Genomic DNA, 140,820 nt, shown 5'->3' on the forward strand with positions numbered 1-140,820 from the left:
ACATCTCTTTTTTTTATTTTCTTTTTTCTTTTCTCTTTTTCTCATTTTTCTGAAGCTGGAAACAGGGAGAGACAGTCAGACAGACTCCCGCATGCGCCCGACCGGGATCCACCCGGCACGCCCACCATGGGGCTACGCTCTGCCCACCAGGGGGCGATGCTCTGCCCATCCTGGGCGTCGCCATGTTGCGACCAGAGCCACTCTAGCGTCTGAGGCAGAGGCCACAGAGCCCCATCCCCAGCGCCCGGGCCATCTTTGCTCCAATGGAGCCTTGGCTGCGGGAGGGGAAGAGAGAGACAGAGAGGAAAGCGCGGTGGAGGGGTGGAGAAGCAAATGGGCGCTTCTCTTGTGTGCCCTGGCCGGGAATCGAACCCGGGTCCTCCGCTAGGCCGACGCTCTACCGCTGAGCCAACCAGCCGGGGCTCTGACATCTCTTGCAGCAATATATTTGCTGATTTATCTCCACGGGCAAGTGAAATAAAAGACAGGATAAACAAATGGGACTATATCAAACTAAAAAGCTTTTGCACAGCTAAAGACAATATGAACAGAATAAAAAGACAAACTATGCAAAGGGAGAACATATTCGACAATATGTCTGATAAGGAGTTAATAACCAAGATTTATAAAGAACTTGTAAAACTCAATACCAGGAAGATAAACAATCCAATCAAAAATGGCTGCCTGACCTGTGGTGACGCAGTGGATAAAGTATTGACCTGGAACGCTGAGGTCGCTGGTTCAAAACCCTGGGCTTGTCTGGTCAAGGCACATATGGGAGTTGATGCTTTCTGCTCCTCCCCCCTTTCCTTCTCTCCCTTCTTTCTCTCTCCTCTCTAAAAATGAATAAATTAAAAAATAAAATCTAAAGTGTCGACCTGGAACGCTGAGGCCACCGGTTCAAAACCCCGGGCTTGCCTGGTCAAGGCACATATGGGAGTTGATGCTTCCTCCTCCTTCCCCCTTCTCTCTCTCTCTCTCTCCTCTCTAAAATGAATCAATAAAAAAATAAAAATAAAAATAAAAAGGGGAAAAGAAATGAATAGACACTTCTCCAAAGAGAACATACAGATGGCCAACAGACAGATGAAAAAATGTTCAACATCACTAATCATTAGAGAAATGCAAATTAAAACCACAATGAGAGACCTTGATCATTTTTTAAATGAACACACCACAGGGCTCTGGCTGGGGAGCTGTTAGAGCTTCTTCTCGACATGCTGAGGTTGCTGGTTGGAAGTTCCAGGGTTTGATCCTGATGAGAGCACATCAAGAGACAATCAACGACGCATGAGTAAGTGGAACTCCAAGTCGACGTTTCTCTCTCCCCCTTCCTCTCTCTCTCTCTCTCTCTCTCTCTCAAAAAAAGGCGCTTAATGCCTATTTGCTGCACATAGTAGGTGCTTCACAGCTCCTTGTTGAGTAAATAAAGGGAACCCCTGCTCTCTTCCAATTCCAGGGTCCTAGGGATGATCCGAGAGTATATCTGTACTTGGAAACAGCTGTTTCAGGTTCAGGCCACCTGGTCAGGAGCGACATGAAGAAGTCACGGGGCTGAGTGATGTCATGAGCCAGCCAGTTCTCACGGGAGGGAGGTGGGAAGGGAAGGGCGGGAGAGGGGGCGCGGACAAAGGGACCTGCAAGTCACATCTGGAATTCATTACCGCCTCCGGAAAAGGGAGGAGAGGAGGCGGGGCGATTGGGGGGCCCAGGCGGCGCTTCTTCCCGCCCCCCTTCGTCCCGCTCCCCAGCCCCGGGACGCAGCCGAGCCGGCGGGCAGCCCCAGCCCCAGCCGCGGCCGTCCCGGGGACGCAGACGCCAAAGCCCCTCTGGCCAGGGCAGGGAACAGGTGAGCGTGCGTGGCGAGGGGGAAGCAGAAAAGGCCGGCCAGATCCAGTTGGGTCGTGGGATCCGAGCCCGGAGCTCAGCTGGGGGTCGGGGGGCACAGCAGGACGCGCAGGCGCGGCCGTGCTCCTACTGCACTGAGGAAGTGGTCATCGTGCGCCCTCTCCACGACTCCAGGCTGCCCCCACTGTCTCGGCTGCGAACCCCCAGACTGCGCTCACCGCTTTACCCAGAGGCAGGAAGTTGGCGCCGAGAAGGCGGAATCCGAGCGCTTTTGGCCAGAGACTGGGAGGCAGGACAGCGTGCCCCGGGAGTTTGGGAAGTGTGAAAGAGGTGGACAGGGTGCCCCTCTTGGCTGACAGCTGCTGGGCAAAAGGTGCTGCGTGCTGCGGAGAAATCCAAGCCAAGGGGCGGGGCCTCTGAGGACAGTCACCCACCATGTACACATCTGGCTCTCTGCCTCAGTTTCCTCGAGTATTCTTCTTCAGTTCCCTCATGGGGACATGGCTTTGTTCTGGAAGGAAAGGGACGTGACTGCGTGGCACCGGCGCCTCTTCTTTCCTCTGAGGCCAGGGGATGAGGCGTGGGTGTAGGCGGGCGTGGCACGGGTCCCGCTTGGTCCTGGGCCCCGCAGAGCTTAAGGATCTCGCCCCCTCCTCTGGCACGAGTTGACTCACCCGGGGATTTCCACCCCTCCCCCAGCTCTGTTCTAGTCAGATGCGCTAGGCACCACGCGCTGAGCCCACGGTCTCCCCATTTGTAGATGTGGCGGTCCCGCGCGTGAGTCTGTCGCAAGAGAGAGGAGGTGCGGCCCCAGCAGCCTGAAGTGTGGATACCGTACATTCCACCACCAGATAAGGAGGCCGAGACTGTGGCCCGAGGGCGGGGGCGGACCCTGTTGTGTCCAAGGCGGGCTGGGCTTTGCCTGGAAGGGAGTCTCCTGCCTTCTTTGCTGCTGTTTGGGGCTGGGCTGAGTTTAGGAGCCTCCACCCTCCAGGGCCCTCTAGAGCCTCTTTTTTGTTGTTGTTGGTTGTTTGGTTTGTTGATTGGTTCATTCATTCACTCACTCACTCACTCATCCATTCTTCCATTCATTCATACATCCATTCATCCACTCACATGTTTTCTGAGCACCTTCTGTATGCTAGGTACCATTCCAAAGGGGCTGCAAATGGATATGGTCGATGACATTCTATTGTGTAAGCCAGACAGAAAACTAGCAATATTGTACAATCATATTTTTTTAAAATGCCAAATGCTATGAAGATAACAAAGCAAGTTGCTGTGACAGACAGGGCTTGGTGAAGGTGACTATAATAGACTGGTGGTAGAACAAGTGACATTAAAACTGAAACTTGAAAGATGAAGAGAGTCATTCAGGGATTTGGGGGAAGGTCATGTCAGGTGGAGGAACAGCAGGGGCAAAGTCTTTGAAGTGAGGTTGGCCCATAGGAGGCCACTGTGTTTGCTGTGGAATGACCCTGGGGGAGAGTGGGAGGAGGCTAACTAGGCAGGGGCCAGGCCATAGGGGACACTGAGGGAGCTGTGGAGGAATTTGGAGCTCAGTGACATATTGGAGGTCTAAATTAAAGGGCTCCCCCTGGCTGCTGTATAGAGAGTGGCAGTGTAGGGGGGAACCTGACAGCTGAAGAAAAACCAAAAGAAAGGGTGGGGTGCTGCCCTAGGGCGAGAAGCATGGAATCAGTAAGTGACCAGGGGCAACTTATAGGAACAGGACCTGCCTCAATGGAAGTTGGGGGAGGGGCTCCTGGAAGCCATTGAGCTTCCTCCTGCCTTTCTTCCTCCTAATCTCCCCCTGAACAATCTTGGTCTGTTTCTCTGCCCTTCCTTCCAATCCCTGTCACTTGTTCCTCTTGCTCGATTTCAGGCCTGGCCATTCCCTGGTTTTGAGCCCACTGACCTCTTACTGAGCCTCTGGGAGGGAATCAGGTCTACCTTTGTGAAGGCTAGCAGGAGACGGGCCCTGTGTGTAGCCAGGCCTCAAACCTGACACAGGGAGGAGAAGTAGGCAAGGCATGCATCTGCCTGCCCAGCTTCCTCTGTATGGAAAGCACCAACCTGCCTTAAGCTCCTGCTTTATTTAGCAAAATCCCAGTTGGGAAGATGAGATAGTGTGGGCTACCGTTTCCCCTTGTCTAAGTAGGAGAGCCACCCCTCCTGAGGATGCCTTGGCAGCCTCTTGGGGCTGCAGAAATTAAGAGGATGGTGCCCAGTCTTCCCCCTAGGGAAGAAGATAGAAGAATGTTTGGTCAGTTCCTAGGGTTTGAGGGTTGAACGCATTTCTTATTTCTCCAGGAAGTGACCATAAATCTTTCTCTTGGTTGCCAGACTGGAGAAGGGTGGTGGCCCCAGTTCAGAAAAGGAGGGGGCAGCCACAGGACACTCCCTGGGCTTCTGGCCCCATTAGCAAGGATGCTTCCCAGGCCTGTGACCAGTCCTTGATTCTCTATACTAAACCCCAAGAGGAGCTCAGTAGGCCAGGCCAGCCTGGGGATGTCTGGTTAGGGTGACCTAGCGGTCAGACCACAGTTCAAACTCTCCTCAGGGACATTCACACAGTTTTAACTCTCCTCAGAAAGAAGTGAGCTCTAGCCTCCTGGAAAGGACCAGATCAGTAGTGCTAGCTATAGAGGATTCCCAACTGGGCCCAGGATGGAAATCGCAGGCCAGTAAGCGAATAGTTCAATGCCAGGATTGAAAATAAGCCAATCAGGGTGCATGCTGTTTTTGGCCCGACAGTGAGTCTGGTAGAGCCAAGCCAGCTCCTGGCTGGCTGTAGCAGGCAGAGGGCATCGGTGTGCCCGAGGCTCTGTCCTGCACAGGAACAAGGGGCCTCTGTGTGGCGATCTGGGCAGGGCGGCAGTCCCCAGGGATGTGCACAAGCCTTTCTCTGTTCCCAAACTAGGATGGATGTCCCTTCACTCAAGGAGAGCAGCTGCCTCTCTGTCAGGCCAGGGTACAGGGCACCCCTTTGAGGGGGCTCTAGGACATAGATGTCTGAACGACCCCAGAAGCCCCTCCCATCACTCTCAGGCTGAAAGGAACCGGCCTAACCAGCCTTTTCTGGAACACAGCTTCTGACGCATACACGTGGTCTTTGCCAGGCCTTGCCAGACATGTTTCCCGGGACCTGGGGAGGGCTCTTCCTGTGCCCCATCCCCCACCCACATTTAGCTAATGGCTCCCCTCCTGAAAAGTAGACACTGCACCAGCTCCTCTGAGACACGCCCCCAGCCCAAGCTGGAGGGAAGCCATGATGTTGCCTTACATCCTCTCTGTGCCTCTTCCCCACCTCCCCCCACGGATTGGTTTTTCTTGAGAGGGGAGTGAGTCAAGCTTTCATGGAAACAAATACGATCCCTCCTCCCAATGGGGCTGCATGCCCCCTCACCTTTTACATGACTTAAACACAGCTGCCCCATCTTCCCAGCCAGGACCTCCCAGACTGGTCTCCTGTGACTCCCCCATCCTATCACCCCCTCCCAGCCTTCCGCACAGCAGATGTTACCGGGGAGCAAGGACTCCACCCTGTTTGTTGCAGGGGCCTCACATCTGGATTTCATCCTGGCTGGGAGGGGTGTGTCAGCACCCTGCCTACCCCTCTGGACCCTCTGTCCAAGGGCAGGGCTAGATGGTGCTGATGAGAACAGGCTGTTGGGAATCTTGCCTGGCTGGCTCAGTCAACATCCCCTCCCAAAAGACTGGGTGGAGAGCACCTAGTCCCATCCCAAGCAGTGTGTGGCAGGAAGAGGGAGCTAATAATATTTTATTTATTTATTTATTTATTTATTTATTTATTTATTTATTTATTTTTACAGGGACAGAGAGAGAAAGTCAGATAGGGACAGACAGACAGGAAGGGAGAGAGATGAGAAGCATCAATCATCAGTTTTTTGTTGTAACACCTTAGTTGTTCATTGATTGCTTTCTCATATGTGCCATGACCGCGGGCCTTCAGCAGACTGAGTAACCCCTTGCTCGAGCCAGTGACCTTGGGTCCAAGCTGGTGAGCTTTTTGTTCAAGCCAGAAGAGCCTGCGCTCAAGCTGGCAACCTTGGTGTCTCGAACCTGGGTCCTTCTGCATCCCAGTCTGACGCTCTATCCACTGCGCCACCACCTGGTCAGGCTAATAATATTTATTGAGTGCTTGCTATGTGCTAAGGATACCTCATGTGTCATTCAACAGAATTTTTCAAAAAAATTTAAAAATTGATTTTAGCCTGACCAGTGGTGGTGCAGTGGATAAGACATCAACCTGGAACACTGAGGTTGCCGGTTCAAAAACCCCTGTGCTTGCCCAGTCAAGGTACATACGAGGAGCTGCAAGTTGATGCTTCCTTCCCTGTGTCTTGCTTGCTTTCCTCTTCCTAAAATCAATAAATAAAATTTTTTTTTTCTTTTTGTATTTTTCCGAAGTTGGAAATGGGGAGGCAGTCAGACAGACTCCCGCATGCGCCCGACCGGGATCCATCCGGCATGCCCACCAGGGGGCGATGCTCTGCCCATCTGGGGTGTTGCTCTATTGCAACCAGAGCCATTCTAGCACCTGAGGCAGAGGCCATAGAGCCATCCTCAGTGCCTGGGCCAACTTTGCTCCAATGGAGCCTTGGCTGCGGGAGGGGAAGAGAGAGACAGAGAGGAAGGAGAGGGGGAGGGGTGGAGAAGCAGATGGGTGCTTCTCCTGTGTGCCCTAGCCGGGAATCGAACCCGGGACTCCTGCACGCCAGGCCGACGCTCTACCACTGAGCCAACTGGCCAGGGCCAAATTTTTTTTAAAAAATTGATTTTAGAGAGAGAGGAAGGGAGGGAGAGAGAAACACCGGTTTGTTGTTCTTGTTCCACTTTATTTATGCATTCACTGGTTGATTCTTATATGTACCCTGACCCAGGATCAAACCTGTAACCTTAGTGTATCAGGATGACACTCTAACAAACTGAACTACCCAGCCAGCACTTAACAAGATTTTTCTATCACCTCTGTGAACTGGGCTTTCTTCTTCCCATTTCACAGATGAGGACACTGACACTGCATGTCAAGTGACTTGCCCAAGATCCCGCCACACATCAGAGGTGGAGTGGGTTGAATCCTGAATTGCCTTCAAGGTCTATGTCCTTCATGATGATGTGACCTCTGGGATGCTGGAACCTCAGGGTTGTCCTGGTTTCTCCCGAAGACATTATCTTGGGAACACCCAGGACCTCAAGGCTTATACTGAGCCTGAAATCTAGGGCAGTGGGTGGTAATGAACAGGGCATGGTGCTATCAGCTGTAAACATCTCTCTGACCCACGTTGGCAGGTGACATGAGACCCACGGCTCCAGTGTATTTGAGAAAAGAGGTAAGCTCTTTAGTTCCTGCCCACAGCTTGCTTTCTGGGTAGGTGGGCAAGGCTGCTGGAAGTCCACTTGGTGTCCTTCATGTCATTTGGGTGAACTTCTATAAGACAATGTAGCCTAGAAGTTGTAAAGGCTTTGGAGCGGGTCTCTGGCTCTGCTACTTAATAGCTTTGAGACTTTGGGAAAGTGAATTTGCTTCTCTGGGTTGCCCATCTGTAAAGAAGATGTGATAATAATTCTGACTTTATGTGGCTACTCAGTGAGGAGTGGTGGCACTGAAACTTGACACTTAGATGTCCACAATCAGAGCCCAGGCAGCAGCCATAACACTGACCTGTCTGTCCGTCTCTTCTCTCTGCAGCTCTGACAGCTCCATGGCCCTGGCCGGCCACTGAGCCCCACCATGGGCAGCCTGTACTCGGAATACCTAAGCTCCACCAAGGTCCAGGAGCACTATAATTACACCAAGGAGACATTAGACATAAATGATACACTCTCCCGTCGGGTAGCCTCGGCCCTCATCATCATTTTATGTTGTGCCATCGTGGTGGAAAACCTGCTGGTGCTTATCGCTGTCGCCCGAAACAGCAAGTTCCACTCAGCCATGTACCTGTTCCTAGGCAACCTGGCCGCCTCGGACCTGCTGGCAGGGGTGGCCTTTATAGCCAACACCTTGCTCTCAGGCTCTGTCACGCTGCAGCTGACACCTGTGCAGTGGTTTGCCCGTGAGGGCTCAGCTTTCATCACACTCTCCGCATCTGTCTTCAGCCTCCTGGCCATCGCCATTGAGCGGCAAGTGGCCATTACCAAGGTCAAGCCTTATGGCAGCGACAAGAGCTGCCGCATGCTGCTGCTTATTGGGGCCTCATGGCTCATCTCACTGGTTCTTGGTGGCCTGCCCATCCTTGGCTGGAACTGCCTGGGCCACCTCGAGACCTGCTCAACAGTACTGCCACTCTACACCAAGGACTATGTGCTTTGTGTGGTAACCATCTTCTCCGTCATTTTATTGGCCATTGTAGCTCTGTATGTCCGCATCTACTGCGTGGTCCGCTCCAGTCACCGTGATGTGGCTGTCTCACAGACGCTGGCCCTACTCAAGACGGTCACCATCGTGCTAGGCGTCTTTATTATTTGCTGGCTCCCTGCCTTTAGCATCCTCGTCCTGGACTATTTCTGCTCTGTGCGCTCCTGTCCTATCCTCTACAAGGCCCACTACTTCTTTGCTTTTGCCACTCTCAACTCACTGCTCAACCCTGTTATCTACACGTGGCGCAGCCGGGACCTGCGGCGGGAGGTACTGCGGCCACTGCAGTGCTGGCGGGGGGCGGCGGGGGCGCAAAGAAGGCAGGTTGGGACCCCGGATCACCACCTCCTGCCCCTTCGCAGCTTTAGCTCACTGGAGAAGGGCACCCACATGCCCACATCGCCCACAATTCTGGAGGACAACACAGTGGCTTGAGGGACAAGTGGGCTGGCAACCTGACCATGGCAGAGGGCTCTGTGGAGAGGTGCCAGGTGACTTCAGACAGAAATGTGGGGCTGCCAAGCAAGATGGTCCACTCCACAGACCTGGGCGTTACTGAAAAATATTTCATACCTGGGATGGCCAGCTGAGGCACTAACCAGGTGGAAGACAGTGGCAGCAGGGTCCTGGAGACCTGACTGGCATGACCCCTTCAGAACCGGACCACTGGGAGGTCTGGGGGACCTGGAGAGGGCCCAGGTGGCGCAGGCAGGCATTCAAGAAGGGCTTAAGGCAGGAACAATTTACAACTTGGTAGAAAGAATTGCATTACACAACTGTCTGACCCTCCCCCCACCCCACCCCTTCCAGATGCTCCTCTCTGAATTTACCCTCCTTGTCATCTTTTCTTGGAAACCTCAGGCCACCTTCCTGGAACCACTGTCCCAAGGGGCTGGAGGCCTCATCCCTGACTGTTGGGGCAGGCCTAGCTAACAGTTCCTGGGGTTCAAATCCACAGCTTCCCCAATTTTTACCAGCTGGCACTTTGGCCACTTCTTCCCTTTCCTCTTACTCCACAAGCTGTCAGGAAACCATAGGGTGGATGGGGGGGGGCTGAACCCCATTCTCAGACTCTTTAGCCAGTTACACTATTTGGGGCATAGATAAATCATCAAGGGCTGATAAAACCTATCTGGGGGCTGAGGAGGGCGCTGGATCTCTCAAGGGTGAGACTTGAGAAAGTTCTAGGAGAGCTGTTAGTTCATGATGCTTCCACCCCCCGAAACAACCCCAGGCTACTCCCATCTCCAGCCTCAGCTGAGGTTCCAGCTCCTAAAACAGGGCAGCCTTAAGCCCACTGTGCCTCCTTTCAAGTTGTAGTGAGCAGAGCAGGGAGTGGGGGTGCCGAGGACATTTGTGGGGACTCTCTCCTAACCTGCTCTAGAAAGATTTTGCTAAATCCTGTGGATAGATAGAAGGGTCATAGCGGTACAAATATATATTTATGTGTGTCTGTCAGTGTCTGTGTGTGTGCGTGTGTGATGCCTACAATCCCCATCTGCACCAGAACGGATGCTATTCTGTCTCCTTGTGCTGTGTTGAGCTGCCAAAGAGGGTTCTAGGCCCACACAGACCCTTTCGTAATTGCTGTCTCATTTCCTCATTTGAGAGCTGGGCTGTAGCTCACCTTGGGGAAGGAAACCTCATGCCTCAAAATGATTCGTGAATGCAAAGGCTGGGAGGGTCTTTGGGGGGCAAGGAGCCAGTTGGAGGCTTGTCTCTCCTCATTCAGCTCTCCAGATGTCCCCCACCCCATGTCTGAGACCAGGTCCAGACCAATAAATGGTTCAATTTCTCTTTCTGATGCCTCTTATCTTTTCAGGTTTAATGTGGTAGTGCCCCCATTAGTGCCCTGTGGTTGGCGGGAGGTGGGATGAGGGCGGTGGCTGTATCTCAGGCAACTCATCACCCTTTGCCAGCCTTCCCATTTTGTGCCCCACCCTATCCCTGCCCAGAGCAGGACTGCAGTGGCTTCTGTGGAAACGGGGTCAATGCTGCCATTTCCTCAGGGCAGTTGTCCAGGGCCTTCCTCCTTTCCTTCAAAGAAAGATCTGGTGGGTTGTTGGGGCCACTTTCTCCATCCCAAGTATGTATCCCTCCCTGGGAGCTGGAGAGATGAGCCCAGAAGGTGCTCCAGAGCTCAGTGTTCCCCAGAGGAATGGGTGGCCAAGCACTTTCCAGGCACAAAAACATGAATGCTCAGAAGGTGGGAGTTACTATAAATTCCTTTTATGGAAATGTGGTTCAGAGAAGTTAAGTGAGCTACTCAGGGTCACACAGCCCATTGGGGCAGTACATGTCTGGATTTGAACTTTGGTGAGCTGACTTGAGATCTTGTCCGCTCTATCACTGGGCCAGAGAAAGGATCCTCAGCCCCCTCTTTGCTATGGAAATGTGGGCTGCCAGCCCCACCCAGCCCCACCCAGAGCCAGGAGAAGCCTAGATAGAACATAGTTGGGGGTGGGTACCTAGATCAGGTCCAGGGTGATACCCAACTCCTTTGCCCACAGCCACAGAGCCCAATGACTCATTCGAAGGTCTGAGCTTTGGGAACACAGAGACCCAAACTGAAGCCTTAGCAAACCAGCATAAATACTAGGCAGCCAGTAGGAGAAGAGTGAGGCAGGCAGCAGCAGCCAGAGACTAAAAGGTCTGCACCCCTATCAATAGTCCCCTTCCTCCAGTAGTGCAGAGACACCTCTGTTTGGAAACCTGAGTCCTAGCTGAGATTGGAAGGAAGAGGCATAGACCAGGCAAGAATCAATAAAATTCCCCCAAACACCCACATGCCTCCTCTCCCTTTTCAGGCCCTGCTCAATGTTGCCTCCTTTGAGAAGCCTGCCCTGACTACCTTCTTCCCTCTTTGTCTAGTTCCTTGCCAGCTTATCACTGGCAGTATATTATGTAACAGTTTATCTGTCTTTCCCCATTAAAATATGAGAATCTTGAAGATAGAATTCCATCTGTCTTATTAAACACTGTGTCTCAAGGATGTTAGACAGTACTTGGCATGCTCCCACCACAGGGCCTTTGCAACTGTTGTTTCCTCTCCCGGGAATGATCTTTCCCTAGAAACCTTTGTGACTCTTCTCCTTCAGATCTATATATTAAAATATCACACCCTGGGTGAGGCCTCTGGCTTCACCATGCAAGAGTTTCTTTTCCTATCTGCCTCTCTTGCTACCCTCTAATATGGAACACATTTTGCCTCATCCTGTTTATTTTCTATCTTCCCCTTTGGAATACTAGTTCCATAACAGCAAAGGTTGATGTCTGTATTCACTGCTTGGTCCCAGAACAGTAGCTAGCACACAGTAGATGCTCAATAAATGTTTGTGAAATGAATGAAAGCAAAAGTAAATGATGGTCATTTCAGTAAATGTTAAGTGCTGTGAAGAAAATAAAACAGTAGAAGCAACAATTTGGGGGTACTCTGTAGAGTAGACACTATCATCAACACTCTAACAGGTAATGAAATAGGCACAGAGAGGTCAAGTATACTACCCAAGGTCATGTAGGTAGCATATGAGTAGAAGTGTGGGGATTTGAACCCAGGCAATCCTAATAGAAGATCGCAATCATCAGATCCTCTTCAATATCCTGCCCCAAAGATCTGCTTTACTGATATCTCTAAATTCTTGGAGCCTCGAATGGAAGGGATCAATTGACAGGGATGCAAAATGACTTTCACCTCCTTTTTCCTAATGAGTCTGTTGGATTTTAGGAAGCATCAGAATTATCTGGAAGAACCTATTACAATGCAGATTTCTGCCCTGGCCAGATAGCTCGTTGGTTAGAGCCATGTCCTGATACACAAAAGTTGCAGGTTCTATCCCCTGTCAGAACACACACAGAAACAGATCAATGTTTCTATCTCTCCCTTCTCTCTCTGAAATCAATAAATATAATTTTTTAAAATGCAGATTCTTAGGCTCCACAGTGAGAGATTCTGATTGAGTAGGACTGGCGTGACCCCAGCAATACATGTTTTTTACCAAACACCTCCAGGCATCATCTTGGGACCATAGTCTAAGAAAGATCTAGACTTCATAATCTCAATAGAATTTCCTATATTAATGGAATTATGCCATATCTGCCATGCCCATTTGTGGGCTATTTAGCACTTAAAATATGGCTAGTGTGATGCAGGAACTTTTAACATTGCCCGACCAGGCGGTGGCACAGTGGATAAAACGTCAGCCTGGTATCCTGAGAACCCTGGTTTGAATGAAACCCTGAGGTGGCTGGCTCAAGTGTGGGATCACAGACATGATTCCATGGTCTCTGGCTTGAGCTCAAGGTCACTGGCTCAGGTGGAGCCCTCACGTCAAGGCACATGTGAGAAAGCAATCAATGAACAACTAAGGTGCTGCAACTATGAATTGATACTTCTTATCTCTCTCCCTTACTGTCTGTCTCTCTCACTAATAAATACATTTTAACTTTAATTTAAATATAAATAGCCACATGTGGCCATTAACAATTCTAGATTGTGTATCTCTGCTTTCCACAGCCTCTGGGCAGCTGAACTCTCTCAACATGCCTCCAATTCAACAAAAATTCATACATCGTATCATTGTGATTATTATGAATGACATGGTAGCTTCCACATGTTCACTTCATCATTTTTGGACTGTTGCTTTTATTTTTATTTATTTATTTATTTTTTTCAGAGACAGAGAGAGAGTCAGAGAGAGGGACAGATAGGGACAGACAGGAACGGAGAGAGATGAGAAGCATCAATCATCAGTTTTTCATTGCAACACCTTAGTTGTTCATTGATTGCTTTCTCATATGTGCCTTGACCGCGGGCCTTCAGCAGACCGAGTAACCCCTTGCTCAAGCCAGCGACCTTGAGTTCAACCAAGCTTGGTGAGCTTTTTGCTCAAGCCAGATGAGCCTGCATTCAACCTGGCGACCTCGGGGTCTCGAACCTGGGTCCTCCACATCCCAGTCCGACGCTCTATCCACTGAACCACCGCCTGGTAAGGCAATCATTAGTTTTTGTTGAGTGTTGCAACACCTTATTTGTTCATTGATTGCTTTCTCATATGTGCCTTGACTGCGGGCCTTCAGCAGACAGAGTAACCCCTTGCTCAAGCCAGCGACATTGGGTGCAAGCTGGTGAGCTTTTTGCTCAAACCAAATGAGCCCGCGCTCAAGCTGGTGACCTTGGGATCTTGAACCTGGGTCTTCCGCATCCCAGTCTGACGCTCTATCCACTGCGCCACCGCCTGGTCAGGCGCTGGACTATTTCTTTTAATAATGCTTTCAAGTTTAGGCTCAGCTTCAAAAAGAAAACACAATATTAGTAACTTAAGAAAGAGAATTGCAGTCTGACCAGGCGGTGGCACAGTGGATAGAGCGTCGAACTGGGATGCGGAGGACCCAGGTTCGAGACCCAGAGGTCGCCAGCTTGAGCGCAGGCTCATCTGGTTTGAGCAAAAGCTCACCAGCTTGACCCAAGGTCGCTGGCTTGAGCAAGGGGTCACTCGGTCTGCTATAGCCCCATGGTCAAGGCACATATGAGAAAGCAATCAATGAACAACTAAGGTGTCGCAATGAAAAACTGATGATTGATGCTTCTCATCTCTTTCTGTTCCTGTCTGTCCCTATCTGTCCCTCTCTCTGACTCTCTCTGTCTCTGTAATAAAAAATTTTTAAAAATTAAAAAAAGAAAAGAGCCTGACCTGTGGTGGCGCAGTGGATAAAGCGTCGACCTGGAAATGCTGAGGTCGCCGGTTAGAAACCTTGGGCTTGCCTGGTCAAGGCACATAAGGAGTTGATGCTTCCTGCTCCTCCCCCCTTCTCTCTGTCTCTCTCTCTCTCTTTCTCTCTCTCTCTCTCTCTCCTTCTCTCTCTCCTTTCTAAATGAATAAATAAAAAAAAAATTGCCCTGGCCAGTTGGCTCAGCGGTAGAGCGTCGGCCTAGTGTGCGGAGGACCCGGGTTCAATTCCCGGCCAGGGCACACAGGAGAAGCGCCCATTTTGCTTCTCCACCCCTCCGCCGCACCCTCCTCTCTGTCTCTCTCTTCCCCTCCCGCAGCCAAGGCTCCATTGGAGCAAAAATGGCCCGGGCGCTGGGGATGGCTCTGTGGCCTCTGCCTCAGGCGCTAGAGTGGCTCTGGTCGCAACATGGTGATGCCCAGGATGGGCAGAGCATCGCCCCCTGGTGGGCAGAGCGTCGCCCCATGGTGGGCGTGCCGGGTGGATCCCGGTCAGGCGCATGCGGGAGTCTGTCTGACTGTCTCTCCCTGTTTTCAGCTTCAGAAAAATGCAAAAGAAAATGCAAAACAAAAAACAAAAAACAAAAAACAAAATAAAAAAAAAATAAAAAAAAAATTAGGCCCTGGCCGGTTGGCTCAGTGGTAGAGCATCAGCCTGGCGTTTGGAAGTCCCGGGTTCGATTCCCGGCCAGGGCACACAGGAGAAGCGCCCATCTGCTTCTCCACCTCTCCCCCTCTCCTTCCTCTCTGTCTCTCTCTTTCCCTCTCCCAGCCAAGGCTCCATTGGAGCAAAGATGGCCCGGGCACTGGGGATGGCTCTGTGGCCTCTGCCTCAGGCGCTAGAGTGGCTCTGGTCGCAACAGAGCGACGCCCCAGATGGGCAGAGCGTCGCCCCCTGGTGGGCATGCCGGGTGGATCCTGGTCGGGCGCATGTGGGAGTCTGTCTGACTGCCTCCCTGTTTCCAGCTTCAGAAAAAATACAAAAAAAAAATTAAAAAAAGAAAAGAAAGAGAAGTGCATGCCTAACCCTTTGCTGGAGACTTTATCCATGTACATCAAATATATAGACTCTGAGAGTTAGAGGAGAAAAAGAAAGAGAAATTAATTTCTTACATAAAAAGGGTTCAGAGGAAATAAGTCCTGGGTAAGAAGGACAAATGCCTATTTATTAGCATCCAGGCTCCTATCTACTATCTGTCTGTCTGTCCATCCATCCATTCATCCATCTAAATACTTTGTTTCCTAATAAAACATTCTCCTATATAACATCAGTAAAATTATAAAAATCAGGAAATAAAAAAAATTAGGAAATCTACAAACCTTAGTCAGATTTCACCAATTGTCCCATTACTGACCTTTGTCGCAGAAGAAAATTCCAGACCACTTGTTCCATTCAGTTATCTTTTCAGTCTCCTGCCATCAAAACAATTTCTGAACCTTTATCTTTTGTGACCTTTACATTTTTGAAAAATATAGGTCAGTTACTTGGTAGAATGTCTTTCAAATTGGGTTTGTCTGATGTTTTCTTTTTTTCTTTCTCTTCCTTTCTTCCTTCCTTCCTTCCTTCCTTTTTCTTTCTTTCTTTCTTTCTTTCTTTCTTTCTTTCTTTCTTTCTTTCTTTCTTTCTTTCTTTCTTTCTTTCTTTCTTTCTTTCTTTCTCTCTTCTTTCTTTCTCTCTTTCAAGATTTTATTGCCTGAGCTGTGGTGGCGCAGTGGATAAAGTGTTGACCTGGAATGCTGAGGTCACTGGCTCAAAACCCAAGGCTTGCCCGGTCAAGGCACAAACAACCAAGGAACAGCTACAGTGAAGCAACTACTTCTCATTCCCCCCTGCCCCACTGGAAAATCAATAAATAAAATCTTTAAAATTTTTTTTTACTTATTCATTTTAGAGAGGAGAGAGAGAAAAAGGGAGAGGAGCAGGAAGCACCAACTCCCATATGTACATTGACCAGGTGAGCATATAGTCCAGATTGATGCTTTATCCACTGTGCCACCACAGGTCAGGCTGTCTGATATTTTCTAATGATTACATTTAGGCTATTTTTTTGTTTTGGCAGAAATACCACATAAGGAATGTATTTTTCTCATTTAGTCTCATTACTAGGCATGTTAACTTTGATCACTTGGTGGTATCTGCCAAGTTTCTCCACTTTAAAGTTCCTATTATCCCCTTTGTAATTATTAACTGTCCTGTGGGGTGATACTTTGAGACTTTGTAAATAGCTTGTTACTGCTCAAACTTTTACTCCTTTAGCATCCATTCTTGTCTGAATAAATTATTACTCATTGGATATCTGTAGGAAAATTGGAGAATATCACATCATTTCATTTGTAAACATGCCACTTTTTATATTCAAAAGAAGCAACACTTGGCCCTGGTCAGGTAGCTCAGTTGGTTAGAGTGTCATCCTGACATACTGATGTTGCGGGTTCAGTCCCCAGTCAGAGCACATACAAGACTCAATCAATGAAGGCATGAGTAAGTGGAACTACACATTGGTATTTCTCTCTCTCTCTCTCTCTCTCTCTCTCTCTCTCCCCCACCCTTTCTCTCCCCGACTTCTCTGTTTCTAGAAATCAATAAAAAAATTTTCAAAAGAAAGCAACTTTTTTTTTCCAACTTAACCACAATACTTGTTTATCTTATCAAAGTATCTCAGTGTTAAAATTTCCCCATCTATCTGTTTTCTTTTTTAACATATTATGTGTTTGAATTAGAATTCAAATAAGGTCTTTACATGACATTTAGTTAGTGAATTTCTTCTTTTTTAAAATTTATTATTTTTTAGATTTTTTAGAGAGAGGAGAAGAGGGGGAGAAAGAAAGGTGGTGGGGGAGGAGTGGGAAGTCTCAATTCATAGTAGTTGTTTGTCCAATGTATCTTGACCCAGCCAGCCCAGGATTTTGAACCACTGACCTCAGCATTCCAGGTGGGTGCTTTATCCACTGCGCCACCACAGGTCAGGCTAGTTAGTGAATTTCTTAAGTATTGTTAACAACCTTCCTTGTTAAACAATAGGTTTAACCACCTACTCAATCTTGTTTAACTGAGATTTGGCCATTTATTTGTTGAAGAAACCAGGTTGCTTCTGGAGAGTTTCGTAGTTTGGTATTAGTTGATGGCATCCCCTTATGTCATGTTCCTCTTCCTCAATCAGATTTAAGATTGATATTTTTGGTTTTAATTCTTCATAGGTGGTGCTGGAACTTCCAAAGGAGGATATGGTATCTGTTGTCTCTCTCTCTTACTGATGACTAAGACTAACCAAGGGGTTCAGATGCCATCAGTCTGATCCCACCTTTGTAAATTCCCCGTCCACTGTTCCCTAATGGTATGATCATCCACGGACAACTGCTGCCTGGACTCATCGTGGCATGAACAGTCTTCAAAGGGTTTCTAATTTATCTCCCCGTCCTCACATCCTGGCCAGTTTCCTCATTTGTCTACTTTCCTCAAATTCAGACATCTGACATTCATCACCTTCCCCTAAATGTCTTGTCAAGGATTAGTTAAATCTGTCAAAAAAGGGAAATGAAGTTGGGTGGATGTGATTCATTTCTAGTGGTAAAAGTGTTGAGGTTTTTTTTTCTGAAGTAAAGAAAAAAGCAAAGCAAAACAGATTTGAATCTCAAATCAACATGTGACAACCCAAGTAGACTGAACAAGTCACCTAACAAGTCTCAGTTGGTTTCATCATTTTAAAATGGATGTGTTAACAATCCCAATCTGGAATGCAAAATGGTACTGCCACTTTGAAAAACAGTTTGGCAGTTCCTTACAAAGACAGACATAAACTTACCATATGACACAGAAATGTAACTCCAGGTATCTACCCAAGAGAAATGAACACATTATGTCACACAAAGACTTGTATGCATATATTCAGAACAGCATTTTTCCTAATAGCCCCTAAGTGAAAACAACTCAAATATCCATTTACTGGTGAGTGGATAAACAAATGTGGTTCATCCATATGATGGAATAAGACTCAGCAATGAAAATGAATATAATAGTGATACACATGATAACATGGATTAAACTTAATTATGCTAAGAGAAAGGAGGAGGACACAAAGATCACATATTGTATGATTTCATTACATGAAATGCCATAAGAGGCAAATCTATAGAGACAAAGCAGATTAGTGGCTGCCTGGGCTGGAGGTAGGAACAGGCATTAACGGTAAACAGACATGAGGGCTTTTATTGGGGTGATGAAAGTATTCTAATGCTGGATTATGGTGATAGTTGTGCAAACTGGCAAATTTACTAAACACCATTGATTTCTACATTAAAACAAATGATATTTCTGTGATATGTAAATTCCACTTTAATAAGCTTGTTAAAAGAGAATCCAGCCCTGGCCAATTGGTTTAGTGGATAGAGTGTCGGCCCAGCATGCAGATGTCCTGGGTTTGATCTCCAGTTAGGACATACATAAGAAGTGACCATCTGCTTCTCTTTCCCTCCTCCCCTTTCTCTCTCTTTTCCTCCCTCCCAGTCAGTGGCTCAATTGGTTCGAGTGTTGACCCAGGTGCTGAGGATAGCTTGGTTGATTTGAGCATCGGCCCCAGATGAGGGTTGCCAGGTGGATCCCAGTGAGGGCACAGGTGGGAGTCTGTCTCTCTAGCTCCCCTCCTTTCACTTAAAAAGAAAAAAAGAATCCAAACCTCTACAAATACATGTTGAGTGCTCTATTTTATTCCTACCATCAGAGATCTCACATTCTAGTAGGGGAGACAGTCTATAAAAATAAATATATAATACAATGTTAGAAAGTTTCCAGCCCTGGCTGGGTAGCTAAGTTGGTTAGAGCATCATTCCAATATGCCAAAGTTGTGGGTTTGATGCCCAGTCAGGGCACATGTAAGAGTCAACCAATTAATGCATAAGTAAATGGAACAACAAATCGATGTTTATCTGTCTCTTTCTCCCTTCCTCTCTTTCTAAAATTAATTTTTTTTAATTATTTTTATTCATTTTAGAGAAGAGAGACACAGAGAAAGAGAAGGGAGGGAGGAGCAGGAAGCATCAACTCCCATATGTGCCTTGACCGGGCAAGCCCAGGGTTTTGAACCGCCGACCTCAGCATTCCAGGTCGATGCTTTATCCACTGCGCCACCACAGGTCAGGCTCTAAAATCAATTTTTGAAAAATTATTTTAAAAAATTTTCATTATGGAAAACAGTGTGGAAGTTCCTCCAAAAGGTTAAAAACAGAGCCTGATTGAGTGGTGGTGCAGTGGATGGAGCGTTGGACTGGGACATGGAGGACTCAGGTTCGAAAACCCGAGGTCACCGGCTTGAGTTTGGGCTCATCGGCTCAAGTGTGGGTTCATCGGCTTGAGTGCGGGCTCATCCGGCTTGAGCGTGGGCTTACCAGTTTGAGCCCAGGGTCACTCACTGGCTTGAGTGTAAGAATCATGGGCATGACCCCATGGTCGCTGGCTTGAGCACAGGCTCACCAGCTTGAGCATGGGGTTGCTGGCTTGAGCATTGGATCATAGACATGACCCCATGGTCTCTGGCTTGAGCCCAAGGTCACTAGCTTGAGCAGGGGGTCACTGGCTTGGCTGGAGTCCCACCCCCACCCCATCAAGGCACATATGAGAAAGCAGTCAATGAACAACTAAAGTGCCACAACAAAGAATTGATGCTTCTTATCTTTTTCCCTTCCTGTCTGTCTGTCCCTTTGTCTATCTCTCTGTCTCTGTCATAGTAACAATGATATGGAAACAACTTACGGTTTGTCAATAGGTAAATGAATAAAGAAAATACGATACACACACACAATGGAATATTATTGAGCCATAATGAAGGGAATCCTGCCATTTGCAACAATATGGGTGAACCTGGAGGACATCATCAGACACAAAAAGACAAATATTGATCTGACCTCATTTATTTGTGGAATCTAAAAAAATTGAACTCACAGAAGCAGAGAGTAGAATAGTGGTTGCCAGGGTCTGGGGGCTGGGGGTTGGGAGAAATTGGTCAAAGAGTACAAACTCAGTTATAAGATAATTTCTGACAATCTAACATGCAATATGGTGATTATAGTTAATAATACTGTATTGTATAATTGGAATTTGCTAAAAGAGTACTGTTCTCACTACACACAAAAACCGGCAACCGAGATGATGGATACATTAATTAATGGGTTGTAGCAATTATTTCACAATGTATACATATATTAAATCATCATGTGGCACACTTTATTTTTTATTTATTTGTTTATTTTTTACACTCATTCCCTCACCCTCTCCCCCAGCACACTTTAAATATATGCAATTGTATTTACCCATTATACTTCAATAAAGCTGGGGAAAATTCTTAAACTTTCACAAGTGGTGAGCTCGTGAAGAATATATCTTCCTGGGTCCTAGTAGGGCCCAGAGAATCTGATCTCAGGGCCCAGGACTTTGCATTTTCACTCTGTGCCACTTCTGATGTGAACTATTCATTGTTCTCAGTTTTCAAAATGCTGGTTTGAGGGTTGATTTAGGGCTGTAAGATATTGAGGGAATATAGAAAAAAGTCATTGCTTTATCATTTCCTTGTGGCTAAATCATTCTCATCTAGGATGATTCCGCACCCCCAGGGGACATTGGCAATTATGGAGATGTTTTTTAGGTTGTCTCACCTGGGAGAATGCTACTGGCATCTAGTGGGTATACATCAGAGATGTTGCTTCACACCCTGAAATGCACAGGACAGTCCCCATGACAAAAGGATTATTTGGCTCCAAATGTCAGCTTGTGCTCTTCTGGCTCCTTCTACCTGGTCAGCTGGTTCAGGACTAGGCCACAGCTGAAAGAGTGAGGAAACTTCTAGAGACATCCTCAATTCCCTGATGGGAAACTCTGGCCACATCACTTTGCCAAGTAGTTTTAATAAATTGGTGATTGCCTTTGTAGAGACAGTTGTGGTTAATTAGTGGTTATTTCCGGGTAGGAGGTGCTTCACGTGAAGTCTCTCTGATTTAATGGCCAGCGCAGGCCCAGTCTTCATCTCTGCTCAGTGTGGTGTGGATGTTTTTCCTTGCAGTTCAGAAGCAGATGCTGATGTGCGTTTTACTTCTTGTGCCAGGAGGTGGGTGGCTAACCCAGGTCTCACCACTGTTGTTCTCCAGGGCCTGGTGGCTGTCATGGCTGGTGGCCATGGAACCTGGGCAGGCTGATGAGGTTTGGGTGGTGTGAGGGAGGCAAGAAGGGATATACATGTCTTGGCAAGAAGGAAGGGAGGAAGGAAAGAAGAAAGCCCAACTTTGAAGTAGATGAGAAAAGTGGGGATAAGTACCCTGGTGACTTGTATGAACAAAAATCAGGTGATATGCACTCTTTTATGCCTGGTTTCTTTCACACGGCTTTATGTTTTTGAGGTTTATCTGTAGTTTTGCATGGAGTTGTGGAGTACTCACTCGATGCTAAATGTCAGGGTTCTGCAAACTAAGGCCTGTGGGCCAAATACACCCCACAACCTGTTTTTGTATGGACTGTAAGCTAAGAATGGTTTTTACATTTTTAATTGGTTGAAAAAAAATAAAAAAGAAACAATATTTTGTGACACGTGAAAATAGCATAAAATTCAAATTTCAGTGTCAATAAATATAGTTGGGTTTTTCTTTTACAGTTGGGTTTTTTTTAAAGTTTTATTTATTGTCTGACCAAGCAGTAGTGCAGTGGATAGAGCATTGGCCTGGGACGCTGAGGACCCAGGTTTGAAACCTGAGGTCGCCGGCTTGAGCATGGGTTCACCAGCTTGAGCACAGGTTGCTACCTTGAGGGTGGGATCGTAGACATGACTACATTATCACTGGCTTGAGCCCAAAGATCACTGGCTTGATTCCAAGGTTACTGGCTTGAGCAAGGGGTCACTGCTTGGATGGAGCGCCACCACACCCCTGTCAAGGCACATATGAAAAAGCAATCAATGAACAACTAAGGTGCTGCAACTATGAGTTGATGCTTCTCATCTCTCTCCCTTCTTGTCTGTCTATCCCTGTCTGTCTGTCCGTATCTCTCTTGCTAAAAAAAATAAAATAAAATAAAATTATTTATTGATTTTACAGAGAGAGGAGGGAGGAATGAGAAACAGTTGCTTCACTCTAGTTGTTCTTTGGTTGCTTGTCATATGTGCCTTGACTGGGCAAGCCTGGGTTTTGAACCAGCAACCTCAGTGTTCCAGGTTGGCGCTCTATCCACTGTACAACCACTTTTTTTTAATTATTATTATTACAATATTATTATTATTTTTTTACAGGGACAGAGAGTCAGAGAGAGGGATAGATAGGGACAGACAGACAGGAATGGAGAGAGATGAGAAGCATCAATCATCAGTTTTTCGTTGCAACACCTTAGTTGTTCATTGATTGCTTTCTCATATGTGCCTTGACCGCGGGCCTTCAGCAGACCAAGTAACCATTTGCTTGAGCCAGCAACCTTGGGCTCAAGCTGGTGAGCTTTTTGCTCAAGCCAGATGAGCCCACGCTCAAGCTGGCGACCTCGGGGTCTTGAACCTGGGTCTTCCGCATCCCAGTCCGACGCTCTATCCACTGAGCCACCGCTTGGTCAGACTGTACCACACTTTTGTGATAGGCATTTTTTTTTCTCCTTTTTCAAGTGAGAGGAGGGGAGATAGAAAGTCTCCTGGGCCATGCTAGCAACCAAGTGATTTTTTTTTTTTTTTTTTTTTGCAACCAAGTGATTTTTTTTTTGCAACCAAGTGATTTTTTAGCACCTGAGGTGGGGGCTCCACAGAGCCATCCCCAGTGCCTGGGGCCAATGCACTCAAACCAATTGAGCCATGGCTGCGGGAAGCGAGGGGAAGAGAGAGGGGAGGGGAGGGGAGGGGAGGGGAGGGGAGGGGAGGGGAGGGGAGGGGAGGAGAGGAGAGGATGGAGAAGCAGATGCTCACTTCTCCTGTGTGCCCTGACTGGAAATCAAACCCAGGCTATCCACATGCAGGACCAATGCTCTACCACTGAGCCAACCAACCAGGGCCAAATTTTTTTAAAGAAAGTTTTTATTCATTTTAGAGAGAGGAGAGAGAGAGAGAGAGAGAGAGAGAGAGAGAGAAAGAGAAAGAGAAAGGAGGGGGAGAAGTGGGAAGCATCAACTCGTAGTTGATTCCTGTATGTGAAAGCCTAGAGTTTTGAACCAACGACCTCAGTGTTCTAGGTCAATGCTTTATCTACAATGCCACCACAGGTCAGGCAATAAAGTTTTATTGAAACACAACCATGCCCAATCATTTACAAAATCATCTGTGCTACTTTCACACTACAATGGCAGAGTTGAGTTGTTAAAGAGTATATGGCCCACAAATTCCAAAATACTTACTATCTGACCCTTTACAGAAAAAGTTTGAGACCCCAGTGTGTTGTATTTCACTGTATAAACAGGTAACTTCCATTTTTTTCTACTGATGTTAGACATTTGTATGGTCTTCAGTTGTTGGCTATTGTGAATAAAGCTGCTCTGAACATTTTTGTACATGTCATTTGGTGGATATGAGCACACATTTCAGGAATGGAGTTGCTGGGTCATAGGGCAGGAGTATGTTTAGCTTTAGTATATAAAGCCAAATTGTTTTCCAAAGTGACTGTACCATTTTGGATTCCCCAAGCAATACAGGAGAGTTCTGGTGTTGCTAACCCTTGCCAATTTTTCTTTTTTCATTATAGCCATCCGGGTGTGGGTGGGAACTGATATTGCCTTGTGGCTTCATTTTACATTTCCCTGATGACTAATGAAGTTGAACAGCTTTCCCGTGTGAGTCTTGGCTATTTGGATATCCTCTTTTGTGAAATGTCTTTTCAACTTTGTCTGCTCAGTAAAAAAAGGATGCCTGTTCAACATTTTTTTTTGTCTGCTTAGTAAAAAAAGGGATGCCTGTTCAACTTTTTCTGCTTAGTGAAAAAGAGATTGCTATCTTTTTATTAATTTGAAGGAGTTCTATGTGTATTATAGATATGAGTCCTTGGTCGGCATATATGTGTGGTTTGTTTTTAAGTGGTACTTTTTTAAAAAAAATTAATTATTTATTCATTTTAGAGAGGAGAGAGGAGGGGGGGAGGAGCAGGAAGCATCAACTCCCATATGTGCCTTGACCAGCAACCTCAGCGTACCAGGTCAATGCTTTATCCACTGCGCCACTACAGGTCATACTAGGTGGTACCTTTAATGGACAAATTCATTTTAACATAGCCTAACATATTTTTCTTTTTTTTTTTCCAGGGAGAGAGAGAGAGAGAGAGAGAGAGAGAGAGAGAGAGAAATAGAGAAATAGACAGGGACAGACAGACAGGAATGGAGAGAGATGAGAAGCATCAATCATTAGTTTTTTTCATTGCGACACCTTAGTTGTTCATGGATTGCTTTCTCATTTGTGCCTTGACCATGGGCCTTCAGCAGACCGAGTAACCCCTTGCTCAAGCCAGCAACCTTGGGCTCAAGCTGGTGAGCTTTTTGCTCAAGCCAGATGAGCCCGCGCTCAAGCTGGCGACCTTGGGGTCTCGAACCTGGGTCCTCCGCATCCCAGTCCAACACTCCATCCACTGCGCCACCGCCTGGTCAGGCATATTTTTCTTGATGATTAATGTGCTTTGTGTCCTGTGAAAGAAACACTTGCCTACCTCAAAGGCACAAAGATGTAGAACATAGATGTCTTATTTTAAAAGCTTTCTTGATTTTGCTTTCCCATTTAGTTCTGCAAGATATTTGGAACTGAATTTTGTATATGGTTTGAGGTAGGGATCAAAGTTCACTTTCTTCTCTATGGCCATCCAACAGACCCAGCACCATTTATTAAAAAGACCATCCTTTCCCCATTGCTCTGCCAGTTGTTCTTGTTTGACATAAATTATAGCCACATGGCTGAGCATTCAAAAGGGCAAAAAGATATTCAGAAAATTCCTCTTCCTGCCCACAGCTTCCACCCTGCTAGTTAACATTCCTTATCTCCAGGAAGTTATCCATTCTTTCCCAACGTTTTATGTATAGACAAGTAAATACACATCACATAATTGTCCCTCCCCCCTTTTTTACATAAATGTAGAACACTGGGCATTCTGTTCTACATCTGTATTTTATTTTTAGTTATAGATAGAAAACTTACAGAAAGGATATTAGGTCATGTGGGAAAACATCTTTTCAGTTTTTGTGTTTTGGGATTTGTCACTGTATGAATGGAACACAATTTCTTCAGCTAATTATCACTGGGGGAGAATTAGGTTCTTCCCTCTTTTGCTCCAGGCAAGGCTCAGTGAATAGCTGTCTGCTTCTCATGTTGCCTATGTGGATGAGTGGATCTTAGGAGAAATTCTTTTTTTATTTATTTATTAATTTTTCTTTTATAGAGAGGAGAGAGAGAGAGAGAGAGAGAGAGAGAGAGAGAGAGAGAGAGAGAGAAGGGGGAGGGAGGAGCAGGAAGCATCAACTCCCATATGTGCCTTGACCAGGCAAGCCCAGGGTTTTGAACCGGCAACCTCAGCATTCCAGGTCGACGCTTTATCCACTGTGCCACCACAGGTCAGGCAGGAGAAATTCTTAGAAGTAGAATAGCTGAATTAAAAGGGGTGTGCATTTATTTTCTGATGGATATATGCAGAATGAGCATTTTATGTGGGAAAACAGGCATCAAATTTGAATTCTCCCTAAGTCTTTTTTTTTAAGATAGCTTTATTTGTTCCATTCAGTTCCACAATCATTTCTTTTCTTTTTTTTTTTTTTTACAGAGACAGAGAGTCAGAGAGAGAGATAGATAGGGACAGACAGACAGGAACAAAGAGAGATGAGAAGCATCAATCATCAGTTTTTTTGTTGCAACACCTTAGTTGTTCATTGATTGTTTTCTCATATGTGCCTTGATGGAGGGCCTTCAGCAGACCGAGTAAGCCCTTGCTTGAGCCAGCGACCTTGGTTGGGTCCAAGCTGGTGAGCTTTGCTCAAGCCAGATGAGCCCGCGCTCAAGCTGGTGACCTCGGGGTCTCAAACCTGGGTCCTCCGCATCCTAGTCTGACATTCTATCCACTGTGCCACTGCCTGTTTAGGCTCCCTAAGTCTTTATTGCATGCCAATTATATCCTGGGCACTTTGCTGGGCATACATGGAGGTTATGGCTGACATAAACCATCACCCCAAAAAGTGATTGCCAGCTGAGGTAAAGGCTCTGAAAGAAAGAGCTGTAGTTCAAAGAGTCTATCAGATACCTGAGAGGTCTGGGGGAGGAACGGAAAGACTCCTTGAAGGAGGTGATAGATAAGATCAAATAAAAATGATTAGAGATTCTCCAAGTATGAGAAATGGGCACATGGAGCAGCAGGACTTTTCAGGCTAAAGGGACACCAAGTGCAGAAACCTTGCAAAAATTGTCTATGGCTGCATAACAAAAAGCCCCAAAGTCTAATGGCTTAGAACAATACCCATGTGTTATCCATTAGGGTTTCTGTGGGTTGGGAATTTGGGAGCAGCAAAACTGAGTAGCTTTAGCTTGAGGCCTCTCATGAGGCTATAGTCAGATATTGGCTGGGGCTATGGTAATCTGAAGGCTTGATTGGGGCTGGATGAGCTGCTTCCAAAGTGGTTCACTCACCTGGCAAGAAATTGGTTCCTTTTCCCATGGGCCTCCCTGTAGGGCTGCTTGAACATCCTTACAACATGGTGGCTGGCTTTCCCCACAAGAACAAGCTGGTGTTGTGATGGCTTTCATGACCTAGTCTCAAAATTCACATCCTTTGCTTCTACCTGTTCTCTTGGAGTCCCTGTAGAACTCCACAAGGGCATGAATCCTGAGAGGTGAGGAATGCTGGGGGCCCCCTTTGAGGCTGGCTACCACAGGTCTTAGGCAGGCAGGGGCTGGAAGTATCCAGGATGTAGCTCAGGTGGGGTCAAAGGAATGAGTGGCAAAAGCTGATGTGGGCAAGGCTACATGCATAGGGGTTGGGTTTACCCTAAGCACTGAGATGCCATTCAGGTGTGTAAAATGGACTAGGGAGGAGGTGACAAGATCAGATGAGGATTCTGAGAAGATCCCTCCTACTGCCATATTAAAAGTAGGTGGGAGAAGGCTGAATGGCAGCCCTGGAAGGAGGCTGTCCAGGAGAGAGGTAAAGGTGACCTGGGCTAGGGCAGATCAGCTAACTCAAGGACTGTTTGAAGGAAAAACTCACCAAGTTTGGCAGCTGGTCTCTGATCTCAAAGCCATCAACTTGCTCAGGGGCTTTGCAAATTGCAGGGGGGTCTGCACAGTACATTTTAGTGTTGGTTCTCCCAGATTGATTCCTGGCCAGTCAAGCCTGGAGAGAGGGCTTGTGAGGCCTGCACTGGTGCTCCTCCTGCCTGGCCTCCTGTCTGTGGTGAACGGGGCAAAGTGTCCGCATTAAACCCTGGAGGGCTGTTGCCACTGCATGCCTGTGCTGGGCCTTGAACCAGGTGAGAGAACTCAATGACTGTGACTAATTCCCCAGCATGTGGTGTGACTCAGCTCTGGACTGCTGACCGACCGTGGCTCAGGACGCGTGACCAGTCCTCCAATAGCCCTGGTGCGTTGGGCTGCCTGGATCTTGGCTGGGCTGACATTGGCCTCTCCCGGCCTCCATGGAGTATGGCTTTCCAGCCTTTGTGAAGTGTTCCCTCTCTCGGCCTCTGGAGTGTGGCCCTACAAGTGCAGGCTGGAATGTGGCCTGGGAAGCAGGGAGATTGGGCTTGACAAGTCTTTTCTTATGAAAGGTTTGTGAACCCTACCAAGAGGTGGAGGTAGAGTGAATACCCACAAGAATGCCTGGTTTCTTCTTGAAGTTCCAGTCCCTTTGTTCAAGGAATGAGCCCATTTCTAGGTGGGGGAGGGGTTATCTGAGTGTCCAGCTAGTCACTGTGGAGGCTCCTGAAGCCATGAATATCATTTCTGCATTGATTTAGCTGATATTTCTAGTGGTCAAATGACCACTAGAAAGCCACTAAAAACTCTTAAGTGAAACAGGTGACTCAGGGACTAGAGACAAACCTGATTTTGCAACCTGAGCTGATTTGGGCCTCAATTTCCCTGTCTGTAAAATGGAAATTACATTGTTGTGGGGAGAAAACAGCCTAATACCTACTAACATTTGTCTTTACCCTGCATCAGGCACCTCCCATGTGCTACCTCCCATGTCTTAAATATTATTAATCCAAATGATACTTGAATTATATTTGATTCAGAGTGATCCCTTGGAGCATCAGCTGTTAAGGAGGCAGGCCAGGTACTTGCCCTCTGGAGCTCATTGCCTTTACCTGGATCAGCGCTCTAAGGCTCACAGGCTAAATTCGGCCCACATACATTTTGGCAAATAAAGTTTTATTGGAACACAGCTATAACTATTGTTTATGTATTGTCTATGGCTGTTTTCATGCTATAATGGCAGCATTGAGTAGCTGCAACAGAGATATAGGGCCCACAAAACCTGAAATATTTACTATCTGATCCTTTATAGAAAAGCTTGCTAATCTCTGCTGTTCTAGCAGAACAGACTACAGAAGATAGAAAGTAAATAATCTCTGACAGTAAATACTATGAAGGAATGGGGTAATAGGATATAATGTCTGGTGGTGGTGGTGAGGGGTTGCTTTCAAGTGGTCAGTGGAAAACCTCTGAGTAGGAGCACACTGTGAGCTGTATGAATCTCCCGGAAGAGTGGCCTGGGAAAAAGTGACAGTAAAGGTAAAGGCCCTGGGGCACAGAAGAACTTGAGAGACTAAAAGTGGGTCAACAAGCTAGAACTCAGTGAGAGGGAGAATGAGATGCCTCCAGGCAGGAGCTTGTAAATGGAGTAAAATACTTTGATTTTTAGTTTAAGGGCAATGAAAATTTTAGTGGGGAAGAGGAAAATGGCATGCTCCAATTTTTTTTTATTAAGCTCTCTGGATACAGTGAACTGGGGGATCAGAGAGGAGTCTGCTAGAATAGTCCAGGTGTGTGATAATAGCAGTTTGACTGAGGTGGTGACAGAGTAAATAAGCAGAAAGACCTGGGTTATATTTTGGAGAAAGAACTAACAGATTCCTCATTTCTTGCATGTGAAAGTAGAAGAGGAATTAGAGATGGTGTCTGGTTTTTGCCCCCAAGCAACTTGAGAGCAGATCCAGTTGGGCTGGGATGGAAGCCCAGATTCAGCACGAACTTGCTAGGGCTCTTGGGCATATCTTTTATGTCCCTGATCCCTTGCCCCATCTGTAAAATAGGCCAATTATCCCTTGGCAAAAGGATTATAGAGATAATATTAACTACATGCATTTTGTTGTGGAATAGATCTCTGGCACTTTTTCATGTAAAACTGAAACTTTTTATTGAACAGCTTCCCTTTCCCCCCCACTTCCACTAGCCCTTGGTAACCACTATAGTTCTTTCTCTACCTAAGAATTTGACAGCCTTATGGTGCAGTAGATAGAGCGTTGGACTGGGATGCGAAAGACTCAGGTTCAAGACCCCAAGGCCACCAGTTTGAGCGCGGGCTCATCTGGTTTGAGCAAAAGCTCACCAGTGTGGACCCAAGGTCACTGGCTTGAGCAAGGGGTTACTTGGTTTGCTGAAGGCCCACGGTCAAGGCACATATGAGAAAGCAATCAATGAATAACTAAGGTGTCGCAACAAAAAACTGATGATTGATGCTTCTCATCTCTCTCTGTTCCTATCTGTCTGTCCCTGTCTATACCTCTCTCTGACTTTCTCTGTCTCTGTATTAAAAAAAAAAAACTTGAAAAATAAAAAAGAATTTGACTACCTTAGATACTTCCAATTAGTGGAATCATACAGTATTTGCCTTTTTCAGACTGGCTTATTTCACTTACCATAATGACCTCAAAGTTCTTCCAGGTTGTTTAAAGGGTAGGATTTCATTTTTTTTTTTTTTTTTTTCTTTTCTGAAGCTGGAAACGGGGAGAGACAGTCAGACAGACTCCCGCATGCGCCCGACAGGGATCCACCCGGCACGCCCACCAGGGGCGATGCTCTGCCCACCAGGGGGCGATGCTCTGCCCCTCTGGGGCGTCGCTCTGCCGCGACCAGAGCCACTCTAGCGCCTGGGGCAGAGGCCAAGGAGCCATCCCCAGCGCCTGGGCCATCTTTGCTCCAATGGAGCCTTGGCTGCGGGAGGGGAAGAGAGAGACAGAGGGGAAGGAGGGGGGGGTGGAGAAGCAAATGGGTGCTTCTCCTATGTGCCCTGGCCGGGAATCGAACCCGGGTCCCCCGCACGCCAGGCCGACGCTCTACCGCTGAGCCAACCGGCCAGGGGGATTTCATTTTTTAAGGTTGAATAATATTCCATTTTATGTATATGCCGCATTTAAAAAATTATTGATTTTAGAAAGAGGAAGGCAGAGAGAGAGAGACATCCACTTGTTGTTCCACTTATTTATCCATTCATTGGTTGACTCCTGCATGTGCCTTGAAAGAGGACTGAACCTGCAAACCTGGTGTATTAGCACGATGCTCTAACCAACTGAGCTATCCAGCCAGGGATTGTATATTCCCTATTTCCTTAGCTCTCATTTATCAATGGACATTTGGGTTGCTTCCACCTCTTGGTTACTGTGAATAATGCTGCAACAATTCAGCTGGGTATGCAAATATCTCTTTGAGGTCCTGTTTTCAGTTCTTCAGAATATATACCCAAAAGAGAGATTGCTGGATCATATGGTAGTTCTATTTTTATTTTTCTGAGGAACTTCTACACTTTCTTTTCTTTTTAAGACTATATATATTATTTATTTATTTATTTATTTATTTATTTTTATTTTTTTTTTACAGAGACAGAGTCAGAGAGAGGGATAGACAGGGACAGACAGACAGGAACGGAGAGATGAGAAGCATCAATCATTAGTTTTTTGTTGCGTGTTGCAACATATTAGTTGTTCATTGATTGCTTTCTCATATGTGCCTTGACCGCGGGCCTTCAGCAGACTGAGTAACCCCTTGCTCGAGCCAGCGACCTTGGATCCAAGCTGGTGAGCTTTTGCTCAAACCAGATGAGCCTGCGCTCAAGCTGGCAACCTTGGGGTCTCGAATCTAGGTCCTTGGCATCCCAGTCTGACGCTCTATCCACTGCGCCACCGCCTGGTCAGGTAAGACTATATTTATTCATTTTAGAGAGGAGAGAGAGAGAGAGAGAGAGAGAGAGAGAGAGAGAGAGAGAAGAGGGGAGGAGTAGAAAGCATTAACTTCCATTTGTGCCTTGACCAGGTAAAGCCCAGGGTTTCAAACTGGTGACCTCAGCATTACAGGTCGATGCTTTATCCACTGTGCCACCACAAGTCAGGCTTCCACACTTTTCTATAGCTGCTGTACCATTTTACATTCCTACCAACTGAGCACATGGGGTTCAGCCTCCCATTTTAGTCATACTTCATATTGTTTTGTTTTGTTTTTTTGTATTTTCCTGAAGCTGGAAACGGGGAGAGACAGTCAGACAGACTCCCGCATGCGCCCGACCGGGATCCACCCGGCACACCCACCAGGGGCGACGCTCTGTCCACCAGGGGGCGATGCTCTGCCCCTCCGGGACATCGCTCTGCAGAGACCAGAGCCATTCTAGCGCCTGGGGCAGAGGCCAAGGAGCCATCCCCAGTGCCCGGGCCATCTTTGCTCCAATGGAGCCTTGGCTGCGGGAGTGGAAGAGAGAGACAGAGAGGAAGGAGGGGGGGGGTGGAGAAGCAAATGGGCGCTTCTCCTATGTGCCCTGGCCGGGAATCGAACCCGGGTCCCCCACACGCCAGGCCGACACTCTACCGCTGAGCCAACCGGCCAGGGCCATATTGTTTTTTGGATAATGGCTATCCTAATGGGTATGAGATGATATCTCATTGTTACTTTGTGTTTTCCTGATGATTCGTGATGTTGAGCATCTTTTCATATGTTTGTTGGTCATTTGTGTATCTTCTATTCAAAAGGATTTGAAATGTGTATTCAAACCCTTTTCCCATTTTTTTTTGTTTTCATTTTTCTGAAGCTGGAAACAGGGAGAGACAGTCAGACAGACTCCCGCATGAGCCCGGCCGGGATCCACCCGGCACGCCCACCAGGGGCGATGTTTTGCCCACCAGGGGGCGATGCTCTGCCCATCCTGGGCGTCGCCATGCTGCGACCAGAGCCACTCTAGCGCCTGAGGCAGAGGCCACAGAGCCATCCCCAGCGCCTGGGCCATCTTTGCTCCAATGGAGCCTTGGCTGCGGGAGGGGAAGAGAGAGACAGAGAGGAAAGCGCGGCGGAGGGGTGGAGAAGCAAATGGGCGCTTCTCCTGTGTGCCCTGGCCGGGAATCGAACCCGGGTCCTCCGCACGCTAGGCCGACGCTCTACCGCTGAGCCAACCGGCCAGGGCCCCCTTTTCCCATTTTAAAAAAGATTTTATTTATTCATTTTTAAAGAGAGGAGAGAGAGAAAAAGAGAGAGAAGGGGTAGAGGAGCAGGAAGCATCAACTCCCATATGTGCCTTGACCAGGCAAGCCTGGGGTTTCAAACTGGCAACTTCAGTGTTCCAGTTCAACACTTTTATCCACTGCACCACTGCAGGTCAGGCTGGCCTTTTTTTTTTTTAAATCTATTTAGTTGAGTTGTAGGAATTCTTTATATATTCTGGATGTTAAACTCCTTATTACATATATGGCATGCAAATATTTTCTCCAATTCTATAGATTGCCTTTTCACTTTGTTGGTTGATTCCTTTGCTGTGCATAAGTTTGTTTGTTTTTGAGAGAGACAGGAAGAGAAATGAGAAGCATCAACTTGTAGTTGTGTCACTTTAGTTGTTCATTGATTGCTTCTCATATGTGCCTTGACTGGGGGGCTCAAGATGAGCCAGTGACCCATGGGCTCAAGCCAGCAACCATGGGATCATGTTGATGATCCTATGCTCAAGCTGGTGTCTGTGCTCAAGCCAGATGAGCCCAAGCTTAAGCAGGTGACCTCAGGGCTTCAAACCTGGGACCTCAGCATCCTAGGTCAACACTCTATCCACCGCGCCACCACCAGTCAGACTGCCATGAGTAAGTTTGATGTAGTCCCATTTGTCTATCTTAGCTTTTTATTATTATTATTAATTTATTTTTTACAGGGACAGAGAGTGTCAGAGAGAGGGACAGACAGGAATGGAGAGAGATGAAAAGCATCAATCATCAGTTTTTCGTTGTAACACCTTAGTTGTTCATTGATTGCTTTCTCATATGTGCCTTGACCGCGGGCCTTCAGCAGACCGAGTAACCCCTTGCTTGAGCCAGTGACCTTGGGTCCAAGCTGGTGAGCTTTTGCTCAAACCAGATGAGCCTGCGCTTAAGCTGGCAACCTCGGGGTCTTGAACCTGGGTCCTTCCGCATCCCAGTCCGATGCTCTATTCACTGTGCCACCGCCTGGTCAGGCCATTATTATTATTATTATTTTATTGATTTTAGTGTGGGGGGGAGACATACACACACACACGAATATAGATCTGCTCCTGTATGTGCCCCAACAGGATTGAACCAGCAACCTCTGTGCTTCAGGACCATGTTCCAACCAACTAAGCTATCTGGACAGGGCTATCTTAGCTTTTTTTTTTTTTTTTAAATTTTACTTTTATTAATTTTTAGAGAGGAGAGAGAGTGAGAGAGAGAGAGAGAGAGAGAGAGAGAGAGAGATAGAAAGAGAAGGAGGGAGGAGCAGGAAGCATCAACTCCCATATGTGCCTTGACCAGGCAAGCCCAGGGTTTTGAACCGGCGACCTCAGCACTTCCAGGTCGACACTTTACCCACTGTGCCACCACAGGTCAGGCCTATCTTAGCTTTTTTGTTTGTTTGTTTGTTTGTGCTTTTGGTATCATATTCAAGTCCAAATAATTGGTATGTCCAGTGTCATGAAGCTGTATCCCCACCTTTTCTTCTCGGATTTCTATAGTTTCAGGCCTTATATTTAGGTCTTGGATCCATTCTGAGTTAACTTTTATAAGATAAGGGTCCAACTTCCTTATTTTCTATGAGAATATCCAGTTTCCCAACAGCATTTGTTGAAGACTGTCCTTTGCTCAAGTTCTAGTCTTTTTAAAAACACATAGGCTGTGTAAGTGGCCTAGGTCTCCCTAAACTGCAAGATTCTTGGTGCTAGTTACATATTTTATGCATCCTAAAGATTTTCTGGAGTGTGTACTATTTGCCCCTCTTTACAGATGAGGAAATAAAGGCTTGGTCCAAATGGCCTACCCAAGGTCTTTATAGTGAGCTAATTAATAGCTTGGGGGTGGGGTGGGACTGAGAATTTGAACTTAAGGCCTACACACTTGAAACCCGTGGGGATCCTCCCTTTTTTCTCCAGCATGCTGGAAAGAATGAATGAATGACTCTTAGGCAAAGCTTACAGCAAGAAAAAGGTGGATCTTGGACAAGCCCATTGCTCCATGCAGGGGTGCGCACCAGCCTTGCGCATGCGCACACTTTGCAAACGGCTAGTTCCACCCTATCTACCCGCACTTGGTACAGGCTCTCGCAGTGTGGTATGTCCTGCCTTCCCCCACGCCCGGGCCCAGATGGTACGCGCCACCTCCGCTGGCTGCCCCTCCCTGTCGGTTTCCGCGCGAAAAGCCAGAGCTGCCTGTGCTGGGGACACCTCTGCTGCAGCTTCCAAGATGCCTGCCCGCACTGCCCCGGCCCGGGTGCCTGCGGTGGGCTCCCGGGCGTTCTCACTGCCCGATGATGTCCGCAGGCGGTAGGTGCCACAGGGGACCGCGAACTCCGTGGAGTGGCATGGAGCTGGGGGTGGAGGGGTTGCTTTCCCTTTGGGTAGCCTTTAGCTGCGGCTGACAGACGGGCGCGCATGCGTACAATGGCGCGGCGGCGGCGGTTGGCGCGGGACTGGGTGGGACTTCCGGTCGCGCGCGTCCCTGGCCGTTTGGCGCCAAAATGGGCCAAGGGCCCTCACAGTTCCCTCGTGACTAGAAACTTGGGGTCTCCTCTGACCTCAAAGTAGAGCAAGTTCTGAGTTCGCTTCAGGGATCTCTTCCCTGGGACAGTCGCAAGACCGGCTTCTGCTTCCAACTTGGTCGCTTGGTCGCACAGGAAGTGGGCAGCCCGCGGCCTCAGGACACCACTTGTTCGGGCACTTTGGCCTCCACTTCCGGTGCCCGCTGCTGGGGGTCAGGGGGGCTGGCCGGCCTTATCCCTGGGGTTGTTTCAGTGGACGCCCTTGGCATTCCTGGACCAACATCCCGATGGCGACCACCAGAGACGGACGTCGCCGATCGGGGCTTCGGTGTGGCCGGCCCAGGTTTGCGAGACTTTCTTGGGGGCTCCCTCCATCTCCCAACTGCTGGGGAAACTGTATTCTGGAAGAAACTTTTGCCATGCAATAAGGGCCAGGGCCCAGGCAGCATGAAGACTGAATGGGCTTTTCTATTAAATCTGTGTGCCTTGAGCATCAATCAAGGAAACCTTGCTAGAGAGGGCTGGCTGCAGTTTCTAGCATGTGTCTGGGGATTGGGCGGAGTGAGGCGCCGCGGCTAATGTCGGGGATGGTTATAGCAATTCTGTGCACATGGCTGAGTGGCAAGACTGTTGGGCCCCCGCTTCTTCGTGATGGCACCAATTTCACTCCTGAAAACTTGCTCACCTCACTTGAAACACTAGTCACAGGATTTGTCCAGACCCAAACACTTCTAATCGGAAGTGAACTTGACTTTGCCATTTCCCTATTTTTCTATGCTTATTTCCTATGGTTGTGCCTGGCCAATTCTGATTTTAGGCCTTTGAGGGTGGAGAGTGTGTGTGTAGGGCGTATTTAGGTCTCCTTACTAAGTGTTTAAAGTTCCAACCACTTTCTAAGTACAGTTAGAGGGGGTGTGTTGTTGAATAATTTGCATCTCTATGCCCCCCCAAGATATAACATGACTTAAATGGAAATAGGATAGTCAGTTTCAGGCTTCCTGATGTTAGAGATGTTGGGGCCTGGCCTTTACTCTGATGGTAGAACTCTACTGGCTTGCTTATAACCTTGGGCAAGTATAAACAAGCTACAGCTGTAGTCTAGGGTTATTAATATGTATTGTAGAGTGGTATTGGAGTCAATGAGACTGTGCTGGACACATGTTAGCATTGTATTAGCTAATCTCACTGGCTCTGGTTTTATTGAGCCAGACCACTATTTTGTTTAGCTAAATTTGAAAGTTAGGTGAGTGTTACAGTCTGCCATTTACTCTAAGTTTCATATTACTTTTTTTTTTTTAATGTTTTATTGATTTTAGAGAGAGGATGGGAGAGAGAGAGAGACAGGAGCATCCATCTGTCCTGACTGGGGATCGAACCAGCAACTTCAGTGCTTTGGGATGATGCTCTAACCCAGTGGTCCCCAACCCCTGGGCCGCAGACCGGTACCGGTCCGCAGAGAAAGAATAAATAACTTACATTATTTCCGTTTTATTTATATTTAAGTCTGAACGATGTTTTATTTTTAAAAAATGACCAGATTCCCTCTGTTACATTCGTCTAAGTAAGACATACTCTTGACGCTTGTCTCGTGATACATTTATCCGTCCCACCCTAAAGGCCGGTCCATGAAAATATTTTCTGACATTAAACCAGTCCGTGGCCCAAAAAACGTTGGGGACCACTGCTCTAACCAACTGAGCTATCTGGTCAGGGCTAGGTTCCATATTACTTTGAACTAGAATTGCCTACTGTAGGTTCACAGTTTTAGATTTTTGCTTTAGAACATGTGGTAGACATGTAATTTGTCAGCTTATGAGATCCTCAGTAGTTTTCTTACATTTTGAATTTTAGTTTGCAGAATACACACAAACACGGTGTTCAACACTCCTTTAAACTTAGATTTGTAAATGCAGCCATAACTCTTCTTGATTTACGAAAATTAGAGACAAGTAATCTATTGTGTGACAGGAACCTAAGTCCATTAGAATACTCTGAGCAACAGTTAGCCCTGGTCTTTATGCATTTCTGTTACTTTTGCTAACTTTTGTTTATATGGCAGCTTCTTTCAAATGCGCATATGATTAGTCCATTACATATGTAATGAGACTAGAAAGTATTTTCAGTGTTTGGGCTTTTAAGTCTTTAACTTCTTTACTGAAGTATTGTTTACCCTAAGTCTTCTAAAAAGCATGCCTTTCAGGACAGGCCACATTTTCCACTGGATTTTTCTTATTCAGACCAAGCCGTAGTCATTTGTACAGAAAAAGTGATAGTCTTCCACTTGTCTTTCTTACACCACTCAAGTCTGTTTTCTGTAAGTGGAAACTGACCCTCTTGCCACATAAGTTGGATCCAATGATTTTCCTCCTCACCTTTCATCCCTCTACCCCCACTGCCTAGTACACTTGGCCTGAAGTCCAGAATTCCTCTCCACTTGCCTGAGTCATCTTGTGCTCTTCTCACAAGTCATGCAGGGCTTTGTTTTAGGTTTTCAGGGCCTGGGACCATGCAGAGTGACTGATGTGAGGCTAGGCTCCACTCTCTTGTCCCTTCATCCTTAAGATTGTGCTCAGAAAAGTCAGCCGGCTTCCCCCACATCTGAGAATGTTGTTGAATTCTGTTAGTGTACTTAGCAACCCTGGATTTAATTTGCTGTCTGAGGTTTCCCTTATTCATTGTATCTGCAGCTTGGTTGGTGCTCTCAAATGCTTGCATGCCAAACTTTCCCCTTTAATGAAGCCTGGGTTTACACATGATTCTAGCAACCTTCGCACAACTCTGATTGGCCTTTGTAATTATGACAGCTTTCTTATCTGCTATTTATTCTGTGATTAGATTAAGCTGGGTCTTGAAGGTTTTTTGTTTTGTTTTTTTACAGAGAGTCAGAGAGAGGGATAGACAGGGACAGACAGGAACGGAGAGAGATGAGAAGCGTCAATCATCAGTTTTTCGTTGTGGCACTTTAGTTGTTCATTGATTGCTTTCTCATATGTGCCTTGACCGGGGGCCTACAGCAGACTGAGTAACCCCTTGCTGGAGCCAGCGACCTTGGGTTCAAGCTGGTGAACTTTTTTTTTTGCTCAAACCAGATGAGCCCACGCTCAAGCTGGCGACCTCGGGGTCTCGAACCTGGGTCCTCCGCATCCCAGTCCGAGGCTCTATCCACTACACCACCGCCTGGTCAGGCAGGTCTTGAAGTTCTTAAATAGTTCTATGGCTCCTGCTGAGTAGGTATTGAATAGGGAAAAACTAACTTATCTTTTCTAGTTCTCCCCTGCAGTAAGATTTTAGAGGTACAAACCACTGGGGTGCAAATCCCACCCTGCCGCTTGCCACCCGTGAGGCTAACCCTCTGGGCTTTATCTGTAAAATGGAATGGAGGTGCCTGTTCTACCAGGGCATTTTGAATACTAACAGAACTGACAGATGTAAACATGGTAGGGCAGCACCTGCATAGAAACCTTCTACAGTGCTTATGTGGTCAGCTGTATATTTCAATTCCATTAGGGGAGCATAATTTAAAGTACTAACATGCAGATCTTATTCTAGGGCAAGTGTTTCTTTTTTTATTTTTGAGAGGAGGGGAGATACTGAGGCAGACTCCTGCATGTGTCCCGACCAGGATCCACCCAGTAACCCCCTTCTGGGGCCAATGCTCGAATCAGCCCAGCTATCCTCAGCACCTGAGGATGACGCTTGGATCAACTGAGCTATCTGGGCTGAGGCTTGAACTAGTTGAGCCACTGGCTGCAGGAGGGGAAGAGGTAGAGAAGTGGGGAAGGTAGGGGAGAGAAGCAGATGGTTGTTTTTCTTGTGTGCCCTGAACAGGAATCAAACCTGGGACATCCATACACCGGGCTGATGCTATATCTACTGAGCCAACCAGCTAGGGCCACTAAGGCAGGTATTAATGTAGCAGTGTATATGTTGTAGAGATGATGTATATGCCTGCTTATTCCAAACTTTATCTTTGCTTGGCTTCTTGTAGAGTGGTCTGTACTTGCTCTTTCTGCTGCCACCTTAGCTTTTGTGACAGCTGTCACCTCCTACTTTATTTAGGCATTTTTTCTTTAGGGTTGAGGTGACTTTCTTCTTTTAACTCAGTATATGCGTCTTAATTCTTTGTATTCTTGGCTTTTGTGTTGCTGTCTACTACCAGGGAACCTCTTCCCTGATTTCCCCTTTTTCATTCTTGAACCCTTATCTTTTCCAGTCATGGGACTTCTACTTTCAGCAGTTGGGGTGCCCACTGGAGATAGATACCTCCAGTTTTGGTACCTATCTGGAGAGCCAGTTTGAATTTCTAGCTACTGTTCACTGAAACATCACTTCTAAAACTCAAAGCCCGTTTACTCTCCTTTTTCCCACCAAAGAGTTCTGAATTTCTGACACTCGTTTTCAATTGCCACCATAACAAATTACCACAGTTGTAGTGGCTTAAGTAAAACAGATTTATTGTCTTGTTGTTCTGTAGGTCATAAATCTGGTATGAGTCTCACTAGATTAAAATCAAAGTGTCAGCAGGCTACATTCCTTTCTGGAGGCTTTAGGGGAAAATCTGTTTTCTACTCTTCCAGGTAGAATTCAGTTCCTTGTGGTTATAAGACTGCGGTTCCTCTTCTCTTTTTTTTTTTTTTTTTTTTTAATTTTCTTTTTTTTTTTTTTAGAGAGGAGAGAGAGAGGGAGAGAGAGACAGACAGGGGGGAGGAGCTGGAAGCATCAACTCCCATATGTGCCTTGACCAGGCAAGCCCAGGGTTTCGAACCGGCAACCTCAGCATTTCCAGGTCGACTCTTTATCCACTGCGCCACCACAGGTCAGGCGGTTCCTCTTCTCTTGCTGGCTCTATGATGAAGGTCTTTCTCAGCTTCTGGAGGCGATATATACAGTTGACCCTTGAACAACATAGGGGTTAGGGGTGCCAGCCCCCCTCAGTTGAAAATTTAACATATAACTTTTTTTTTAAGCTTTCTTTTTTTTTTTTTTAACAGAGAGAGAGAGAGAGAGAGAGAGAGATAGACAGAAACGGAGAGATAAGAAGCATCAATCATTAGTTTTTCATTGTGCTTTGTGACACCTTAGTTGTTCGTTGATTGCTTTCTCATATGTGCCTTGACTGTGGGCCTTCAGCAGACCGAGTAACCCTTTGCTCAAGCCAGCGACCTTGGATCCAAGACGGTGAGCTTTTGCTCAAACCAGATAAGCCGCCGCGCTCAAGCTGGCGACCTCGGGGTCTCGAACCTGGGTCCTTCCGCATCCCAGTCCGATGCTCTATCCATTGCGCCACCGCCTGGTCAGGCTCAACATATAACTTTTGACTCTCCTGTACTTAACTACTAAGAGGCTACTGTTAACTGGAAGCCTTATAGATAACATAAACAGTAAATTAACACCTTTGTTGTATATGTATGACTATTTTCCTACAGTAAAAGTAGAGAAAAGAAAATGTTATTAAGAAAATCATAAGGAAGATAAAATACATTTACAGTATTTACTGAAAAAAATTCAAGTATATGCGAACCTGTGCAGTTCAAATCTGTTTAAGGGTCATCTGTACTACCACTGTATCTGCTGCCTGCTTAGTCTTTTCTACAGAGAGATCTTCTGACAACCCAAGTCAGGAGAGCCTGCCTGGCAATGCCTGTGTGCAACCACCCAATTCGTTGCCTGGTACAGGGCCTGGCATACTAGATACCCACAGATGTGAGTAGCTATCAAACCTAGAAGCAGAGTTCACATCAGCCACTGTTTAAAATTGGTCCAGCAAAGCCTGTTGCTCACATTCCTGGCTTTGCTTGTAACACTTGCCCTGTGGAATAGTTCTGTTCCTGCCTTTTTTATTTATTTATTTTTTATTTACACAGACAGAGAGTCAGAGAGAAGGATAGACAGGAACAGAGAGAGATGAGAAGCATCAATCATAAGTTTTTTGTTGCGACACTTTAGTTGTTCATTGATTGCTTTCTCATATGTACCTTGACCGTGGGGTACAGCAGACCGAGTAACCCCTTGCTCGAGCCAGCGACCTTGGGTCCAAGCTGGTGAGCTTTTGCTCAAACCAGATGAGCTGCCTGACCAGGCGGTGGCGCAGTGGATAGAGCGTCGGACTGGAATGCGGAGGACCCAGGTTCGAGGCCCCGAGGTCACCAGCTTAAGCATGGGCTCATCTGGTTTGAGCAAGAAGCCCACTAGCTTGAACCCAAGGTCACTGGCTCAAGCAAGAGGTTACTCAGTCTGCTGAAGGCCCGCGGTCAAGGCACGTATGAGAAAGCAGTCAATGAACAACTAAGGTGTTGTGACACGCAATGAAAAACTAATGATTGATGCTTCTCATCTCTCTCCATTCCTGTCTGTCTGTTTCTGTCTATCCCTCTCTCTGACTCAGTCTCCGTCTCTGTAAAAAATAAATTAAAACAAACAAAAAAAACCCCAGATGAGCCTGCACTCAAGCTGGCGACCTTGAGGTCTCGAACCTGGGTCCTCCGCATCCCAGTCTGACGCTCTATCCACTGCGCCACTGCCTGGTCAGGCTGTTCCCGCCTTTTAGGCTAGTCTGTGTGGGACCTGGGTGGGAGGATCTAGGGACAATGGAGGCCTGGTCCCTGCCTAGTGTGCTCCCACTCCACTGACTGTCGAGCGTGCTGCTGGTTAGACCTGTTGTTGCCCTACTGCCCACAGTAAGCACCCAGACTGGGAAGAGCCTCTTCACTCACCTCCCTTTCCTCAGTGTTGTCTGTTCTTGTTCCTTTGTTCTTTTTTTCCTCCCTTCCTTCCAAATAGGTAAGATACTAATCTTCAATAGTTAAATCAGACCATGATTTTCCAGCCAAACTCATGATGGTTCTGCACTTCTGAATTAGGTACAAATATTCCAAAGAATGAGCTCTTGGGGCGGGTGCCAGCAAACTCTTCTAACTTGATGTATCTCCCCTGTGTGTGGGCTCCCCTGCTGCCTTAATTCTTCTATTTCATACATTCCTCATTAGAATGCTGCCATCCCCTCACTCCAGTCTTTAGGAATGTTAGCTGCCTCTTCCCCACCTCATCTCGTGGCTCTGGCCCACTCATTCTGACACCGAACACACCGTGATGTACCCTCTTATTGACTCTTCTCAGATCCAACTGGAGTAAGACCACCTATAAGTCACTTAATTTACAGAAGGACCCTAACTCTGACCTGTTTCCTTTCCCAGTACCTTTTAAAATTATATGTATGGGTGGGCAAAGTAAGTTTATAGTTGTGAGTACACATAACAGTTTGTTTTTGTATTGTTTATAATAATTGTATAATTTATATAAGTGTACACTATCCTATATTATATCATTCTTTTTTTTGTTTTTGTTTTACAGAGACAGAGAGTCAGAGAGAGGGATAGACAGGGACAGACAGATGGAATGGAGAGAGATGAGAAGCATCAATCATCAGTTTTTTTTGTTGGGAATGAACCTTAGTTGTTCATTGATTGCTTTCTCATATGTGCCTTGACCGCGGGCCTTCAGCAGACTGAGAAACTGCTTGCTCTGGCCAGAGACCTTGGGTCCAAGCTGGTGAGCTTTGCTCAAACCAGATGAGCCCACGCTCAAGCTGGCGACCTTGGGGTCTCGAACCAAGGTCTCGAACCTGGGTCCTCCGCATCCCAGTCTGACGCTCTATCCACTGCGCCACCGCCTGGTCAGGCTGTTATATAATTCTTTTTTTTTTTATTTTTATTTTTTTTATTTTTATTTTTATTTTTTTTCTGAAGCTGGAAACAGGGAGAGACAGTCAGACAGACTCCCGCATGCGCCCGACCGGGATCCACCTGGCACGCCCACCATGGGACGACGCTCTGCCCACCAGGGGGCGATGCTCTGCCCATCCTGAGCGTCGCCATGTTGCGACCAGAGCCACTCTAGCGCCTGAGGCAGAGGCCACAGAGCCATCCCCAGCACCCGGGCCATCTTTGCTCCAATGGAGCCTTGGCTGCGGGAGAGGAAGAGAGAGACAGAGAGGAAAGTGTGGTGGAGGGGTGGAGAAGCAAATGGGCGCTTCTCCTATGTACCCTGGCCAGGAATCGAACCCGGGTCCTCCGCACACTAGGCCGACGCTCTATCGCTGAGCCAACCGGCCAGGGCTGTTATATAATTCTTGTGTCATTTCTCACCATTATCAGAATAACTACCCCCTCCAAAAGGGGTCTCGTTTCAATCACAGATGACTTCTTGATTGATTGATTTTTAGAGATAGAGGAAGGGAGAGAGAGAGAGAGAAACATCAATTTGTTGTTCCACTTATTTATGAATTCATTGGTTGATTCTTGTGTATGCCCTGATCAGGAACTGAACCTGCAACCTTTGCCACAAATGACTTTTTTTTTTTCCCCGAAGTTGGAAACGGAAAAAGTCAGACAGACTTCCGCATGCGCCCCACTGGGATCCACCCGGCATGCCCACCAGGGGGCGATGCTCTGCCCATCTTGGGGGCATGGCTCTGCCGCAATCAGAGCCATTCTAGTGCCTGAGGCAGAGGCCACAGAGCCATTCTTAGCGCCCGGGCAAACTTGGCTCCAATGGAGCCTTGGCTGCGGGAGGGGAAGAGAGAGAACAGAGAGGAAGGAGAGGTGGAGGGGTGGAGAAGCAGATGGGCGCTTCTCCTTTGTGCCCTGGCTGGGAATCGAACCCGGGACTCCCGCACGCCAGGCCGATGCTTTACCACTGAGCCAACCAGCCAGGGCCAAATGACTTCTTTTAAAAAATGGTTTTAGCGGGACCTGGTGGTGGTGCAGTGGATAGAGTGTGGGACTTGCATGTAGAGGACCCAGGTTCGAAACCCTGAGGTTGCTGGCTTGAGCGCAGGCTCATTTGGCTTGAGCATGGGCTCACCAGCTTGAGCGTGGGGTTGCTGGCCTGAGCATGGGATCATAGACATGACCCCAGGTTGCTGGCTTGAGCCCAAAGGTTGCTGGCTTGAAGCCCAAGGTCATTGGCTTAAGACCAAGGTAGCTGGCTTGAGCAAGGGGTCATTTGTTTTGCTGTAGCCCCCCCATCAAGGCACATATGAAAATGCAATCAATGAATAACTAAGAAGACCAAGGAACCACAGTGAAGAATTGATGTTTCTCATCTCTCTCCCTTCCTGTCTGTCTCTGTCTGTCTCTCTGTCTCTGTCACAGACACAAAATTTTTAAAAATTATTTATTTGAGAGAGATGAGAAGCATCAACTCGTATTTGTGGCACCTTAGTTGTTCATTGACTGCTTCTCTTGTGCCTTTACTGGGGTGGCAAGTCAAGCCAGTGACCCCTTGCTCAAGCCAGTGACTAGGATCATGTTGATGATTCCACACTCAAGCTTGCGACCTCAGGGTTTCAAACGTAGGACCTCACCATCCCAGACTGGTGCTCTATTCACTATGCCACCACTGGTTGGGCAAAATATTAATTGACTTTAGAGAGGGTGAAAGAGAGAGAGAGGAAGGGGAGGGAGAATTTGATGCATTTATTGGTTGATTCTTGTATGTGCCCTGACCAGGGATTGAACCCATGACCTTGGCGTATTGGGACAATGCTCTAACCAACCCTACCTGGCCAGGGCCCACAAATGACTTAATGTATGGGCATTATAGTAGGCATTCTAGACATGGTGGTGGGGGGGACCATTGTATCTTTTTCCTAACACTCATGTATGTTAAATTTACTTCCAAAGTTGTTTAAAACTACTGATTCTTACAGGTAAACTAAATTGCTTAACAAGTGTTTTTTTCTTTTTTTCCCCCAGGCTCAAAGATTTGGAAAGAAATAGCTTAACTGAAAAGGTAATTTTCATTTGAAAAATATTTTTTTTTTTTACCAAATGTGACTATTTGACAGATACTCTGTAGCTTGTAAAAAGTTTAAGTGGAATCAGCTTTTTCAAAAGAATTAAAAAAATTTTTTTCCATCCATTTGATAGGTGTGGGGAAGGGAAGAGAAAGAGAGTGAGAGAAAGGGAGAGAGAGAAAGAGAAGTATCAACTGTTGTTCCAGTTAGTTATGCACTCATTAGTTGCTTCTCATATGTGCCCTGACCAGATATTGAACCCACGACCTTGGCACAACAGTACGATATTCTATCTGCTGGTCCACCCAGTCAGGGCCCATAAAGTTTTGAGATAACTTGGAAATATTCTTGTTTAATGTGCTGTGTTAATATGTTGCTAATATTAGTTGACTTCTGATAACTTGTTGGCAGGTTTCCCAATCTAGGTTCTAAACCACCAGTTCTGAAACTATAACTTGTCCTGGTCACACTATTTTCAAAAGCACAGTTTTGTTCTAATACATCATATGTCTCTGTCTCGCCTCTGATCTTTCCATTTTTACCACTCTGGAGTTGGTGTGATATAATCTTAATGGAAATATCATGAAAATGTCTTATGAATACTTAAGTTTTTTTGGCAGAGTCAGCATTGCCTGCCATTCAGTCATTGTTATATGACCAGGCAGCATAATTATTTGTATAGTAGTCCATTAGTTAGTAGCTTGGGAATTTGGGGACTTCTAAACCTATATCCTTTCCTAGGAGTGTGTGAAGGAGAAATTGAATCTCTTGCATGAATTTCTGCAAACAGAAATAAAAAATCAGTTATGTGATTTGGAAACAAAATTACATAAAGAAGAATTATCAGAGGTAAGTCAGTTTTCAGCTTCCCAACATCTAGAGAACGTCTCCTCTTGTGTAGCTTGTTTGTGACCCAGGAGGCGGAATAATACCCAGCACTCCTTGTTACCTGATAAGTATAAAAGAAATACGTGTGTTTCCTTATTCTCTTACTGCCACTTGTTTACATTCACTGCTACTTAAATTATCCTTTCCTGCTATAGGAGGGCTACCTGGCTAAAGTCAAATCCCTTTTAAATAAAGATTTGTCCTTGGAGAACGGTGCTCATGCTTTTACTCGGGAAGTGAATGGATGTCTAGAAAACGGGAGCCATTCACGTGAGGACCGCAGAGTGAGAATGGCAGAGGAAAACAAGTCGTCCAAACTCATGTCCAAACCTTGCACACCCAGGAGAAGCAAGTCTGATGGAGAGACAAAGTGTAAGAGCCCTTAACTCATTTGGCCTTGATGGAGACTGTTAACCACATAAGGAAAGGGACAGTCAGACTTGGAGCCATAGGTCCTCCTGGGCAGTACTTGCTCATTTGTTTCTTGTGTATACCTCTACTACTAAATATACTTCCTAATTAATTTAGGTGTATACTAATCTAAATTTTGTCTTTGACCAAGTCTAGGGCTTTAGATCCCAAAACATGGCTAAATTTACGAGGTATAAAATAATAGGGACTACTGATAGTAATTACTTCTGTTATATGCCTACTTAAGCTAAACATTCCTTCTTAGAAGACTTTTTTCAGTTTATAGTCAAAGGTTCTCTTATAATCTTTTTTTGTTATTGTTATTTAAAAAATTTTTTTTTCTATTTTTCTGAAATGAGAAGGTGGGGGTGGGGTGAGGGCAGACAGACAGACTCCCAGCATGGGATCCACCCAGCATGTCCACCAGGGGGCGATGCTCAGCCCCTCTGGAATGTTGCTCTGCTGCAATCTGAGCCATTCTAGTGCCTGAGGTGGAGGCCTTGGAGCCGTCCTCAGCCCCAGGGCCAACTTTGCTCCAATGGAGCCTTGGCTGTGGGAGGGGAAGAGAGAGACAGAGAGGAAGGAGAGGAGGAGGGGTGGAGAAGCAGATGGGTGCCTCTCCTGTGTACCCTGGCCGGGAATCGAACCTGGGACTTCCACATGCTGGACCAATGCTCTACCGCTGAGCCAACCGGCCAGGGCTGCTCTCTTCTGTAATCTTTATGAACAAAAGAGCATGTACTTGAGCTCAGGTCCAACTCTCAGCCACTTCACTTTTTGACAGTTCTATTTTCTTGTCTGGTTCAGGAATTGGTCCCTCAAATAAGAACTGTGTAAAATGGTTCAGCAAACTGGAAGGTGCTAATTGCCAACTTTATCAAGACAGTTGTTGATTAGAATAAGAGGCAAAGGACACTTAATCCTCTGCATTAACTTGGTGATGCTGAAGAACTGCACCTTTGCTGTGATCTTTTTTATTCATAGTGGCTTTTTTTCTTGTTTCTTTTTTCTTTAAATAGCTGAAGTCTCACCTAGCCCCAGGATTACAAGGCAAACTACCAGGCAGACCACCATCACCTCTCATTTTGCAAGGGGGTCAGTATATAATGAATTGACAGCTGCATTTTCTAAGGGCCAACTCTTTTTGGTATAATATCTATGGAATTCGTAGGATGTAATTTAGCACTTCTGACTTTCCACATTGCATCGGTTTTCATTGTGCAATTTTGTTAGACATTTATGAACACATTTTTTTCATACTAAATATTATTTTGTATTAGTTTCAGGTATACAGCATAGTGTTTAGACAACCCTACACTTTATAAAGTGTTCCCCCCAATATTTCCAGTACCCACCTGACACCATAGTTAATATAATACTATTGACTAGATTCCCTATGCTGTATTTGACATCCCTGTGTGAACAGCATTTCTGAATAACTCATCTATTTTTACTCTTACTATAAGAAACTTCATGTATTAGTGAGGTTAGTAAAATGAACCCCTAAGTAAACGATCCAGTAGTGTCACCAGTTAACGGCTCCTGGCCATCATTTCATCTATATCCCCATACAGTCCAAGTGGATTACAACTCCATATACCCCCATGTACCCCCAACTGGATCACTTTGAAACAAATTTCAGACATATCTAATATTCATAAAGATTTCTAGGCAACCAGGTCTCTTTTTGACACATTTTTAATTCATATTTTTCTATAATTGCTAACATTTAGTAAACCATCTCCTTTTAAAAAGGTAAAACATCACATACAATTTTCATGCCTTATTAAGTGGAACAATTCCTTATTGGATACATAACCAGGGTTGACATTTCCCCATGTATCACAAACAAAGTGTATTTGGTTGGTTTGTTCCTTAAGCCTTTCTAGTTACAGATTCTTTCTTTTTTTCTTGCCATATATTTGAAAAGATTAGATCATTTGTCCAAGAGATTTCTAGATCTGGCTGACTGCATCCTTATGGTGGTTAATATGTTCCTTATCTCCATTTCCTATAATCTGGTAGTTAGGTCTAGAGGCTTGATTGGATTCCAGCTTTGATTTGAGACTTCCTCATAGATGGCTCTTTAGGCTTCCAACAGATGCATGTAATGTCTCTTCTGTGATATCAGCAGCCGATGATCAACATCTAGATTCACTATTTCATAGCGTTTGCAAAATGATGATATTCTAACCCTATTGCTCAAAGAAATACTAAGCTTGAAGCCTCTTTCAGTACCCTGAAAATGAGGGCTTCTCCTTGGAGGGAAGAAGGCATCCATGCTTTGAATCTGCCCTAAAGAGGGTGGGAGGCATCTAAGTCATTCCACATCCGTTAGAGCAGGGGTAGTCAACCTTTTTATACCTACCGCCCACTTTTGTATCTCTGTTAGTAGTAAAATTTTCTAACTGGTTCCTCAGTAATGGTGATTTATAAAGTAGGGAAGTAACTTTACTTTATAAAATTTATTAAGCAGAGTTACAGCAAGTTAAAGCATATAATAATTACTTACCAAATACTTTATGTCAGATTTTCACCAAGTTTGGCAAAATAAATCTTTATAAAACAACTTACTATAGTTAAATCTATCTTTTTATTTATACTTTGGTTGCTCTGCTACCACCCACCATGAAAGCTGGAATGCCCGCTAGTGGGTGGTAGGGACCAGGTTAACTACCACTGCATTAGAGATCTAGGGTCTGGCTGAGCTAATAGTGGGCTTTACTGTGTTTGATAGCCCTGCCAAACGAAAACCAGAGGAAGACCCTGAAAGAGCCAAATTCGATGATACTGTCCATGAAGAAGAAAAAGACCAGGTAGGGCTGTCTCTTTAAAATTTCTTCACATTGCTGTATTTGCTGATAATCATGACTTTATATTTGGTCTATCTAAATAGGCTTTTTTGCCTGACCCGTGGTGGCGCAGTGGATAAAGCGTCGACCTGGAAATACTGAGGTCGCCGGTTCGAAACCCTGGGCTTGCCTGGTCAAGGCACATATGGGAGTTGATGCTTCCTGCTCCTCCCCCCTTCTCTCTCTCTGTCTCTCTCTCCTCTCTCTCTTTCTCTCTCCCTCTCTCTCTCCTTTCTAAAAATGAATAAAATTAAAAAATTAAAAAAAAAAGTAAGTAGGCTTTTTTTTTTTTTTTTTTTGAGAGAGAGAGAGGGGAACAGACAGAGAGGCAGGAAGAGGGATGAAAAGCATCAGTTCTTCGTTGCAGCACCTTAGTTGTTCATTGATTGCTTTCTCACATGGGCCTTGATGGGGGGCAGAGGAGTTCTAGTTGAGCAAGTGACCGTTTGCTCAAGCCAGCGACCTTGAGGTCATGTCTATGATCCTACACTCAATTTTTTTATTTATTGATTTTATTGAGAGAGGAAGGGGGGGAGAGAGAGAGACAGGAACATTGAGCTGCTCCTGTGTGTGCCATGACCAGGGATCGAACCTGCAACCTCTGTGTTTCTGGATGATGCTATAACCAACTGAGCTATTCAATCAGGGCTGTTTTTAACTTTTTAAAATTAATTAATTAATTCATTCATTCATTTTTAGAGAAAGAGGAGAGAGACAGAGAGAGAGAGAAAGAGAGAGTGTGAGAGAAGGGGGAGGAGCAGGAAGCATCAACTCTCATATGTGCCTTGACCAGGCAAGCCCAGGGTTTTGAACCAGTGACCTCAGCGTTCCAGGTTGATGCTTTATCCACTGTGCCATCACAAGTCAGGCTGTTTTTAACTCTTTTAGATACGTAAATACAGCTATCCTGCAGATGGCAAATATTGTCTACTTAGGAAACTAGTGTACTAGGGTATTCATTTAAGAAGATCTGGTATCTGCTCTGGCTGGGTAGCTCAGTTGGGTCAAGCATTGTACTGGTACGCCAAGGGTGTTGGTTTGATCCCCCAGTCAGGGCACATACAAGAATCAACCAATGAATGCATAAATAAGTGAAACAACAAATCTATGTCTCTCTCTTCCTCCCTTCTTCTCAAATCAATAAATTAAAAAAAAAAAGATGCTATCCAATTTAGGTTGTCATCATCATTCCCTGATGTGAATCCTGAATTACTATTTTGGTTTTTCTAATATTAAAGAATTCCTGACACAAGGTGGAAGATCATCATTTACATAGCCACACTAGACGATCTCTAGTATGCAGATATATGCTGGCTGACTTCTGGGCCTGTCTTGTGTTTTGAGGGGGTGGGCACGTCAGTACCAGACTGATGGTTGCCCATATCTTCTCCCGACACTCAGAACCCCCTTTTCCACCCTTTTTAAAAATTGTATCCAATGTATTTTTTAATTAATTAATTTTATTTTTTTTACAGAGACAGAGAGAGAGTCAGAGAGAGGGATAGACAGGAATGGAGAGATGAGAAGCATCAATCATCAGTTTTTTGTTGTGACACCTTAGTTGTTCATTGATTGCTTTCTCATATGTGCCTTGACCGCGGGGCTACAGCAGACCGAGTAACCCCTTGCTCAAGCCAGTGACCTTGGGTCCAAGCTGGTGAGCTTTTGTTCAAACCAGATGAGCCCGCACTCAAGCTGGAGACCTTGGGGTCTCGAACCTGGGTCCTTCCACATCTCAGTCCAAAGCTCTATCCACTGCGCCACCACCTGGTCAGGCTCCAGTGTATTAACTTAATACTTTAACTTAAGTTTTTAGTTTTGATCTTCTTTTGAAATGAATATTTTTTTTTCTATTTCTTCTCTCCACACAGGAGGAAAAGAGACGTCGAGTTACATCCAGAGAACTGTAAGTATAATTTAAGTATAATTACTATACCTTTTTGTTCTGTGCAGTGTATATAATCTTGATTACTGCAATGAGTTTTCAGAAAAAAATTTTTTTTTTTTTTGTATTTTTCTGAGGCTAGAAACGGGGAGAGACAGTCAGACAGACTCCCGCATGTGCCCGACCGGGATCCACCCGGCACGCCCACCAGGGGGCGACGCTTTGCCCACCAGGGGGCTATGCTCTGCCCCTTCGGGGTGTCGCTCTGTTGCGACCAGAGCCACTCTAGCGCCTGGGGCAGAGGCCAAGGAGCCATCCCCAGTGCCCGGGCCATCTTTGCTCCAATGGAGCCTTGGCTGCAGAGGGGAAGAGAGAGACAGAGAGGAAGGAGAGGGGGAGGGATGGAGAAGCAGATGGGCGCTTCTCCTGTGTGCCCTGGCTGGGAATAGAACCCGGGACTTCTGCATGCCAGGCCGACGCTCTACCACTGAGCCAACCGGCCAGGGCCCAGAAAAATTTTTAAAGTGAGAGGAGGGGAGGTAGTGAGACTCCTGCATGTGCCTCAGCCAGGATCCACCCGGTAGCCCTTGTCTAGGGCTGATGCTTGAATCAGTGAGCTATTTTTAGTACCTGAGTCTGATGTGCTCAGACCAGCTGAGCCATCCTCAGTTCCTGGGTCGATACACAAACCAATCGAGTTACTGGCTGTAGGAGGGGAAGGGGGAGAGAGTGAGGGACAGAAGCAGATGGTTACTTCTCTTGTATGTTCTGACCAGGAATCAAATCCGGGATATTCATATACCAGGCCAATGCTCTACTGAGCCACCAGCCAGGACCAAAAATCTTTTTTTTTTTTTTTACAGAGGCAGAGATAGATAGGGACAGACAGACAGGAACGGAGAGAGATGAGAAGTATCAATCATCAGTTTCTCGTTGCGCGTTGCGACTTCTTAGCTGTTCATTGATTGCTCTCTCATATGTGCCTTGACCGCGGGCCTTCAGCAGACCAAGTAACCCCCTGCTGGAGCCAGCGACCCTGGGTCTAAGCTGGTGAACTCTTTGCTCAAGCCAGATGAGCCCGTGCTTAAGCTGGCGACCCTGGAGTCTCAAACCTGGGTCCTTCCGCATCCCAGTCCGATGCTCCATCCACTGCGCCACCACCTGGTCAGGCCCAAAAATCTTTTAAAAATAATTGTAGCCTGACCTGTGGTGGCGCAGTGGATAAAGTGTCAACTTCAAATGCCGAGGTCGCCAGTTCGAGACCCTGGGCTTGCCTGGTCAAGGCACATATGGGAGTTGATGCGTCCTGCTCCTCCCCCCTTCTCTCTCTCTTTCTCTGTCTCTCCTCTCTAAAAAAATGAATAAATAAAAAAAGATAATTCTATAGTGAATTGCGGTAACTAGATAGCTTAAGAATGCTGAGTTTGGGCCTGACCAGGCGGTGGCGCAGTGGATAGATCATCGGACTGGGATGCAGAGGACCCAGGTTCGAGACCCCGAGGTCGCCAACTTGAGCGCAGGCTCATCTGGTTTTAGCAAAAGCTCACCAGCTTGGACCCAAAGTCGCTGGCTGGAGCAAGGGGTTACTCCGTCTGCTGAAGGCCCGTGGTTAAGGCACGTATAAGAAAGCAATCAATGAACAACTAAGGTCTTGCAACGAAAAACTGATGATTGATGCTTCTCATCTCTCTACCTGTCTATCCCTCTCTCTGACTCTCTCTCTCTGTCCCTGTAAAAAAATAAAAATAAAAATAAAATAAAGCTGAGTTTGGGGTCATATTAATCTTTTGATTCAGGTATTATTCTCATTAAAGAGAATGAGGACAACTGGCAGTCAAAACCAATTCTAAAGATCATTTAAATATTAAATGTTAAAGTAGCATGTTCTTTTCATGATTGCTTTTTGGGGTGGTAAGGAGGACTTTATGAAAACTGCTACCAGGGAAGGAGTCTGAAAGTAACCCTTGGGGTATATTATTTGGTTTGACAGAATTTCCAGACCGCTCCCTGCAGAAGATCCAGAAAGAGTAAAACCAGGCACTCATATGGAAGAGGAAGAAGAAAGAGATGAAAAAGTAAAGCGTGGTCCAAGTTTGTCACCTCTGTCTACCTTAATTTCAGTTCCTATTTGGTTATAGGAAGGGGGTGGGGAGTATGTGTGAACAGAATGACTTTCACTATTGCTCAAAATGACCTTGACTTTGGCTATAACGCTTTTCAAACTCTTTTTTTTTTTTTTTTTTTTTTTTGTATTTTTCTTAAGTTGGAAACGGGGAGGCAGTCAGACAGACTCCCGCATGTGCCCGACCGGGATCCACCCAGCATGCCCACCAGGGGACAATGCTCTGCCCACCTGGGGCTTCGCTCTGCTGCAACCAGAGCCATTCTAGCGCCTGAGGCAGAGGCATAGAGCCACCCTCAGCGCCTGGGCCACCTTTGCTCCAATGGAGTCCTGGCTGCGGGAGGGGAAGAGAGAGACAGAGAGGAAGGAGAGGGGGAGGGGTGGAGAAGCAGATGGACGCTTCTCCTGTGTGCCCTGGCCGGGAATCGAACCTGGGACTCCTGCACGCCAGGCCGACGCTCTACCACTGAGCCAACTGGCCAGGGGCCAAACTCATTTTTCTGATGTTTCTTTATATGGAAGGTGGGTTATACTGCTGTTGTGATAGTAAGGCCAGGGGTCAGCTGGACCACTACTATCTCACCAATCAGAGCTTCAGTCTGTTCTCTCACCCAAGAGGTCTTTGTGAAGATCTCACTTTCAAACACGTGAGGTACTAAAATTCTTTTCTTTTCTTTTTTTTTTTTTAGAAGGAGAAACAGGAAGGGAGAGAGATAAGAAGCACCAACTGGCAGTTGTAGCATTTTAGTTGTTCATTAATTGCTTCTCATATGAGCCTTGATTTGGGGGCTCAAGCCAAGCCAGTGACCATGGGATCATGTAACTGATTCCATATTCAAGCCAGCAATCTGTTGGTTTTGAACCTGGGACCTCTGTGTCCTAGGTTGACGCTTTATCCACTGTGCCACCACCAATCAGGCTTTTATATTTTTTTAATTGTATTTATTGATTTTAGGAGTGGGAGAGAGACATTGATCTGTTCCTGTATATGTCCTGACTGGGGATTGAACCCATAACCTTTGTGTATGGGGAGATACTCTAACCAACTTAGTTATCTGGCCAGGACTAAAATTCTATATAGCATCATTTAGATATAAAATTGCATTCTTAACTGAGATCAGACTAGTAGATCTCCATCTCCTTTGTAAAATAAGAGTTTAAGGTTCTATGAAGCACAGATGTATCACCTGAACCCCCTTGAGGAAGGAGAGTTGGAGAGGGAATGGGAGTCCATACTGGAAACTTTACCATATGACAAAGGGCCAATGTTGAGTGGTCAGAGGTGGTGGAGCAATATGTGGTCCCATTTTGGTTTTCATGTTACCACATGTATTAGAGGTTTCTTACAAATTCAGATGGGTGGTAAACCTTTATTGGGAGCCTGTAAAAAGATGGGTGTCTTATTTTGCTCTAATGGAGGATCACCTAAGATGTATGCTAATTCTTAAACCATTCAGTGCTTGAAGCTAGTCTTTAAATTCCCTACCCTGTAGTTAAAATTAGAGGGCCGTTATAGTTGAGACATATCAAATTCCTTTTAGACCAGGCAGTTTTAGTGGGCTAGCTTAACCACCCTCTGTAGGAGCTTTGGGCAAGACTGCTTGCTGATGGTCAGACTCATGGGGTCTCTTCTTATAGTAGGAAGGTTCATAACATGTTGCTTCTTTTAAGAGCACTGACCTTTGTGGTCACTTTATAAAATCTGTGGTTTCTGAGGCTGAATTAGACTTCAGCAGTTCTCTGGAAAAGTGTGTTTAGACCTTTAAACTTGGGCTCAAAATGATGTGTTGTCTTTTTTTTTTTTTTTTTTTTTCTAAAGCTGGAAACGGGGAGAGACAGACAGACTCCCGCATGCGCCCAACCGGGATCCACCCGGCACGCGCACCAGTGGCGACGCTCTGCCCACCAGGGGGCGATGCCCTGCCCCTCCGGCGCGTCGCTCTGCCGCGACCAGAGCCACTCTAGCGCCTGGGGCAGAGGCCAAGGAGCCATCCCCAGCGCCCGGGCCATCTTTGCTCCAATGGAGCCTTGGCTGCGGGAGGGGAAGAGAGAGACAGAGAGGAAGGAGGGGGTGGGGGTAGAGAAGCAAATGGGCGCTTCTCCTATGTGCCCTGGCCGGGAATCGAACCTGGGTCCCCCGCACGCCAGGCCGACGCTCTACCGCTGAGCCAACCAGCCAGGGCCGATGTGTTGTCTTTTGAGATAGAATCTTGTCTAGACGAGTTATCCTACTTCATTCCTTGATTATGAGTTCCTAGTTTTTTTTTGTGTGTTTTTTTTTTGTATTTTTCTGATGCTGGAAATGGGGAGAGACAGTCAGACAGACTCCCGCATGCGCCCGACAGGGATCCACCCGGCACGCCCACCAGGGGGCGATGCTCTGCCCCTCCGGGGCGTTGCTCTGCCACGACCAGAGCCACTCTAGCGCCTGGGGCAGAGGCCAAGGAGCCATCCCCAGCGCCCGGGCCATCTTTGCTCCAATGGAGCCTTGGCTGCGGGAGGGGAAGAGAGAGACAGAGAGGAAGGAGGGGGTGGGGGTGGAGAAGCAAATGGGCGCTTCTCCTATGTGCCCTGGCCGGGAATCGAACCTGGGTCCCCCGCACGCCAGGCCGACCCTCTACCGCTGAGCCAACCGGCCAGGGCCGATGTGTTGTCTTTTGAGATAGAATCTTGTCTAGACGAGTTATCCTACTTCATTCCTTGATTATGAGTTCCTAGTTTTTTTGTGTGTGTTTTTTTTTTGTATTTTTCTGAAGCTGGAAATGGGGAGAGACAGTCAGACAGACTCCCGCATGCACCCGACAGGGATCCACCCGGCACGCCCACCAGGGGGCGATGCTCTGCCCCTCCGGGGCGTTGCTCTGCCACGACCAGAGCCACTCTAGCGCCTGGGGCAGAGGCCAAGGAGCCATCCCCAGCGCCCGGGCCATCTTTGCTCCAATGGAGCCTTGGCTGCAGGAGGGGAAGAGAGAGACAGAGAGGAAGGAGGGGGGGGTGGAGAAGCAAATGGGCGCTTCTCCTATGTGCCCTGGCCAGGAATCAAACCCAGGTCCTCTGCATGCCAGGCTGACGCTCTACCGCTGAGCCAACCGGCCAGGGCCATGGGTTTCTAGTTTTGATATAAAGTTATTGTCTGTGAGGTTGACAACACTCATGACAGGTGACAGGAAATTGGGGGTAAATACTTAAACTGCAGAATTTGTTCTCTGAGAGTTTCTTTAACTTTCTGCCTACTTAACCCCCACCAAAACAATTTTGCTGTCTTGAAGGTAGATAATTTTTACTCCTACCAGTAAGCTACTTAGTTATGATAGAACATTTTAATAGAAAGATCAGGACCAAATGGGGGAAATTAACTAGTCTTTTTTTTCTCTTGCACTTAGGAAAAGAGACTCAGAAGCCAAACCAAAGAACTGTAAGTATAGTTAACATGCCTTTGTACTTTGTATTGTGAAACTTAACTGTTTTTTGTTTTTGTTTTTTTTTTACTTTTTTTTTTTTTATAAATTTTTATTAATGTTGATGGGATGACATTAATAATTCAGGGTACATATATTCAAAGAAAACATGTCTAGGTTATCTTGTCATTAAATTATGTTGCATACCTCTTGACGGAGGACAATCTGAAACTTAACTGTTAAAATGAATGTTGTGGTAAAAATAACAGATTAGACAGACCATTAGGTGTATTAGTAATTCATATAGTATATGGGTGAGTGCCATTTGTGGGAGGTAAGACCACTATAGTGAAGGCTGAGGTCAGCTGACCTTGACCCCAGGCCCTTCCTCAGTGATAATCATACAGCAAGCAGATCTTCAGTGGTGGTTAAAGGGCATTGTATGAGCAGCTATGTCTGTTACCCATAGTTATGAAAACTCTGTGTAACACATAGCCCCAAGCTCAGTGGCTTAAGATAGTAAGCATTTGTTTTTATTTTTAATTTTTAAAAAAAATTGATTTGAGAGAGACATTAATTTGTTTCACTTATTTATGCATTCATTGGTTGGTTCTTTTTTTTTTTTCCAAATGAGAGGAGGGGAGATAGAGAAAGAGACTCCCCCTGAACACGCCCTGACTGGGATCCATCCGGCAACTCTTGTGTGGGGCTGATGGCTCGAATCAACCATGCTATCCTCAGCTCCCAGGGCCAATGCAGTTGTGCCACTGGCTGTGAGGGGAAGAGAGAGAGCAGGAGGAAAGGGAGGGGAAGAGGAGCGCATGGTCACTTCTCATGTGGGCCCTTACTGGCGATTGAATCTGGGATGTCTGTACACCGGGCCGACGCTCTACCACTAAGTCAACCAGCCAGGGTTATTGGTTGATTCTTTTTTTTTTTTATTGGTTGATTTTTGTATGTGCCCTGCCCAGAGATTGAACCCGCAATCTTAGCGTATCAGGACAATGCTCTAACCAATTGAGCTACTCGACCAGGGCAAGACAGTAAGCATTTATTGAACTCACAAGTCTATAGTTTGGTGGCTTTGGCTGACTTTGGCCAGAGATGATAGGGCTGACCTGCTTCATGATTTGGTCAGCCTGAGCACAATCTGGTAGTGGCAGACCATGAGGGCAAAAGTATAAAGGAACACTTTTTCAGGCTTCTGTTGATTACAGTTGACTGAAGTAAATGTTGAGACTGAGCCTAAGCCTGGGTGGAGGGAAGGCAGAACACTCAAACTGAGTGGCAGGGCCCTGGCAGAGAGGTGAAGATCTCATGTATGTGGTTGGTTTTCCATGGTCGATAATGCAGATGGCACCAATTTTTACTTACCTCACAGGGTTGGGCTCGGGACTAGACACTTACACTGCAAGTAGGATTCCCAGCAGGTCACAAGAAACCAGTGGAGTCCCATTGTCTTTTTTTTTTTTTTTTTAATTGCGAGGAAGGGAAATAGAGACAGATTTCTGCATGCAGCCTGACTGGGATCCACCCACAACCCCATTCTAGAGCCAACCCTCAGACCAACTGAGCTATCCTCAGCGCCTGGGGCTAATGCTTGAACCAATCAAACCACTAATTACAAGAGAGGAAGAGAGAGAGAGAAGGGGGAGAAGAAGAGGGAGAGAAGCAGATGGTCGCTTCTCATGTGTACCCTGATGGGGATTGAACCCAGGGTTCGTATGCTGGGCTGATGCTCTATCCATTGAGCAAACTTGCCAGGGCCTGTCTTTTGTTTTAAACTACTCTCATCAGCATTTTATATAAAGGGTTGTTGGCATTTCTGAGGTTATAAATTCTGAGGTGATCAGTGCCTTTCAGGTTTCCTGCAGTGAAGACCTGCCCTTCAGACGGGAGAGGTGATGCATGCTCTAACTTGGGGAAGATACCCTTATCAGGCTGCTGGTAGTGGCATCAGGCTCCCTGAGCTGACTGGGGTGTCTGTCTTTTGTTTTGTGACAGAACATCTAAACAGAAATCTAAGGAGGAACCTGAGAGAGATGCAAGACCAGGATTTCAGGCTGAAATGGATGAAGCAGACGAGAAAGTAATAACTGAATCTTTGTTAACTCTGTGTTCTCATTTGGTTGGGAGAAGTGACATGGGGCAGGGCTCTGGGTTCAAACCCAGCCCTGCCTACCTGTGGGGTGACTGGGAAAATCAGTTAATCCCCCTTGTAGGGGCTAGTGATTGTCACTGTATGTCAGTGCCTGATACGTAGTGAATGTTGAGTTGCTTGTTTATCCATGATGGTGAAGAGGGCCTATGTGTGCCTCGACCAAGATGTCTTTGGAACCAGCTACTTTTAATATCCTCTCTACTGAGCAGTCCTTATATGTCATTCCAGACACGTGTCAGCCATGCCTATACTGCTTTACCAGTCAGTCTCCCAAGTTCTCAGTCTCGTTCCCCCCATTCCCATTAGCCTCCTCGCCTCCAGTTCAGCTAAGTAACTTTGTTTTAGGGTTTAAATATTGTACATTGAGACAACGCTGGGCCTGTATAAAACTACAGAATAATAAGGTTATATCTACAGGGCTGTCCTGCTGCCTGAATTCTGGGGGTTCACAGTACAGGAATCTCAAGCTCTTTAAGCCGTTTTGTCCCTATCTGACTAAGAGACTGAACTTGGAGAATCTCTGGATTGTCTCTTGTCTTCTGTCTGTTGAAATCTAGAGAGTGGAGCCTGAGTTCACCTACTACCGGGTCATAAACATTCTTGCTTCCAACCTGATTGGCCATGGGTGTCTATTCTCGTCCTGTAACAAATGACTCTTTGGTGTTCCCACCAGCTGCTCTAACATCTCATTGTCTTTCACCTTTTCTGTCCAGATATTGGTTATCTTCCTGTCAGCACTTGCCCTTGAGATCTAGGGAGATCTTAGTGTCATCATTAGACTACCCATTCTCCTCAGACAGAGGCTGGCAGAAGATTTAGATCACACAGCACTTTGCCTTTTTAATATTGTTGACTCTTCTATTTTAATAGACCCATTTATAGATTTATTATTTTATGAAGATGAGCTATAATATCAGAAAGGTATATTTTATCTGCAAGCTCAGAATATACTAGATTGTCCACATAAAACAAGGAGTTGGTAGCAGCGTTGGGAATTTTTATTTTATTTTTTGTGAGAGAAAGGGAGATAGTGAGGCAGACTCCCACGTGTACCCCGACCAGCATCCACCTGGCAACGCCATCTGGGCTGATGATCGAGTACCAAGTTATTTTTAGCACCTGAGGGTGTTGTGCTCTGAGGGAGCTAACCTCAGTACCTGGGCCATGCTTGAAGCAATTGAGCCACTGGTGGTGGGAGGGAAAGAGGGAAAGAAATGGGATGGAGAGAAGCAGATGGTTGCTTCTTCTGTGTGCCCTGACAGGGAATTAAATCTGGAATGGCCAGTGCTCTATCTACTGAGCCGCCAGTCAGGGTCAGGAATTACTCTTTAAAAAAATTACTGGCTTTGGCCGATTAGCTCAGTCAGTTAAGAGTGTTGTCTGGGAGCATGGAGGTTACTGCTTTTATTCCCTTGTCAGGGCACATACAGGAGCAGCTTGATGTTCTTGTCTCTTTCTCCCTGCCTCTCAAAAAAAAAAAAAACACTGATTGATTTCAGAGAGAAAGAGGGAGGAAGAGGGAAGCATTCATTTGTTGTTGCACTTAGTTGTGCATTCATTGGTTGTTTCCTGTATATGCTCTGACTGGGGGTTGAACCTGCAACATTGATGTTTTGGGATGATGCTCTAATCCACTGAGCTAAGTGGCCAGGACCAGAGTTGAGAATTTTTACTTTTATTTCTTAAAATTTTATAGTAGATTCTAAGTCATGTGTCACCCCATCCCTCACCCATACTATCCCAATGCCTGTCTTCACCTGCTGTCCAGATGGAGCAAGCAAAATTGCTGTAATATTTCTTTCTACAATGAGCTTTCCTGGGACAGGTTGACAAACTGGCCCACAGGCTAAATCTGGCCCTCTATTATTTTCAAATAAAGCTTTATTGGAACACAGCGATGCCTTTTCATTTACATACTGCCTCTGGTTCCTTTTATGTTACAGAGGCAGAGTTGTGTGGTTGTGACACAGACAACATGGCTTGCAAATCTGAAAATATTTGTTTTCAGGCTTTTTTCTGAAAGAGTTTGCCAATTCCTGATCAACTCTTATTTATAGGGGTTAGGGAGCTGAGTTAAAAATTTGGAGCCTGTCTCTACCCTATGTATCTGACCAGATTCTCCTGCTCTCTAGCTCCACAGTGCTGCAGTCACTAACTGATACTTCGGGTTTGCTCTAGCTCTTTCTCAGAGGCTAATTTTTCCCCCTTTATCTCTCCATCTCTGCTTCCCCCTCTCAGGATGAAAAGAGGCACAGAAGTCAACCCAAAGATCTGTAAGTGGTTAAAATGCTTGCACTTTTGTGCTGTGCTTTGTGTAACTTTAATTACTGAAATAACTTAGAGACCTGTGACCATGTGGAGGTTTACAGAGAGTTGCTGATGCTATTGGAAGATTGGATCAGTTGGGGCAGGGTTGGATAAATCAAACTGGGCCCTCTTACCTCTTACCTTCTGCCACTTTTATGGCACTTCTGGCATTGCACAGAATCGTGTGTGTCCCTTAGCTTCAAGCACTGCTCATCAAGCCCCTCTACAGCTGAGGGTTCACATGGGGCTTCTGAAAGCCTTGTTTCAGGATTACGAGCTAGCAATGTGCCTTTAGAGCCACTGTGACATGGGGCTCTCTTTTCTGGATGGGAAGAAGAATCTGTTTCCCAGATGTATTCTGAATATTTTGCTTTTTGATAAGGAGGCATTGATTTGTTGTTTTTGATGCAAGTTGGCAATGTGGTTAGTTTTGCTGAGCTAATATTTGGCATATATTTGCTTACCCAACAGAGCTGCCAAACGGAGACCTGAAGAAAAAGAACCTGAAAGAGCAAAACCACAAGTTTCTGATGAAAAAGATGAGGATGAAAAGGTAAGGCTGTGTTTTTTCAATTTTACCGTATTTTATACATACTATCAGCTGGAATTTTAAAGTGATTTAAAAATTCCTTTTTTGTTATGGAAATATTCAAACATATCCCAAAGTAGGCAGAATAGGGTAACAAACAATCATGTTCTCATCAGCCTTCAACAGTTACGTGTGACCAAGCATGTTTTATCCAAGCCCCACACATTCTCCTTACCCTCCCTTCACCTGATGGTGAACAAATCCCAGATATATTAAATATTTACAGAACTATTTGTAAAAGAGGACTCTTTTTTTTTTAAAATCTTTTTAAATTAATTTATTTATTTTTACAGGGACAGAGAGAGAGTCAGAGAGGGATAGATAGGGACAGACAGACAGGAACAGAGAGAGATAAGAAGCATCAATCATCAGTTTTTCGTTGTGACACCTTAGTTGTTCATTGATTGCTTTTTCATATGTGCCTTGACCGCAGGCCTTCAGCAGACCGAGTAACCCCTTGCTCGAGGCAGCGACCTTGGGTCCAAGCTGGCGAGCTTTTTGCTCAAGCCAGATGAGCCCGTGCTCAAGCTGGCGACCTTGGGGTCTCGAACCTGGGTCCTCCATGTCCCAGTCTGACGCTCTATCCACTGTGCCACCGCCTGGTCAGGCGAAGGGGACTCTTTAAACATCACTATAACCCCATTAATAACATAGTAATATCGAGATCTAGTCTTTGTTCAAACTTCCCTGATTATCTCCATTGTGTTTTTACAGTTGATTTGTCTGTTTATTTGAATCAGGACTCAAACAAGGTCTATGCAATATATTTGGTTGGTTTGTCTCCCCACAGTTTCACTCCTCTCTTTTATTTGCAGTGTGCAGGAAGGAATCTGTATATCTGTAGTTTCTGGATTCTGGGTTTTGCCATTTGCACTCCTGGCACTCCTCTAGCCCTGTCCCCTGCTGACTGATAGGTCCAGAGTCTTGACCAGATGAGGTCTTTTGTTGTTTTCCAGAGTACTTTTGAGGTGTTGCAGCACACCAGAAAGGCATAGTTGTCTTTTTATGGTTTAAAGACTGATTACTGGGTTCAAGTGTTGTCTGCCTGACCTATCTATTATAAAGTCCCTGTGGTTTTTGTTTTTATTTCTTTATTTTTATGGGGTTTTTTGTTATTGTTTTTTTTTTTGTTTTTTTTTTTAACAGAGACAGAGAGTGAGTCAGAGAGAGGGATAGATAGGGACAGACAGACAGGAATGGAGAGAGATGAGAAGCATCAATCATCAGTTTTTCATTGCGACACCTTGGTTGTTCATTGATTGCTTTCTCATATGTGCCTTGACCGCGGGCCTTTTAGCAGACCGAGTAACCTCTTACTCAAGCCAGTGACCTTGGGTCTAACCTGGCGAGCTTTGCTCAAACCAGATGAGCCCATGCTCAAGCTGGAGACTTCGGGGTCTCGAACCTGGGTCCTTCCGCATCCCAATCCGACGCTCTATCCACTGCGCCACCGCCTGGTCAGGCTTATTTATTTTTAGAGAGACAGAAGGGAAGGAGGGGATGGAGACAGAAAAAGGAATGTTCATTTGTTATTCCCCGTAGTTGTGCATTCATTGGTTCCTTCCCATGTGTGCTGACTGGGGATCAAACCTGCAACCTTGATGTCTTGGGACAGTGCTCTAACTAACTGAGCTAACTAGCCAGGGTGCCCCCTCAGTTCTTTACCTAATGTTTTTAACAGTCATTGCTTAATTTCATTATGTCACTAGAAGTTAGAAAGTGGTAACAATCTAGTTTTCTCATTCCTTCATTTATCCAAAATAATTCTAGAAGTGATTCCCCAGCCTGACCAGGCAGTGGTGCAGTGGATAGTGTCGACCTGGGACACTGAGGACCTAGGTTTGAAACACCAAGGTCACTGGCCTGAGCGCGGGGTCGCCGGCTTGAGTATAGGATCATTGACATGATTCCATGGTTGCTGGCTTGAGCTCAGAGGTTGCTGCTTTGAAGTCCAAGGTCACTGGCTTGGCTGGAGTCCCCTGGTCAAGGCACATATGAGAAAGTAATCAATGAACAACTGAAGTGCTGCAACTACAAGTTGATGCTTCTCATCTCTTTTCCTTCCTGCCTGTCTCTGTCTTGCTCCCTATGTCTCTCACTAAAAAAAAAAAAAAAAAAAGAAGAAGAGACAATTCCTCTTATATTAGTCTGCTCAGACTGCCATAACAAAATACCACAATCTGGTTGATAAAAAAAAACAGGCATTTTTTTCAGTTCTGGAGACTGGAAATCTAAGATCAAAATGCCAGCAAGGTTAGTGTCTGATAAAGCCTTTCTTGGCTTATTGATAGTCACCTTCTCACTGGGCCTTCACATGGCCTTTCCCTGTGTGAGCATAGAGAGAGCGAGCTCCGGTGTCTCTTCCACTTATAAGGACACCATTCTTACTGGATTAGGGCCCCACCCATATAACCTCATTTAACCTTAGTCACTTTCTTAAAAGCCTCATCTTCAAGCAAAGTCACATTTGGGGTTAGAACATAAGTATATTAAGTGGGGGGCACAATTCAGTTCATAGCACCCCATATCATTATTTACTTGAGGTACTGCTTGTATAGGAAAGCTAAGGGATATTTTTTTTTAATTGATCTTTTATTAGTCTTTTAAGGAAGTCTTGTTTGGGTGTTTCAACTGGATAGAATGTCGTCCTGGCATGCCGAGCTCTTGGGTTTGATCTCTGGTCAGGATACATGTGAGAAGCAACCATGAGTGCACAATTAAAGGCAACAAATAAATGGGACGAGCTGATGCTTCTCTCCCCACCCCCCGCTTCTTTCTCTCTCAAAATAATGGGAAAATTAAAAAAAAAAATTTTTGTTGTTTACAAAACTAACTTTACATGTTGGAGGTGGGCCATCTCTGGTTTTTTTACTTTTTTCTTTCTTACCTCTGACTAGATTTTATGATAACCATATAGATATATAAAATTCTTAACTCCGAGGCATTATGCAAATGTAAAAACTTTTTTACCCTCCACTTCAATTTTGTTTTTTCCATTTAGGAGGAGAAGAGACGCAAAACTACATCCAAAGAACCGTAAGAACTTATTTTTGTGTTTATACATAGCAGACAATGGTATTAAAATAATTGTTCTAGAAAGAAAAGGGAGTTTTTAGTGAGTTGCCAGACCAGCCTTAGCTTTGACTCTGATCGGGTCTCTGAGCACAGGACCAAAATGCTCCAGTTCTTCCCAGTGTGGCAGGTTCTCTCCATGTGTAAAGACACTTGTGACCCAGCACCTTGCCCGTTATACAGCCCTGGTATTCATCTGTGTTGGGTGGTTTAGGTATGAGTTTGACAACAGATTCTGATAGGTCTTTTTTTTAGTTATTTTAGAACATACCTTCTGTTTTGTTCCCAGAACTGAGAAAAAATTGGCTCGAACCAAAGCGGTAGTGTCTTCCAAGGTAAACATGCATGTGGGGATTAAACCAGTGGTGCCGTATTAGTGGGATTGCTGGGAACCGGCTCTCTTGAGTACCATTTTGTCCTGCCCCCACAGACCCATCTTCAGAGGTGCCTTCAGTGCGGACAATACCTGGATGACCCCGAACTGAAGTATGAACATCACCCTCCTGATGCAGTAAGTTCCAGCGCTATCTTAAGCCTTTTATTTCCTGTCTCTTGTGCCTCTAACTAATGGTCCAATGTCTTTCAGGTGGATGAGCCACAGTTGTTGACAAATGAGAGACTGTCTATCTTCGATGCCAATGAATCTGGCTTTGAGAGTTATGAGGCTCTTCCTCAACACAAACTAACATGCTTCAGGTACTGATATGCTTCTTCACTGTGACAGGGCACTTCCCCAAAGATGCCTAAGTTCTTAGTATCTCTAGCACCTAACCTACAACATTTCTTATGCTGCTAGCACTTGATGGATAAAAGCCACAAAGCCTGTTGGGGATTTTTTGGGGTGTGGTTATTAAAACTATACAAGTTAAATCTTCAGCTTGTATACATCCTGGAGGTCATTCATTCCAATGAGGACTAGCTTTGTGCTAGGTGCTACACTAGATGTTATGGATAGAACACTTCAGGCTTCTGCTTTCATGGAAGCAGAACAAAGGTTGTGCCTGTCAGCTAGTAATACCTAGGACATGTAAAAAGCATGGGAAGCAGAGTGGGTAGGAGGAAGAAGTGTTTAGATTGGTGGGGAAATGACTTGCACAAAGACTCAGTGACATAAGAGAAAAAGCTGAAGGGATAGCTTAGGGAAAAGCATCTCAGGAAGAGGGTCTAGCGGATACCGAGGCTCAGAGGTATGGGTGTGTTGGCTGTGGAACACTCGGTGGCAGGGCTGGGGTAGGTGGGGGCTGGTGGCATATGGTAGGGGATGCGGTCAGATCAGGAAGCTGGGACTGGGGAGAGGGCTTGATCACAAAGGCCTTTTCAGGCTGTGATATTTACTCCAGAATTTTCTTTGAGTGATGTTACATAGTGTCTAAACTATATCTTTGGCAAAGTTCAAATAACTTTTTTTTTTTTAGTGAAAAAGAGAAAAGGACAAATAGGGACAGACGGGAAGAGAGAGAGAGAGATGAGAAACATCAATTCTTTGTTGCGGCACCTTAGTTGTTCATTGATTTCTTTCTCATATGTGCCTTATCCTGGGGGGTTACAGCCAAGCCAGTGATCTTGGGCTCAAGCCAGTGACCCTGGGCTTCAAGATGGATGAGCCCACGCTCAAGCCAGTGACCTCAGTGTTTTGAACCTGGGTCCTCTGTGTCCCATTCTGTTGCTCTGTCCACTGTGCCACTGCCTGGTCAGGCTCAAATGAACCCTTGAGTGAACCAAGTCCCCTTGCTCTTTAGCACTTGTCATTTATTCAGCTCCCTCTTGCTGGAGGTGTAGTTACTTTGTTCTTTGTGGTAAATGGCCCACATCTCCTTTCAGACCTAGGCACATGCTATTTCTGTCCCTGGAGAGGTATCCTAGGGGCAAGTGGATCACCTTAATAATACTTGTAAGCCTCAGGTGGACGTCACTTCTGCGTAGCCCTTTCTGACACCCTTGCCCTGGGACGAAACCCTAGTGTGTTTCTTCTGCAGCGCTTTTCACACACACCCCTTGTGGTGGGTTGGGTGGATCCCCCTCTTCATCAAGATGAGAATTCTGATCCATTTGGGGATGCTATACATCTATCAGTGACCCTGCTCCTCCAGGGCCTGGCTCAAACCTCTGCCTGATGGTACAACCAAACAGCCTGTTTACATAGCTGGTGTTCACGCCCTCGTGCCTCCCTGGAGGCACAGGTCAGAGGCTTGGGAGAGGATCAGGAGCAGGGAGCCGGGGCTATTGTAGTCAGTAATGGCAGGGCTGGAATCTCTTGGCTTCCTCCTTGAGACAGGGTCTGCTGTAGCCTCATTCATTCTTATAGGGTAGGAAGGTAGCAGTTAAGGACAAACTTCCAGGAATAATGTGCCTTTTAGCACCAGGCTGTCAGAGCCAGACTGCCCAGTTTATTAAGGACTCTGTTTATCTCGTGCTTGGCTGAATGTGGTGAGTGGGAACAAATCTCAGGCAGGGTTCATTCTATGAGCTAGTGGGTCCGGCTCCTGTCTGGGACTTAGAACTTCTTAATGTCACCTCTGCTGAGAGAGCCCAGGGACAGCCCTGTAGGCTGGGCTCTGGATCCTTGTCTTCCATGGGTTTGTAGTACATACCCTTCCTTGATATGTGCACATCTTTCCCACTGGACTTAGTCTTTTTTTTTCTTTTTCTTTTTGTATTTTTCTGAAGTTGGAAACGGAGAGACAGTCAGGCTCCCGCATGCGTTGGACTGGGATCCACCCGGCATGCCCCCCAGGGGGCGATGCTCTGCTGCAACCAGAGCCATTCTAGCTCCTGAGGCAGAGGCCACAGAGCCATCCTCAGCGCCCGGGCCAACTTTGCTCCAATGGAGCCTTGGCTGTGGGAGGGGAAAAGAGAGACAGAGGAAGGAGAGGGGGAGGAGTGGAGAAGCAGATGGGCGCTTCTCCTGTGTGCCCCGGCCAGGAATCGAACCCAGGACTCCCGCACGCCAGGCCGATGCTCTACCACTAAGCCAACCGGCCAGGGCCTGGACTTAAAGTCTTAAGAGCAGCCACGCATGTCTTGTCAACCATGCTTGGCACATAATAAGAGAGCTCAGCCCAAGGTGTTAATTTTCATTTTTAAAGTTTTGTGAGATTCCAAGATGAGGATTTTTGGCTTCTCAGACCCTAACTGTGGGGTTTGGTGGGAGATGGTCTCAGTAGACCTGCATAGATTCTGCATCGCCCACCTGTGGACTCTGCAGGAGGGCATGGCATCTCCAGTGCAGGAGAGTAGTCCTTGAGGCCAGCATGAGCAGGTCCGTAAGCATACCATTCATGTTCTTAAGTTTGGCATTCTGCTTAATGAGGAACATCCTCTCAGCTGTTAACGAGTATCTCTGGATGGTGGGACTGTAAATGTCCTTAAACCTGAGCTTTACCCCTAGAAGCGGACAGAAGCCCCCTCTTGTGAGATTTCTCATTGTTCCACTATCTCACTGATCTCTTGGTGTTGCCTTTGCAGACACTTGCACTTTTTTTTTTTTTTAATTTATTGACTTGATTTCAGTGAGAGGAAGGGTGAGAGAGAGAGAAACAGAAACATCGAGCTATTTTTTTTTTTTTGTGGCAGAGACGGAGTCAGAGAGAGGGACAGACAGGAAAGGAGAGAGATGAGAAACATCAATTTTTGTTGCAGTTCCTTAGTTGTTCATTGATTGATTTCTCATATGTGCCTTGACCGGGGGGCTACAGCAGACCGAGTAACTCCTTGCTTGAGCCAGCGACCTTGGGCTCAAGCTGGTGAGCCTTGCTCAAACCAGATGAGTCTGCGCTCAAGCTGGCCACCTCAGGGTCTTGAACCTGGGTCCTCCACATCCCAGTCTGATGCTCTATCCACTGTACCACCACCTGGTCAGCCGACACTTGTACTCTTAATGCAAAAGTAGAAGCTGTTTGGGTGAGAAAAATGGGTGTATTGATGTAATGGTGTGGCAACCAGAAGGATAACAGTAGCTTGTTATAGCCCTGGACATAGCCCTGTCACCTGTGTCTGCAACTTGACTTTGTACTGTTACTTGCCTTCATTGGTCAACTGATTAACACGTTCTTTGTTCCCTATCTAGTGTATACTGTAAACGTGGTCACCTGTGCCCAATTGACACTGGCCTCATTGAGAAGAATGTCGAACTCTTCTTTTCTGGTTCAGCAAAACCAATATATGATGATGACCCATCTCTTGAAGGTAAGTGGAACATCCCAGATCATGTTTGGTTCAGATATTTTAAAAACGACTCCTACAAAATGATATTCAGCTGGAACTTCTGCTTTTTAAAGTTAGGGTTTGAGACTGCTGTGAACAGCTATAAGGAACTGTGCTTTGATGTCGCTGATGAAGACTGCCTGGCTTGGCTGTTAAGAGATACCAGCTTGCCTGACCTGTGGTGGCGCAGTGGATAAAGTGTCGACCTGGAAATGCTGAGGTTGCTGGTTCGAAACTCTGGGCTTGCCTGGTCAAGGCACATATGGGAGTTGATGCTTCCAGCTCCTCCCCACCTTCTCTCTCTGTCTCTCCTCTCTCTCTCCCTCTCTGTCTCTCTCTCTCCATTTCTCTCTCCTCTCTAAAATGAATAAATAAAATTAAAAAAAAAAAAAAAAAAGAGATGCCAGCTCAGGTGGGCACTTAGAGTGCCACTTGACTCTGCTAAGATTTCATTCTTTTTTTTTTTTTTTTTTTTTGTATTTTTTCCGAAGCTGGAAACGGGGAGAGACAGTCAGACTCCCTCATGCGCCTGACCGGGCCCCACCTGGCACGCCCACCAGGGGCGACGCTCTGCCCCTCCGGGGCGTCACTCTGTTGTGACCAGAGCCACTCCAGCGCCCGGAGCAGAGGCCAAGGAGCCATCCCCAGTGCCCGCCCGGGCCATCTTCGCTCCAATGGAGCCTCACTGCAGGAGGGGAAGAGAGAGACAGAGAGGAAGGAGAGGGGGAGGGGTGGAGAAGCAGATGGGCGCTTCTCCTGTGTGCCCTGGTCAGGAATCGAACCCGGGACCCCTTGCACGCCAGGCCGACGCTCCACCACTAAGCCAACCGGCCAGGGCCTCTTTTTTTTTTTTTTTTTTTTTTTTTTTTACAGAGACAGAGAGTCGGAGAGAGAGACAGGGACAGACAGACAGGAACGGAGAGAGATGAGAAGCATCAATCATTAGTTTTTCCTTGCGCATTGCAACACCTTAGTTTTTCATTGATTGCTTTCTCATATGTGCCTTGACCGCGGGCCTTCAGCAGACCAAGTAACCCTTTGCTCAAACCAGTGTCCTTGGGTCCAAGCTGTTGAGCTTTTTGCTCAAACCAAATGAACTTGCGCTCAAGCTGGCGACCTCGGGGTCTCGAATCTGGGTCCTTCCACATCCCAGTCCGACGCTCTATCCACTGCGCCACTGCCTGGTCAGGAGACTCTGCTACGCTTTTGATGTGAGTCATAACTGTGTCCATTTTCTTTCAAGAAACTGTTTTTTTGTTTGTTTTTTCCTTTCCATATCTTAGGTGGTGTTAATGGCAAAAACCTTGGCCCCATCAATGAATGGTGGATCACTGGCTTTGATGGAGGTGAAAAGGCTCTCATTGGCTTCAGTACTTGTAAGTATATGGCCCACTGTGGACTGTTCTGGTTATGAAAGGAGCCTTTGCTTTTGTCTTCCCCTGGGGCTTGGTGAGCTTTGGGATGTCTCAGCAGGCTCGCATGAACCCCACTAACCATGTGGTAACCATGTGGGGTTCTGGGATGGCTTCTCATATTAGTTAAAATTGGCTTTGGAATTGACCCTCCAGTTGTATGAGTAGATCATACACTTGTAACTCAAACCAGACTGAATTTCAAAAACCGGAGATGAGTTCAGTGAAAGCCCCTCAGCCAGTTCTCTGGTCAGCTCAGCTCAAATAGTCAACTTCTGAATGAGCTATGAGCTCTAATTGCTCTTTATGTTTTTGACATTTGGGTATGGGATAACTTGGACTCTTCATAAGCTTCGTAGTCTCAGCTCTACTCTTTGGTCACCATAGTTGTCATCAGGTTCAAACTGTTTTTTAAAAACATCTTCCTGTCTACTCCAGCCTTTGCCGAATACATTCTGATGGATCCCAGCCCAGAGTATGCACCAGTGTTCAGTGTAATGCAGGAGAAGATCTACATAAGTAAGATAGTCGTTGAGTTCCTGCAGAGCAACCCTGACTCGACCTATGAAGACCTGATCAATAAGATTGAGGTATGTGGTTTAGGTTCTTTGTAAGCTGGGATTCATACTTACATGCTGAAAAACTCATGTCTAGAATTAGCAGAAACTTTTTTAGTTTGATTAGAACAGTTTTACTTAAGCCTAAAAAAACTTTCTGATGTTTTTTTCTTAAAGACCACTGTTCCTCCTTCGGTGCTCAACCTGAATCGATTCACTGAGGATTCTCTCCTTCGACATGCTCAGTTTGTGGTGGAACAAGTAGAGAGTTATGATGAGGCTGGGGACAGTGATGAGCAGCCCATCTTCCTGACCCCCTGCATGAGAGACCTGATCAAGTTGGCTGGGGTCACCCTGGGAAAAAGGTAAGGTTACAACAGGAGTAAAATTGCAGACCCGAGAGAGTAGAGAAAGCAGAGTGTCCTGTACACTCTTTCCCAGCCTGCTAACATGATGGGAACCTTTCTCCCAGGCGAGCTGAAAGACGTCAGACTATCAGTCATTCCAACAAGGAGAAGGACAAAGGCCCCACTAAAGCTACCACCACCAAGCTGGTCTACCAGATCTTTGATACTTTCTTCGCAGAGCAAATTGAAAAGGATGACAGAGAAGATAAGGAGAATGCCTTCAAACGCCGGCGATGTGGTGTCTGCGAGGTAACCTCACCTGGACTGAGCTCCCTGTGTCATCTGAGCAGCTTGCTTCATTTTCTTTCTGGTTTGAGATGCTCACTGTTCAAATGGGACCCATTAAAACATAAGCTTGGAGGAAGTTGGTGATCTGGGAGAACTGCCTGCCTCAAGGGACAAACAGATTGATAAGACAGTCTTTAAAATTGGTGTGCTCAGTGCTCTGCTGTTAATACCACTGTCATGAACTAAGGAGCCTTGCCTCCTGGGTGGTATCTGCTATGCCTGCATCTCACTGTGTGTGAAGGCCTCACCATGAGGGTAGAGGGAGTGACTATCCCACAGAATCACTGCTTCCTCCAGGGAAGGACATCCTCCCAAAGCCTGCCTTATCTTTTTTTTTACAGAGTCAGAGAGAGGGATACATAGGGACAGACAGGAACAGAGAGAGATGAGAAGCATCAGTCAGCAGTTTTTCATTGCGACACCTTAGTTGTTTATTGATTGCTTTCTCATATGTGCCTTGACCACGGGCCTTCAGCAGACCAAGTAACCCTTTGCTTGAGGCCAGAGATCTTGGGTCCAAGCTAGTGAGCTTTTTGCTCAAACCAGATGAGCCCGCACTCAAGCTGGCGCCCTCGGGGTCTCCAGCCTGAGTCCTCCGCATCCCAGTCCTACGCTCTATCCACTGCGCCACCACCTGGTCAGGCTTATCTTTTCTTTTTTCTTTTTCTTTTCTTTTTTTTTTTTTTTTTTGTGAGAGAGAGGGACAGAACAGGGACAGATAGGGAAAGACAGATAGGAAGGGAAAGAGATGAGAAGCATCAATTCTTCGTTTCCACTCATTAGTTGTTCATTGATTACTTTCTCATATGGACCTTGACGGGGAGAGGGGACTACAGTAGAGTGAGTGACTCTGCTCAAGCCAATGATCCCGCGCTCAAAGCTGGTGAGCCTGTGCTCAAGCTGGCAACCTCGGGGTTTCGAACCTGGGTCCTCTGCGTCCCAGTTGGTGCTCAATCCACTGTGTCACTGCCTGGTCAGGCAAGCCTGCCTTATCTTATTCCATAACATTCCCAGAAAAGTAGACCCTGTCCAATTTAGATTTGAGGATGTAAAAAACCTGTTTCTATGAATTTTTTATATATTTTTTTATTTTACTCTGGAAGAGTGAATTAATCCCCCTAATCTTGTATGACCCAGAGATCAGACATATTTGGTATCTAATTATTTGACTTATCTTGGATGAAAACTTAGATGCAAAAATATAGCAGCTGCCTTGTGTGACAACTACCCATGGGATTCAGAGCTTTTTCCTTTTGTCTCAGAGGCAGCCCTTAACAGGAATTTGCGTGTCCTCACCATTCTTGTTTTGGTTTTATTTTTTTTCATCTAGCACATGTATATCTAAGCTTAAAAATATTTTTTTCCCTTGGTCGGAAAGCTCAGTTGGTTAAAACATTGTCCCAATACACAAAGATTGTGGGTTCAATTCCTTGTCAGGGCACATATAGGAACAGATCGATGTTTCTGTCTCTCTAAAACCAATAAAAAATTTTAATACATAACTGGTATTTTTTAAGAGTGTTCTATGTTGATATAGGTAGGTCTAGTTAATTTGTTTTGACTATTCTATAGTACATCATTATGACAGTCCCAGCCCACCCTTTGATGATGTGCAGCTTTCAATATTATAAATATGCCGCAGCAGCATCCTTGAATGAGACTTGTGTGACTGCCTCTATTTAGAAGTAGAATTGCTGGCATGCGGTTTATATACTTTGATTTAGAAAATGGTTCTCTAAAGTGAAGTCACCACCTTACACCCTTTGAGCTGTTCCTGTTTCGGTACCACACGCCTGCTTCTTTACCTTTGTAATCTAGACGGTACAAATGGTACCTTGTTCCTGACTCTCATTTCCTGTACTTCTTTTCTTGACAGAGACAGAAAGTCAGAATGAGGGACAGACAGGAAGGGAGAGAGATGAGAAGCATCAGTTCTTTGTTGCGACACCTTGGTGGTTCATTGATTGCTTCCTCATATGTGCCTTGACTGAAGGGCTGCACCAGAGCCAGTGACCCCTTGCTCAAGCCAGTGACCTTTGGGCTCAAGCCAGCAACCATGGGGTCATGTCTGTGATCCCACACTCAAGCCAGCACCCCTCGCTCAAGCTGGCAAGCCCATGCTCAAGCCGGCAACCTTGGGGTTTCAAACCTGGGTCCTCCACATTCTAATCCAACGCTCCCTCCACTGTGCCACCACCTGGTCAGGCTTCCGTACTTCTAATGAGTCTAGATATGCCGTTTCTAAAGTTGTAATTCACCAAAAACCTGGTTAACAGTTGTTACTAATGGTAATGTGACTTACTTTTTAATGTCTTTTAGGTTTGTCAGCAGCCCGAGTGTGGAAAGTGTAAAGCCTGTAAGGATATGGTTAAATTCGGTGGTAGTGGACGGAGCAAACAGGCTTGCCAAGAGAGGAGGTAGGCTTGGCTAACACTTGTTCTGGGGGCAGAGGACAATGCCGGCTCGTGGCTAGTGCACTTTGTGTGGATGGCTGTGCTCAAATGTGCAGAGCAGGCATGAGTGCTTTGTCTAGCATTGTCACTAGGCCTGTCTTTGTTATCTGACTAGATTAACCCCAGTTGGTTTAACTTGTAAAAGGGGCCTTGCTTATACAAGTGACTTTGTAGGTGTCCCAATATGGCCATGAAGGAGGCAGATGACGACGAAGAAGTAGATGACAATATCCCAGAGGTGCCATCACCCAAAAAAATGCATCAGGGGAAGAAAAAGAAACAGAACAAGAACCGGATCACTTGGATGGGAGAAGCCGTTAAGGTAACCCTGCAGCAGGCTTTCTGACTTCTTACTGCCACTGTCCTGAGAGGCAAGTTGTTTCCTGCTGTCTTGCTGCCAGGCCCAGGTGCAGGCCAGGGCCCATGGCTGCGCACCAGAAATGTGTTTGTGTGTCCCAAGACTTGGTTTCCCTAAAGTTCCAAAATAGGTATTTGACACAATTCTAAGGGTGTCAGGCTGCTGCTTCTTTAAAGCTTTTTTTTTTTTTTTTTAATTAGAAAGAAAGAAATATCGATATGTTGTTCACTTAACTGTGCATTCACTGGTTGATTCTTAATATGTGCCCTGACTGGGTTTCGAACCTGCAACCGTGGCATATCAGGACGGTGCTCCAACCAGCTGAACTACCCAGCTAGGACCTACAGCTTGTTTTTTTGGGTTTATTTTATTTTATTTTATTTATTTTATTTTATTTTACAGAGACAGAGTCAGAGAGAGGGATAGACAGGGACAGACAGACAGGAACGGAGAGATGAGAAGCATCAATCATTAGTTTTTCATTGCGTGTTGTGACACCTTAGTTGTTCATTGATTGCCTTCTCATACGTGCCTTGACCGTGGGCCTTTAGCAGACCGAGTAACCCCTCGCTCAAGCTGGCGACCTCTGGGTCTCGAACCTGGGTCTTCCGCATCCCAGTCCAACGCTCTATCCACTGCGCCACCACCTGGTCAGGTCTATAGCTTGTTTTGAAGATAGGTGTCAGCATCTCTTCTGGCCTGGGAGTGGGTGTCTTTGGGGCACTAGCAGATTGCCTCTTGGTCATTCTATGGTCACCTCCCGTCTAAGGCTCAGGTCCTTTACCAGAGCTGGAAAGCAGATGTCCGCAGTGCTGCTTCCTTGATGTTTATAAGCCAAAGATAGTCGGTTCATTCAGCAAGGGTGAGGCTGTGCTCTGCTGGTTGCTGCTTCAGGCCTGAATGTGGCTCAGCCCCTGCCCTGTGGTGTTGATGCTCCAGGGTAGGACAGCCACAAGTACTGCTGGGTGGGTGGAGAGCTGGAAGGGGACGGGGTACCATGAAGCTTTCCCAAAGAGGTGACATCTGATCTGAGACCGGAAGGTGGGAGAGGAGCTGGGCCCTGAAGATCTGGAGAAGAACCAGGGAAGAGGTCCTAAGGTGGGAACAGTTTCTCTTGTGGGAGAAAAGGAGCAGCTGTGAGAGAAGTCAGGGATGGGATATGGCTTTAGCGCCACGGTGAAGCATTGGGACTGGTGTTGTTAACATTAAATACTGGAATCTGATTTGCTGCTGACTGACAAGGGCAGAGCTGACAGTAGAGGGGCATGAGTTGACATTTACTGCAAGCTTCCAGCCTAGGGAGGTGATGTTCTCTATTGGAGCCAGGCCAGTAGAGCCTATGCTGTCTTAAGTCATTATGGGTTATGCTATGCCTTTATATTAAGTAACAAGAACACCATGCAGGTCAAGCCTAGCACAGACCTTCAAACCCATCTCCACCTGAAATTAGCTGTCTTTGTTTTCAGAGTGATGGCAAAAAGACTTACTACAAGAAGGTGTGCATTGACTCAGAAACCCTGGAAGTGGGGGATTGTGTCTCTGTTATTCCAGATGACTCCTCAAAGCCACTGTACTTAGCAAGGTTTGTATCTTTCCATTTTCTTGATATCATCATACACTTTCTCTTAACAGGACAGAGATGCCCATTTTTCAAGAATGGCAGTGGGAGCGTTTTGCTCTAGACTGACACCAAAAATGATACAAGTTCCCTAAGTAAACTCAAAGCAGATCTGCTGGTGAAGTTAGAACTTTCTTCCCTTCTGCTCTTCTGACTCCAGGGTCACGGCATTGTGGGAGGACAGCACCCAAGGGCAGATGTTTCATGCCCACTGGTTCTGTGCCGGCACGGACACAGTCCTTGGGGCCACGTCGGACCCCCTGGAGCTGTTCTTGGTAGATGAGTGTGAGGACATGCAGCTGTCATATATTCATAGCAAGGTGACAGTCATCTATAAAGCTCCATCGGAAAACTGGGCCATGGAGGTAAGTGCCCTAGTGTTCCTTGTGTGTCCCTTTCTCACTGTGTGGGGTCATGCCTTACATAGCATCCTTGTCCCCAAAGGGAGGCATGGATCCTGAGGCCTTGATGGCGGAGGACAATGGGAAGACCTATTTCTACCAGATGTGGTATGATCAAGACTATGCAAGATTTGAGTCCCCTCCGAAAACTCAGCCAACGGAGGACAACAAGTACAAGTGAGTGCTAGTACTGGGCCCTGGTGTTAACCACAGTCTTACGGAGGACACCATGCTTCTGTGTGAATCACTGTAGCTTTTTACATGCTCCCATCTGCTGGGTTTGCTTCTCAGACACTCTCTGATTATTTTTCTCATTAACCCAAGACTAGCCTGGCTTTATTGCATTGGCTTTAGGTATATGGGAAGCCTCAGCACAGAGTTGTCTTTATAAGCTCTTGTGTCCAGGAGCAGGATTTATCTTTCCACTTACAGCCTTTTTGCGTGTTCTTCAGTGTCTGTACCACAGATTCATGTTTTCTTTCATTTCTTCAGTATCTTCTAAGTGTGATCTTTTATTCCATTTTTAGTATAACTGGTGGATGAGTGCTCTTAGGGGGTCTTGCTTTTTTCCTTTTTTTTGAGGAGAGAGAGATAGGAAGGGAGATGAGAAGCATGAACCTGTAGTTGCAGCACTTTAGTTGTTCATTGATTGCTTCTTGTATGTGCCTTGACTGGGGTGGGGGGAGCTCCAGCTGAGCTAATGATCTTTTGGGCTCAAGCCAGAGACCATTTGATGAGTGCTGGCTTGAGTACTCAATCTGGATAAACCTGCACTCAAGCTGGCAATATCAGGGTTTTGAACCTGGGACCTCAGCATCGTAGGCTGATGCTCTGTCCACTGTCAGGCCCTTTTTATCCTTTGTAGAGTTAATAGTATGAGCCTTCTCTGGTATTTTGAATTCCTAACTGAACCACTCTGTATTCTTGCTCCGGATTTATTCCTTACCATATTGTAGGTTCTGATTATTAATGTCTTAGGGTTTTTATAGTAAATACTGAAAAGTGGGATAGGCTTGACATTTTATTGTGTTGTATATATCTTTGGCTTTGGTCCCAAATAAGTGCTTTCAAAGTATGAACATAAAGGAAAGCCAGTTCCTTCAAACAACTGCAGATACTTTCTCTTGGTTACCAGAATCTCTTGGTTAAGCCAGTGGCAGCTGTTGCAGTCCTTATCTGCCACCTCAGGGCCTTCTATTTTTTTTTTTTTGTCTGTACCCCTTCAGATTCTGCACAAGCTGTGCCCGTCTGGCTGAAATGAGGCAAAAGGAAATTCCCAGGGTCATGGAGCAGCTCGAGGACTTAGACACCCGGATTTTCTACAATTCAGCCAGCAAGGATGGTGTCCAGTATCGAGTGGGTGACGGCGTGTACCTCCTCCCTGAGGCTTTCACATTTAAGTGAGTGCCCCCTTTGCTCAGATCAGGGTCAGGATCCCTGGGCCAGTACAGGGTTGGCTTTGTAATGTCCCCCACCCTTTATCCCTTGTACCAGCTATTGCCTGAGCCATAGTCAGTCATGCTGAACTATCTACCTTTTTTTTTTTAAATTTTTATTTATTGATTTTAGTGAGAGAAGAAGGGAGGGGTGAGAGGAGAGACAGAGAGAGAGAGACAGGAACATCAATCTGTTCCTCTGTGTGCCCTGACTGGGGATCAAGCTGGCAACCTCTGTACTTTGGGACGATGCTCTCTCACCTGAGCTATCTGATCAGGGCAGAACTACCTACTTTTTAAGGTTTAATGTTCATTTACATGTATTTGCTTCTCCATAGTATCAAGCTGTCCAGTCCTGTGAAACGTCCAAGGAAGGAGCCTGTGGATGAAGATCTGTATCCAGAACACTACCGGAAATACTCAGACTACATTAAAGGCAGCAACCTGGACGCCCCTGAGCCATACCGAATTGGCCGCATCAAAGAGATCTTCTGTGTGAAGAAGAACAATGGCAAGCCCAATGAAACAGACATTAAGATCAGGCTGAACAAGTTCTACAGGTCAGTGGTGGCCTGTGCTCTTCCAGGAGGTATCATACTCTTCCTGAAAGTTTTGCCTGATACTGGGTTATAACATAGCATACATTGATGTTTTAAGAGTTAACCAGAGTGCCTGGCCTGTGGTGGTGCAATGGATAGAGCATTGACCAGGAACGCTGGGGTCGCCTGTTTGAACCCTGGGCTTGCCCAGTCATGGCACATATGACATACAATCAATAAGCAACTAAAATGGAGCAACTATGAGTTGATATTGCTCGCTTCCTGTCCCACTCCTATCCATTTTCCTCTCTCTGTAAAATCAATAAATAAAATCTTTTAAAAAAAAAGTTAGGTAGAGGTAGCTGTTTTTCCAAGTGTTTCTATTATCTGAGAAGTGCTAACAATGACTTTAATTATACTTCATAACCTTGCTTTTAGACCTTTTTTTGTGAGAAGCAGGGAGGCAGAGAGACAGACTACTGCATGCGCCCAACCAGGTTCCACCCGGCATGCCCACCAGGGGGCGATGTCCTGCCCATCTGGGGCGTTGCTCCTTTGCAACCAGAGCCATTCTAGCACCTGAGGCAGAGGCCATGGAGCCATCCTCAGCGCCCGTGCCAACTTTGCTCTAGTGGAGCCTCGGCTGCAGGAGGGGAAGAGAGAGATAGAGAGAAAGTAGAGGGGGAAGGTTGGAGAAGCAAATGGGCGCTTCTCCTGTGTGCCCTGGCTGGGAATTGAACCCGGGACTTCCACATGCTGGGCCGATGCTCTATACCACTGAGCTAGCCGGCCAGGGACCTAGACCTTATTTTTAAACTGCTGAGTTCTCCAAAGAAATCCTAGCCCTGGCTGGTTTGCTCAGTGGGTAGAGCATCGGCTTGGCATATGGATGTCCCAAGTTCAATTCCCTGTCAGGGCACACAAGAGAAGTGACCATCTGCTTCTCTCTCCCTCCCTCTCTCCCTTCTCTCCCTCTTCTCCTTCCACAGCCAGTGGCTTGGTTGTTCTGAGTGTCAGCCCAGGACACTGAGGATAGCTCGATTGATTTGAACATCGGCCCCAGACGAGTTGCTGGGTGGATCTTGGTTGGGGCACATGGGGGAGTCTCTCTCACTATCTCCTCTCCTCTCTTAAAAAAAGACATCTTTAAGCCCAAGTCGTAAGTGTGACAAAGGCAGTTGGAATGTCCTGGCCTCTGTCTGAGGTGCCCCCAGAAAACTTCTAGTTCTGTTTATGACCATCTACGTTCTACCTCTTCTGCCTAGTCCCTCCCAGCTCTCATCTTCCTGTTTTTCACAGGCCCTCCTTCCTTTCTAGGGTTTCTCTCTCTCTATGCTTTTCCAAAGGTCTTAGCTGCACTAAGTCTTTTCTTGGGACTGTAGTAACTGGTAGTGCTTAGAAACTAACCTGAAACTAAGCCACATAGGTTGTTACAATGTTGCTTCACTTCTTGGTTAATGTATATCCATTACTTTCTAAAATGCTTATAATCATCAGTTGTAACAGTGGGAAAGAAAGAAGTTTGGTTGGTACAGGTGAGAAAAAGAAGCTCTAGACATGCTTCTTAACATGAGGCAGACAGCTGCAGTCTGGAGACAAGGCTGTTGGGCTGCAGTGGGGCATGAAGAGCAAGCCAATCACTCAACAAACCAAGCTACTTTCAGGTTTAATGTTCAGTTATGCGTAATGGTTGCTTCTCTGCATCATCAAGCTGTCCAATCCGATGAAATGCCCATGGAAGGAGTATTTGTTGCAAAGAATCCCACTGTTTGTAATGTCTAGTGTTAGCTAAGGAGCCTAGTAATCAAGCTGACTTAATTGGATTATGGTCTTGACCCATGGATTGTCTGATCATCCCCAGGAATATGGTACCATTTAACTTATTGTCAGCTCACAGCAAAAGAGAATTGCTGACAAAGACTCTTCTGCTCACAGGCCAGAGAACACACACAAATCCACGCCAGCAAGTTACCATGCAGACATCAACCTGCTTTACTGGAGTGACGAGGAAGCTGTGGTGGACTTCAGTGCCGTGCAGGGCCGCTGCACTGTGGAGTATGGGGAGGACCTGCCCGAGTGCCTACAGGACTTCTCGGCCGGTGGCCCAGACCGCTTCTACTTCCTTGAGGTGCTGCTCTGGCTTACTGGAGGGAGGGGCTTTGGGTCAAACTCACAGCCCCCAAGGAAGCAGTTTAATTATACAGAGGAAAAATTTATTGCATTTAAGTCTGGGACTTAATACTTTGTGCTTTTTATTTATTTATTTATCTTACTGATTTTTTTTTTTTTTTTTAGAGAGAGGAAGGGGAGAGCAGGAAGCATCAACTTGTAGTAGTTGCTTCCTCTATGTGCCTTGACCCAGCAAACCTAGGGTTTCGAACTGGCAACCTTAGCATTCCAGGTCAACTTTTTATCCACTGCACCACCACAGTCCAGGCATTTTTTATTATTTTTTTTTTTTATAAGAATTTGAGTCAAACTGACAATTGCTGGGAAGCAAAGATCTCAAGTGCTCCTACTTTGACTTTTTAAAAAATACAATGATAAGCCTGACCAGGCAGTGGAGTAGTGGATAGAGTGTCAGACTGGGATGCGGAGGACCCAGGTTTGTAACCCTGAGGTCGCCGGCTGGAGTGTGCAGTCATTGGCTTGAGCAAGGGGACACTCACTCTGCTATAGCCTCCCAGTCAAGGCACATGTGAGAAAGCAATCAATGAACAACTAAGGAGCTGCAACAAAAAATTGATGCTTCTCATCTCTCTCCCTTCCTGTCTGTCTGTCCCTATCTGTTCCTCTCTCTGTCTTTCTGTCATACACAAAAAAGTACAATGATAAGAAGTATAATAGTTAAGGCCCTGGCTGGGTAGCTCAATTGGTTTGGTTGTTGTCCTGAAACACCAAGGTTGTAGGTTCAATTCCCAGTTAGGGCAGGTACAAGAATCAAACAATAAATGCATAAATAAGTAGAACAACAGATTGATGTTTCTCTCTTTCTCCCTCTCTCACTACCCCCCTAAAATGAATAAATTTTAAAAAGTTTATTTAAGTGTCCTAATGCAACTAAAATTTATTTGAAGACTATTAATGTGGTCCCTGCTAGCTTGACCTGTGCCTTAGTGTGAGTTAGGCAAAGGGGACCTTTCTCCAGGGAGATACAGTCCTACCCCTTAGTCCCTTCAGCTAGGTGTCTGCGTCCAGGCCAGGGCCACACACTGTGCAGCTGGCTCTAGTTACTGAGAGAAGATCCAGGAGTCTAGTAACTAATCTAATCATTTGCACATTGAGCATGAAACTTTCTGTGCTGGCACACTTACATTGATATGTGCCTATGTTTTTCCCAGGTTCCAGTGTGGAGAGCTTCATCTGACTGTAGTCTCTTGGTGTTAACTCTATTGCCTATTTTTAGAATGAGTAGTCCAGGCACTTATAAAAGCAGGAATCTCAATGTTACCCACATAAAATATTTGTATTAATAAATTTTTAAAAATTTCTGGTGTAGTAAAATTAATGTGCTTATTGGTGGCTGATTGCTTATGGGCATATTCAGGGAGAAATTAAGTGGATCTTTATCCAACTAACTTGTTAGGGGACCGATGAATTTTCCTGCCAGACTATTGTGGTTCTTCCCTTCCCAGGCCTATAATGCCAAGAGCAAAAGCTTTGAAGATCCTCCCAACCATGCCCGTAGCCCTGGAAACAAAGGGAAGGGGAAGGGAAAAGGTATGTCATTATTCTATAGGGTTCTTTTCAAATCCATTTTCTATAACTCAGGATACTTATGATCAGAATAAAAGAATAGCTTCTGATGTTACCTTATTCTCTGTGTTAACTCAAAATGAGGCCGTCTCTGAATCAATAAGTTGTTTGAAGAGAGCAAGTCAAGGCTCTGATGTAGTAGTCTGTGGCCTGTCTCCTTCAGGGAAAGGCAAAGCAAAGTCTCAGACATGTGAGCCAAGCGAACCCAAGGCGGAAATTCAGCTGCTGAAACTGCGGACCCTGGATGTGTTTTCTGGCTGTGGGGGATTATCAGAAGGATTCCACCAAGCAGGTAAAGACCAGAAGGTTCTTTTTTCTGCATAACTAGTAAAACCAGACTGGGCACATTCTGCCTGGAAGAACGTTCTGGCTCTGGTCACCTTTCTGACTCAAGAGTCTTATTCCAGGGAGTTCAAAGCCTGTCTTTGTCCCTTTATCTACCAGGCATCTCAGAAACACTGTGGGCTATTGAGATGTGGGACCCCGCAGCCCAGGCGTTCCGGCTGAACAACCCCAAGTCCACAGTGTTCACAGAGGATTGCAATGTCCTGCTGAAGCTGGTCATGGCTGGAGAGGTGACCAACTCCCGTGGCCAGAAGCTGCCTCAGAAGGGAGATGTGGAGATGCTGTGTGGCGGGCCACCCTGCCAAGGCTTCAGTGGCATGAACCGCTTCAATTCCCGTACCTACTCCAAGTTCAAGAACTCTCTGGTGGTCTCCTTCCTCAGGTAAACGGAACAGAGGCTCCTCTGTTCAGTGCTCCCTGTGGGTACCTAGACAGCTAGCCCTGGGCTGCAATGCTGGGTGTGCCAGAGTGGACAGTGACTGCTTTAGTCCTTGTGGCTGTGAAGGCCACGTGCTGTGGTAAAGCACCCGGCCTTTGTCTTCAGGAAATTCACGGCTTACTTTCTGCTGAGGAGAGACCTCAAGAGTTGGGAGGTTCAGTTTCTTGACAGCCAAACATTGACCATTTGGGAATGGCTTTCGATAGAGCAGGTCTTTTTATTTTTATTTTTTTAATCTTGATCTGAATGGTGAATCTCATGGTCTCTCCTGCCTCCCGCAGCTACTGTGACTACTATCGGCCACGGTTCTTCCTCCTGGAGAACGTCAGGAACTTCGTCTCTTTCAAGCGCTCCATGGTCCTAAAGCTCACTCTCCGCTGCTTGGTCCGCATGGGCTATCAGTGCACCTTTGGCGTGTTGCAGGTGGGGCTCCAGGGCAAAGGTGGGTGGATATGAATGTGGACAGCAGCAAACTATCATTAACTGAAAATAACATTCACGTGGTCAAGCCTTATGGTGGTAACCTGTTGGGCTGGTGAGGGCAGGGAGACAGCTGCTGGGGCCCGTGCTTGCCGCTGGGAAGCCTGTAGCATTTAGATCTGAAAGCTCAGAGCCTGTGTCCCAGCAGGTCCCCATCTTAGGGTCTTCTTTTTTTTTTTTTTTTTTTTTTTCCTGAAGCTAGAAATGAGGAGATATAGTCAGACAGACTCCTGTATGCGCCCGACCGGGATCCACCCCGGCACGCCCACCAGGGGGCGATGCTCTGCCCCTCCGGGGCGTCGCTCTGTTGCAACCAGAGCCACTCTAGCGCCTGGGGCAGAGGCCAAGGAGCCATCCCCAGCGCCCGGGCCATCTTTGCTCCAATGGAGCCTTGCTGTGGGAGGGGAAGAGAGAGACAGAGAGGAAGGAGAGGGGGAGGGGTGGACAAGCAGATGGGCGCTTCTCCTGTGTGCCCTGGCCGGGAATTGAACCCGGGACTTCTGCACGCCAGGCCGACGCTCTACCACTGAGCCAACCGGCCAGGGCCTTAGGATCTTCTTGAGAACTGCATCCTCTTGTGTGTATAAGGAGGGACCGCTTTCCAGGGGCTCACAACTGCTTTGCTCCCAGCTCATTTTTCTTGATAGGGAATGGTGATGGCCAGATGTGATGTTCTAGTAGCAGTTGGATCGCCTGGCAGGTTGGGTGAGGCCAGGTTGGCTGGACCACACATGGACCAAACGGTTACAAGGTTAAAGCCAAGTGTTTCTTCAGGGTGAACGCACATGTGTGCAAACACCTAGAGAGGGCAAAGGATCGCATTCCAGGTGGCTACCAGTGGCTGTCTGCAGGGATGGCGATTTGGGATGACCCATTGGGAGTAGTCCTTATCTGAAAGCAACCACTCTGTGTATCCATTCAGTCATTGTTGGCATAACACTGAGACGACTATCAAAATGGGAGGAAAGGTTGGCTAGAAAGCTGTGAGTAAGCAGTGCCCAGGCCATGTGGCTACCCCCAGTTCAGCTTCTGGTATCCAGGCTCACTGATCAAGCCTGGCTGGCAACTGTGTCCTGTCCCTGTGACCATAGGCTGCCAGGTAGGTGGCTGGGCTCTGTGCAGTCTCTTCTGGTCTCTTCTTCACACGTGCTGAGACCATGGGGTTCCTTGTGGTGCTCTATAAAGAACTGGCTGCAGCCTCAGTGGGGTTCACTCCCATTTTCACTATCCACCATGTGGAATCTTAGGTTCTTTTTTTAAAAAGATTTTACTGAGCCTGACCTGTGGTGGCGCAGTGGATGGAGCATCGACCTGGAACGCTGAGGTTGCCGGTTCAAAGCCTTGGGCTTGCCCGGTCAAGGCACATATGGGAGTCAAAGCTGCTTCCTGCTCCTCCCCCCTTCTCTCTCTCTCTCTCTCTCTCTCTCTCAAATGAATAAATAAATAAAAATAATTTAAAAAAAAAAAAAAAAAGATTTTACTGATTTTAGAGAGGAGAGAGAGAAGTGGGGGCGGGGCGGAAGAGCAGGAAACATCAAACTCAGCAGCTGCTTCTACAGACAGGTGGGGAGAGTGAGAAGGATCAACTTATAGTTGCTTCACTTTAGTTGTTCATTGATTGCTTGTCATATGTGCCTTGATTGGGCGAGCCTAGGGGTTTGAACCGACGACCTCAGCGTTCCAGGTCAGTGCTTTATCTACTGTGCCACCACAGGCCAGGCAGCAGCTGCTTCTTATAATGTGCCTTGACTGGGCAAGCTTGTTTTGAACTGGCGACCTCAGCATTCCATGTTGACACATTACCCACTGTGCCACCACAGGTCAAGCAGAATCTTAGGTTTTTTCATCTGATCTATCTTCTTGTCAGGAGTAAAACTGCTGGGCTAATTAGGGGTTTTCTGGGTGAGATATGCACCAGCTACTCTAAAACATAGGGTGTCGCTAACCCCAGACCTTGGTTCAGCCAGTCGTTGGTATCAGTTGATCATGTGTGTATGGCTGTCCTGTGTACAGGCTGGTCAGTATGGCGTGGCCCAGACAAGGAGACGAGCCATTGTCCTGGCTGCGGCGCCTGGGGAGAAGCTCCCCCTATTCCCAGAGCCCCTGCACGTGTTCGCGCCCCGGGCCTGTCAGCTGAGTGTTGTGGTGGACGACAAGAAGTTTGTCAGCAACATAACCAGGTAGGAGCCCTCAGTCACCCTGCTGTGTCATGGTGTTTGTGAGCATTACCTGGGGAAGTTGGCCTTGGCACTTGTGACCTCCATTCTCAAGTTCTGACCCCCAAGTAAGCACTACTAGGGAGCAGTAGCCAGATGCCTGGCTGCAGTTGTGAGCTAAGCTCAATTATAGCCTGTCTCCTTCCCAGATGGAGTATAAGGAGGATGCTGCCCATGTGACCTCAGGCAGCCTTTTGACCTCAGAGCTGGGCTGTCCTCTCTAGAGAGGGCAGTGCAAGCAGTCGGGGATGGTAGCTGTAAATTGAGGAACAGCAGCAGTGTGCCCAGAAATGTCGACTGTCTGCCATGCTCTGTTGCAGGCTGAGCTCAGGTCCATTCCGAACCATCACCGTGCGCGACACGATGTCTGACCTTCCGGAGATCCGGAATGGAGCTTCAGCACTGGAAATCTCATACAACGGGGAGCCGCAGTCCTGGTTCCAGAGGCAGCTTCGGGGCTCACAGTACCAGCCCATCCTCAGGGACCACATCTGTAAGGTAACATTGTCCAACAGAGGGGCCCTCCTTCCAGCTGTCTCACAGAAACGGCAGCCCTGGGGAGCCCAGTCAAGGCTGGGGTGGGAGCATGATCTGATCCCAGAATGGTCTGTCCCAGAATGGTCACTGCCTGCCACTGACAGACCTCTCTTGTTGCTGCTGTCCTCTGCATGTTGTTTGAAATATGCCAAACCTGGCCTTTTGTGCCGCAGCTGCTGACCCCTCATACTGCAAGGCTCAGCTGAGACATCCTCCCCATGCTCTGCCCTAAGCTATCCCTTCACCCGTTCCCCTATATTATTGTGCATCCCTGCTCTGTCTTTGACACATGTGTAATCCCCAAATTATCCATTATGCTAACTCTGTCCACCCAAATGAATATAAGCCCCTTGGGGGTTCCGAGTGCCTAGAGTAGTGGTATCCAGCCGACTGCAGATGCTCAGCAGCTCCCTGAGCTGGATGACAGCTGGGCCTTGCCCCCCTATTTCAGGACATGAGTGCATTGGTGGCTGCCCGCATGCGGCACATACCTTTGGCACCGGGCTCAGACTGGCGCGACCTGCCCAACATCGAGGTGCGGCTCTCTGATGGCACCATGGCCAGGAAGCTGCGATACACCTACCATGACAAGAAAAATGGCTGCAGCAGCACTGGGGCCCTCCGAGGGGTCTGCTCCTGTGTGGAAGGTGGGACCCCTTTTTGTGTCCTGGGTGAGGCTTCCCTTGAGTTTATCGTGAAGCCGTAGCCTTCATAGCAATCAGCTAGCTCGGGCAAAGAAGCACTGTCCTGGGCCTTCCCAGCAGGAGGTACTGCGTACTACTGCTTACTAACCCAGTGCCCAGGGAACGGGGGCTGGTGGCTGCTCTGTCCCTGGATAGGCTCCAAATGCTATAGGTACCTTCCTGGGCCTTTCTCCTGCTCTGTAACCTCAGCCTCATTGCAGCTCTCTCTTCCAGCGGGCAAAGCCTGTGACTCTACAGCCAGACAGTTCAACACCCTCATCCCCTGGTGCTTGCCCCACACTGGAAACAGGCACAACCACTGGGCTGGTCTCTATGGACGGCTCGAGTGGGATGGCTTCTTCAGCACAACTGTCACCAACCCTGAGCCCATGGGCAAGCAGGTATGAAAGAGGACCCAGGTGAGGTCTGGGAAGGGGACAAAGGCAAGGCGGAGCAGGTGTGGGATGGCCTGTCAGGAGCTGGCACTGCTCACCTCCTGCCTCGGTGCCGAGTGGAGACAGGCTCACTGGCTGAGGCCTAAGGCTGGACTTCATAGTGCAGTTTTCTACCCTGCCCACAATGGCAGGTCTTGTTTCCCTGCCCTAACATGCCTCTCGCCCCCAGGGTCGTGTTCTTCACCCTGAACAGCACCGTGTCGTGAGCGTGCGGGAGTGTGCTCGTTCCCAGGGTTTCCCGGACACCTATAGGCTGTTTGGTAATATCCTGGATAAGCACCGGCAGGTCAGTTGAGTGAACTAGCTTTCTTCCCTTCTGGCTTTGAGGAGGGACTGACAGGAGGGAGGCCCCTGTTGCCCCTGAAGAAGGTAAATAGTGGTTCAGTGGGGAGCACAGTTCACATGGGGATGCTGATTGGCCTCTGCACTCCTAGCAAGGGGGACAACCAGGAAAGAGGGTCCTTGTCCCTGGGACCGGAGTGCTCATGGGTCAGACTGACTAAGCATGTTGGTTGCTGGTTATGGCTCTGAGGCAGATTCACCCCAAAGGAAAGTTCCAATGCAATAAACTTCAGAGAGGGAGCAGACTAAAGGCATGGCAATGAAAATTCACTATTGCTAAAGGTTGAAAAGAACCAACAATTCCTCACTGATTCTTAGGGCATTAAGTTGGCTTCTTAAACAAATGTATTTCCATACAAGTAATGCACAAACATGGCTTAAAAAGCCAGCAGTGCTGGGGGTTTCTAGCGGAAAACCTGTTTCACCCCTTACCACCAGTCCTATTCTCTGAAAGCCGCTGCTCATCTAGAAGTGAAGCATGGTGGCTTCTATATCTGGATCTTGGAATTTTTCTAAAGCCCTTTAAAGGACCCCTTCCTTGGTGGATGGTTCTTGACACTTTGGTGTTTGTGGTGGAAGGGTAAGTTGATTGGCAGGTCTGAGGGTCATCATGTTTGAAAAGCTTTGGGGACCAATGTGAGCATGAGACCAGGGGCCCAGTGTCCTCATCACTGTACCGTGCAGAGGCTGCTGTTGACCCCAGCAGTGCCGAACTAGGCATCGCCCTCCTTCCCTTCTGTAGGTGGGTAATGCCGTGCCACCACCCCTGGCCAAAGCCATTGGCTTGGAGATCAAGTGCTGTATGTTGGCCAAAGTTCAAGAGAGTGCCTCAGGTATGGTGGTGGGGGATGGACTGGGGGAAACCAGGTATAACTCTAGGCTCTGGGACTTGGGCAAGTCACACACCCTCCCCTAGTGACCTCACTTCTGTCTGGGCTGCTGGGAGATGGGAGGAGTCACACATATCAAGTGCTCGGAACGGGCACCTGGCACATAGTGAGCGGTTGGGTGTCAGGGCACTTTCCTCTGTCCTGCCGGGTGAGCTTCCCTCAGCCTCTAATCTAGGCAGTCTGGAAACTTCTAGGGAACACCTTTGAGCAGCACTCAGTCTCCCTGAATGTTCATTCAGAGCTGCTACAGGTTCTTGTACAGTCGGCCAGTAACACTGACGCCTGAGCCCGAAGGTAGTTCCCGACTTCATGTGTTTGTTATACTTGCCTGTTGTAGTGTGGTGTATATCTTCCCTGCAGTGACTGCCCCTTTTCTTTCTCTTCAGTTAAAATCAAGGAGGAGAAAACTACCAAGGATTAGTTTCACCTCCCGTCGCCTTGGTTTCTGGCACCAGGGAGCCCCAATGTGCACTGATGTTGTATTTTTAACATGTTGAAATCTGTCAGTTCAAATGTGTTGTACACGGTGTTTGTGGCCTTGGCTGACATGATACTGTTCTGTAAGGTTTGCTTATCAACAAATGACTTAGTGATCAAATTGTGCAGTACTTTGTGCATTCTGAATTTTAAAAGTTTTTTATTATGCATTATATCAAATCTACCACTGTATGAGTGGAAATTAAGACTTTATGTAGTTTTTATATGTTGTAATATTTCTTCAAATAAATCTCTCCTATAAACCGACTCGGGTGCTGCCTCATGATTTATAAAGGGCTTCAAGCTATGTCTCAGTTGAGGCTGGATGAGAATGAGCTCATTTGTGCTGAAGGTGATCCCACAGGGGCATTTGTCTAAAGTTAGATCACTTCATGTGTCCCATGTGTATGTTGGGGGTGGGGGTTAAGTTGTGTGGCTTAATTCTGGCCAATGAGATGCAAGAGGAACTTGCCAGAGTGGCTTCCAGGTTGGCATGACACATGGCCTTATAGGCCTTATTTGGAATGGGCTGTGATGCCTGGAAGTGCAGCAGCCACCTTATGACCATGGACAGAACCCCCTTACAGTGGATGGTGAAGCAAAAAGAGAGGAGTTAGTTGGAGCCTTACACGGCCACCCCCAGACAAACCCCTTATTTGCTTAACCTGCTAGGTGGGCTTTCTGCACCCTCAGCCTGACTTGATCCTACTGAATTAAGACGAACAAAACTTTTCTTTGGTGTATCTTTGGAAAAGGACTTGCTCTAAAAAGCCAGCAAAGCAGAAGCAAACCAAGAAGCATCAGTCACCAGCCCCCACGAGCCAGAGGGCCACCATTAGGATGTTTAGTGACACCTGCTCCACCACCTGTACATGTACTTTCACAAATGGTATCCTTGTGGGACACTTACTAGAACTTACCACCCCATGAGTCCCAGATGTTTTAGTCATAAGACTGAAGGAATAAATATAATTCAAATGCAAAATTTACCAAGTTCCTTATAGTAAGTAGTTAGGTGTTTGCCTCTTTTTGCTGCAGAGTACTGTGCCAAACATCCTGTGTATTTTCTTCCATCATCTTCAGGGAAATACCAAGAGGTTCTGAGATTATTGAGTATAAAAGGTTTTATATTTCTATTTCAGAACATGTGGCTGACCTACCCTCCGGAGAAGCTTTAGTGCTGCCACCTTTAACAACGTCAAATTTTCTTTAACCTGCCCTGGCTTTACTCCTTTCGTCCTTGTCAAGGGAGTAGTGGAAAGTCTTGTTAGCATTTTTTGTTTGTTTTTTTACAGAGACAGAGAGTCAGAGAGAGGGATAGACAAGGACAGACAGACAGGAATGGAGAGATGAGAAGCATCAATCAGTTTTTTGTTGCGCATTGCGACACCTTAGTTATTCATTAATTGCTCTCTCATATGTGCCTTGACCGCGGACCTTCAGCAGACCGAGTAACCCCTTGCTCGAGCCAGCGACCTTGGGTCCAAGCTGGTGAGCTTTTGCTCAAACCAGATTGTTAGCATTTTTTATGAGTGACTCAACACTTCCATGTGTCTGGTGGCCACTGAGGAGTTACTCCAGGGGTCCCCAAACTACGGCCCTCGGGCCGCATACGGCCCCCTGAGGTCATTTATCGGGCCCCCATCGCACTTCCGGAAGGGGCACCTCTTTCATTGGTGGTCAGTGAGAGGAGCATAGTTCCCATTGAAATACTGGTCAGTTTGTTGATTTAAATTTACTTGTTCTTTATTTTAAATATTGTATTTGTTCCCGTTTTGTTTTTTTACTTTAAAATAAAATATGTGCAGTGTGCATAGGGATTTGTTCATAGTTTTTTATAGTCCGGCCCTCCAGTGGTCTGAGGGACAGTGAACTGGCCCCCTGTGTAAAAAGTTTGGGGACCCCTGAGTTACTCCTTTCTCTATGGTGACATGACTTTTTCTTTGCAAGGAGCTATCCTGGCAGTTTTACCTCTGTTGTTTTACTTTCATCTTGAGTTATATCTTTGCCATATTGAAATTTTATTTTTAGGGGTTAGATTTGTCTGCTTTTGTTTTTCAGAGCATTTATAGAAAAACCTTCCCTGCCCCCAGATTATAAAGCTTATTTTCTTCCATATTTCTGTGAATCACTTTTGTGAGAAGAAAACCGGCATCTTGGCTTAGTTTCTGAACAGGTAACAAATGCACATACTAAACACAATAGCTCAATATGGTATCTGGTAAAGTTCACCCATTAGAGGTACTTTCTTAAAATTTATTTTTATTGGTTGATTTTAGAGAGAGAAAGGGAGAAACATTGATTTATTGTTCCATCTATTTATGCATTTATTGGTTAATTAAAAAATTTTTTTTTACTTACTGATTTCAGAGAGAGAAACAAACATTGATTTGTTTCTGTATGTGCCCTGACCGAGATTCAGACCAGCAACCTTTGCATATTTGTATGACACCATAATCAAACAAGCAATTCAGCCAGGGACCCCCATCGGAGTATAACTTTTGCGTATTTTTTTAAAGAATTTTTAAAAATATTTTATTTATTGATTTTATAGAGAGAGGAGAGAGAAGGGGGCAGGGGCAGTGAGAAATATCAACTCAGAGTTGCTTCATTTGAGTTGTTCATTGCTTGCTTCTCATATGTGCCTTGACCAGGCAAGCCCAGGGTTTTGAACTGGCAACCTCAGTGTTCCAGGTCAATGCTCTATCCAATGTAAAACTACAGATCAGGTGATTTCTGCTTCATGTTTAAGGCTAAAAACTCATAAAATATATTATGAATATGGTGAAAAGTATGCTGTCTTTTCTGTATCCCATGCACCTTGAGACAACTGAATCCTTATCTCCTTCTAAAGTCATTCTGTCTGAGTATAGACTCATTTCTCTCTCTTCCCTGCTATATAAATGATGGCACTGGTTAAAACTGCTTTGTACCTTGAAGGTTCTACCTAGGAACATCTCGCTGGATCCTATATATTTTTTAATTGAGATCTAATCTGAAATGCACAAGTCTTGAGTGTAAAGGTTGAATTTTGATAAATGAATAGAACCGTATAACTGACATTCTTTTTTTTTTTTTTTTTTGTATTTTTCCAAAGCTGGAAATGGGGAGAGACAGTCAGACAGACTCCCGCATGCGCCCGCCCGGGATCCACCTGGCACGCCCACCAGGGGGCGAAGCTCTGCCCACCAGGAGGCCATGCTCTGCCCCTCCGGGGTATCGCTCTGTCGTGACCAGAGCCACCTAGCGCCTGGGGCAGAGGCCAAGGAGCCAACCCCAGCGCTCGGGCCATCTTTGCTCCAATGGAGCCTCGCTGCGGGAGGGGAAGAGAGAGACAGAGAGGAAGGAGAGGGGGAGGGGTGGAGAAGCAGATGGGCGCTTCTCCTTTGTGCCCTGGCCGGGAATCGAACCTGGGACCCCTGCACGCCAGGCCGACGCTCTACCATTGAGCCAACCGGCCAGGGCCTATAACTGACATTCTTATCAAGCCTATAGAATGTTTACATCACCCCAATTAATCATCTACCAACAGGCAGCCTCTGGCCCAGCTCTGTCTCCATGTGGGCTTTTGTGTTTGGCTTCTTTTGCTCAGCATGTTTTTGGGATTCATCCATGTGGCTTCACAGAGTTGAGGGGGGAAATAGACATCTTGATGACAACCCTTTTTAAGAACAGGGTTGGTCCTTCTGGTTATTCAGATATTCCTTTATATTCCTCACAGCATTTTAAAGTTTTCATATAGCTATTGTAAACATATTAACTTGATTCATAGGTATTTAGTCCTTTTATTACTAAATTAAAGGATGTTATTTTCCAAACAGTGGTCCTTTGCCCACAGGAAGATTATTGACTTGTATTGATTATGTATTTTTTTAACCTAGCAACTTACTGATTTCCCTTATTTTTTTTTTGTTGTTGTTTGTTTGTTTAGTGAGAGAGAGAGAAGAGAGACAGGCAGGGACAGACAGGAAGGGAGAGATGAGAAGCATCAACTCATAGTTGCAGCAGCTTAGTTGTTAATTGATTGCTTTCTCATATGTGCCTTGATTGGGGGGGCTCCAGCCGAGCTAGTGACCCCTTGCTCAAGCCAGCAACCTTGGGCATCAAGCCAGTGACCACGGGGTCCTATCTATGATTCCACGCTCAAGCTGGCAAACTTGGAGTTTTGAACCTGGGTCCTCAGCATACCAAGCCAGTGCTCTTTTCACTGTGCCACTGCCTGGTCAGGTTATTTTGTGGGGTTTTTTTGTTTGTTTGTTTTTTGTATTTTTCTGAAGCTGGAAATGGGGACAGATAGCCAGACAGACTCCCGCATGCGCCCGACCAGGATCCACCCGGCACGCCCACCAGGGGCGATGCTCTGCCCCTCCTGGGTGTCGCTCTGTCGCGACCAGAGCCACTCCAGCGCCTGGGGCAGAAGCCAAGGAGCCATCCCCAGCGCCCGGGCCATCCCTGCCCCAATGGAGCCTCGGCTGCGGGAGGGGAAGAGAGAGACAGAGAGGAAGGAGGGGGGGGGTGGAGAAGCAAATGGGCGCCTCCCCCGCGTGCCCTGGCCGGGAATCGAACCCGGGTCCCCCGCACGCCAGGCCGACACTCTACCACTGAGCCAACCGGCCAGGGCCTATTTTGTGGTACTTTTATAGTTGAGGTCTTCATTTCAAATATATAATACACTACCAAGAACAATTTGAGGATTCATTAGGAACATTAGTGTAAGGAGTGGAAACCATGTCTGTTTTCTGCTGTGGCTCAGCCATTGAGTCTCAGTGGGTGGTGGGTTATGTTCCAGGGGTGGCCCAAGTGACTGACTGCCTGTGAGGTATACCTGCCTTCATGTACCCTAAGAGCACTGGCCTGGGCAAGGCTTGTGGACAAAAGGGGAGCCACTGCTATGCTTGAGTGGGGCAAAGGGAGAGGTCATAGCTTCCAGTAGCTTCTGCTCCCTGGCCTGTTGGCAGGGAAGTTCTTCCTTTTCCTGGGAAGAAAAACCTGGTGGAATTGGAACATTGACAAGAGTAGTAATTGTAGTAGATGTACATTTAATCATCAAAATTCACTGATGATCAAAATCTTATTGCCATTTGAAGTGACTATTTTTTTAATGTGGACTTTTTTTTAAGAGACACATCATTTTTTGTTTGTTTGTTTTTATTAGAGAGGAAAGAGAACAGGGAGGAGCAGGAAGCATCAACTCCCATATGTGCCTTGACCAGGAGGTGACTATTATTAGATGCCACACTTTTAAATAATTAAATGGAGAGGGTGGTGGTGAAGGCTTTATTCTCTTTTTCCAACAGGAACTGTATTTGATGATAACCAGATGGTGCCTGCTGATGAGGAGAAAGCTCTATTCCCAACAGAATGGCAGTTAATAAATGTAGACGAAAGTATAGATATATACATACTCATTCTGCAACTCCTAATGACCTAATTATTCAGCCAAGAATCATGGCTGGACTTTTTTTTTTTTAAGCCTTATAAACTATTTTTTTTTTAAGTGAGAGGAGGGGAGATAGAGAGACAGACTCCCACATGCGCCCTGACTGGGATCCACCCGGTAACCCCCATCTGGGGCTGATGCTCAAATCAACCAAGCTATCCTCAGTGCCTGAGGCTGATGTTTGAATCAATCATACCAACAGCAGAAGAGAGAGAGAGAGGGAGGGAAAGAGAAGCAGATGGTTTCTTCTCATGTGTGCCCTGACTGGGGATTGAACCCAGGACATCCGAATGCTGGGCCAACACTTTATCCACTAAGCCAACGGTCAAAGCCATAAACCATTTTTAAGTGCACAATTTAGTGCATCCATATTATTATACAACCATTACTACTATTTCCAGAACATTTTTATTTATCCAAACAAATTCAAGACATTAAATACTAATTCCTCATTCCCACCCCCCAGCTCTTGGTAACCTCTATTTCAATTATCTTGAGTATATACCATGGTGTGGAATTGTGGATCATATGGTAATTCCTATGCTTAACTTTTTAAGGAACTGCCAAATTTTCCACAATGGCTATACCATTTTACATTCCTGCCGGCAATGTATGATGGTTCCAACTTCTCTACAGCCACACACGCTTATTATTATTATTATTTTTGAGAGGGAGAAATATAAGCATTAATTCATAGTTGTGTCACTTTAGTTGTTCATTGATTGCTTCTCATACGTGCTTTGATCAGGAAGCTCAAGTTGAGCTAGTGACCCCTTGCTCAAGCCAGTGACCTCAGGATCATGTCAATCATCCCATGTTCAAGCTGGTTGAACCTGTGCTCAAGTCAGCAACCTTGTGGTTTCAAACCTGGGACCTCTGTCCCAGGTGGACACTATCTGCTGTGCCACCACTGATTAGGCAGGCTCGTTATTTTATTTATTTTTTTTTTATTTTTATTTTTTTTACAGAGAGAGAGTCAGAGAGAGGGATAGACAGGGACAGACAAGACAGGAATGGAGAGAGATGAGAAGCATCAATCATTAGTTTTTCGTTGCGCATTGTGACACCTTAGTTCTTCATTGACTGCTTTCTCATATGTGCCTTGACCGCGGGCCTTCAGCAGACCGAGTAACCCCTTGCTCGAGCCAGTGACCTTGGGTCCAAGCTGGTGAGCTTTTGCTCAAACCAGATGAGCCCGTGCTCAAGCTGGTGAGCTCGGGGTCTCCAAACTGGGTCCTCGGCATCTCAGTCCAACGCTCTATCCACTGCGCCACCACCTGGTCAGGCTCGTTATTTTGTTTTTTAAAAATAATAATCATCCTAATGGGTGTGAATTACTATCTGATTGTGGTTTTGATTTGTGTATGTATATGTGTCCTTAATTTTTAAAATTTTGAAAATTGTAAAGTTATATATAACAAAATCTACCACCTTAACCATTTGTAAGTGTACAGTTCAATGGCATTAAGTACATTCACATTGTTTCACAACTGTACACTATCCATTTCCAGAACTCTTTTCATCTTGCAAAACTGATACTGTCCCTAGTAAACATTAACCCCTCATTCCTCTCCCTTGTTCCTGGCAGCCAACATGCTACTTTCTGTCTCTGTGAATCTAACTCCTCAAGGGACCTCATATAATTGGAGTCATATAATATTTGTCCTTTTGTGATTGGCTTATTTCATGAGCATAATATCCTCTAGGTTCATCCATGCTACAGCATATGTCAGAATTTCCTTCCTTTTTTTTTTTAATTTTAAATTTTTATTATTTTTTTATTTTTTCATTTTTCCAAAGCTGGAAACGGGGAGGTACGACAGACAGACTCCCGCATGCGCCTGACCGGGATCCACCTGGCATGCCCACCAGGGAGCGATGCTCTGCCCATCTGGGGCGTCGCTCTGTTGCATCCAGAGCCATCCTCAGCACCCGGTCCATCTTTGCTCCAATGGAGCCTTGGCTGCGGGAGGGGAAGAGAGAGACAGAGAGGAAGGAGAGGGGTAGGGGTGGAGAAGCAGATGTGTGCTTCTCCTTTGAGCCCTGGCTGGGGAATCAAACCCGGGACTCCTGCACGTCAGGCTGACGCTGTACCACTGAGCCAACCGGCCAGGGCTCCTTCCTTTTAAAGAGTAATATTCCATTAGATGGTTGGAGTGTATTTTGTTTATCCATTTATCCATCAGTAGACACTGGGATTGCTTCACCTTTTGGCTATTGTGAACCATGCTGCTAAGAACATGGATACAAATACCTGTTTGTGTTCCTGTTTTTGTTCCTTTGGTACTATATAGCTAGTGGGATTGCTAGATCATAAGGAATTTATGTGTTTCATTTTTTGAGGAACTGCCATGCCAGTTTGCATAGCAGCAGGTTGTTTATATTTTGTTTTATTTTATTGGTTTAGAAAGAGAATAAGGGAGAGAGAGAGACAGGAACATCAATCTGTTCCTATATGTCCCCTGGCTAAGGATTGAACCAGCAACCTCTGTGCTTCAGGATGACTCTCCAACCAACTGAGCTATTCAGCCAGGGCTAGTAGCAAAGTGAAATAACTTTTTTTTTTTAATTCAGTGAGAGAAGGGGAGGCAGACACAGACTCCCACATGTGCTCTGACCAGGATCCACCTGGCAAGCCCACTAGGGGGCGATGCTCTGCCCATCTGGGGCTTTTGCTTTGTTGCAACTGGAGCCATTTTTTAGTGCCTGAGGTGGAGGCCATGGAGCTATCCTCAGCGCCTGGAGCCAACTCGCTCTCATCAAGCCATGCTGCAGGAGGGGAAGAGAGAGAAACAGATGAGAGGGGGAAGGGTGGAGAAGCAGATGGGCGCTTCTCCTGTGTGTCCTGACTGGGAATCAAACCCAGGACATCCACACACCTGGCCAACACTCTACCACTGAGCCAACCAGCCAGGGCCTGAAATAACTTTGTGTGTGTGTGTGTGTGTGTGTGTGTGTGTGTGTGTGTGTGTGTGACAGAAACAAAGAATCAGAGAGAGGGACAGACAGACAGGAAGGGAGAGTCAAGAAGCATCAATTCTTTGTTGCAGCACCTTAGTTGTTCATTGATTGCCTTCTCATATGTGCCTTGACTGGGGGGGGGTTACAGCAGACTGAGTGACCCCTTCTTGAGCCAGCAATCTTGGGCTCAAGCTGGTGAGCTTTGCTCAAACCAGATGAACCTGCGCTCAAGCTGGTGACCTCGGGGTCTTGAACCTGTGTCTCGGCATCCCAGTCCGATGCTCTATCCACTGCGCCACTGCCTGGTCAGGCCTGAAATAACTTTTAAGGCACTGCTGAAACCCCTTTGCATGCCTCCAAAATCTTCATCTGCTTCTTCCCCAAACACAGCCATTGTGAGAGTGTAGCTGTTTCCTTCCTGTCCATGGTTTCTGGACATGTCTGCATGTCCATAAACTTTGTATTCTGTGTCTTTAAAAATAATAAATTATTATTTTACTGCACATATCTATCTGCAACCTACTTTTCTCCCTCAAGCGTGTTTGAAGTTTTTAGAGAAAGGCCAGCTACAGAAAAATTACAATGAATCCACAACAACCAGAATTAGTGGTCAGCACTTCCTCCTTTCTGTATCATGAGGAACCCTCTCTAAACACTCATTGTCACAGTAATCATCATACACATGTAATGTGCCTGTGGGCTTTGTCTACACTCCTGCAGCCATCTGCTGCTGCTAATAGAAAATTAGGTAGTGTCAACCGATGGTCATTGGCACCAATTTATTGCCAACAGGAATCCCCAAATTGGAGTACAGTGAAGAAGGAAAATATTCAGTGCAAATCAGCTCAATGGTGATGCAGCACAGCTGTGAGGCAGCCCTGGGGCCAGGTCTCTCTTAGGGTAGATAGACACTCACTGGTCTGCTCTGCTCCCTGCCAGTCTGCTTTGCACTGCACTGATCTGTTCCACTTGTCAGTCTTTCAGCTCAGCCAGGGAAACACATTCTTCCATTTTAGGTTAAAAAGGGAAAATGTTCTCCCAAAGCCAGAGGGGAGCTGGCTTATATAAACAGAAGTACCTGCTCCTGGTCCTTGATTGGTTCATCAAGGTCCAAATCCTCACAGTTTGATTGATCCAAATGTTACTGTCCTCATTGGTTAGAAATTTTCTTCTCTGATTGGTTGGTGAAGATGTTGCTTGGGGGGGGGGGTGATATATAGCTGTACACTTCTGATTGGACAGGAAAAGCCTCAGTCTTATTGGTCAAAATAGGATTCCAGAAACTCCTTTATAAGGTCTGGCTCAGCAGGCAGAACCACAGGGCAGGTAGGCAGTTCAGCACAGAGGTACGTAGTTTTGTGTTGGCTTCTCTTGGAAGTGCATTTTGTATGAGAGGCCCCCTAAGCTCTTTTTTTTTTTTTATGAGCCATGTAGCCACTAGAAACCCGTCTTAGTAGGTGTCTTTCTCAGGGGCCATAGTAGACAGCATCAGACAGTCACTGATCCAGTTCCAGTACTGGGGGTGGGCACATAGCAGGAAGACAGACCAATACCTCCTACCCTGCCTTTAGAACAAAGCAGGCAGACAAACTCTACAACAAATGGATACTTTTTTTTAAATTTATTATTTTTTAAAATTTTATTTATTTTTTATTTTTAGAGAGGAGAGACAGAGAGGGAGAGAGAGGAGAGAGAGACAGAGAGAGAGAAGGGGGGAGGAGCAGGAAGCATCAACTCCCATATGTGCCTTGACCAGGTAAGCCCAGGGTTTCGAACTGGCGACCTCAGCATTTCCAGGTCGATGCTTTATCCACTGCGTCACCACAGGTCAGGCATAAATGGATAATTTTTGAGAGTTGAAGAATGCTAAAAATAATTAAAACAGAATTGGGATAAGTGACTCTGAACCTTGCTTTGTTTCTCTCCAAATTTTATTAACAGGCACAGATCTTATATGTGTAGCTGGATTCTTTTAACATGTGTATTTGCCTGTGCAACCAACCACTAAAATTAAAATGTAGGCCCTGGCCGGTTGGCTCAGTGGTAGAGCGTTGGCCTGGCGTGCGGGAGTCCCGGGTTCGATTCCCGGCCAGGGCACACAGGAGAAGCGCCCATCTGCTTCTCCACCCCTCCCCCTCTCCTTCCTCTCTGTCTCTCTCTTCCCCTCCAGCAGCCAAGGCTCCACTGGAGCAAAGTTAGCCCGGGTGCTAAGGATGGCTCTGTGGCCTCTGCCTCAGGCGCTAGAATGGCTCTGATTGCGGCAGAGCAATGCCCCAGATGGGCAGAGCATCGCCCCCTGGTGGGCATGCCGGGTGGATCCCAGTTGGGCGCATGCGGGAGTCTGTCTGACTGCCTCTCCGTGTCCAACTTCAGAAAAATACACTCACAAAAAAATGTAGAAAATTTCTGTTACCCTGGAAGAATGCCCTGGTGCCCTTCCCAAACTTGTGCCCTCCCCGCTAAGAGATCATCACAGTTCTGATTTCTATTACTGTAGATTAGTTTCGTTAGTTTGAGAATTTCACACAAATAAAATTGTATGGTGTGACATGCATCCACATCATTATGTGTATCAGTTGTTTTTCCTTCTTTATTGCTATGTAGTATTTCATTGTACAGATGAACCTCAGGTTATTTTTGTTTGTTCCCTCATCTGCTGGCAGATTTTGAACTGTGTTATAGGATTGTGTCCTCCCAAAATTCATATGTTGAAGTCCTAACCCCAAGTACCTCAGAATGCAATTATATTAGGAGAGTCTTTAAAAAAGTGATTGAGTTAAAATGAGGTAATTAATTCAGTATGACTGATGTCCTTATAAAAACCATGGCAAGACATGGAGAAAAGAGCTATCAACAAGCCAAGGAAAGAGGTCTCAGAAGGAATCAACTCTGATGACACCTTGATTTTGGACTTCTTGCCCTCCAAAACTGAGAAAATAAATTTCTATTGTTTAAGCCACCCAGTCTAGTACTCTATTATAGCAGCCCTAGCCTGCTAACTCAAGTTGTTCCTGGTTTTTGGCCATTGTAAATGAAGCTATGAGCATTTGTGCATGTATTCTAATGGCTTTTTGTAGACATGTTTGTTTCCTTCCTTTAATTTTTTTATTTATTGATTTTAGAGAGAGAGAGAGGAAGGGAGAGAGTAAGAGAGAAACATGAATTTGTTGTTCCACTTACTTATGCATTTATTGGTTGATTCTGGTATGTGCTTGACCAAGGATCGAACCCACAACCTTGGTGTATGGAATGACACTCTAAGTAACTGAGCTACCCAGCCAGGGATCATGTTTTTCTGTTTCTTATGGAGAACACTGAGAGGTGGAATCCACAGTTTACAGCAAATCCCCTTGAAGCTGTTGCAGAGTTTCCAGAGGAGGGCATACCCCCTCATGTGCATAACAGGGCTGGTTTTGCTCTTGTCCTGACCACTCTCCTGTGGGGATGCTAGATGTGGAAAGAATGTTGGTACCACCAAGAAGAACCTGAAGAGGAATTTGGGGACTTTCCCCCATTTATCCTTATTTAGGCTTCTCCTCATGGCCCTGTGCTTCCTCAGGCTCCCCTTTACTTACCTTTGGGAAATACCTGACTTTTTAATAGAAATGTCACATCTTGATGTGTAAGAAAAATTATTCCATATAGAAAAATATCAAAAAGGAAGATGAACTCATATTGAAACACCCAGAACATTCGTGTTTGGTGGCTAATACCCTCTGAACAGTGCAGTTTCTCTCCAGGGCTGGTGCTTGTATGAGCAACATTTAGCTAATTCCTTATTCATGTTGGTTCCATAGTTTTCAATTTTCCAATCCTTGAAGCCAAACTGCGCTGGACACTTTTTTACCACTTAATGCACTTCCATGTGTATGTCCTTAAGCCAGTCCTAGGAGAGGGGATGCAAGTTAGTAGATGTGCAAAATATAGTAAAATACACTTACATGTTACTGTTAAAAAGTACCGTACCACAGATTCTGAAAGGCACCGTACCTCACTCCATCGGGTTTACATCGAGACACCCAGTCCAGATGAATTTTTAAGAGTTTTATTAAAGGAGGAGATTTATTAAATATGCTGGCCACATATGGCTGACACGAGGCAGCAGACCCAAATCGTGCAGTCCTCAAATATATTTCAGGGGTTGTTTATATACCCTTGATCACACACGGGCGGGGGAGAGCATGACATCATGACACAAGCTCACAACATTTGTTTAGGGGATACACAGAAACATTAAGACTTTCAAGGTAACACAGTAAAAGATGTTTACAAATCTTTTAGGGTTCATTTTCCCTCACTAGCCTAGAAGTATTTTACTCTCAAGATACCAGGAAGGGGAGGAACTACAATCAATGTAGAGTGGTATGTAAATTCTGTCTCTCATTGAAAGAGAAGAAGTTTCTCAGTTAACCTTTATTTTAGATTTAAAACTAAATGGCCCATTGTTCTTGCAAGCCAGAAACTTCTACATTCTTCTCCCTGCCCTTCCCAAAGGAAGGACAGGACGGGAAAGCCTGAATTTTTCTCCTAGAATATCAATATTAATTTTTCAGCTTTTTGGTACCTTACAACAATCCCTACTTGTTTTATTTTCTAAGTCAAATCCTTGACTTAATTTACTGAAGAGCATGAGTCTGTTTTGTAGAAATATTAACTTATAACATATAACAGATATTTAACAGGCAGCATTAATAGCAATACAGTTCACTAAAGAAACAAATATTACTGATTAATTTCCTATAAACTGTTGCGATATACATAAAATTAACTGGCTTTTATAACAATTTATTTTTAGTTAGAACTCTTAATTTTAAAACCTTTAACCTAGCCTGACCAGGTGGTGGCGCAGTGGATAGGGCATCAGACTGGGATGTGGAGGACCCAGGTTCGAGACCCCCGAGGTCACCAGCTTGAGCCCAAGGTCGCTGGCTCAAGCAAGGGGCCATTCGGTCTGCTGTACACCACCTTCCGCCCCCGTCAAGGCACATATGAGAAATCAATCAATAAACAACTAAGGAACCTCAACAAAAAATTGATGTTTCTCATCTCTCTCCCTTCCTCTCTCTCCCTTCCTGTCTGTCTGTCTGTCCCTATCTGTCCCTCTCTCTGGCTCTCTCTGGCTCTGCCACACACACACACACACACAAACCCCTTTAACCTTTAGTGACAATTAAGTTGGCTTTCATTTTACCCTAGTTTCCCTTTTCCCTAAAGTCTGATTAAAAAGGGAGTCCTTAGTGAATTTCTTCATTCTTTAGCCATACGTAGACCAATCAGCTTCCAGTTTGTGGTTGGAGTAGGGCACACTATCCTTTTACCTTGGCAGCAGTGGGAGTGGTCAAGATTATGCTGTGTGGACCCGTCCACGTGAGAGTCAGTCCTTGGGTGATGTACTGGATCTCCTGGCAATACTGGAATCGCCTGTCGGACAGTCTTTTGAACAGTCTGTTGTGTAACCTGTAAACCCTGCAAGTACTTAAGGAAGGGGTAGTTACAGTTCCTTTACGATTTGATTCATGCATGTTATTTGTCCAGAACTTTTGGGTGCCTGTGAGCACAATGTAACTTCAAATTAGCTTCTAATTAATAGTGGACTCCTTTCCTACCAGCTCTGAGACTGTGGATATAAATGTAGACCTAACACTAGAATGGGCAAACTAAACCTGGAAAGAATTCTATATAGCAGTTTCCTAACAACTGTTATTGTGTCCTATTTTAGAAGAAAAAGCTTTTATCTATTTGTCAATTATTTTATTAAAGTCTATTTCTAAATGTTTTCCTGGGAAAATTCCTCTTCCCTGTTTCTTTTTATAACTTCCTTATTTTGCTTATTATTCACTTGGACACAAATTAAATACTCAGATATTATGCCTTCTGTAATAGATTCTAAGTTTGGCTTCTCTAATTATCCTTTTCCTGTTGAAAAAATCTTTTCCTAATTGGTTTTTAAAAAAATTTTTTTTTCAGAGACAGAGAGAGAGTCAGAGAGAGGGATATACAGGGACAGACAGACAGGAACGGAGAGATGAGAAGCATCAATCATCAGCTTTTCGTTGCGACACCTTAGTTGTTTATTGATTGCTTTCTCATATGTGTCTTGACCATGGGCCTTCAGCAGACCGAGCAACACCTTGCTTGATCCAGCGACCTTGGGTCCAAGCTGGTGAGCTTTTTTTTTTTTTTTTTTGGCTCAAACCAGATGAGCCTGTGCTCAAGCTGGCAACCTCAGGGTCTTGAACCTGGGTCCTTCCGCATCCCAGTCCGACGCTCTATCCACTGCACCACCGCCTGGCGGTCAGGCCTAATTGGTTTTGAATAAACCTTTGGTAATAAGGGTCCCAAAACCCCACTGGTTTTGGGTGGCATTTACTCATTTGAATTACTATGTTCCGATTTTGAGGCAGACTAGAAAAAAATAAATAAGCAATAAGATTCAAATAGCTAATTTTAACAAATACTATAACAAGTGTCTTAATACTATAAAGTGACTAAAGCCTACTAAATTACTAAACAAAAATAAAGTTCTAGCTAATATAACAGGTTTTAAAATAAAATTTTTACAGTTATAAATGCCCTTAACACATTAACGTAATTTCACTAAGTCTATGTTGACACTATTAGTGCTTTATATTATTTGCAAATGTAAGCCAATTGCCACTTCAGTCTGAGAATTGTTCCAAAGAGCAGGAGTCACACATATTTAGGAAAAGTCCATAAGGCACTGAAGTTGTGGTTATATTTCATACTCTGTAGCTAGAGTCTAAGTCCTAATGATCACTGCTTTTAACTAGAATTAGAAGCATGTCCCAGCCTAAAATAGGCATGGGGGCATTGAGACAGGAGCAATAAAGGAGACACTATACATTAAACAAAGTAACAGAAATCAGACTGTCAATGCCTACAATAGAGATCTTCCAGGGATAAATAAAACTCGAATATTAAGCAAGGCATAGCAAGTGGCCCTCATGTTTACAAGAAATGAGATCAGTTTACCTGCTACTTGGAAGAAATACCTTAGGCTTGTAAATGGTGACATGAGATGGGGCCAACTGCCTTGGGTACCTTTAGCCTTCATTGGCAAGTCCCAGCAGGCTGGGCAAGGTCAGGTCATAGGTAGCTGGTCACAGGGCTGGAAGAGACTGAACCCTTTCTCTGTGGAGCAAGGGGGCAGCTTACTTTCACGTGTTCTTTTTTTTTTCTCTCATAGCAAAGGCATGTCCCATGGTGCGGCCGAGAAGCCTGGCAGACTTTAGCTCAATGATCTTCCTTTCCACTCTTGAAGCAGGGCCCTGATGGAATACTATGAAGCCCCTTCAAGGCACTGGAGCCTTTAAGGGTATATGCCAAGAACTGGTATTTTCCTGATCTCTTTTGGAATCTATTTGCCTTTCCTGTTACTATCTTGGTCATTATAGACCTTAAAAGCCATGCTCAGAAGATCTTGCTGAGGGGCTTGAGGGTCCTTATCTGTTTATATACACTCTTGGAAAAAGACAAAAACAATGTTATTAGCTGGCAAATAAAAGAGAGTAAAAGCTTGCAGGAGAAACAGGTTAGTTTGGTGTCTCCCCTAGGATTCCAGAGTCTCTCCACTGCTGAATAACTCAGCACATTAGATTTCAAAAGAAATTTTAAACAAAGAGCATGATAAAAATAGATTTGCAGGAGTTCCAGGATACAACTCCTTTTCTTATATTACTTAGCATTGAACAATATTGTTTCAAAATGATAATAAACTAAATATTACATAAAAAGACATTATTAACAATTCCTAATATTTAAACCAAGATTTCAATATTACAGGGCTATAAAACCATAAATAAAAAGAATTAACAAAAAACCTTTGAAATAATATATACATTTTTAACATGGAAAATACTTTTTACACAATAAGGGATTTTGGGTACAAACTACCCAGCTGGCAAAGAGATATTAACTCCCTTTTGACCCACAGTAATTTACACTATTCAGTTAACATGAGGAGCAGGATGCCCGAGGGGGAATCAGACTCCAGAACTGGAAGTGGAGTCTGCCGCTTTTACCTTTTTCTTTTTTTTCTTTTCTGAGGTTTGTCCTGCACAATCCAATTTACTACCTGTAACTAACTATTTTGCTTTGAGCAGCTAAATATAATTTTCACAAAATTACTTTCCTAATAGTGAGTTGCTTTAGCCTATATGAGGTTTCCAATTTCTCCTGCAATTCCCTGAAAATTCTTTTTACAATTTTTACTATGATGGCTAATGCAGTGGGTCTCCCTTCTGAACTCCATGCCTCCCTCATTAGATAACAATCATGCCACACGAAGGAACTGAGAGACTCGGGGAGAACCCAACACCCCCTCCACCCTGCGGGAGAGTGTTGGAACTTTTCTCTAATTTTTTACACCAGTGGAGAGCAACAAGCCATCATCCCCATCCCACGGAGGGCTTGTCTCTAATAATTCTATTCCTTTTTAATCCTGTTACTTATGATTCTATTACTCCTTCTGGAGCTGCAATTTAACTTAAGAAACTGCCAGTTGACTAGCAAGGGCCACACCCATGGTTTGTTAATTTCTAAATTCTTTTTCTTTCCTTTAAGATTTTTCTAAAGCAAAGCTCTAAATTTTAATATTATTTCTACCCTGTATTTTCCAAATGGGCAAAACTTTTTTTGGTCAATAGGCGGATATTTGAAACTAGTTTCTATTTTATATTACCTCACCTTTTCTCTAGCGCCTTTCCCCTCCCTGCCTTTCTCTCACTCAAACTGCTTACTTGCTAGTCCTTTTGCTTCAGAGTTTGGAGAGACACTTTCAATGTGTGGGCTCCGCTTTCTTTCACCCCCTTAGCTGCTTGTAACCTGGGACATTTATTTTTCCAGTGCCTCTCCCTCCTGCAATAAGCACATTGATTCTTTCCTAGCTGAGTCTTATTTTTTCTCAAATTGCTTCTTTTTTCTTTCTCTTCCTCACTCTTTCTCTCAACAGAATTTATACCAACTTCCTCATAACCTTTCTTTTTTCTTTTTTTTTTTTAATGTGTCATAACCTTTCTTAAGGGCAGCCATGTCCTTCTGTGCCTCAGATAACTCTCCTTCCTCCTCCGGGGGCCCCTTATCCTTAAAAGAGTTTGCCTCTTGGAGCGCTGCTACTACTACTTTAGCCATTCTTTTTTCCTGTTTTCGACTCAGTTCTGGCATAAGAGGACGTGGTACTCGCTTTGAATCAAGGAAGCTTTTAGCCATTGTGGCGGGTTCATTGCTAAATTTGGCTATTGATCAATGTATAGAAACTGATTGAGGCAACCTGGATTCTCAATTGTGATATTCCAGATTGCCCTTACTATCTGGGGATTAAAAGTCTGGGTCATTACCTATTACAAAATTGAAACTATTCCAGGAGAATACAAGAATTAGTGCACTAATAAAGCAAGAAAGATAAGACAGATAATTAACTAGCACCTGGAATAAAAGGGTGTTTGACTATAGAGATATTAATTATTACACAAAACCAGGGAAAGAAGCCAATAGAAGAGATTAATTTCTTCAGAGGAGAAACCAGACAGAGCTCCCTGAAGCTAGAATTCAAGAACAAAGAGAACCACTTAAAATGGCTTTTTAGTCAGAAGCTTCCAATTTTGACACAAAAGACCCAAGCCAGGTCTTAAAAACAGACACATTTAGACATTAAACAAAGGACTTCACATACACAAATGAGCGTGCTTTATTTCAATTAAAAGAATACTGGAGGCCTGACCTGTGGTGGCGCAGTGGAATAAAGCGTGGACCTGGAGGTTTCCAGTTCGAAACCCTGGGCTTGCCTGGTCAAGGCACATATGGGAGTTGATGATTCCAGCTCCCCCCCTTCTCTCTCTCTATCTCTTCTTTCTCTCTCTCTCTCTGTCTCTCCCTCTCCTCTCTAAAATGAATAAATAAAAAATAAAAAAGAATACTGGATATTTTGACAAACAAAGACAAAGCCTCATAGACGAGGGAAGGGCTCCCCCTCGTGGCCTCTCAGGTGTATGTAGGCCACGGCACTAGAGATTCCTGTAAACCAGCGGTTTTTAGACAGACACATTAAAAACAAAGACTGAGATCTTGACGAACACAGAGAAGTTTCTGGCAGTTCGTGGCAAGATTAATCAATCCAGGCTAGCGCAGGCTCTACTGCTGTCCTTCTAAAGTATGAGCAGATATCCCTGAGAGCCTGAAGAAGGACTCAATCCCCCACTATGCCTCTTTTAGAGAAACTGACGTCTCTGAAGGCCCAAGACAGACTAATCCTGGATTGATCCAATCTCCATTAATGTCCTCCCAGACCAGAAACAATTGTCCCCACTAAATGGCATTTTACTGAGAGCCCAACTAGAGAGATACCTCTGGAAGTCCTGGGCAGGATGAAGTCTCTACTAATACCTCTCTTAGAGAAACTGATATCCCCGAGAGCCTGAAGCAGGACCCAGTTCCCTACTAATACCTCTCTTAGAGAAACTGATATCCCCGAGAGCCTGAAGCAGGACCCAGTTCCCTACTAATACCTCTCTTAGAGAAACTGATATCCCCAAGAGCCTGAAGCAGGACCCAGTTCCCTACTAATACCTCTCTTAGAGAAACTAATATCCCCGAGAGCCTGAAGCAGGATTCAATCCCCACTAGTTGTCCTTCCAGAGTATAACCAATTGTCCCTCCCCAGCAAAACCCAGGCAGGACCAAGAACTCTCCACCAACGTCTCAGTCTTGGAGAGCCTGCTGCAAACATGTGACCATGTCTGATCTGTTTCACGGCAGCCACAACAGAACAGAAAAGCAAGTATACAGAGGAAAGTTAGAATTCAGTAAAGCAAAAAGAGTTGCTTTACCCACCTCCTTGATTTCTCTGCCGAATTGTCCAAATTGTTGAATTTGGGAACTGAGAGGTGTCTACCAGAGAACTGTCCAGACCCACAGGAAACCCCGGAGCCCTAGAATGTCTCAGGTGACACCTCTCCTTGAGATTGAAGCAGGGCCGGGCAGCTCAGCGGAGAGTTCATCTGATTTGGGATGTCTCTACCCAGTGACAGGAAACACCAGATCCCGGACGAGCCCCCATATGTTACAAAGTACCATACCCCAGATTCTGAAAAGTACTGTACCTCACTCCATCGGATTTACATAGAGACACCCAGTCCAGATGAATTTTTAAGAGTTTTATTAAAGGAGGAGATTTATTAAATATGCCAGCCACATATGGCTGACATGGGGCAGCAGACCCAAATTGTGCAGTCCCCAAATATATTTCAGGGGTTGTTTATATACCCTTGATCACACACAGGTGGGGGAGAGCATGACATCATGACACAAGCTCACAACATTTGTTTAGGGATACACAGAAACATTAAGACTTTCAAGGTAACACAGTAAAAGATTTTTACAAATCTTTTACATCTTCCCTCACTAGCCTAGAGGTATTTTACTCTCAAGACTCCAGGAAGGGGGAGGAACTACAATCAATGCAAGGTGGTATGTAAATTCTGTTTCCCATTGAAAGAGAAGATGTTTCTCAGTTAACCTTTATTTTAGTTTAAAACTAAATGGCCCATTGTTCTTGCAAGCCAGAAACTTCTACATTCTTCTCCCTCCCCTCCCCAAAGGAAGGACAAGACAGAAAAGCCTAACCTTTCCTCCTAGAATATCAATATTAATTTTTCAGCTTTTTGGTACCTTACAACATTACATCTCACATGTATTATGTAAATACCTACTACCTATCACTATCTAAACTAGGGGTCAGGAATCTATAGCTCGCGAGCCAGATGTGGCTCTTTTTTTTTTTTTTTTTTTTTTTTTCATTTTTCCGAAGCTGGAAACGGGGAAGCAGTCAGACATACTCCTGCATGCGCCTGACTGGGATCCACCCGGCATGCCCACCAGGGGGCGATGCTCTGCCCATCTGGGGCGTCGCTCTGTTGCATCCAGAGCCATTCCAGCACCTGGGGCAGAGGCCACAGAGCCATCCTCAGTGCCCGGGCTATCTTTGCTCCAATGGAGCCTCAGCTGCGGGAGGGGAAGAGAGAGATAGAGAGGAAGGAGAGGGGGAGGGGTGGAGAAGCAGATGGGCACTTCTCCTGTGTGCCCTGGTTGGGAATCGAACCCGGGACTCCTGCACGCCAGGCCGACACTCTACCGCTGAGCCAACCGGCCAGGGCCAGATGTGGCTCTTTTGATGACTCCATCTGGCTCTCAGACAAATCTTTAATTAAAAAATAATGTTAAAAATATAAAACATTCTTTTATTTTATTTTTTAAAGAGACAGAGAGAGAGTCAGAGAGAGGGATAGATAGGGACAGACAGACAGAAATGGAGAGAAATGAGAAGCATCAATCATTAGTTTTTTATTGCAACACTTTAGTTGTTCATTGATTGCCTTCTCATATGTGCCTTGACCGTGGGCCTTCAGCTGTTGAGTAACCCCTTGCTCAAACCAGCGACCTTGGGTCCAAGCTGGTGAGCTTTGTTCAAACCAGATGAGCCTGCACTCAAGCTGACAACCTCGGGGTCTCGAACCTGGGTCCTCTGCATCCCAGTTCAACATTCTATCCACTGTGCCACTACCTGGTCAGGCTAAAACATTCTCATGTATTACAATCCATTCATTTCCTACTGCTCATGTTCATGGTTGCGGGTGGCTGGAGCCAATCACAGCTGTCCTCCAGGACAACACCAAATTTTTATTGGATATGTAACATACATGGGTAGCTGTATGGCTCTCATGGAATTACATTTTAAAATATGTGGCATTCATGGCTCTCTTAGCCAAAAAGGTTCCCAACCCCTGATCTAAAGTATAAAAAGTAAATTATTTTATATTTATGTATAAATTTATATTTAAATCAAAATAGCATATACACAATAAAAACTTTTAATGTAGCAGAAAAGCCCCCAAAATAAGCTTTTCTTCCCTGATGCCTTACTCTTAAAGCATCCCTCAGGAACAGTTTGATATTTCTTTTCTGAAAATAGTCAGCATATATCTACATATTTATGTACTATTAAAGATTTACAGAAACTGTTTCCTATAACATATGCCATTTATATCTTGCTTTCGCTTTTTATCTTGGAGATTTTTTTTTTTTTATTTTTAGAGAGGAGAGAGAGTGAGAGAGAGAAAGGGGAGGGAGGAGCAGGAAGCATCAACTCCTATATGTGCCTTGACCAGGCAAGCCCAGGGTTTGTTTTTTGTTTTTTTTTTGTATTTTTCTGAAGCTGGAAACGGGGAGAGACAGACAGACTCCCGCATGCGCCCGACCGGGATCCACCCGGCACGCCCACCAGGGGGCGACGCTCTGCCCACCAGGGGGCGATGCTCTGCCCCTCCTGGGCATCGCTCTGTCATGACCAGAGCCACTCTAGCACCTGGGGCAGAGGCCAAGGAGCCATCCCCAGCGCCCGGGACATCTTTGCTCCAATGGAGCCTTGCTGTGGGAGGGGAAGAGAGAGACAGAGAGGAAGGAGAGGGGGAGGGGTGGAGAAGCAGATGGGCGCTTCTCCTGTGTGCCCTGGCCGGGAATCGAACCCGAGACTTCTGCACGCCAGGCCGACGCTCTACCACTGAGCCAACCAGCCAGGGCCAAGCCCAGGGTTTTGAACTAGTGACCTCAGCGTTTCCAGGTCAACGCTTTATCCACTGCGCCACCACAGGTCAGGCCTATCTTGGAGATTTTTAAAAACATGAGCACAAATGGATCTACTTCCTTCAAGACTACATAGCATCTCATAGGTTCTCATAGATTATGGCAGAGAATATTTCAATCTAGTTAAGCAGGCCCTATGAATGGACACATGGGCATTTCTGGTTTTTGCTATCATGAACAATACTGCATAGGTATCTTATTCCCATATCTTTGCAAATATTTACAAGTTTTTATTGTTGAAGGAGAACAAATCCTCGGAGGATTGACACTCAGGTAACTTATAAGAGGAAAAAGAGAATTTTATTAAGCCAGCAGAACACGCAGGATATAGCTCCAAAGACATGTGCTCCCCCAAATTAAATTTTTTTTGTCTTTATTTTTTCTTTCTATTTTTTAATTTTTTATTTTTATTGAATCCAGAGAGAGGAAGGGGGTAAGGGGGAGAAAGAAGCATCAATCTGTTTCTGTATGTGCCCCAGCCAAGGACTGAACCAGCCACCTCTGCATTGCAAGACAATGCTCCAGCCAAGTGAGCCATCCAGCCAGGACATTTTTTTACATCTTATATACCCTCTACAGAACATTGTTAGTATCCATGGGAGTCCGAAAAGACCAGAGTAACAGGCTTTATTGAAAGGAAGAGAGAAACCCTGCCAGGCTGACTTGTAAGGGAGAGTCGCGCATCAGGCAAAGCCTGGGACTGTTTTTTTTGTGTTTTTTTTTAATTTATAAATAAATTTTTATTAATTTTAATGGGGTGACATCAATAAATCAGGGTACATATATTCAAATAAAACATGTCCAGGTTATCTTGTCCTTCAATTATGTTGCATACCCATCACCCAAAGTCAGATTGTTCTCCATCACTATCTATCTAGTTCTCTTTGTGCCCCTCCCCCTCCCCATTCCCTCTCCCTCCTTCCCTCCCCCATTACCACCACACTCTTGTCCATGTCTCTTAGTCTCGTTTTTATGTCTCACCAATGTATGGAATCATGCAGTTCTTGATTTTTTTCAAATTTACTTATTTCACTCCGTATAATGTTATCAAGATCCCACCATTTTGTTGTAAATGATCTGATGTCATCATTTCTTATGACTGAGTAGCATACCCTAGTGTATATGTGCCACATCTTCTTTATCCAGTCTTCTATTTTTTTTTAAAGTGATTAAAGCCTTTAAGCAAACTCTTGGCCAATACAACAACAATCCATAAAAGAGTAGTGTCCTTAACATGTTCACCAAGTCCAAGTCGGCACCAACACCATTCCAGATCCCTGCGAATGCAACCCAACCCCAGTTCAGTCCGTTAGGAGCTGTCACAAGGAGCAGGAGTCCAGGAAAAGTCCACATCCAGGAAAAGTCTGCATGGCACTGGAATTGTTGTCACAATTCTATACTTTGCAGCTCACGTCCAAGTCCCAATGACCACTGCTTCTAGCTGGTAATGATTCAGGTAGACTGGAAAATCCATCTGCAGCATGTGTGGAGATGGAGCTTCTGTTCTCCTCTGCCTGGAGAGATGAGACCAGGGTGCTTTTCCTTGGAGCTCTGCAACTGTGGCATGGTAAAGAGAACCTTGGGGTATACAAAACTGGGTGGCAAAGGTAAATTAATAATAGAAGTTGGCAAAAGGGGGAAAGAGAGCTCTAAATTAGGAGTAGGTCCCAGCCTGAAATATGAGTGGGGCATTGAGGTAGGAGGAATAAAGGAAACACTATATATTAAACAAAGCAGCAGAAAATAGGACTATGAACACCCACAACAGAGATCTTCGAGGGAAGAATAAAAAATCTGACTATTCAGGCAAGACATAGTTAAGTGGCCCTTGTGCAAATGAGATCAGTTTACCTGCTTCTTGGAAGAAATACCCTAGGCTTGTCCACAGTGTCATAGATGGGGCTGACAGCCCTGGGCACCTTCAGCCTTCAGTGGCAAACCCCAGCATTCTGGGCAAGGTTAGGTCATAGGTGGCTGGAGCAGGGCTGGAAGAGACTGAACCCTCCCTTAGAGGAACGAGGGGGAAGCCTACCTTCCAGTGTCTCTTTTTCCTCACAGCAAAGGTATGTAAGCCTGACAGGCTTTAGCTCAATGACCTTTCTTTTCACTATTGAAGCAGGACCCAGATGGAATCCTATGAGACCCCTTTGGGGTGTTGGAGCCTTTAAGGGTGTATCCTAAAAGCTGGTAGTTCCCCTGATCTCTATTGGGCTTTTTCTGCCTCTTGGCGTCTTAAAAGCCATGCTCAGAAGATCTCGCTGAGGGGTTTGAGGATCCCCATCCGCCTATATAAACCTTTTCCATATATCTGGAGCTATTTTGAAAAAGACAAAACAGTGTTATTAGCTGGATCAAATAAAAGAAGGTAGAAGTTTGCAGGAGATAAAAAAAAATTTGGTGTCTCCTGTTCATCAGCATTCAAAAGAAATTTAAATATTTTTAAGTAAAAAGCATGATATGGTAGACCTGTAGGAGTTCCAGGATATGACTCCCTCCTTTTAAATTTTTTTAAATTGACCTTAAAATATTTGCTAGGTACATTTTAATAATACCTTGACTTTAAAGATTGTAAGAAATACCCATAATTTGAAAGGTTTGACAAAATACAGTAAATGCTTTTGCTACATATGCAGGATCATTGTCCATTTTAACCAGTTTAGGAAATCCAATAATAGAAAAATGCATACAGACAATGAGCTATAACATGCTTAGCAGCCTCTCCTGTTCTGGCAGAGGTTACTATAAATCCAGAATAAGTATCCACTGTAACGTGGACACAGGACTGTTTGCCAAATGAAGGTTTATGAGTAACATTCATTTGCCAAAGTTGTCCTGGTAGGAGTCCTTGAAGGTTAACTCCAAATGAAGGGACAGATTGTAGTATAGGACACCTTGGACAGGATTTACCAATCTGCCTTGCTGCTTCCTGAGAAAGTTGAAACTGTTTACACAGGGCTGCAGCGTTCTGGTGATGAATAGTATGAGACTGAATTGCTCGATCTGTCATGGTTGCTCCAAATAATTTTCTTTTGGGTAGCTTGATCAACAAGGGCATTCCCTTGTGCTAAAGCTCCAGGGAGCATGGAGTGAGCTCAAGTATGTCCTATAAAACATGGAGCTCTAGGCTCTGGCCGGTTGGCTCAGTGGTAGAGCGTCGGCCTGGCGTGCAGAAGTCCCGGGTTTGATTCCCAGCCAGGGCACACAGGAGTAGCGCCCATCTGCTTCTCCACCCCTCCCCCTCTCCTTCCTCTCTGTCTCTCTCTTCCCCTCCCGCAGCCGAGGCTCCATTGGAGCAAAGATGGCCCGGGAGCTGGGGATGGCTCCTTGGCCACTGCCCCAGGTGCTAGAGTGGCTCTGGTCACAACAGAGCGACACCCTGGAGAGGCAGAGCATCGCCCCCTGGTGGGCAGAGCGTCGCCCTCTGGTGGGCGTGCCAGGTGGATCCCGGTTGGGGGCATGCGGGAATCCGTCTGACTGTCTCTCCCTGTTTCCAGCTTCAGAAAAATACAAAAAAAATAAATAAATAAATAGAAAAAAAAATCCAGAATGACCTTCTTAATCTTCCCAATGTAAAAAAACAAGAACTTTGTTGAGGGGATTTACTCTGCCCTATACCTTGTAATTCTGTGGCTGCTGCATGAGTGGGCCAGGAAGGAGGCCAATGTAGCTTAGCAATAACAGATACATCAGCTCCAGTATCTAAAAGTCCTTTAAATTTATGCCCTTGTATTGTTAGTTCCATTTCAGGGCATTCCTGACCTATTTTTTTAAATCCAATTGGCAAAATCAGAGGAGTCAAATCACCAATTTTCTTGGGGCCCCTTTTGCAGGATATGGCCTGAGAAGCAGAATTAGCATCCTTATATTATTCTTCTAACTGCCTGAATTAGCCATGAGACAAATTCTTTTTTTTTAATTATTAATTTTGATGGGGTGACATTGATAAATCAGGGTACATATGTTCAGAGAAAACATCTCTAGGTTATTTTGACATTTGATTATGCTGCATTTCCATCACCCAAAGTTCAATTGTCTTCCGTCACCTTCTAACTGGTTTTTTGTGCCCCTCCCCTCCCCTCCCCCAACCCCCTCCCTCTCCCCCCCCCCCCACACTCTTGTCCATGTGGGACTGGGTTTTAGAGTGAGAAGGGTCGTGGGCATCATTTAATTGGCTGCTAGACAAAGAATTGTCTTTTATGGAAGCTTGCCAGGACTTCTCAGCTTGTGACGTCAGATATTCCTTTGCAGTTGGTCATCTGCTGCGAACCCTGAAACAGACTTACTGGCAGGGTCAAAGAAATGAAACCTAAGATTCCTGACTATTTGATATATAAAAAAAGGAAAGATGGATAAAGCGTCGACCTGGAAATGCTGAGGTCGCCGGTTCAAAACCCTGGGCTTGCCTGGTCAAGGCACATATGGGAGTTGATGCTTCCAGCTCCTCCCCCCTTCTCTCTCTCTGTTTCTCTCTCTCCCTCTCTCTCTCCTCTCTAAAAATGAATAAATAAATTTTTTTTAAAAAAGGAAAGAGCTGACCAGGCGGTGGCGCAGTGGATAGAGTGTCAGACTGGGATGCAGAAGGACCCAGGTTTGAGACCCCAGGGTTGCCAGCTTGAGCACGGGCTCATCTGGCTTGAGCAAAAAGCTCACTAGCATGGACCCAAGGTCCTGGCTTGAGTGGGGGGGTTACTCAGTCTGCTGAAGGCCCGCAGTCATGGTACATACGAGAAAGCAATCAATTAACAACTAAGGTGTCACAACGAAAAACTGATGATTGATGCTTCTCATCTCTCTTTGTTCCTGTCTGTCTGTCCCTATCTATCCCTCTATCTGACTATCTCTCTGTCCCTGTAAAAAAATAAATAATTAAAATTAAAAAAAAGGAAAGAGAATGTTTTCTAGAGAGGCTTCAAGGAAAAAGAGATGGAGGTTATTATCTTCTGTAACTTCTTCCTGCTGAGTAGGGGCAGTGAGGGGTTATGGCCTCTCTAAGGATTACTCTCAGTGAGGGGTAGAGAGATGCAGTGATGGTTTCTTGTTGGGTATGGGTGTATTTATAGGGTTCCAGATTTTTCTGTTTCGTGAGGGCAGGTTTCAGGGTTGGTGTGTAGGGTTAGGTAGATTTTTCCAGTTTTCTGACTGGCGAAGGTCTGCCTACGGTTCTATAAGAAACTAGTGAACAAATGTAAGAGGTAGGGTCCAAAAGTTAGAAAAATAAATAGGAGAGTGAGAGGACCAATGAAAGGCAATAGTCAAGACACCTAGTTTGTGCGAAACCACTGATTCCACGACTCGGTTTGTTTTTTATGAATTCGCTGGGCTTCAGAGAGAGAGAGAGTGGGAATAAGACAGGGAAGTGGCCAGTCCCCCTGCCCTTAGACCTATTTTAATAGAATATTTTAAAGCAACAACAAGAAGAATTGTCTGTATAGTTTGTTTAGTCCTTAGATTGACGGGTAGTGAATTAGGAACTGGAAGAGGCTCATGGGGTGGAATTAGGTTGATATTTGGGGTGAGATTGATTAGGGCACAGGTTTATGTCCAATTAGTATGGAGACACATGTAGGTTGGTCCCACAGAAGTAGAAAGACCTGATTGGGTGATACAGAATGAGAGTTGGATAGAGACTTGATAGACAAGGGGTTGGTTTTGTTTTTCTGTTTCTGAACTCCAGATGGTCAGGGTGGAGAAAAGAGCCATCCTAATAAGTGGGGAGAGTAGAGAATTGTTAGCTAGGGTGACTAAACATTCTTCAAAAACCAGTTTTCTGACTGTTCAAATTCTTTTTTCTCGGTACAAACCTCCTACAACCTGCAAAAACCTTCTACAACTTACATAAACCCTCAGCTTTCATAAACTTTCTTATCCAGAAATAACTGGCTTTCATAACAACTTGCTTTTCCTTTTTCTTTCAAAAGTGTTTCCATACCTTATACCTTCTATTATCAAAACCATACAATTCCTTTCTAGTCAGAACTCTTGATTTAAAAATATTTAACCTTTAGTAATAATTAAGTTGACTTTTTTACCCTAGTTTCCCTTTTCCCAAAGTATGATTAAAAGAGTCCTTAGCTTTTTTATATATTTGCCATACATAGAACAATCAGCTTCTGGTTTGTGGTTGAAGTAAGGCATGCTGTTTTTCTACTTTAGTAGCAGTGGGATTTGTCAGGATTATGGTGTGTGGACCTGTCCATGTGAATGTCAGTCCTTGGGTGATGTACTGGAAGTGCCTCTTGGATAATCTTTGGACAGTTTGTTGAGTAATGTGTAAATTCTGCAAGTACTTAGGGAAAGGGTGGTTACATTTCTACACTTTGCAGCTACAGTTTAAGTCCTAGTGACCATTGCTTCTAGCTGGAATTAGCAGCAGGTCCCAGCCTACAATAGGCATGGAGCATTGAGAGAAGAGGAATAAAGCAACAAAATCAGACTGTCAATACCCACAGTAGAAATCTTCGAGGGATAAATAAAACTCAAATATTCAGGCAAGGCATAATAGATGGCCCTTGTGTTCACAAGAAATGAGATCAGTTTATCTGCTACTTGGAAGAAATACCTTAGGCTCATGAACTGTGTCCTTGTGCCTTCAGTGGCAGTTCTCAGCATGCTGGGCAAGGTCAGGTCATAGGTAGCTGGAGCAGGGCTAGAAGAGACTGAACCCTCCCTCCATGGAGCAAGGGGACAGCTTACCTTCTTGTGTTTCTCTTTCTACAGCAAAGATGTGTCCTTTGATGGGGTCAGAAGCCTCACAGGCTTCAGTTCGATGACCTTTCTTTCCACTCTGGAGCAGGGCCCTGATGGAATTCTATGAAGCCCTTTAGGGCACTGGAGCTTTTAAGAGCGTATGCCAAAAGCTGGTATTTCCTGACCTCTTTTGGGCCTTATTTGCCTTTTCTGTTACTCCTTTGGCCATTATAGACCTTAAAAGCCATTCTCAGATCTCACTGAGGGGTTTGACTAAGAGAGAAAAATTGGGAATCCAGTGTCTAAAGAAGCCTATTAGACCGAGGAAAGAAAGGATTTGATCTGTGGTGGTAGGTGGTTGAAGACTGTGGAGAGTCTGAGTTAGATTTAGGGTGAGGCTTCAGGTGGTGGGGGTTAAGGTGATGCCCAGATAGACTGGACTGAGAATGAAGTTGAGCCTTAGCAGAGAAGACATGATATCCCTTCATAGCGAGGAAGTTAAGAAGGGTGGCAGTGTGTCTCCTTGAGGCAGACAGGGAGGGGCTGTAGAGGAGTAGGTTATTTACATATTGTAAGAGAGTACTAGTTTTAAGATTGCATGCTGCTAAATCCTGAGCTAGTGCCTGCCCAAACAAGTGAGGGCTGTTTTTGAACCCTTAGGGTAGGACAGTTCATGTAAGTTGTTGGGCTGCATTAGTATCCACGTCAGTCCAAGTAAAGGTAAACAGAAAGTAAGAGTCAGGGTGTAGAGGAATGGTAAAGAAGGCATTCTTGAGGTCTAGGATTGTGAAGTGAGTGGTGTTTGAGGGAATGTGTGACAATAATCTGTAGAGATTAGTGACTACTGGATGGAGGGGAACTACCACCTCATTGATTAGGTGTAAGTCTTTTTTTTTTTTTTTTTAGATTTTATTTATTCATTATAGAGAGGGGAGGGGGGGAACAGGAAGCATCAACTCCCATATGTGCCTTGACCAGGCAAGCCCAGGGTTTTGAACTGGCAACCTCAGCGTTTCCAGGCTGACGCTTTATCCACTGCGCCACCACAGGTCACGCCTAGGTGTAAGTCTTGTACGAGGTGATAAGTTTGATAACCTGAAGGTTTTCAAACAGGAAGGATGGGGGTATTGCAGGTAGAGTCTGTGGGAATGAGTAAGCCTTGATTTAAGATTTTCTGACAAAGAGACAAAACAGATTACTTACTCACACAGTTTAATAGACAACTCTGCCTTTTTAAGTTTTTCAAGATGGTAAGGAGTTGTCAGAACAGAGGGGAGGAAGAGAGGGAGCAGACAGATGGACAGTGTGAACAGCTAGATGGAAAGAAGGAGAGTCAGAATCTGCAGGAGGGGGAAGAGGTGGAAGTTGAAGTGCTTGTGGTGGCGCCACGTGGTCAGAGGAATTAAAAAGTTTAGAGCTCTGAGGAGAGGGGAGGGGATGAGGGGGAGTGGAAGGCACAGTCACAATCTTTGATGAGGGGGAGGGGGTCAAAGAGGAGAGAGACAGAGCTGCTGCAGTCGGTGAGGAAGGGGGAGAGGATGAAGGAGAGACAGGCATTTACAAGTGAATGAGAAACAAGATTCGCGAAGGGAGGGGTTTTCTGGAGGGAAGAGACTCGAGTGACAGAGATTTGCGGAGGGACCAGAGAGGAGTACTGAGATAGGGGCGTCCCTGGGGTCAGGCAGGAGGGGGAGAGAGTTGGGAGACTGCGGAGAAGGAAAGATTAGGAGCGGAGATTTTAGGTGAGGTTTCTTTGGCCAAAAAAGGCCTGCGTGTAGAACAGGCGGCACAGAGATTAAGGATGGGAGTGAAGGGAGAAGGAAGCCTGCACATAAGGAATTTCTGAGGCTTTCCCAGTCCGGTGGCAGAAATTATCTAGGTCCCAGAGGATGTTAATATCAAAAGTTCCATTTTTGGGCCAGCGGGAGCCATTATCTAGTCTGTACTGAGGCCATGCCGTGTTACAGAGAGACCGAATTTGGTGAGGTTTTTAAGAGGCATCCCAAAGGAGTAGTGTATGAGGTCTGAGATTGGGAGGAGCCCATGTGGGCGGAGAATAGAGAAAGAGAAGAGCATCCTCTGACTCTTTCAACTATCCTTTATACTGAACGTGGAAAATGAGAAGGCCAATTGTCACCGGGAATCTCGCTTTCAAAAGAGAGTGGAGCAACCTGGCTTTCAAAAGAGAGTGGAGCGCCTAGACTTTCAGGAAAGCCCAGTTACAGGCTGCCCAGAGTAGAGACCTCCCAATCAGTGACCCTGAGAAGAAGAGAGAGTGAGGGTGAGGGAAGGAGAGGAGCCTACTGGAGATTGGGAAAGAGCAGAAATTCCTTAACTTCTGGTGCAGCAAGGGGGTTCGAGACAGGATTGGGTAGCCGGCCAATCAATCTACGTTCACACAGCCAAACAGAATCAGTGAGTTAGCCCGGAACGAGCTGCCGCTGCCCACTGCTTCCCTGGTAGTAGTAAGTTTGGCTGGTGAAGGGGATCGTCCAGGTGTCTGGTACCCTGTCCCAGGTTTCGGCTCCAAATGTTAGAATCCATGGGAGTCCAAAAAGACCTGAGTAACAGGCTTTATTGAAAGGAAGAGAGGAACCCTGCCGGGCTGACTTGTAAGGGAGAGTTTCACGCCAGGCACAGCCTGGGACCAGGTTTTAAGGGTTTTGGGGAGGGGGAGTGAGAAGGGTCGTGGGCATCATTTAATTGGCTGCTGGACAAAGGATTGTCTTTCATGGAAGTTTGCCAGGACTTCTCAGCTTGTGACGTCAGACATTCCTTTGCGGTTGGTCATCTGCTGCGAGCCCTGAAACAGACTTACTGGCAGGTTAAAGAAATGAAACCTAAGACACATAAGTTCACATTCATTGGTCATGTGATTCCTTTGTCATTAATTACATGATTTCAGGATGGGAGGGGGCTTACAGGATGCCAGAGGATAAGCATTTGTAAATCGCCCATTAAGGAGAAAGAAAGGGGAAGAGGAAAGGGCTACTCAAGTCTCCCTTCCCCACTATATTCCTGGCTATTTTACCTCTTTCACCCAGGTGAATAGAAGGAAGGGGGCCCAAGCCTCCTTCCTCCTTCTATTCAAAACCTTCTAAGTATGAAAACCTCTTTATTTATTTATAACAACCCTTCCTAAGCAGGACTGTAATCGGCCATCTTGAGATTTTGTAAATTACACAAAAATATTATCTTTACAAACTCTCCCTGAACGCTTGTCCTAAATTATAAAATATCCTTGAAGCCTCTTATTTAAAGGGGGGGGGTCTTCTTCCTCATTTCCCCCTTTGAGACCTCCAGATCTTTATTTATTTTATTAGAGTCTCATCTTCATCTGGCTAAGTGATATTGCCCTATGACAGCATATTTTAAAATCTGTTGGCTGTCATCAGAGGAGCAGGGGTTATTACATTTGGTCCAGCCCCAGTGGGAACTAGTTCCTTGGCATCTCACAGCTATTTGTCCCCCATTAGAGTTTCCCCACATACATAGCAAAAGGTGACATTTAGGGAATGGGCTATTCCTTGGCATTCATAGATACACAGTTCACAGTCCTAGTTTCCCTCCCTTCTCTGAGTCCAATTAAAAGGAGCGCCCTGATGGAATTCCTCAAATTCCACCGTGTGTGGACCAGCCAGCTGTCGGTTTGTGGCTGGAATAGGGCATGTTGTCCTTCTCAGAGTCAACTTACAAAGACTGGTAGGGTCAGTCTCTGCTGTCCATGAGAGCATTTTCCGCTAGGGCTGCAGGCTTCAGCCGGCTGAGGTGAATCCAGGTGGATATGCCTTCTACCTTGGCAGCAGTGGCAGTGGTCAGGATCACAGTGTTGGGTCCCTTCCACCTGGGTTGGAGTGGAGCTGGATTCCAATCCTTGACCCACACTTGGTTTCCTGGAGAGAAAGAATGCACAGGGGCAAACAGACCAATCAGAGCCCTATCTAGTATCCACTTGGATATGGTACCGGCCACCTGGCCTAAAACTTCTAATTGTCTATGTTGTTCTGTTTCTCCTAATTCTCAGGGAGTCACTGGCAAATTATGTAATACTGGAGGAGGCCTATTGTATAATAATACCTCATAAGGTGAATACTCAGTGTTCTTGGAGGGTGTACACTGAATTTGTTTAAAAATGTATAAGCAATATTAATGGCAATGCTTGCACCTACTTAAGACCTGTTTCCTGACATAATTTGCTAAGCCCTAACTTCAGAGTCCTATTCATGTGTTCCATCTTCCCCAAGCTCTGAGGTCTGTATGCTGTGTGAAGCTTCCAGGTGATATCCAACGCTTGAGCTGTTCCTTGTACTATGTTAGCCACAAAGGCTGGGCCGTTGTTGGAGCCTATCTGGAGTGGCAGTCCAAACCTAGGAATAATTTCTCTGAGCAATGTTTTGTTATTTCTCTAGCTTTTCCAGTCCGGGTGGGGTAGGCTTCTACCCATCCTGAATAGGTGCATACTAACACCAACATGTACTGGCATCCTTGACTTTTGGCCATTTCAGTAAAGTCCACCTGTACATCCTCAAAGGGGGCTTCCCCATAGGACTGGACACCCAGAGGCACTGAAGGTCCTTGTTTTGCATTATTCTGAGACACACAGCACAAAAGGCTTTGCCAGGTTAGGAAGACCTGGTGCAGGGGCAACTTGTAACTCCTTTTTTTTTTTTTTAAGATTTTATTTATTCATTATAGAGAGGGGAGAGACAGAGAGAGAGACAGAGAGAGAGAGAGAGAGAGAGAGAGAGAGAGAGAAGGGGAGAGGAGTGGGAAGCATCAACTCCCATATGTGCCTTGACCAGGCAAGCCCTGGGTTTTGAACGGCAACCTCAGCGTTTCCAGGTTGATGCTTTATCCACTGCGCCACCACAGGTCAGGTTGTAACTCCTTTTTAAGAGTCCAAAAAGCACAGTCCTGTTCTGGCCCCCAGTCCATGGGCTCTCCCCCCCCCCTGCTTTGTGACTTCATAGAGGGGCTTGGCCAGTACTGCCAAGTTGTGGATCCACAAACAACAGAATCCTACTGCACCCAGGAACTCTCTGACTTGTCTCCTAGGAGTGGGGACTGGGATGCTCTGAATAACCTGTTTCCGTTCTACTCCTAGCCTCCGCTGCCCCTGCTGGAGAATGAATCCTAAGTATTTTACTTGCCTTTTGCAGAGCTAGGCCATCTTCCTCGATACCTTACATCTATTCTTCTTTAGACGACATAGAAGCACGTTCGTTCCTAGAGCACATCCTTGGAGAGTCTCATGACCTAGCAACAAATCATCTATGTACTGAAGGAGAACACACCTGATATCCTGTGCAGGAAACCTCTGGAGGTCCCGAGCAAGGGCCTCCCCAAAGATGGTAGGGGAGTTCTTGTACCCTTGTTGGAGCCTAGTCCAGATATACTGCACCTTTGCCCCTGTGGCCGGGTCCTCCCATTGGAAAGCAAACAGCTCCCGGCTTTCAGGAGCCAGTCTTGTACTAAAGAAGGCATCTTTTAAATCCAGGCAAGTGAACCATGAGACGTGAGCAGGGAGGAGGCTTAGGAGGGTGTAAGGATTTGGCACCGTTGGGTATAGAGTCACTGCTGCCTCGTTTACAACCCTTAAGTCCTGTACTGGCCAATAATCATTAGTTCCCAGTTAACAGGCATTGCCAACCCCGGGGGATTTTCTTCAGCCCAGGCTCCAGGGTAGTTTTGAATTAGTTTTTGGTTCGGTGGCTACCCAAACTCGGTGTCAAAAATCCTCCATTCCTCCTCTCTAGAAACAGTTAGTTAAGACAAGCCTAGGCTTAGGTACCTACAAGCCCAGCTGACCATTGTCAGCAAAGGATATAGTAGCTCTTAATTTGCTCAGCAGATCACGTCCTAGCAAGGGCACTGGACAGTCAGGCATGTATAAGAATTGATGCTTAATTTCATAACCTCCTATTGTACATTTATGGGCAGACAGAACACCTGCTCGGCTTGTTTTCTGGTGACTCCTACACTCTCCACCTTAGAGAGTGGCACACTGGCCGAGTCACCACCGAATGTTCAGCCCCTGTACCAATCAGGAAGTTTAGCTTCTGGCTCCCTACCACCATGCAGACCATAGACTCAGTGGGGGCCCCTGAGTCTACTCACCCTCAGTCCAAGAGGGACTCCCCTGCTATGTTAAACAGTGTGTCTTCCCCTTGGGAGGTGGCTGGCAGGCACGCCTCCCCCTTGATCCGATTGGGACATTAATTTTTCCATTGACCGTTTCCCCGGCAGATGGCACACTGATCATATAGCAGAGGAACTCAGCCTGACTGCTTTTTCTTGTCCTTGCCTCTGCCACTTTGTTGATATTAGTAGCCTTCTAGCCCCCCTTCCGCAGGCCTTGGAGGAGAGCCTGTCTATATCTCCTCAGCCGTCCTAAGCCCTCCTCTTCATTTGGGCCCCACTTAGGATCCTCTCCTGACATCTGGCCCCTTGCAAATTCCTGAGGATTCTGGTGTTCCTCAGAAGTATTCTCCTCTAGCCATTTAATTGCTGCTTATATTATTCGGCGCCTTTCCTCTGTATTGAACAGAGTGAGGAGTAATTGATAGCAATCTGCCTATGTAGGATTGTGGGTCTGAAGTATGGATTGCATTGAATCTATTAGAGCCTGAGGCTTTTCTGTATACGAGGAGGTGTGGTGTTTCCAATTGAGAAGCTCTGTGGTGGTGAATGGTTGATACACCAGCACCCGCCATTCTACTATATTCCCCTGCTCATTTATTACTGTATTTCTTACTTCTTTCATAGGCATCTGCATACCAGGCATTGTATTGTTTGTTTGTTTTTAACTTTTAGTACTTTTTTTATTTATTCATTTTAGAGAGGAGAGAGGGAGATAGAGAGGAGGAGCAGGAAGCATCAACTCCATATGTGCCTTGACCAGACAAATGCAGGGTTTTGAACCGGCGACCTCAGCATTCCAGGTCGATGCTTTATCCACTGCACCACCAAAGGCCAGGCCAGGCATTGTGTTTGAGTGTCACCTCCCAGCTAGGGGAGGAGAGCCAGGACCCAATTCTGACTGAGCAGTGGGAGTTACCTCCAGCTCCGGTGAGCTTATGCTGGGACTTGATAAATCTGGCAGTGACGGGCCTGATTCAGAGGCAGTCTCTGGGGTGGACAGAGAGTCTGGTATGGAAGGATAAAGCCTTGCCGGCATGTGAGGTGGGGGAGCCAGAGCTTCTGCTTCTTCTGGCTCGCTAGAGGTTAAAATTTCTGGCACCAGCGGCTGCAGCGGCTCTCTGGGTCTGGTGGAACGCTTTCCTGCCTTAGTTAGCTACCAGTACTGTCGAAGCCTGACCTCTAAGTCAAGTGGGTGGGTGCGGAACCAACATAAGCCAGTGTCTATATAGGGAAACTGCTCAGGGAGGCCTGGATCTTCAGTGACGACCTGCCACACCTTCTGTACAACAGACCTATCCAAGCTTCCTTCTGCCGGCCAACCTACCCCAAAAGCTGGCATTCTCCTTCACAAAAGTTTCTCAATTTCCATGGGGACATAGTAACTCCATAATCCCCTGAGAACCTCCCATGCCTCCCATGACAGACAACAATCACACCACACGAAGGATATGGGAAAGGGTAGGGGAAATTTGGAGGGGACGTCACTCGTTTCAGTCTGTCACTGGCCGCTCCCCTCGCAGGAACAGCGGGTCCTCTTGGCTTATGGCAGGCTGATATAAACCATCGCACGCGATTCTGCCTCCTAGCTGTATGAGATACCCTATGAAACTGCGGTTCAGGACCCAACACTTGCTTTGGCCCTGTGGGAGACAGTCGGAACCCTCTCCTGGTGTCTGACTCGTTCACTCCACGCTCACCCTCTTCCACACAACCTCCCACACACCAGTACAGGGCAACAAGTCACCGCTCTTAACATGTGGAGATCCTTCTCCACACCTGTAAAGAGTACACAGTTGCCGCTTCTAACCTATGGAGGGCAATTAGTGTCTCTTTGGAGGGTGATCAGGCCTGCCTTCTGCCCGGTGGGGCAGGGCCTCAGCTAGCTTCCCTTGCCCGGCATACCTTACCGTGCTTTAGACGCATCCCTGTTCTCGTTCCTCTGTTATCTGAATCTTGCTGGGACCGACAGATGGGAACCCTTTTCTCCACACTGTGAGGTGTCCATATGGGGAAAATGCCCGGTGCGTACTCAGTGGTTGCATCTCCAGGACAGTTTGGGAGTCCCCAGTGGGGTACCTGAAGTCCGCCAAATGTAGGGGTCTTTTCCTCCACGCTTCCCGGCCAACACACCAAAATCTGTTGCAGGAGAGCAAAACCTCGGAGGATTGACACTCAGATAACTTATAAGAGGAAAAAGAGAATTTTATTAAGCCAGCAGAACATGTGGGACATAGCTCCAAAGACACGTGCTCCCCAAAATTAGATTTCTTACATCTTGTATACCCACTATAGAACATAAGTTCACATTCATGAGTCACGTGATTCCTTTGTCATTAATTACATGATTTCAGGATGGGAGGGGGATTACAGGATGCCAGAGGATAAGCATTTGTAAATCGCCCATTAAGGAGAAAGAAAGGGGAAAGGAAAGGGCTACTCAAGTCTCCCTTCCCCCTATATTCCTGGCTGTTTTACCTTCTTTCACCCAGATGAATAGAAGGAAGGGGGTCCAAGCCTCCTTATTCCTTCTATTCAAAACTTTTTAAGTATGAAAACCTTTTTATTTACATTATAACAGTCCTTCTTAAGCAGGAATATAATCGGCCATCTTGAGATTTTGTAAATTACACAAAAAAATCATAGTTACAAACTCTCCCTGAACGCTTGGCCTAAATTATAAAATATTCTTGAAGCCTCTAATTTAAAGGGGGGTCTTCTTCCTCGTTACTAGCTGGCTCAAAGAAAAATACATCTGTGCATTTTAAGTTTCATCAGATGTCAAATTTCAATCCAAAAGGTTTATATAATTTCACGCACTTAACAATGTGTGTTAGTGTCTGTTTCTTTCTTTTTTTTCCAAGTGAGAGGAGAGGAGATAGAGAGACAGACTCTGCATGCGCCCCTGACCAGGCTCCACCCAGCAACCCAGTCTGGGGCTGATGCTCTGCCCATCTGGGGCCATGCTTGCAACTGAGCTATTTTTAGCACCCGAGGAGGTGGCTCCATAGAGTCATCCTCAGCACCCAGGACCGATGCACTCAGACCAATTGAGCCATGGCTTCAGCAGGAGAAGAGAGAGAGAGAAGGGGGAGGGGGAGGGGTGGAGAAGCAGATGGTCATTTCTCCTTTGTGCCCTAACTGGGAATTGATCTTGGGACATCCACATGCCAAGCCAACGCTCTATCACTGAACAAACCAGCTAGGGCCATGTCTGTTTCTCTACATCTTTGCTACCATTGGGTAATATCACATTTTTAAAGTTTTGCTCATCTGTTATGTTGTTTGGATTTTGCCTTCTCTGGAGTAAATTTGAGTAAGTGTACAAATGTTTATTGGTCTTTTGTACAAACTTTGTATTTTCATCCTTTTTTTTCCAGACCACCCTCTTTCTTTCACTCATTTTCCCAGTCTCCTTCCTGGTCTCTTGCTAATTTATTCCTTTTCACTCTACCCTCTTCAGGTTTTCAGAATAATATGTGTAAAGCCAGTAGCCGCGGCCACCATCACAGCCGCCTGGCCTGTGCAGTTCACATTTGATTCGGACAAATGGTAATGAAACAATGAAGCCAAGAAGCCAAGAACTGGTGGGCCATTACCTTTTTTTTTTTTTAATTTTATTTTATTTATTCATTTTAGAGAGGAGAGAGAGAGAGGAGAGAGAGACAGAAAGAGAGAAGGGGGGAGGAGCTGGAAGCATCAACTCCCATATGTGCCTTGACCAGGCAAGCCCAGGGTTTCGAACCGGCGACCTCAGCATTTCCAGGTCGATGCTTTATCCACTGCGCCACCACAGGTCAGGCAGAGCCATTACCTTTAATCCTAGCTTTCACCCGGCAGGCAAGAAATACACAGTGGGAAAACACTTCCCTTTCCATTCAGGGCTCCCAAAGCCACTGACTTATCCGAGTTTCCTAGAATCAAAGGTTCCTATCTCACCAGCCTTATTCACCTCTGTTCCCCATCTCCTTCTCTTGTTGTAAGGTACCAAATGCTACAGAATTAATATTAATATTTTAGGAAGCTTAAAGAACATTTTATTAATTTGGGCTAGGCATGAAGAGAGATTTTGTGAAAATGATTTTTGTACTTCTGTGATTAGTTAGCATCAAAACCAGAATGGGCCTGACCTGTGGTGACGCAGTGGATAAAGCATAGACCTGGAATGCTGAGGTAGCCGGTTCAAAACCTGCACTTGTCTGGTCAAGGCACATATGGGAGTTGATGCTTCCTGCTCCTCCCCCCTTTCTCTCTCTCTCTCTCTCTCTCTCCTCTTTAAAAATGAATAAAAACAAACAAACCAGAATGACCCTGGCCGGTTGGCTCAGTGGTAGAGCATCAGCCTGGCATGCAGGAGTCCTGGATTCGATTCCCGGCCAGGGCACACAGGAGAGGTGCCCATCTGCTTCTCCACCCCTCCCCCTCTCCTTCCTCTGTCTCTCTCTTCCCCTCCTGGAGCTGAGGGGCGCTAAGGATGGCTGGGCGCTGAGGATGGCTCTATAGCCTCTGCCTCAGGTGCTAGAATGGCTCTGGTTGCAACAGAGCAATGCCCCAGATGGGCAGAGCATCGCCCCCTGGTGGTCATGCCAGGTGGATCCCGGTTGGGTGCATGCGGGAGTCTGTCTGACTGCCTCCCCATTTCCAACTTCAGAAAAAAAAATACAAAAACAAAACAAAACAAAACAAAAACAAAACCAGAATGGCCAATAGCATTGTATTGTAAATGCAGAGAGAAAGGAGAGTTGGATTCTCTGACCTTCCCCCACACCTATAAGGAAGTGAGTAAATAGCTAGCCAGGTGCAGGAAGAGAAAGATTAAATTAAACCTTTTCTTATATTGATGGGCCATTTATAGGCATTTGTCCCCATGGAAACTACCCTTCCCCTCTTGAAAGCGTGTATTAATGTATATATCTCTGAATAAAGGAATGGCAGGTGAATACTAGAAAATATAGGAATATCTTTTAATTGTAGAGTGACATTTTTACTATTGTGTTACCTTGTAAGTTTTAATGTATAGAATTGTGTGTGGTTTTTTTTTACAGAGACAGAGAGAGAGTCAGAGAAAGGGATAGACAGGGACAGACAGACAGGAACGGAGAGATGAGAAGTGTCAATCATTAGTTTTTGTTGCACATTGCGACACCTTAGTTGTTCATTGATTGCTTTCTCATATGTGCCTTGACCGCGGGCCTTCAGCAGACTGAGTAACCTCTTGCTTGAGCCAGCAACCTTCGACCCAAGCTAGTGAGCTTTTGCTCAAACCAGATGAGCCTGTGCTCAAGCTGGCTACCTCGGGGTCTCGAACCTGGGTCCTCAGCATCCCAGTTCGATGCTCTATGCACTGTGCCACCGCCTGGTCAGGCTGTAGAAACGTTTTTTATGAATCCTATAGACGAATGTTATAAGCTTGCTAACGATTTGTGTCCCATCCCCCCTTCATCCTTTTCCCACCTCTGTAGGTGAAAAACAAAGGTTATAAGCTTGTGCTGTGATGTCAGGCATTTTCCCCACCCATGTATAATTAAGGGTATATAACCAGCCCCTAGAATATTAATCAGACACATGATTTGGGACTGTTGCCCCGTGTAAGATATTGTGGCCAGCATATTTAATAAATTTCCTCCTTTAGCCAGGGCACACAGGAGAAGCGCCCATTTGCTTCTCCACCCCTCCGCCGCGCTTTCCTCTCTGTCTCTCTCTTCCCCTCCTGCAGCCAAGGCTCCATTGGAGCAAAGATGGCCCGGGAGCTGGGGATGGCTCTGTGGCCTCTGCCTCAGGCGCTAGAGTGGCTCTGGTCGCAACATGGCGACGCCCAGGATGGGCAGAGCATCGCCCCCTGGTGGGCAGAGCGTCGCCCCTGGTGGGCGTGCCGGGTGGATCCCGGTCGGGCGCATGCGGGAGTCTGTCCGACTGTCTCTCCCCGTTTCCAGCTTCAGAAAAATGAAAAAAAAAAAAAAAAAAGTAGAAAGAAAAAAAAAAAATTTCCTCCTTTAATAGAACTTTTCAAATTTTATCTGGATTTGGTGTCTCCACGAAAACCCATGGAATTGAGGATTGGGTACTTTACAACACTCTCTGCACAAACTGGCTTCTCCTTCAGCATTTTGCTATCTTGGCTGCTTCTCCTCCCCTCCATGTGGCCTTTCTCTGCTCTCCTCTCTAATGCTAATCTCAGGAACTGAGAGAGAGCAAGCTCCCGGTCTGCCCCATTTTATAGTGTAGAATTCAAAGACCTTTAATCCAATATACAAACAAGGAAGTCTCTGATACAAAGTCACTTAGGGTGGGAAAGGTTTAGTCTTAAAACTAAGCCTTAGGCTATAACAACCGTGCCTGCTTGCAGCCTCTCCCCCAAACCCAATGCAAACTATAAGTGAACAAACATATATATCATATTTACAAATTTATTTGACCAACAATATGTCTCACAAGAAAGTCTAGCCTGACCAGGTGGTGGTGCAGTGGATAGAGCATCAGACTGGGATGAGGAGGACCAAGGTTCAAAACCCCAAAGTTGCTGGCTTGAATGTGGGCTCATCAGGTTTGAGCGGGGGCTCATGAGCTGGAGTGCGGGGTTGCTAGCTTGAGCATGGGATCATAGACATAACCCCATAGCTACTGACTTGAGCCCAAGGTCACTGGCTTGAAGCCCAAGGTCACTAGCTTGAGCCCAAGGTCGCTGGCTTAAGCAAGGAGTCACTCAGTCTGCTGTAGCCCCCCGGGTCAAGGCACATATGAGAAAGCAATCAATGAACAATTAAGGAGACTAAGGAGTCACAACAAAAAATTGATGCTTCTCCTTTCCCTCCCTTCCTGCCTGTCTGTCCCTATCTATCCCTCTCTCTGTCTCCCTCTCTCTCTGTCTCTGTCACAAAAAAAATCTTTTCACAATGGGTTACCACTCAACACATGTCAGTGACCTCACCCATACCTACAGTTTACAGGATCAATAAACTATACTCTTTAGTCCGGTTTGGAAAGTGCTTTGTAATCTGGTTCCCACCTGCCCCAAATGCCCATTAACTAAGCATTTTTTACATGCAGGTACCCTGGGGATGCTGGGGAGCCACTGGTGAACAAAGCAGGCAAATGTCTGCTTTCTGCAGCTGCCATTCTAGAGCAGTTTTTCCCAAACTTTTTGTTTCTTTTTTTTGAGAGAGGCAGAGAAAGAGAGAGAGAGAGAGGAACATCAAGTTATTCCTGTATGTGCCCTGATGGGGAATTGAACCAGGCAACCTCTGCACTCCAAGAAGACACTCCAACCAGTGAAGCTATCTGGCAGGGCTTAATTTTTATTTTATTTATTTATTTATTTATTTTTACAGAGACAGAGAGAGAGTCAGAGAGAGGGATAGACAGGGACAGACAGACATGAAGAGAAGAGATGAGAAGCATCAATTATTGGTTTTTTGTTGTGCATTGCAACATCTTAGTTGTTCATTGATTGCTTTCTCATATGTGTCTTGACCACGGGCCTTCAGCAGACTGAGTAACCCCTTGCTTGAGCCAGAGACCTTGGGTCCAAGCTGGTGAGCTTTGCTCAAACCAGATAAGCCTGCGCTCAAGCTGGCAACCTCGGGGTCTCGAACCTGGGTCCTCGGCATCCCATTCCAATGCTCTATCCACTGCGCCACCGCCTGGTCAGGCTCTATTGATTTTTAGAGACAAAGAGAGGAAGGGAGAGAGAGGGAGAGGGAAGGGAAGCATTTGTTGTTCCACTCAGTTGGGCACTTTTTGGTTGCCTCCTGTGTGTGCCCTAAACAGGGATCAAACCCACAACCTTGTTGTTTCAGGACAATGCTTTTTTTTTTTTTTTTTTGACAGACAGAGAGAGTCAGAGAGAGGGACAGATGGGACAGACAGACAGGAAGGGAGAAAGAAAGATGCATCAATTCTTCGTTGTGGCATCTTTTTTTTTTTTTTTTTTTTTTTACAGAGGCAGAGATAGACAGGGACAGACAGACAGGAACGGAGAGAGATGAGAAGCATCAATCATCAGTTTCTCATTGCACGTTGCGACTTCTTAGTTGTTCATTGATTGCTTTCTCACATGTGCCTTGACCGCGGGCCTTCAGCAGACTGAGTAACCCCCTGCTGGAGTCAGCGACCTTGGGTCCAAGCTGGTGAGCTCTTTGCTCAAGCCAGATGAGCCCGCGCTCAAGCTGGCGACCTCGGGGTCTCGAACCTGGGTCCTTCCACATCCCAGTCCGACGCTCTATCCACTGCACCACCACCTGGTCAGGCTTGTTGTGGCATCTTAGTTGTTGATTGCTTGTTCATTGATTGCTTGCTCATATGTGCCTTGACCAGGGGGTTACAGTAGAGCAAGTGACCCCTTTGGTCAAGCCAGCTACCTTGGGCTCAAGACTGTGACTTTGGGCTTCAAGCCAGTTACCTTTGGGCTCAACCCAGTGACCATGGGGTCATGTCTATGATCCCACGCTCAAGCCAGCGACCCCATGCTCAAGCTGGTGATGTTGGGGTTTTGAACCTGGGTCCTCTGCATCTTAGTCCAATGCTCTGTACTCTGTGCCACCACCTGGTCAGGCTCAGGATAATGCTCTTAACCTACTGAGTTAACTGGCCAGGGCCTCAAACATTTTTTCATTATCACCCCTCTAAATAAAGAAATGGAACTACCTTTAATTTAGATGAATCAATTTCAATCCAATTACATTCGATTTCTCCTTAATTATGGATTTTTTTTTTTTTTTTACAGAGACAGAGAGAGAGAGAGTCAGAGAGTAGGATAGACAGGGACAGACAGACAGGAATGGAGAGATGAGAAGCATCAATCATTAGTTTTTCGTTGTGCATTGCAACACCTTAGTTGTTCATTGATTGCTTTCTCATATGTGCCTTGACCGCGGGCCTTCAGCAGACCGAGTAACCCCTTGCTCGAGCCAGTGACCTTGGGCTCAAGCTGGTGAGCTTTTGCTCAAACCAGATGAGCCTGCGCTCAAGCTGGCGACCTTGGGGTCTCGAACCTGGGTCTTCCGCATCCCAGTCCGATGCTCTATCCACTGCGCCACCGCCTGGTCAGGCTAATTATGGAAATTAAATACTTAGTAGTAAGATTTTACTTGGGAGGGTTGGCTTTGGAAGGCCACCAGCCATAGTGATATTTGAGGGTTTTTTTTGCATTACAAGAATTAATTTTGGCCCCCTCAGAAGCCATATCACTCACAATGAGAATGCATGCTTTAAAGGGAGAGCTAAGTGATAAACAAATAAATGAAAAAAATTATATCAGAGTCAAGAATGTTACAAAGGAAAGAAGGGAGAGTGGTTGAGGGTGTCACTTGACATCTTGAGCATCTGAACCAGAAAAGCTCTTCCTAGACCAGAAAGACCAGCTTTTTTTTTTTCTTTTTTCTTTCTTTTTAAAAAAATGTTTATTTTACTTATTTTTATTTTTGACAGAAACAGAGAGAGAGTCAAAGTGAGGGATAGATAGGGACAAACACGCAGGGAGAGATGAGAAACATCAACTGGTATTTGAGACATTTTAGATGTTCATTGATTGTTTTCTCATATGTGCCTTGACTGGGGGCTCCAGCCGAGCCAAGACACCTTGCTCAAACCAGCGACCTTGGGCTCAAGCCAGTGACCTTGGGCTTCCAGCCAGCAACCTTTGGGCTCAAGGCTGCAACCATGATGTCATGTATATGATCCCAAGCTCAAGCCAGTGACCCCACGCTCAAGCCAGTAAGCCTATGCTCAAGTCAGCAACCCTGGGGTTTCAAACCTGGGTTCTCAGCATCCCAAGTTGGCGCTCTATCCATTGCACCACTGCCTAGTCAAGCAGGGGTGCATGTCTTTTCTAAGTAGTGCTTTAAGTTTTTCCAGATAAATACCTAAAAGTGAAATTTCTGTGTCCCTTCTTGTCTCTTGTTATACCTTTACTTAAAAGTCTATTTTGTATGATATAAGTATTGAAGTACTGCTACCCCAGCTCCCCCCCCCCCCATTTGTATGAAATATGTTTTTTCATCCCTTTTTCAGTCTGAGTGCCTTACAATCTGAATTGGGTCTCTTGTAGACACTTTTTAAAAAAAAAATTTTTTTTAATTTTATTTATTTATTTATTTTTACAGAGACAGAGAGTGAGTCAGAGAGAGGGATAGACAGGGACAGACAGGCAGGAACGGAGAGAGATGAGAAGCATCAAACATTAGTTTTTCATTGCGCGTTGCAACACCGTAGTTGTTCGTTGTTCATTGATAGCTTTCTCACATGTGCCTTGACTGCGGGCCTTCAGCAGACCGAGCACCCCCTTGCTGGAGCCAGCGACTTTGGGTCCAAGCTGGTGAGCCTTGCTCAAACCAGATGAGCCCGCACTCAAGCTGGCGACCTCAGGGTCTCGAACCTGGGTCCTTCCACATCCCAGTCCGATGCTCTATCCACTGCGCCACTGTGCCACCGCCTGGTCAGGTGTAGATACCATTTTTAAGGGTCTTGTTTTCTTATCCAGGCAACCACCCTATGCATTTTGATTGGATCATTAATCCATTGACATTTAAAGTAGTTATTAATAGGTATGTTTATTAATACTGTTTTATTATCTATATTTTTATCTTTTTTTCCCTTCTTCTTAAAGAAGGCCTTTTAACATTTTTTGTAATACTGGTTCGGTGGTGATAAACTCTTAGTTTTTTCTCATCTAGGGTTAAAATTTTTTTTTAATGTAGTGGGTTAAACCCTGAGATGTGCCTCTGCTACCTATGTGGCCTGGGTACCATCACCCAGCTGTTCACACAGCGGACATCTCCGAGGGCAGGGGGCGCTGTGGCGCCCTCGCGGGATGGTGTAGGCTACGGAACCGGAAGTCTCGTTCACCTCTTACTTCCGGTCTCTGGCTCAGACTTGGTCTGCGTGGAGTTTTGCGATGCCTACTGGGGACTTTGAGTGAGTCAAGGGTCGGGAAGAGGGGCCCGGGAGGCTATTTTGGGAGTGTCCTATGGGACCTCGGTGCGCCAAAGGCTGCAGGAGCCGGGCATCGCTGAATCAACCCTTTTTCTCCACAAACTTGTCCCCCGCAGTTCGAAGCCCAGCTGGGCGGACCAGGTGGAGGAAGAGGGAGAGGACGGTGAGTACGCCTGGTCGTCCCGCGTCACCGCGGTCAGCTCCCAGCCCGGTCACTGCCGTCTGCTCCAGCCCCGACCTTGGCACCATGGCCAGTCTCTGTCTCGTGCCGTCCTCATCTTGGCCAGGCTATCGCCAATTCCACATGTTCACTAGCCAGCCCCATTTCCTCCCATGCCACCGGCCAAGTCCTCACAGCCGCTCCCCCACTACTGGGGAAAAGTTTTAATAGTCTTCCTCTTGCCTTTGTGCCAGTGCCAGGATGCGTTGGTGACCTGCCCCTGCCCCTGTTCTTGCCATTGTTCTGGCTATTACAGCCAGCTCTGGTGTCCCTGCAGGGCTCTCCCAGGGCTCTTTCTGGCCTTTTGGTTCTGTGTTTCTGTTTCTAGTATGGGAATCATCCCAGAGGTTCCCTTCATTTCAGCTTGGGAACTCCTGCCTCTCCACCTCACCCCTCTCCCCCACACTCCCTCTCACAGACAAATGTGTCACCAGCGAGCTCCTCAAGGGGATCCCTTTGGCCAGTGGCGACACCAGCCCAGATCCTGAGCTACTGCCAGGAGGTGAGTGAGGACCTCCACTCCATCCCTAGGCCGCCTCTCTTCCCTAATTGCATTATCTTCTTGTCCCCATTACGTATTTCCCTCTCCCAGCTCCACTTCCACCTCCCAAGGAGGTCATAAATGGAAACGTCAAGACAGTGACTGAGTATAAGATAGATGAGGATGGCAAGAAGTTCAAGGTGAGATTGGGTGAGGAGAGCGGGGCACTTGGACCAGGAGGGGTTGGAATATGTTGGGTGGGTTGGTGAGGAAGATCTTCTGGCCCCCATAATATTGAGACTCAGGAAGCTCAAACCTCTTCCTTCCTCTCCTCCCCACCTACTCTCCTCCTCCTCTCTTCCTCCTTGCCTCCTCTCCCCTCCTTTCCTCCTCCACTCCTCCTCCCCTTCACCCTACCACCCCTCCTCCCCTTCTCTTCTCCCTTCCCCTCTTTCCTTCTTCCCTTTCTCCTCTTCTCCCTCCTCTCCTCTTTTCCTCCTCTCTTCTTCTCCTCCTCCTCTCCTCTTCTCCTCTTTTGTTCTCTCCATCTTCTCCTGGCCTCTCCTGTCCTCTCCCATCCAGATTGTCCGCACCTTCAGAATTGAGACCCGGAAGGCCTCAAAGGCTGTTGCAAGGAGGAAGGTAAGACCCTGCTCCCCTTGTCTGTGGGAATTGACCCAGAGGAATTAGGAATTCTTTTTCCCAGAGTCTTTATTTTTAGAAGTGGGATTTAACTGGTATACCTGTTTTATTGGAGGATAATTGAGGCCTAGGGGTGTTTGTACTCTGTTGGGGTCCCAAAAAGTCCAGGGTGGGTGAAGTTGTTTCTTATTCTTCTTGGCTTGTCTACCAGGAGGAATAGAGCCAAGCACTCCCCTGAAGTGATCATAGCAGGAGATGCGATCAAAATAAACAGATCTGGTCTGACCTGTGGTGGTGCAGTGGATAAAGCGTCGACCTGGAACGCTGAGGTCGCCAGTTCAAAACCCTGCACTTGTCTGGTCAAGGCACATATGGGTGTTGATGCTTCCTGCTCCTCCCTCCCCTTCTCTCTTTCTCTCTCTCTCACCCTCTCTCCTCTCTAAAATGAATAAAATAAATAGATCTGGCACAGTTATCTGCTTTGTGCCAGAACCCATGCCGTATGCTTTGTAGGAGTTCTTTAATTTGATTCCCATGGCAACGCAGGGAGGCGGGGAGTATTGGTGGTCCCCACTTTATAGGGGAGAAAGCTGAGGCTCAAGTGGTCTATCTAGCCCAAGGCCTCTCCTCTTCTCCTCTCCCCTCTTCTCGAGATCTGGGTAACCACTGCATACCACTGAGCATCACTCGCTGGTGGGAGCTGGTGTACCACCTGCATGGCCCCCACAGGAACTGTTGGCTGTGCAGTTGTTTCCACCTGATCCTCTGTTCTCTCATTTAGAACATAGAACTGAGAGCTGCCCCAGCCTGCAGAAGCTGGCATGAAACTAGGGCCTGGCATGCGCTCAGGAAATAGGAACTCATTGTCACTGCTATGGGGGTGAGATTTAGAGAAGGTGGGAAATGGGATTTAAGACCAAGATAGCTACTGTAGGCCTGGATGCAGAGGGGAGGGCCTCCTCCCCATCTTGACCTGTCTCTCACCCTGCCCTGAGCCTAGAACTGGAAGAAATTTGGGAACTCAGAGTTTGACCCACCAGGGCCCAATGTCGCCACTACCACAGTCAGTGATGATGTGTCCATGACTTTTATCACCAGCAAGGAGGTAAGTGGGGCAATAGGGTGGGGTGGTAGTGGCCAAGGTGGTGGTGGTGGGGTGCAGCAGCCCCACTCTGAGCTGCTTCCACCTGCCCTGCCAGGATCTGAACTGCCAGGAGGAGGAAGACCCAATGAACAAGCTCAAGGGCCAGAAGATTGTGTCCTGCCGCATCTGCAAGGGTGACCACTGGACCACCCGCTGTCCCTACAAGGACACGCTGGGGCCCATGCAGAAGGAGCTGGCTGAGCAGCTGGGCCTGTCCACTGGCGAGAAGGAGAAACTGCCTGGAGGTGCCAGTGCCTGGGGGTGTGGCCAGCAGGTCATAGAGAGGGCGGGGGATGCTGTGTGCACCCTAAGAGTCTTAGGTTGTCACCTGCTTTGTGTGAATGGGCTGTCCCCATCACAGTTATTATCAGCACTGCAAAGGCTGTGGCCACAGTCCATGTTGTGTGTGTGTAAGATTGGCCAGGTGGGTGCTGTGACTGCTGGTGATGTCACCTGCCTCTTCTTGTTGGGGGCTTTATGAACCACTTGTGTGCATGGTTGGGAGGCGATGGACCCCTGTATGTGCACCTGCTGGGTGACTTGCCCACTGTGATTCTGCTGATGATTTTGTGATGGTCCTGATTGGAGTGTGCTGTGTCTGTCTGCCACTGCCACGCTTGCCACCCAGTGTTTCTGTGCATGCACACACCTATGAATAGACTCAACACATGTGACTGTCCACAGTCCATGTCCTTTAGTGTGATTTGCTGATGGTGAGTTTGAGTTTGACCTACCAGGACCCAATGTGGCTATAGATACATAGATAACTATATCTGACTTTTTTGTGTGGCATTCTTGTTAACTGCTGTGTATGGGCCCTGGGGACTGTCCCTGCCCCGTGTGCTTGTGTTCCTTTGTTGGCCAGGCAGGGTATTTCTCGAACTCTCAGGCCTATGGGCACCTCAGACTGTATCAGTGCCTATGGCTTTTTTGTGTGCTGCTGGCTTCCTGGATGTGACTTTTATGTAATCCTGACCACCAGGTTTCTGAGGGACCAACCAGATGCCTGTGGCTTTGACAGTGCCTAGCTGAGTCAGGGCTGGAATTGCTGGCATCTGGGTGAGTCTTCCCTCTCTGCTGTGCTAGAATGGGGCCTGACCCGACTCTACTTTTGGTCTACAGAGCTGGAGCCTGTGCAGGCAGCCCAGAGCAAAACAGGGAAGTATGTGCCACCAAGCCTGCGGGACGGGGCCAGCCGCCGTGGGGAGTCCATGCAGCCCAACCGCAGAGGTGAGGCAGTGAGGGCACCCTGACGCTGGCCTGTGGGCAAGCACTTCATAGCAGCCCGTGATTATCCTATGGGTGGAGCCCAACTAGCCCAGTCCCTCACAGCTGCTTCTCCTTGCCTGGTGCCCAGCTGATGACAATGCCACCATCCGCGTCACCAACCTGTCAGAGGACACCCGTGAGACTGATCTGCAAGAGCTCTTCAGGCCCTTCGGCTCCATCTCCCGCATCTATTTGGCGAAGGACAAGACCACTGGACAGTCCAAGGTGGGCTGGTGGCTGTGGAGGGGAGGGGTCATGTGTCTGGCTGTGCCTTGAATACCCCTTTTTCTCCCCTTCCCCAGGGCTTTGCCTTTATTAGCTTCCACCGCCGCGAAGACGCTGCCCGTGCCATTGCTGGGGTGTCTGGCTTCGGCTATGACCACCTTATCCTCAATGTCGAGTGGGCCAAGTAAGACCCCTTCCCTGCCCAGTCAGTGTGTCACAGCTCACACTCAAGCTGACTGCGTCCCCACACTAGTTTAATAATCACCAAGTGTGTTCTGAGTCATTTATTGTCCTTCTTGAGGGGCCACTGGTGTCCAGGGCCAGGCTGACACTGCTCATGTGGCTCCACATGTCCTGCCTTGTGCCCCACCCCCACTGAGGCCCCATTTGTGTGTGTTGGGTGGGGTGTCTTAGGGTAGCCTTGGGGTCTGAAGCCCCCACACTTGCCCTTCTCATCACTCCTGTATGCTTTTCTAGGCCATCCACCAACTAAGCCAGCTGTTGCTGCCGCTATTCAGCTCCTGGCCCAAGGACCCTGTGGCAACAGAAGGCAGCCTCCAAAAGCAGGGGACTCCAAGGGCAATAAAAAGGCTCCAAATGTTCTATGTGTCCTGTTCCTATGAATGTTACCCACTTTGTGGCAGGTGGATTAGCCCTTCCTATCCCCATGTGGGGTTGCTCTCCAGCCCTTCTTGAGTCAGTGCTGTGGGCAGAAATCCTTTTTTTTAATTTTATTCATTTTAGAGAGGAGGGGGGGGGGGGAGAGAGAGAGAGAGAGAGAGAGAGAAAGAAAGAAAGAAAGAAAGAAAGAAGGGGTTGGAGCAGGAAGCATCAACTCCCATATGTGCCTTGACCAGGGAAGCCCAGGGTTTTGAACCGGCAACTTCAGTGTTTCCAGGTTGATGCTTTATCCACTGCGCCACCACAGGTCAGACCAGAAATCCTTTTTTAAGTGAGGTGGGAGGGGAGATAGATTCACATGTGCCCCAGCCAGGGTTTACCCGGCAACTTCATCTGGGGTCAGTGTTTGAGTACTGAGCTATTTTTAGCACCTGAGGCTGACACACCCATACTTGGACCAACCAACCTCTCCTCAGCACCTGGAGCCATGCTGGAACCAGTTGAGCCACTGGCTGAGGGAGGGAAAGAGGAAGAAAAAGGGGAGAGGAAGAGGGAGAGAAGCAGATGGTAGTCTCTGCCCCCTGACCAGGAATTGAACCTGTGATGTCCATATGCCGGCCTGATGCTCTATTCACTGAGCCACTGGCCAGGGTCAGAAATTCATGCTGCTCTGGCTGCTCACTACTCTGGTGACAGGCCTTTCTTTGGGGAAGCACTTTGGGGCCTGTTGTGCTCCCAAGTGCTGTTCTGCTGCTGGGTCCTAGGGCCCTGTGGTGGGGAAAAGGCTCATAGTAGACCTCAGTCATGGACTCAGCCCAGGAAGCTGGGTTCCCAAGGTTTTGGTGGCAGTGATATTGAGGGGCAGGGCTTGAGTGAACCTCAGCATTCTCTGAAGTCTGCAGCCTATACTGGGTGCTACAGTTATACAGAGCAGAGGGTGGATACAGATGGCTAGGGGCATGCGAACCTGTTACTTGGTGGCTTACATAGGACCCCAGGTCCAGTGCCTCCACAGCCTGAGCCATATCCACAAAGGCTGGACAGTGGGCTCTCCAGCGCTGCCAGGCGAACATGTTGCTTGTGTGACATAGTAGGACACGTAGAAGCTAGCATAGAGTGCCATACCACTGGCTACCAGCACTGCCAGCCCCATGCACGGCCTGTTAAGAGGGTGGTGTAGGCTGCCAGGGTGAGCAGCAGCGGCAGGCCGCAGCCCAGTGCCACCACCACCACCAGGCTATAGGCTGTGTCGACCTTCAGCTGTCACCTGCTATCCCCAAGCACTTGATGCAGGCCTCAAGACCTGGCCAAGGTGCAATTTCCTTCCTGCTGTGGTGGTGTAAAGTGGGAGAAACAACATGGGGGCAGCCAGCAGCACTGACAGCCCTGACAGGTTGGGGCTGCAGGTGACTGACTGGGTGAAGAAGGGGTGGATGAGACCCAGGTAACTGAAGCTGCCCAGTCGGTTGCAAGTGAAGAGGAGATGCTCCAGGTGGCACACGGCCTCCCCATAGCACCAGGGTCTGAGTGGGTAGAGGTGGGCAGCCAGGGCACAAAGCGGGTCGCTGACAGCCAGCTGTGCCGAGACCACAGCTGGGTGCCATGGGTGCTGTTCCCGTGTACTGAAGCAGTAGAGGGCTAGGCTGCTGGTGACCACGGCCACTGGGAATTTGGTCACCAGCATGGGCCACAGGAAGCCTTCCTGGAAGCTACTGAAAATTCAGTCTGCTGAGATGTTGGCCAGGCAGGTGGGGCACCCG

General features: G+C 46.3%; 4 protein-coding genes across 9 annotated transcripts in view; 3 read left to right on the forward strand and 1 right to left on the reverse strand.

Annotated features, from left to right (window-relative positions):
- Nucleotides 1-1,171: 1,171 nt before the first annotated feature.
- On the forward strand, nucleotides 1,172-10,031 carry S1PR2 (sphingosine-1-phosphate receptor 2). Of its 5 annotated transcripts, XM_066346745.1 has the most exons (4): nucleotides 1,356-1,849; nucleotides 2,609-2,650; nucleotides 7,165-7,205; nucleotides 7,565-10,031. In XM_066346745.1, the coding sequence occupies exon 4, from the start codon at nucleotides 7,607-7,609 to the stop codon at nucleotides 8,663-8,665; it is 1,059 nt and encodes a 352-aa protein (XP_066202842.1). In that variant the 5' UTR covers nucleotides 1,356-1,849; nucleotides 2,609-2,650; nucleotides 7,165-7,205; nucleotides 7,565-7,606; the 3' UTR covers nucleotides 8,666-10,031. The 5 variants fall into 5 exon arrangements, with proteins under 5 accessions (XP_066202843.1, XP_066202842.1, XP_066202829.1 ...); XM_066346732.1 differs by lacking the exon at nucleotides 2,609-2,650 and having other exon boundaries at nucleotides 6,878-7,205; XM_066346742.1 differs by lacking the exon at nucleotides 2,609-2,650.
- Nucleotides 10,032-34,506: 24,475 nt separating this feature from the next.
- DNMT1 (DNA methyltransferase 1) lies at nucleotides 34,507-88,937 on the forward strand. 2 transcript variants are annotated; one of them, XM_066346747.1, is made up of 40 exons: nucleotides 34,507-34,659; nucleotides 44,630-44,666; nucleotides 45,412-45,519; nucleotides 45,714-45,930; nucleotides 46,989-47,064; nucleotides 48,707-48,785; nucleotides 50,693-50,727; nucleotides 52,697-52,781; nucleotides 56,212-56,243; nucleotides 58,231-58,315; nucleotides 60,626-60,660; nucleotides 61,166-61,247; nucleotides 64,285-64,319; nucleotides 64,645-64,690; nucleotides 64,786-64,866; nucleotides 64,942-65,051; nucleotides 68,422-68,540; nucleotides 69,842-69,934; nucleotides 70,409-70,560; nucleotides 70,705-70,892; nucleotides 71,000-71,183; nucleotides 73,542-73,639; nucleotides 73,850-73,997; nucleotides 75,500-75,615; nucleotides 75,812-76,016; nucleotides 76,096-76,229; nucleotides 77,279-77,452; nucleotides 77,827-78,048; nucleotides 79,963-80,155; nucleotides 81,663-81,747; nucleotides 81,947-82,075; nucleotides 82,228-82,510; nucleotides 82,849-82,990; nucleotides 85,061-85,227; nucleotides 85,584-85,761; nucleotides 86,252-86,447; nucleotides 86,718-86,884; nucleotides 87,108-87,224; nucleotides 88,023-88,113; nucleotides 88,557-88,937. In XM_066346747.1, the coding sequence occupies exons 1-40, from the start codon at nucleotides 34,580-34,582 to the stop codon at nucleotides 88,589-88,591; spliced, it is 4,839 nt and encodes a 1,612-aa protein (XP_066202844.1). In that variant the 5' UTR covers nucleotides 34,507-34,579; the 3' UTR covers nucleotides 88,592-88,937. The 2 variants fall into 2 exon arrangements, with proteins under 2 accessions (XP_066202844.1, XP_066202845.1); XM_066346748.1 differs by lacking the exon at nucleotides 34,507-34,659 and adding an exon at nucleotides 34,851-35,217 and having other exon boundaries at nucleotides 88,557-88,934.
- Nucleotides 88,938-134,376: 45,439 nt separating this feature from the next.
- EIF3G (eukaryotic translation initiation factor 3 subunit G) lies at nucleotides 134,377-139,041 on the forward strand. The gene is made up of 11 exons (XM_066346750.1): nucleotides 134,377-134,440; nucleotides 134,575-134,621; nucleotides 135,097-135,180; nucleotides 135,271-135,359; nucleotides 135,742-135,801; nucleotides 136,802-136,906; nucleotides 137,001-137,190; nucleotides 138,068-138,175; nucleotides 138,303-138,439; nucleotides 138,517-138,623; nucleotides 138,917-139,041. Exons 1-11 carry the CDS (start codon nucleotides 134,421-134,423, stop codon nucleotides 138,930-138,932), a joined length of 963 nt encoding a protein of 320 aa, XP_066202847.1. The 5' UTR covers nucleotides 134,377-134,420; the 3' UTR covers nucleotides 138,933-139,041.
- An 821-nt stretch (nucleotides 139,042-139,862) lies between these two features.
- Nucleotides 139,863-140,820, reverse strand: part of P2RY11 (purinergic receptor P2Y11) — a 2,233-nt gene continuing 1,275 nt past the window's right edge. The window contains 7 exon segments of the mRNA XM_066360212.1: nucleotides 139,863-140,022; nucleotides 140,024-140,138; nucleotides 140,141-140,215; nucleotides 140,218-140,322; nucleotides 140,325-140,358; nucleotides 140,360-140,414; nucleotides 140,416-140,820. The exon segment at nucleotides 140,416-140,820 is cut by the window's right edge and continues 55 nt beyond it. Of these exon segments, the coding sequence (XP_066216309.1) occupies nucleotides 139,863-140,022; nucleotides 140,024-140,138; nucleotides 140,141-140,215; nucleotides 140,218-140,322; nucleotides 140,325-140,358; nucleotides 140,360-140,414; nucleotides 140,416-140,820 (949 nt within the window).

Source organism: Saccopteryx leptura, chromosome 1, assembly GCF_036850995.1.
Source record: "Saccopteryx leptura isolate mSacLep1 chromosome 1, mSacLep1_pri_phased_curated, whole genome shotgun sequence".
Lineage (NCBI taxonomy): Eukaryota > Metazoa > Chordata > Mammalia > Chiroptera > Emballonuridae > Saccopteryx > Saccopteryx leptura.

What these genes read in the sequence shown, in the direction of transcription:
- S1PR2 (XM_066346746.1), top strand. Translation starts at nt 7,607, where the DNA reads ATGGGCAGCCTGTACTCGGAATACCTAAGCTCCACCAAGGTCCAGGAG.
- DNMT1 (XM_066346747.1), top strand. Translation starts at nt 34,580, where the DNA reads ATGCCTGCCCGCACTGCCCCGGCCCGGGTGCCTGCGGTGGGCTCCCGG. An exon ending in ATAAAGAAGAATTATCAGAG is followed by an intron (nt 45,520 to 45,713) that starts GTAAGTCAGTTT and finishes TTCCTGCTATAG; the next exon opens with GAGGGCTACCTGGCTAAAGT. An exon ending in AAGCCACTGTACTTAGCAAG is followed by an intron (nt 75,616 to 75,811) that starts GTTTGTATCTTT and finishes TTCTGACTCCAG; the next exon opens with GGTCACGGCATTGTGGGAGG.
- EIF3G (XM_066346750.1), top strand. Translation starts at nt 134,421, where the DNA reads ATGCCTACTGGGGACTTTGA. An exon ending in ATGCCTACTGGGGACTTTGA is followed by an intron (nt 134,441 to 134,574) that starts GTGAGTCAAGGG and finishes TGTCCCCCGCAG; the next exon opens with TTCGAAGCCCAGCTGGGCGG. An exon ending in AGGATGGCAAGAAGTTCAAG is followed by an intron (nt 135,360 to 135,741) that starts GTGAGATTGGGT and finishes TCTCCCATCCAG; the next exon opens with ATTGTCCGCACCTTCAGAAT.